Genomic DNA, 144179 nt, shown 5'->3' with positions numbered 1-144179 from the left:
TGGAGACATATAGTGGATATAAAAAGTCTACACACCCCTGTTAAAATGGCAGGTTTCTGTAATGTAAAAAAAATGAGACAAGGATAAATTATTTCAGAACATTTTTCCACCTTTAATGTGACCTATAAACTGTACGACTCAGTTGAAAAACAAACTGAAATCTTTTTGGTAGAGGGAAGATTTTTTTTTAAAATAAAATATTATGATTGCATAAGTGTGCACACCCTTAAAAAACGAATACTTTGTTGAAGCACCTTTTGATTTTATTACAGCACTCAGTCTTTTTGGGTATGAGTCTATCAGCATGGCACATTTTGACTTGGCAAGATTTGCCCACTCTTCTTTGCAAAAACACTCCAAATCTGTCAGATTGCGAGGGCATCTCCTGTGCACAGCCCTCTTGAGATCACCCCACAGATTTTCAATCGGATTCAGGTCTGGGCTCTGGCTTGGCCATTCCAAAACTTTAATCTTCTTCTGGTGAAGCCATTCCTTTGTTGATTTGGATGTATGCTTTGGTCGTTGTCATGCTGAAAGATGAAGTTCCACTTCATGTTTAGCTTTCTAGCAGAAGCCTGAAGGTTTTGTGCCAATATTTACTAGTATTTGGAACTGTTCATAATTCCCTCTAGCTTAACTAAGGCCCCAGTTCCAGCTGAAGAAAAACAGCCCCTTGGCATGATGTTGCCACCACCATGCTTCACTGTGGGTATGGTGTTCTTTTGGTGATGTGCAGTGTTGTTTTTGCGCCAAACATTTATTTTGGAATTATGGCCAAAAAGCTCAACCTTGGTTTCATCAGACCATAACACCTTTTCCCACATGCTTTTGGGAGACTTCAGATGTGTTTTTGCAAAATGTAGCCTGGTTTGGATGTTTTTCTTCGTAAGAAAAGGCTTTCGTCTTGCCACTTTACCCCATAGCCCAGACATATGAAGAATACGGGAGATTGTTGTCACATGTACCACACAACCAGTACTTGCCGATATTCCTGCAGCTCCTTTAATGTTGCTGTAGGCCTCTTGGTAGACCAGACCAGTTTTCTTCTCGTCTTTTCATCAATTTTGGAGGGACGTCCAGTTCTTGGTAATTTCACTGTTGTGCCATATTTTCTCCACTTGATGATGACTGTCTTCACTGTGTTCCATGGTATATCTAATGCCTTGGAAATTCTTTTGTACCCTTCTCCTGACTGATACCTTTTAACAATGAGATCCCTCTGATGCTTTGGAAGCTCTCTGTGGACCGTGGCTTTTGCTATGGGATGCGACTAAGAAAATTTCAGGAAAGACCAACTAGAGTAGCTGGAGTTTATTTGGGGTTAATCAGAGGCACTTTAAATGATGGCAGGTGTATGCTGACTCCTATTCTTAACATGATTTTGAATGTGATTGCTTAATTCTGAACACAGCTACATCCCCAGTTCTAAGAGGGTGTGCACACTTATGCAACCACATTATTTTAGTTTTCTTCCCTCTACCTAAAAGATTTCAGTATGTTTTTCAATTGAGTGGTACAGTTTATAGGTCACATTAAAGGTGGAAAAAGTTCTGAAATGATTTATCTTTGTCAAATTTTTTTTCACATCACAGAAACCTGACATTTTAACAGGGGTGTGTAGACTTTTTATATCCACTGTATATGATCAGGGAGTACTAATGACGTTTCAAGCACTATCTCAGAAGTATAATATTCTACGCACTCACTTCTTTTCATATTTACAACTTAGGTCAGCCATAGAGACCACATTCTCGAGCACTCACACCACGATCTCAAAGTATGCAAAAATAGGGGTTGTTAAAACCCACGGTCCCAGAGGACTAGTGTCAGCAATTTATTCCCATTTAGTACAAGCAAAGATCAAGAACAGCCTTCTCAAGGTCATGGATAAATGGAAAAGAATGATACCCACACTTACAGAAAAATCCATAACAGTTTTATTGGAATCACATTTACAGGTATCGCCAGCAGTTAATAATAAAATAATACAACTGTACATTATTCACCAAACATATTTAACGCCAACTAGGCTCTACAGAATGGGTGGAGCATCATCTACAACATACCCACGATGTGGAGAACAGACTTCTGCCACATGATATGGAGTTGCAGCCCAATTGCCACATTCTGGAGGGAGTTGACTGCCTTTCTCTCCAGTTTGTTGCCGGTTCAGATAGATTGCACTCCTGAGAATTGCCTGCTGGGACTTATGAATGAAGATAACTGGGATCACTACATGATAATATTTATGAGAGCGTCATTATTTATGTCACGTAAGTGTATTGCCTTGAGATGGTAGGACCCCAATGCACCGACCCTATCTATGTGGAAACTACAGATAAATCAAATTTTACCATATTTAGTGTTGGTATTTAAACACTCTAACAAACCTAAAAAATTTTTAGGCCTGTGGTGACACTCTCCACACTTTGTACCCAGCCTTGAGACTGCGACACACGTCTGCAGCTCAGGAACCTTTGGATCGGTTGGTTTAGTGGAGTCAGATGAATGTTTTGTACAAACTTCCAACAAAAGATGGGGAATTTTACAGTAGTGCAGTGGATGACAGAAGTACCTATACAATTTAAATGTAAAACTTGTGCCGGATAAAACGGATGAACCTCTTCTGCGGGCGCTGCCAAGGATAATATACAGATGAAGCGTGTATTTAAAATGGCTTTAATACGTCTACGCGTTTCAGGGGTGAATTACCCCCTTCATCAGGACAATAAAAAAACCTTTTTTATTGTCCTGATGAAGGGGGTAATTCACCCCTGAAACGCGTAGACGTATTAAAGCCATTTTAAATACACGCTTCATCTATATGGTATCCTTGGCAGCGCCCGCAGAAGAGGTTCATCCGTTTTTATCCGGCACAAGTTTTATTTCCACTCCTGCACCTGTACGTATTTTGGGCGCAGGCAGGAACCCAGGCTGCAGCCAAGCACCCGTTCGCTGGCCGGGATATACACCAGCAAGAGCCTATACAGCTGTTGTGACTATCTCACAACAACCTCTGGTAAGCAAATTTTATACGCATATGAATTAATATTTTCAGCAGTACCACACATGAGGCGCTGTCCTCTCTCTCTTTTTTTCTTTCCTATTTCATTATACAATTTATGGTTCAATTTGTGTTTATTGAAGTCCAAAGTATGCAGGAAATACAATGAAACATAAGAGGTTTGTGTTTCTCATATACAATATTTTCCACACCGGTAAAGATCAATAAACATCAATCTAGTAAAAGGCGATAAAATGAAAAAGGGGAGACAAGACAGAGTAATAGGGATGAAGGGAGGGGGAGGGAGGTAAAATGGAAGAAGGAGAGACTAGTAGCCCAATTAAGAATCCAGAGCAATAAGTCTAATACGAGCAGATTAAGCAAGAATACCTGAGGTTAACCAGCCTGAAAAGTTAGCCGATGCACGGAATTGATACCAAGCTTCCCATTGTTTGGAATGTGCAGGACCCTTTCCCTGGTCCTCAGCACCTAGCTCCTCCATTCGCGCCAAATGATCCAGGGCCGTTACCCATGTGATTCTATGGAGACTTTCTGTTGAGCGCCAGGCCCGAGGAATGATTTGGCGCATTGCTATAATAAAGAATCTAAGAATACATTTCTTTACCAATTTGATTCTACCTGGAAAAGCCGATAGGAGAGCTATCTGCGGAGATGGGGAGATGGAGGACTTATAGAGATGCTTGTGAAGCTTGAATATGTCCCTCCACAGAGAGGCAACCCCAGGACAGTCCCACTAGATGTGTAACATGGTGCCCCTTGAACTCAGGCAGCGCCAACAGGTGTCTGGTACGGAGGGGTAAAACTGGTGTAGCTTAACCGGGGTCCTATACCATCTAGACCAAATCTTATAGTTGAGTTCCTGTATCTTACAGGCAGGGCCGGTACAAGGCAGGGGCCGAAGGAGCGGGTGCCCTGGGCGCTACCATTTGCGGACAGGAGGGGGGCGCAGGTGAAGTGCCAGCAGCAGTGGCGTCGCCAGGGGGGGGCCAGAGGGGGCCACGGCCCCCCCTACATCATGCTGTGCCCCCCCATGTGCCCCCCCAACTAAAATGACCCCCCCCCCCAAGTGAGCAGCCGCCGCCGGGCACAGGGAGATGAGCGCTTCCATTGCGCTCATCTCCATTGTAAACTGTCTGTGCCAGCGGAGGTGCAGGGGAGGGAGAGGCGTGTCCCTTCCCTTTCCTCTGATAGGCTGCAGGCAGGCACCGAAGTGGAGGAGAGGCCCCGCCCCCTAATTACTCCTGTTTACCTTTCTAAAGCTAAAGGACCTTTGATGATGTCATCACAGGTCCTGTAAGGGAACTGCACAGTGTAAAGTGTAGTTCCCAGGTTAGAACAGTGCATCTGCCAGGACCTGTGATGACATCATCTTCAACATCACAGGTCCTGCAGAATCTAGCAAAGGAACTGCACCAAAAATGGTGTAGTTCCTAGGTTTCAAAGGTACATCTGCCAGGACCTGTGATGACATCATCACAGGTCCTTCAACCCCTAACAGCAAGTATTAAAAGTTCACAAGCAGCTCTGTATTGATCCATACAGACTGGAATGGAGAGGTAAGAGGAGGTCCTCCACTTTTCATCATTTACCCCCCCCCTCCATGCCCTGTTTTTACTCATTGCTCACTCATGTATACTACTTCAGACAGTTACCACTACCTCATGTACCTCACAGTGACTATAATGCATAACTGACCACATATTTCTATAAACACTGCATCTACAGTATTATACCTTCTATGTGTCACATCAATACACTGCTCTGTATATATATATATATATATATATATATATACACACACATACATGCGCACACACTGCATATATTACACAGTATTATACATGCAATATGTACAGATATATAGTATATACCGCAGTGCACTGATATGTGAGGTATGAGGTATAATAGATGCTGTGTGTACAGATATCAGTACACTTCTGTATATACTATATATGTGAGGTACGAGGTATAATAGATGGAGTGTGTACAGATATATAGTATATACAGCAGTGTACTGATATGTGAGGTACGAGGTGTCAATACACTGCTGTATTTACTATATACCTGTACACACTGCATCTATTATACCTCGTACCTCACATATTACACTACTGTATATACTGTATACACTGCATATATTATACCCCGTACCTCACATATCAGTACACTGCTGTATATACTATATACCTGTACACACTGCATCTATTATACCCCGTACCTCACATATCAGTACACTGCTGTATATACTATATACCTGTACACACTGCATCTATTATACCGCGTACCTCACATAACTGTGCACTGCTGTATCTATTATACCTCTTTTGTGTGCCAGGGCTGTTTTGTAATCCCATTCCGGCCCTGATGGCATAAATTATAAAACGCAGCAGCAAGAATAGTTCATGGAACAAAGGGAGGGGCTATAAAAGGGGAATGGGGGCCCAATTTAGATTCCTGCTATGGGGCCCAGTGATTTTTATGTACGCCCCTGGCTGCAGGCACTAGGCCGGCAGCCTATCAGAGGCCGGCGCAATGACGTCATCGTGCCGCCTGAGCCTTACATTACAGCGTGGGACACAGGAAGAGGCTGCATCGCATCGCTGACACTTAGGTAAGTATAAGTGTTTTTTTTTGTTTTTTTTTTACAATAGTGTTACTGGCACATTGGGGGGGCTTATTACAAAACTGGCACATGATGATGGGGGGGACTTTATACTGGCACATGATGATGGGGGGGAACTTTATAGTGTCTGTGACTTTCAAAGTCCCACAGTCCTTTGTTCTATTGCTTTAAGTATATTCTTGTTTTGAAACAACATTGATTCTTTCTTAAAAACGGGGGGGGGGGGCGCAGTTTGCCATCTTCGCCCTGGGCACCAAATGGCCTTGTCCCAGCCCTGCTTACAGGATATAGAGGACTTGTGGGCAAACAGTAAGGATCTCTTCCACTGGTCAGATGTGAGGGAACATCCCAGATCACTCTCCCAGGATTGTATGAGTTTCTTAGCCGGAGCAGGGAGCTCCTCCGAGTCGTCCCCGATCTCTCCCGAGTTCAGTATGGCGTATATGAGAGATATATGGTGTCCAGGCGCAGAGAACGCAACACAGTTTTTCAAAATCGGATATGGAGGATTGAAGTTGTGATCCAGGTGCCTAGTAAAGTTGCGCAATTGGAAATAAAAGAACCAACATCCAGGTGAATCAGGTATGAGATGCAACAAGTCTTTGAGGTCCATTAGCCCCTTAGTGGAGTGTATGTCTCTGACTCTGACCTGAGGCTTGGCTTGTAGCCCAAAAGAGGGTAGGGACATGAGGTTGGGGTGTAGTGATGGGTGACCAGATAGGCTTGTGAGAGGACCAGGGATCGTGGCCAATTTAGCCTTGGAGGCGAACCCAATCCAAGTATCCACTATGGAAGACAGAAAAGGCGAGAACTGTTGGGTGGACAATTGGTTCAAGGTGTCTTTTGGTTACCAGAAGACACCCGGAATCAAGCCTGAGCCAGAGCATGTTCTAACTCGACCCATAGTTTCGTGTTGAAGTTGTGTGTGAGGTCAATTACGCAATTGGCGACCGCCACTCTATAATATGCCAAAAAGTTGGGCAACCCCGTGCCTCCCTGGGTCTTTGATCGGATCATTAGGTTGTAGTTCAGTCTAGCCCTGGACCTACCCCAAACTAAACGAGAAGCTATTCTTCTGAGTCGGGTGAAATAAGAGAGGGGAACCCGGCAAGGGATTGTCTGAAATAAATATATGAGCCTGGGCAGGACGTCTATCTTTAAGGTGTTGATCCTGCCGAACCAGGAGACATTTAAGTTCGACCAGGATCGAAGGTTATTTTCGATGGTATGGATTAAGGGTAAATAGTTGAGCTTGAACAGGTGGGAAGGATCCAGAGATATGTGTATTCCCAGGTGTTTAAGCGTGAGTGGGGACCATTTAAACAGGAAGGAATTCTTGAGAGTGGCGACTTCTCTGGAAAGGAGAGTGATATTTAGAATTTCTGATTTTTGGATATTAACTTTGAAGTTGGATAGTGAGCCAAAAATCTCAAATTCTTTTAACACAGAGGGGCTCAGGGCTAATAGTTTAGCAAATATTTTTAAGTCTATATTGAGGAGGGAGATAGGCCGGTAGTTTGAGCAAAGGGAATGATCTTTGTCCGGCTTGGAAATGACTGTGATATGTGCCTGTAGGGACTGAGATGGAAAGGGGCATGTATCTGATATCGAGTTGGGGCCAGGTCATCACTGAGCGTTTTGTAAAAACAGGAGGTAAGGCCATCTGGACCAGGGCTCTTCCCGTTTTTAAGGTCTTTTATGATGGACAGAAGTTCTGGAGCGGAGAAGTCGTCCTCCATACCAGAAGACGCGTCACTTGGAAGACATGAGGGTCCGAATTGGCAGAGGTAATTTTGTACGTCGGGGGGCGGCGGTCTAGAGGCGTTTGCCTGAGTTTGGTAGAGATTATATAAATTGGTGTAATACAACTGGAATTCGTGCGCGATTTCGAGCGGGGCGTGGACCCGGCCTTTCGAGCCCACATTTAGCTAGGGAATATGCGTGAGAGGGATACGCGGGTGTGCGGCTTTTGCCAACCATTTGCCGCAATTATCGCCAAACTTGTAATAACCACGTTTGATTTTGTCTCTGAGACATAGGGATTTTTGGTCAAGTATTTTTAAAATCTGTTGTTGGATTGAGGAGAGCTCAGCTTTGAGGGAGTCTGAAGAAGAGGTCTTGTTTATAGCCTCTTTAGCGTCCAGTTCCGTAAGGAGTGTAGAGAGCTTATGCGCCCTTTCCTTTTTGAGCCTAGCCCCATGCAACAAAAAGATACCCCTAAGGACACATTTAACCCCTTAGGGACTTATGGCGTACCGGTACGTCCTAACTTTAAACAGACATTGCGGCGCGGCAGGGGTTAATAGGAACAGGATGCCCGCTGAAATCATTCAGCGGGCATCCTGTCACAACGCCGAGGGGGGGGGTCATGTGACCCCCCCCCCCCCCCCCGTATCGGCAATCGCCACAAACCGCAGGTCATTTCAGACCTGCGGTTTGCGGCTTTTACCTGCGGTTGCGGCGGCGGCTGTGCGGCGGTGCCATCGGGTCCCCATGCGGCTGTAGGGGGGACCCGATGGCATGGAAGGCAGCGTAATGTCTAAGGAAGGCATTGCGCTGCCTTCCGGTGAAGAGCCTGTGAGATCCAGCCTCCTGGATCTCACAGGCCGGAAGTAGTATTACTCATACAGCCAATGAGTCAAAAAAGTTGAAAAAATAAAGTTTTCCCCCCAAAAAATGTAAAGTTTCAAGTAAAAATAAACCAAAACTTCATTTTCCCCAAATAAAGTTAAAAAAATTGGTAAAAAATAGGGGGGAAAACAAAGTATACATATTAGGTATCAACGCGTCCGTATCGACCTCCTCTATAAACATATCACATGGCCTAACCCCTCAGATGAACACCGTAAAAAAAATAAAAAATAAACAGTGCTAAATAAACAATTCTTTTGTCATTTTACATCACAAAAAGTACAACAGCAAGCGATCAAAAAGGCATTTGCCCACCAAACTAGTACCAATCTAACCGTCACCTCATCACGCAAAAAATGAGCCCCTACCTGAGACAATCGCCCAAAAAGATAATAACAAACATAGGTGCACTCTGCAGTCTCACTAATTCTCAAACTGATTTTAAAATTGAGAGATTAGTCAACATGTCCTACGGTGTAGAACATGTCTAAGCCCGGACACCACGACAAGGTTTCTCAAGTAGCCCGGGACCCTACACTCTCCTACCTGAGCCATATGGGCGATACCAGGAGCCAGTGGGCAAATTACAGGAGCATAAGGCCGACTCGCAAACAACTCACCAGTTACCTCCAGCATGTGGCCATGCTTGCAATGGGAGGAGGGAGGAGTCTGTGAGTCCCACTCAAGACTTGCTGATATAGCCCAGGCTTCACAGGTGCACCTAAATGTGACCTGTAGATGGAAAACAGGCACATTTAAATAGGAGTTTATACACCTCCAGGAATCTATATATACAAACTAAGAAGACAGGTTGGCATTAGCAGGAGCTGCTCAAACCCACATGCAGTTGTGCATATATATAGGGGAGCAAATCCTGCACTTGTGGCCCGTTGCTAATGGCAATCCCCAGCAAAATGCATACAATGGAGGATGCCCGCGGCGAACCACAAGTACCACAATAGACATCCTACACAAGGTAACAAGTGTGGATGTGATAATTAATATAACAATATAACAAAACAATAACAAACATAGGTGCACTCTGCAGTCTCACTAATTCTCAAACTGATTTTAAAATTGAGAGATTAGTCAACATGTCCTACGGTGTAGAACATGTCTAAGCCCGGACACCACGACAAGGTTTCTCAAGTAGCCCGGGACCCTACACTCTCCTACCTGAGCCATATGGGCGATACCAGGAGCCAGTGGGCAAATTACAGGAGCATAAGGCCGACTCGCAAACAACTCACCAGTTACCTCCAGCATGTGGCCATGCTTGCAATGGGAGGAGGGAGGAGTCTGTGAGTCCCACTCAAGACTTGCTGATATAGCCCAGGCTTCACAGGTGCACCTAAATGTGACCTGTAGATGGAAAACAGGCACATTTAAATAGGAGTTTATACACCTCCAGGAATCTATATATACAAACTAAGAAGACAGGTTGGCATTAGCAGGAGCTGCTCAAACCCACATGCAGTTGTGCATATATATAGGGGAGCAAATCCTGCACTTGTGGCCCGTTGCTAATGGCAATCCCCAGCAAAATGCATACAATGGAGGATGCCCGCGGCGAACCACAAGTACCACAATAGACATCCTCTCAATTTTAAAATCAGTTTGAGAATTAGTGAGACTGCAGAGTGCACCTATGTTTGTTATTGTTTTGTTATATTGTTATATTAATTATCACATCCACACTTGTTACCTTGTGTAGGATGTCTATTGTGGTACTTGTGGTTCGCCGCGGGCATCCTCCATTGTATGCATTTTGCTGGGGATTGCCATTAGCAACGGGCCACAAGTGCAGGATTTGCTCCCCTATATATATGCACAACTGCATGTGGGTTTGAGCAGCTCCTGCTAATGCCAACCTGTCTTCTTAGTTTGTATATATAAATCGCCCAAAAAGAATAAAAACTATGGCTCAGAATATGGAGACACTAAAACATCATTTTTTTTGTTTTAATAAAGCTGTTATTGTGTAAAACTTACATAAATAGAAAAAATATATACATTTTTGGTATCGCTGCATTCGTATTGACCGGCTCTATAAAAATATCACATGACCTAACCCCTCAGATGAACACCGTAAAAAATTTAAAATAAAAACTGTGCTAAATAAACCATTTTTTGTCACCTCACATCACAAAAAGTGTAATAGCAAGCGATCAAAAAGTCACACGCACCCCAGAATAGTGCCAATAAAACCGTCATCTTATCCCGCAAAAATCATACCCTACCCAAGGTAATCGCCCAAAAACTGAAAAAATTATGACTCTCAGACTATGGAAACACTAAAACATGATTTTTTTTGCTTCAAAAATGAAATCATTGAGTAAAACTTACATAAATAAATAAAAAGTATACATATTAGGTATCGCCGCATTTGTGACAACCTGGTCTATAAAAATATCACATTATCTAACCTGTCAGATGAATGTTGTAAATAACAAAAAATAAAAATGGTGCCAAAACAGCTATTTCTTGTTATCTTGCCTCACAAAAAGTGTAATATAGAGCAACCAAAAATCATATGTACCCTAAACTAGTACAAACAATACTGCCACCCTATCCCTTAGTTTCTAAAATGGGGCCACTTTTTTGGAGTTTCTACACTAGGGGTGCATCAGGGGGGCTTCAAATGGGACATGGTGTAAAAAAAAACAGTCCAGCAAAATCTGTCTTCCAAAAACCGTATGGCATTCCTTTCCTTCTGCGCCCTGCCGTGTGCCCGTACAGCGGTTTACGACCACATATGGGGTGTTTCTGTAAACTACAGAATCGGGGCCATAAATATTGAGTTTGGTTTGGCTGTTTGCCTTTACTTTGTAAAAGTAAAAAAATTATTAAAATGGAAAATCTGCCAAAAAAGTGAAATTTAGAAATGGTATCTCTATTTTCCATTAATTCTTGTGAAACACCTAAAGGGTTAACAACGTTTGTAAAATCTGTTTTAAATACCTTGAGGGGTGTAGTTTCTTAGATGGGGTCGCTTTTTTTTCAGTTTCTACTCTAGGGGTGCATCAGGGGGGCTTCAATTGGGACATGGTGTCAAAAAAAACAGTCTAGCAAAATCTGCCTTCCAAAAACCGTATGGCATGCCTTTCCTTCTGCGCCCTGCCGTGTGCCCGTACAGCAGTTTACGACCACATATGGGGTGTTTATGTAAACTACAGAATCAGGGCCATAAATATTGAGTTTGGTTTGGCTGTTTGCCTTTGCTTTGTAACTGGAAAAAAATTATTAAAATGGAAAATCTGCTAAAAAAGTGAAATTTTGAAATTGTATCTCTATTTTCCATTAATTCTTGTGGAACACCTAAAGGGTTAACAAAGTTTGTAAAATCAGTTTTGAATACCTTGAGGGGTTTAGTTTATAGAATGGGGTCATTTTTGGGTGGTTTCTATTATGTAAGCCTCGCAAAGTGACTTCAGACCTGAACTGGTCCCTAAAAATTGGGTTTTTGAAAATTTCTGAAAAATTTCAAGATTTACTTCTAAACTTCTAAGCCTTGTAACATCCCCAAAAAATAAAATATCATTCCCATAACGACGTTTGTAAAAATCTGTTTTGAATACCTTGAGGGGTGTAGTTTCTTAGATGGGGTCGCTTTTTTCAGTTTCTACTCTAGGGGTGCATCAGGGGGGCTTCAATTGGGACATGGTGTCAAAAAAAACAGTCTAGCAAAATCTGCCTTCCAAAAACCGTATGGCATGCCTTTCCTTCTGCGCCCTGCCGTGTGCCCGTACAGCAGTTTACGACCACATATGGGGTGTTTATGTAAACTACAGAATCAGGGCCATAAATATTGAGTTTGGTTTGGCTGTTTGCCTTTGCTTTGTAACTGGAAAAAAATTATTAAAATGGAAAATCTGCTAAAAAAGTGAAATTTTGAAATTGTATCTCTATTTACCATTAATTCTTGTGGAACACCTAAAGGGTTAACAAAGTTTGTAAAATCAGTTTTGAATTCCTTGAGGGGTTTAGTTTATAGAATGGGGTCATTTTTGGGTGGTTTCTATTATGTAAGCCTCGCAAAGTGACTTCAGACCTGAACTGGTCCCTAAAAATTGGGTTTTTGAAAATTTCTGAAAAATTTCAAGATTTACTTCTAAACTTCTAAGCTTTGTAACATCCCCAAAAAATAAAATATCATTCCCAAAATGATGCAAACATGAAGTAGACATATGGGGAATGTAAAGTAATAACTATTTTTGGAGGTATTACTATGTATTATAGAAGTAGAGAAATTGAAACTTGAAAGTTTTTGGTAAATTTGGTATTTTTTTATAAATAAAAATAAATTTTTTTGACTTCATTTTACCAGTGTCATGAAGTACAATATGTGATGAAAAAACTGTCTCAGAATGGCCTGGATAAGTTAAAGGGTTTTAAAGTTATCACCACTTAAAGTGACACTGGTCAGATTTGCAAAGAATGGCCAAGTCCTTAAGGTGAAATACGGCTGAGTCCTTAAGGGGCTAAGGGCTTCGCATTTTAAAGGCGGAGCAGTGTAATCTGACCTATGATCAGTGATAAAGTCTTCATTATACAATTTAAATGTGTTATACCCGTATGTATTATGACATGCAACATGATTGTATGATGTTGATGTTATTTCTCTTGTGTCAATAAAAGAGTTTTTAAAAAAATTATAGTTATACCTTTTTTAACTTTCATTTTTTCATCACTGTAATCTGAACATGGCCTAGAACTATTAATCAATATGTAGCAATGGCGGTAGCAGTAATATGATTGCTTCTTATTATTTTTATAAAAAAATTATACAGGGTTCACTTGAAGAAAATTTTAGTTCTATCTCGAAGAACAAAATTTCTGCCGTAGTTATGAACCATCATTGTTCTCATCTACATCGGAGTGTACATCAGTTGTAGTCTATGACAAGCAGGTAAGAGCTGACTCTTGATGGGGGAAACACATTAAAGTCCACTGGTCTTCATGTATTTTAGGGCGTAGCTGCTAAAAGAAGAATAGTTTATAAGATTCATAAAGAACACTCCACACTGTACGCATGCTAAGTCTATAAAGAGAATCTATGTAATGTTCAGAAAGTCTCCAGTGACTTTAGATTCCTCCTTACATGACTGTTGGGGCCTCCTAGCCTAGATTCTCCCACTATTTAATAGTTTTCTGGAAGAACAGTAAAGCCCTCCCTGATGGACTATTGGAAAGTGTCCATACTGAGAAAATGATACTCATAAACATAATGGAGACCTCGAGTTACTTTTTCGGCTGTATAGCTTCTACTGCTGTCATTCATTTTATGCCTTTTTTGATATTTATGAGGAGAAATTACAGAGCGGGAAGCAACACTTGGGCCTAAAAGTGTTTGTGTGGGGGGAGTTACTCGTTAAGTACTGAATGCGTAAGGGATTACACAGTCATCATATTAAAGCTAGCATCAATCACCTTCAAGATCGAACATAATGGGGGAATGGGCAGGCAAAATATCATAACTAGAGGTAAGCAAATCAAATCTGAAATTCGACCTGACAAAAAAATAATAATCTGATTCTAATGAAAGAGAGAGAACCCAAAATGAACTGGACAAGTGATTCGGTCAAATTTTACTGGAATAGAATTTTAAAGACCAGACTTTAATTTTAAGAAATTCGTTCATCTCTAATCATAGCAATTATAACAATTATATCAACCGTTCACAGGAAAGCAATTTTTTTTGACTTTTTTCGGACTACATGTGGTAATATGCACATGTACAAAAGGTTTTTTGTAACATTGCTTTGATATGCAGCCATAGCAGAGATATGTGGAGCTCTCGAGGGTAGCTTTCAAGACGCACAATGCAGACCAACACTTAGTAGAATGAAAATAACATATTTAGAAAAGGATACTCAAATGTAATAGCGTCTCTATAAACGTCAGGACCAGAATTGTCCAGACTTTGCTACTGTATGTATGAAGACAACAGTCAAGACAAGGGTCGTTCCCCTTGTGTATCACCTCAAACATCCATGTATGCTACAGGAAACAAGATGGCCCCTTACCAGCATCAGGGTCTAAGGTGCAGATTCTTTACGCCATCTCGAATGTCTCTCTAGTACTGGTAAAGGATAGGTAAAGAAAAATGGGTTAACTGGAGCGCTGCTCTTCACCAAAAATGTATTTATTAAATAAAAGGACAAACCGCCTCACTGGCTCCATAGACCAAGATCTTCCATAGACCTCAGTGGAGAAAGGGCCACACACATGCTTGGCCACCCCTTCTATATGTTGTAGGGACTGGGTCCCACCAACCTTTAAGGGGTTGTTTATTACAAACATCTCCTATTTGTAGGTGATTGTGTGGACCCAACTGCTGGGGTCCATATTCCCTCCTTTGAATGGCAGTCCCATACAGTTGAATGCAACTTCAACTGTATGGGACTGCCAGAGGAAGATGACTGCAAATGTCCATCTATCTCTTGGCAGTCCTATAGAGTTGAATAGAGGAGCAATGCACATGCATGACCATCGCTGTACTGAAATGGGGAAACACATTACCCCCGTTCTCGTGATTGGCAAGGGCCTCCGCCCAATGTGGACAGGGTATATGTTTGTAATTGGACAACCCTTTAAATCCACCCCTGCGTATCTACTGTACTTGGAGCCGACACAAGGTATGGGCCTAGAATTTATGAAACAAGGGGTAGGGGGATAGAGAAGGATGGAATAATATTACAACATTTTTGTGCCCTGGTATATCAGCATTTACAGTGAGCCAGAAGTGATGATTTAGACCTCCTTCACATCCTTTCCTGGAATACCTGTCATTATACTTCGAAAAGTCCTTTACACGGAACCTGTGATCCTGGAAAATGTCCTCAATGTAGAGATATAATCCATAACTGCTTACAAACATCCTATTCTGCTTAGGAGTTAAGTGCATGTTGTGATCTCCACATCTGAGTTTCTCTGTTAAACATAGTCAGGAGATGTTTATGAGCATAGTAAAATTAATCCCAACTGGGACATGGTCGAGGTATCTGTTTGCAATTTAGAACAAAGAGACCTATCACTTGTACATGCCACATCAGGCTGATTTATATCTTCTACTTTCAAGTTTGTTCATTTGAGGTCTCCTCTGCCTTGATGCCAGCTATGCAATCTCTGCTCTGCAGGAGAGGGCACAAATATAATAAAAACAAATGGGTTAAGCAACTTGTGGTTTAGTTTGTTATGTGTGGCCTGATGATCGTGTATAAATCACTGCAGTCATGTCATTAAAACACACATCACATACGGCAAAGTAAAGTATAATATACACACATACATGCATTTAAAGGGAATGTGTCATCAGAAAATACATTTTAAATCAAGCCCAGGGGAGTTGCTAGGGTTTAAAAAGATCCGAGCCCAAGCCCCTAGACATATGGTCCAATTCTCTAATTTGCGTCCCCCTTCCACTCCCTAAATACTCTGGCATTACAGACATATTTTACTTGCTGCATGGACACTCCCAAAAATATAGGACTATTCAGTACTACCTATGTATTACATCCAGTGCCTCACAGGTGATATCTCCTTTGATGTTGATGTTCTCTTTCCTCATTTTCTCAATTCGGCCAATGATAACTTCTTTCAGTTGTGTCTCATCTCTGCAGAGTTTGACATACGGTATAGATATCTTAGGTTCCTCACTTTTCTATCACTATACTCCCAACACTGCTACCCCAACAATGTCATCTTGCTGCTGTCTTCAATACTGTGCCCGCTGTGCTCCTCAATGTCCCCAAATACTATACTGCAGAAATTATACTGCCATAAAGATAGTCCCCCTATAGTAATATCAATGTTCTACCAATCGCAATAAATCTCTCCTAGAGTGCCCTCATTAGTAACAGTGCCTCCAATAATGATAATACTCCTCAAGTGTAGTGCTCCTACATTGTGCCAAATAATAATGTCCACCATAGTGCACCCAGTAGTAATAAGGCATCTGTATAACACCCCTTGTAATTCATAAAGGAACCCCTATAGAGCTCCCAGTACTATTATTTCCTTGATAGTGCCCGTAGTAGTTATAATGCCCCCTATACTGCCCTAGTAATTTAAATGACCATATATTGCCCCAGTAGTTAAAATTTCCCCTATAGTGCCCCTAGTCCTTACAATGTGCTGCAGTAGCGCCGCCAGACCTTGTAGTGCCCCTAGACATCATAGTGCTCCCCTGTAGTGCCTACATTCCTTAAATTACCCCCTGTAGTGCCCCAAACCTTACAGTACCACCTAGTGGTTTCCACAGACCTTATAGTGCCCCCAGAAGTGCTCCCAATCGTTAAACTACCCCCCATAAGGCCCCAAGACCTTATAGTGTCCTCTGTGGTGCCCACAGTTGTTAACTTGCCTCCTGTAGTTCCAAAAGTCCTTATAGTGCTCCCCTGTAGTGCTTCCATTCCTTAAACTATCACACTATAGTGCCAACAGTCTTTATAATACCCACCTGTAGTGTCTACAGGCCTTATAGTGCCCCCTGTAGTGTTCCTAGTCATTAAAGTAAAAAAAATCTTTAAATCCTGCCGTTTTTCCACTGGCCACTAAGCCTCATAGTTTGTCAATAGAGATACTTTTCAGTAGTCATTTCATTATCATCATAGGCAGCATACAATGAAAGATAAAACCTCTGTGTATCTCACACCAGATCCACTTTCACAATAAGTGATGTCACTGCTTATCTGCTCCCCTTCCTGCACAATGACCTCTAAGCAGGTCAGAGAGCTCGTCTAGACAGCTCTCCAATAATCATCTCCTGTCTATTGTGCTCTGTGGTCCATGTGGCTGCGGTAAAGCGTATCTCTGTATGCTGTTAATGGTAGCTCAGAGAAGATTGCTAACCCCATAATCTTGCATTTTATATACAACACAAAAAATATACAGTTATAAAATGAAAACAGATTAGAAAAAGAATATGTTTCACTCTGTGATTTTCATTAGTAAAAAAATATGGGTCATATTTTTAAGACCCCCTCTCTAAACACCGCTCGCTTCATCCAGATCCTGCGCGTGCGAACTAGGTACTAGCTTTGAAGTGGAGGTTCGAGCGAAGTGCGCCGGCCGGCGCATGCGCACTTCGCTAAACAAGGCCTCTGCCAGTAGTCCGCACAGGCGCATCAGGTTATACCTACTGCGCACGCGCGGGATCTGGATGAAGCGAGCGGTGGTTAGAGAGGCAGTGATGACGTGAGGTAGGCGGATCGCATGAAAGGGAGGGCGGCGATTTCAGCTCAGAAGGCGGCGCTGGGCACCTAAACGAGATGGCTGCAGCCGGGCACCTTTCACCATGAGACGTCCCCTTGGACTCATTTTGAAGTGATTGACAGGTGATATAAACCGCTTTTTTATGAATATAGAGCCACAGGGGCATTCGATAAACTCACTTTAGGATTCAGTGTTTTACAAGGGACATCGCCATATGTTTAGCTTATAGGACTAATTTCTGATGACAGAATCCCTTTAATGGTCTGGATGTGCTGGGTCTCCAGAAGCAGTGACACTCTGAAGACTATACAAAAATGTATAAACCAACTGTTGCTTGCATTTTTCATTTATCCAGATTATTTGAACCAAGTGATTCTGAATTAAATTGGGATTATTTTCCTCTGATTCTATTTAGAAGATTTTCAGATCCTTTGCTATTTGGATTAATGGAATTTACTGCAATAAGACAAATCCATCTAGATCATTTCGCACAAAACTGTTGTACACTAAATATCCCTGCAGTGCCACCACAGGGGAAGTAAGGCATTGCATGAAACTCATTGAAACCAATGGGCTGGCTGTCCATGTAATGAATTCATATCCCAGGTCCCACATAGAGAAAAATGCTCTGGGTAAAACATTCTGGTGCGGAATGTGGGGACCTCCATCCGTTAATTTGGAGTCCTTAGCAGTTTACTTGAGGATAGTTTTTTTTTTTGTAAATCTATGTCCTTGGTGAGCATTGAGAAGGCCACAGTGCTCACAGGAGCGTCAGTGCCTTCTCAAACAGCTGATCAGCAGGGGTCCTGGGTGTCGGATCCCAACCGATCAGATTCTGATGACCTATGCAGAGGATAGATCATCAGAAAAAATATAATGGGAAACCCTTTTAAAGGTCTACATGGCTTACAGAGCCTTTGCTGCTGTCTCATAATTAAGAATAATAGGCTGAAAAGTTTTAAGGACATCTGGCCATAAGGGTACTTTATATGGGCTAAGTTCACCCCAGAATGAGCACTCATCCATGAGATAAAAGTGCTCATTTAAAGAACATATCACTAGTGTTAATTGAGCACCATAGTGCTCGGGTGCTTGGGTCGAAGACATCGGGATGCTCGGGTGCTCTACCGAGAACCCGAGTATAATGGAAGTTAATGGGAGAACCCGAGCATTAAACCAGGCACCCAATGCTCTGAATAGGGGAGGGTATTTGGGTTACAGGAAAAGGTCAGAAATTGATGGAAACACCACTGAAATGGTTCGGGAACAGCATGGGCAGGATGTCTGGATGCATCTTGGACTCCCAGGTCGCTGCTGGGGACAATGTTGTCCGAGTAGTACGCCACTTTTACAGACAGACAATAATATGCACCAAACTGAAGATAAAATTGATTTTAGAGGAAAAATTGTTAGGAAACATTCTTTCCTGTATATTTACTTGTATATAAAGTGCAAGTGCTGCCAAAAATGACAAGGAAGAGGCACTCCGATACAACCTGTATATCACATAAAGGAGGGACTCATTCACATTGTGGTACAATTGTTCATGTATTGGGACTCCTACACTCCTATGCCTATGCACTGAGTGAAAGGGCTAACAAAGATTACAAGGAACCGGCACTCCAATACACCCTTTGTTACACATAAAGGAGGGCATCATACACAGCCTTGAAAAATTATGATTGATGGCCTGCTGGTGACCCTCAAAAACAAGCAAGGGCCTGCTGATCTGACCATCTAAAACATTATGGGTGAGGGCCTGCTGCCGCTTTGGTGACTCTAGATAACCTGGGGCTGATCGCATGTCCCCATGACAGCGACAATCCATTCTGATGTCTGGCCTATCAACTTTCGATGTCATTGTCAGCGCAAACCATAGTGACCACGGATAACGGGGAATCAGGGTTCGATTCCAGAGTGGGAGCCAGAGAAACGGCTACCACATCCAAGCAAGGCAGCATGCGCATAAATTACCTATTAGGTATAATTAGGTGTGGGCCTGCAGGTGAGCTGACCCTGTAAAAGATTTTAGGTGAGGGCCTGCTGGTGAGCTGACCCTCTAAAAAATTACATGCGAGGGCCTACTGGTGAGCTGACCCTGTAAAAGATTGTAGGTGAAGGCCTGTTGGTGAGCTGACCCTGTAAAACATTGTAGGTGAATGCCTGCTAGTGATCTGACTCTGTAAAAAGTTATATGGGATGGCTTGCTGGTGAGCTGACCCTGTAAAACATTGTAGGTGAAGGCCTGCTTGTGAGCTGACCCTGTAAAACATTATATGCGAGGGCCTGCTGGTGAGCTGACCCTGTAAAAGATTGTAGGTGAAGGCCTGCTGGTGAGCTGACCCTGTAAAAAATTATATACGAGGGCCTGCTGGTGAGCTGACCCTCTAAAAAATTATATGCAAGGGCCTGCTGGTGAGCTGACCCTCTAAAAATTATATGCAAGGGCCTTCAGGTGAGATGACCCTGTAAAAGATTGTAAGTGAAGGCCTGCATTTGAGCTGACCCTGTAAAAAATTATATACGAGGGCCTGCTGGTGAGCTGACCCTCTAAAAAATTATATGCAAGTGCCTGCTGGTGAGCTGACCCTCTAAAAATTATATGCAAGGGCCTTCAGGTGAGATGACCCTGTAAAAGATTGTAAGTGAAGGCCTGCATTTAAGCTGACCCTGTAAAAAATTATATGCGAGGGCCTGCTAGTGAGCTGACCCTGTAATACATTATGTGCGAGGGCCTGCTGGTAAGCTGACCCTCTAAAAAATTATATGCGAGGGCCTGCAGCTGATCCGACCCTGTAAAACATTATATGCGAGGGCATTATATGCGACGAATAAGCAAGTTGATATGATGGAAGAGGAGAAGGAGGATGAGAAAATGAAGATTCAACCATATACCCTTGTTTGTGGTGGAAGGGGTGCATGGGAATACCGTGTATTGAGTACAGTATAAACAACACAATTAAAGTACCTTTATGTTCATCAGCTTTCCTTTGGTGGAGTTGAGAAGTCATGGTCAATCCAGGCCTTGTTCATTTTTATAAGTGTCAACCTGTCAGCATTTTCAGTTGACAGGCATATACGCTTATCTGTTATAATGTCACCAGCAGCACTAAATACCAGTTCAGACAAAACGCTGGCGGTAGGACAGGCCAGCACCTCCAAGACGTAGAGCGCCAGTTCGTGCCACATGTCCAGCTTGGACACCCAGTAGTTGTAAGTAGAGATGGCCTTGCGGTTCGTCCGGCGGTCGTTTTGCGGCAAACTTTGCTCGTTCGCGGTTAACTGTACGGGCAAATATATGGCGATGTCCGCCGCCGCCATATTCTCTTACATTGTGAAGAACTTTTACCCATGACACATCCATCAGGTGGTACAGGACAGCCAATTGAGATGTTTCAGCACATGGACATACCCCCTACCTTATAAATAAACCTGATCTGGCCGCCATTTTACATTCAGTCTTTTGCCAGTGTAGGGAGAGGTTGCTGTGTGGAGCAAGGACAGACTGTTAGGGACACCAAACGCTAGCTAATAGGGCCACAAAAGTCCTTTTAAGGACTGGTATAGGTGTGCTATCGATAGGTGTGACTTACTGAGGGGTGTAACATACTTATAATATACTTTCTAACATAGAAAGTATATTATCCACTTCACATCCGGGCCATTTGCCCCCTTCCTGACCAGGCCTAATTTTGCAAATCTGACATACGTATGTCACTTTATGTGGTAATAGCTTTGGAACGCTTTTACTTATCCAAGCCATTCAGAGATTGTATTCTCGTGACACTTTGTACTCATGATAATCATAAATTTGAGTCAATATATTTCACCTTTTATTTATGAAAAAATCCCAAATTTTCCCAATTTTTTTTCTCTTCTTTTAAAACAGAAAGTGATTCCTCATAAAATATTTATTACTTAACATTCCCCATATGTCTCCTTTTATGTGGGCATCATTTTGTAAATATAATTTTATTTTTTAAGGACGTTAGAAGGCTTAGAATTTTAGAAGCAATTCTTAAAATTTTTAAGAAAACTGCTAAAACCCACTTTTTAAGGATCAGTTCAGGTCTGAAGTGACTTTGTGGGGCTTACATAATGGATACCCCCCATAAATGACCCCATTGTAGAAACTACACTCCTCAAATTACTTAAAACTGATTTTACAAACGTTGTTAACCCTTTAGGTGTTCCACAAGAATCAAAGGAAAATGGAGATAAAATTTTAAAATTTAACTTTTTGGGCAGATTTTCCATTTTAATCCATTTTTTTTCTTTAACACATCGAGGGTTAACAGCCAAACAAAACTCAATATTTATTACCATGATTCTGCGATTTTCTGAGGCAAGGTAACCAAAAAATGGCTGTTTTGGGTTGGCACAGTTTTTATTTTTTTACAACATTCATCTGACAGGGTAGATCATGTGCTATTTTTATAGAGCAGGTTGTTATGGACGAAAGGATATCAAATATGTCTACTTTGTTTGTTTCAGTTTTACATAATAAAGCATTTTTGAAAAAAATAAAATGTTTTTGTGTCTCTATATTCTAAACGCCATATTTTTATATCGTCTTCTGCAGGGGCTAATTTTTTGTAGGAAGAGTTGACGTTTTTATTGGTACCATTTTTGGGTGCATATGATTTTTTTGATCATTCATTATAACACTTTATGGGGCATGGTGCCCAAAAAATTGGTTGTTTTAGCACAATTTTTATTTATTTATTTTTACAGAGTTCACCTGAGGAGTTAGGTCATGTAACATTTTTATATAGCACATAGTTACGGACGTGGCGATACCTAATATGTATACTTTTTCTTATTTATTTAAGTTTTACACAATAATAGCATTTTTGAAACCAAAAAAATGTTTTAGTGTCTCCATAGTCTGAGAGCCATATTTTTTGAATTCTTTGACCGATTGTCTTAGTTAGGGTCTCATTTTTTGCGGGATGAGGTGACAGTTTGATTGGTTTTATTTTAGGGGGCATACGCGTTTTTGATCGCTTGGTATTTGCACTTTATGTGATGTTAGGTGACAAAAAAGGGCTTGTGATATTTTTATAGAGCTGTTTGTTACAGACGCGGCGATACCTAATATGTATACTTTTTTTATTTATTTCACTTTAACACAATAATAGCATTTTTTAAACAAAAAAATTATGTTTTAATGTGTCCATGTTCTGAGAGATATAGTTTTTTTATTTTTTGAGTGATTTTCTTATGTAGGGACTCATTTTTTGCGGGATGAGGTGACGGTTTTATGGGTACAATTTTTTGGGATATACGCCTTTTTGATCACTTGGTGTTTCACTTTTTGTGATGTAAGTTGACAAAAATGACATTTTTTTACACAGTTTATAATTTTTTATGGTGTTTATCGGACTGGGTGAATCATGTGATATATTTATAGAGCCGACCGTCACGGACGCGGCAATACCAAATATGTCTATTTTATTTATTTTTTTCAATTTTTTTTTTAATTCCTTACTTGGGGATTTAAATTTTTTTTTACAAGTAAAACCTTTTTTTAATGTTTTTATTTTAACACTTTATTTTTAAATTTTTTAATTTACACTTTGCGTCCCCCATAAGGTCATACAAGACCTTTGGGGGGCATTTAACTTCAAATCTTTTTCCCACTATTGTTTTCTCCTGATAAAGGTTTTTATAAAAAAATGTTTTTACACTGTACACTATGCGGTAAAATTGACCTGTTATCTTCATTCTCCAGGTCAGTACGGTTACAACGATACCACACTTGTAAAAATTTTCTTGCGTTTATGCCTATAACTTTTATGGAATGTTGTATACAGGGCTGTGTGAGGGCTCATTTTTTGCGGGACGATCTGTTCTTTTTAGTGATACCAATTTGAAGTGTGTGCGAATTTTTGATCACCTTTTATAAAAAAATTATTGCAAAAAATGGCAAATTGGCAGTTTTTTTTTTCCATTACGCCATTTGCCGTATGCCATTAATATTGTTCTATTTTAATAGTATGGGCATTTTCGCAAGCGGCGATGCCCATGATGTTTATTTTTTTTGGGCTGATCTAGTATCCAGAGCAGCCCAAGGAGGGTGGTCCCCGCTGTTGCTGCCTTCTCCGAGATCTCTAATGTCAGTGTTGGTGAAGGTGACGATGATGACGTGTTGATGGATGTCACGTGTGTGCCCACAAGAGAGGAAGAGGAGGGGAGATCACAGGGAGAGATGGAGCAGCAGATAGGGAGGAGAAGGATGAGAAGCAGGCAGAACTCGCAGTGCACAGGAGGCAAAAAGCAGACTGCAAATGTATCTGGAGCGAGCCATCCACCATGCACGGTCACATCTGGCACTCCCAGGACTCCGACACATGGCTCCGCAGTGTGGCCTTTTTTTAACATGTCAGTTTCTGACAATAGTGTTCCCATCTGCAGCCTGTGCTGTCAACGCATAAGTCGCGGTAAGCCCAACACTCACCTAGGGACGACCACCTTAAGAAGGCACCTGGTCTCCCATCACCGGTGGGAGCAACACCGTCAGAAGCCGCAAAGCCACACTCCACGTCCTGCCTCTTCTCCTTCTTCTCTCTCCTCCCATTTGTCCTCCACTCTACGTTCCACCGTGCCGTAAAAAGTTGATGACGCCAGATAAGCCTCTTGCCCAACGGCTGACCGCCAGCTTGTCGGAACTGCTAGCCCGCCAACTACTGCCATATAAACTGGTGGACTTGGAGGCCTTAAGAAAATTTGTGGCCATTGGCACACAGCAATGGAAGGTCCCCAGAAGGAAATATTTTTTCCAGAAGGGCATCCCAGAGCTACGGTATATGGCCATGTTCAGCGGCAAGTGAATGTATCTCTGGCACAGTTTTGGTGCCAAGATACATCTGTGACGGTCACGTACACTACACACAGGGGGGAGGATAGTGACCACTGCGCTCCACCCTCACCCCTGGCCCTGCCTACTTGCCTCGCAAGTCCTAATGACAGGGGACAACTAGACGGCAGTCCCTAACTTAGAATATGTGCTGGGAAGACAGACAAGACAAATAACGGAATGTGAACGGATCAGGTCAGAACCAAGAGAGCTACGCAGTACAAAGGGTTAAGCAAAGAATGGTCAGGAGAAGCCGGGGTCAAATACCAGGAGAGTAGAGAAGTACCAGAGGAGTCCGCAAAGAGTAGTCAGGTGGGAGCCGAGGTCACAATACCAGGAGGGATGCGCAGTACAGGAGGAACAGGCAAAGGTTCGTCAGGGAACAGGATCAGGTGAGTAATCAGTAGTCCAACAAATAGCCAGGAACCTAGAATTAACAGGCAACCTGTGGCCAGCAGGCTGCCTGTATTTATAGTGGGGTCTGAGGGTCATGTGACGTGGCCAGCGTCACATGACCGACAGACAGACAAGTCAAGCACCGAATGATCAGCTCGGCGCTCAAGGCAGACCTAGGAGCAGGAAGCCTCCCAGCTAGCAAAGCCGCCCTGGGAACGAGGCCAGACACAGATCCTCGCTCCCGAAGCCAAGCAGCAGTTCTGCGGCTGATGGGAGACCGAGTGCGCCTTTGGCGCCCCGTGACAACATCTAACCACAGACACGTGGTCCGGCAAACACGGGCAGTAAACGTAGATAACTTTACTGCCCACTGGGTGAACCTTCTGACAGCTGTCAAGCATGTAACCTGTGGCACCCATGTGGATTTGGTGTTACTGCCATGGATTGCATGCAGGCCTGCCTCTTCTTCTGCTCCTCCTACTCCATTCTCCATCTCCTCCTTTTCCACTGCTACCGCCTCTTCCGCTGCACCCCCCAAGCTCCCCAGAACCTATTCGACGTGCCAGGAGAGACGTTGCCATGCTGTGCTGTGGCTGCTGTGCCTGGAAGCCAAGTGCCACACCGCTCCTTTCAGCTCTGTGGTCACAGGCCGATCAGTGGCTAACTACTGCTCAATTTGACAGTTGGTAAAGTGGTGTGCGACAATGGTGCCAATCTGCTGAGTGCGCTGAAACAGGGCAAAATGACACATGTGCCGTGCATGGCACACGTCCTGAACTTAGTAGTGCAACGATTAATTTCCATATACGCCGGGGTCCAGGATGTCTTGCGGCAGGCCAGGAAAATCTCAGGCCATTTTAGAAGATCTTACACGGCCATGGCTGGTCTTGCTGACGTTCAGCGGCGACACCACTTGCCCGTGAGACGTCTGATTTGTGACTGCCTGACATGCTGGAACTCCACCTTGTATATGCTTGATAGGCTGCTCCATCAGAAATGTGCAGTAACGACTACCTGTACGAACTCTGCGGCAGGACAGGTTCTGGGGATCTTGTTTTTTTTCTCACCGTGCCAGTGGCTGCTCATGCGCGATGCATGCAGACTTCTGCGGCCATTTGATGAGATCACCAAACTGGTCAGTCGCAGCCAAGGCGCCATCAGTGACATTGTACGTTACGCCTTCTTTCTGGAGCGTGCATTGTGTCGTGTCAATTATCAAGCTATCGAGGAGCAGGAAGATCAATCTCCTCATCCTCTTTCTTCTTTTCTGCCCACCCACGCTGAACAGATGGAATTAAACTTCCCTGGGTACGTCCCTCTTTTGCTGAGGCAACCGTCTCCTGCTCCTCCTCCCCTTCATCGTCTAATTTGCGCTGAGAAGACGAACTGAGGGTGGTCTGGCTATCACCCTGTGAAATGTCTTCCCCCATTTCCACCTCTTCCACATGCAAAGAGTAGTCCTTAATTGTGAACAGCGAGCGTTTGAGTAGACACAGAAGTGGGATGATTACGCTGCTCAACAGCTGGGAAGCTGCAAATTTCAAGCGCTGCTGCAGCGTTGACAGAACGGCTAAAGCTGTCGATGAATTGCAGAAATGTGCACACACACGGTGCACCTTCACCAGTAGCTTAGGCAAATTGGGGTAGGTTTTGAGAAACTGCTGAACCACTAAGTTTAAGACGTGGGCTAGGCATGGGATGTGTCTGAGCTTGCCAAGCTCCAAAGCCACCACCAAGTTACAGCCAATATCAGACACAATCATGCCTTGCTCTAGGTTGAGTGGCGAGAGCCACAGCTCAGTCTGGTCTCTTATACCCTGCCACAGCTCTGCGGCGGTGTTCAATTTTCCCCTAAGCATATCAGCTTCAGTACAGCCTCTTGCCGCTTCCCCTCTGCAGTGCTACACTGCTTCCAGCTACCGACTGATGACTGACTGGTGCTGCACGCGGATAATTCAGAGTTGGAAGTGGAGGAGGAGGAGGAGAAGTGGGGTTGGCGCCACTAATGTAGGTGCTGGCGGAAACCCTGATCGACGTAGGGCCCGCAATCCTTGGCGTCGGTATCACCTGTGCCATCCCAGGGTACGACACGCTCCCGGCCTCCACAACATTCACCCAGTGTGCCGTCAGGGAAATGCAGCATCCCTGACCGAATGCACTTGTCCATGTGTCTGTGCTTAAGTGTACCTTCCCAGTAACTGCGTTGGTCAGGGCACATGTAATGTCACGGGACACATGTTGGTGTAAGGTGGGGACTGCGTAATGCGGGACTGCCGCCGACATCAGGCTGCGGAAGGCCTCAGTGTCCACAAGCCTAAATGCAACATTTCCAGGGCCAGTAATTTGGAAAGCTGCGCATTTAGTGCTATGGCCTCTGGGTGGGTGGCTGGGTATTTGTTCTTGCGTTCAAATGCCTGGGGTAAGGATATTTTGATGCTGCACTGGGACATGGAAGTGGATGTGGTCGCTGATGGTGCTTGCGAAGGTCCAGATGCAGGGCGGGAGGCATCCGGGCCTGCGTCTTGGACAGGGGATTGGTCAGCACATAACACAGGGAAGAGGAGGCAGTGGTGTGACCCGCAGACACAGATTGTGGACCCAGGCCTTTGGCCCACCTATTACGGTGCTTTGATACCATGTGACGGCTCATGCTGGTGGTGGCGAGGTTGCTAGTGTTCACGCCCCTGCTCATTTTTGTATGGTATAGGTTGCAAATTACAATTCTTTTGTCGTCTGCACTTTCCTCAAAAAAGCGCCAGACTTCAGAACACCTACCCGTTGGCAATGGAGATTTCCGCAAGGGTGTGCTCCAGGGAACAGTTGCAGGCCTGTTTAGTGTGGCCCGCCTTCTCCCTTTTGCTACCCCACTACCTCTTCCAGCCTTTTGCGGTGCAGAATATCCCTCCCCATTTGTACTGCTGTCCTCGCTCGGCTTTCCACCTTCCCGGGTTGAGTCAGTGACTTCATTGACCACCACCTCCTCTTCCACTTCCTCACTCTGCTCATCCTCCTGACTTGTTGACCTAACCACTACCTCAGTGATTGACTACTGTGCCTCATCCTCTTCATCAACCTCTTGAAACAGTAATTGCCGTTGAGTTATTGGCAACTGTGTCTCATCATCATCCACCTCATTAAGCAGTAATTGCCATTCCCCACCGTCATCTTCTTGTGATTGTTGATGCTCAAGAGTTTGGGAATCAGGGCACAAGATCTGTCCCTCTTCAAGCGTGCTTGGCGAGAGCGCCAAATCAAGGAATGGCGCTGAAAAGAGCTCCTCGGAATATCCAAGTGTGGGATCACTTGTTTACCCAGACTCTCCATGGTGGGAGGAAGGAGGATCAAGGTGAGGATTGGGTTGAGCAGACTCTTGGCTACTGAGACTTGACTTGGTGGAAGACAGGGTGGTGCTTAAGCGACTGGAAGCATTATCTGCTGCAATCCAACCAAACACCTGTCGCACTAGTCTGACTTCAAGAGTGGTGTCATGCGCTGCCCTGCAAACTGGGACATGAAGTTAGGTATCGTGGATGACTGTTTTTCTTGTGCTCTGGCAGCAGGCACGGCCTCTGTGTGCGCCATCAGCATCACGGCCACTGCCCCGTCCCTTAATGCTCGTCTTCCTTATATTAAATGTTATATATGATTGAAAGTCTGTCACACGTACAGTAGCGTAGGATTTGGAAGTGTATGCACAAAAAAAATTAAAAAGGTATTTTGGATGTGGAAACATCACACAGGAGATATCCCGCAGATAATGTCAATGCTGTCACCAGCGGCTAATGAAAAATTATAGGAAATGTCACAGGTGTTTGGGATGAGGAAACGTTATACAGGAGAGGTACCACCGGTAATGTCACTGTCCGCAACGTCTAATGTCACTGTCTTATGGAGGAGATAGTCTATCACTAAAACTTCCAGCAGTTCTTTGGTCTTTAAAGCCTGTAGGGGTGCCCTCTGTTCCGTGATTTTAGTGAGTTCACACACTCGACACTGTCGGCAAACCGTGGCCTCCAGTTGCAGACAATATACATAACACTGCAGCCACTGGTAGGTCTTGACTGGCCCGAAGTGAGCCACTTGCGGTACAAAACAGCTCCGTGAACTTCCAGTCTGTCCCATTGATGTAAAATGGACTTCATCTCGGCATCAAGGTCAATCCTTTCTTCTCTGTTGTTTTTTTTTTTGCTGGGTTACCCAGCCTTTCATCTGTTGCAGTCCAACGTCTTCATCTTGTATTCGGCCCCATTCTTCATTAGTTCTCCCTAATGTCTTGGGTAGAGCACAGGCCTCCCCACTTGTCTGTGCCGCGACTGCTGGAAGTGCGAACTTGCGGAAGTCTGGAGTTTCATCCTCTTCTTTTTGTTCATCGAGATCCCCTACCGGAGTTTCAAGAGTAACCCTCGACAGACCATCGGCATTAGTGTTCTCTGTAGCGGAGCGGTAGCGAATCGAGCAATCATACTTTGCAAGGCGAGCGGCCCAACGTTGCTCCAGGGCTTCCACCTTGGCAGTGTCCAGATAGGCCAGGGGGTTGTTGTCAGTCCGTACAAAGATCTTAGACCCTGTCAGATATCCTGCAAACTTCTCTGTCATGGCCCTCACCAGGGCAAGGAGTTCCAGCCGAAAGGAACTGTAGTTGTGGGGGTTTCCCTCAGTATACCGCAGGGACCTACTGGCATTGGCAATAACGCTTTCGTGTCTATCTTGTACATGCGACAGGACTGCCCCGAGTCCGTAGAGACTTCCATCAGTAGATAAGAGGAACGGTTTGTCAAAGTCAGCATAAGCCAAGATGGGGGCCGATGTCAGGGCTTCTTTCATGGCCTGGAAGGCCTCCTCCTGCTTCTGCCCCCAAGGAACACTTTGCCCCTTTGGTCTCCCAGCCATTTCTCTCAACAACTAATTCAGAGGACCCGCTATCTTTGAGTAGTCTTTGAACAGCCGGTAGTACCCGGTCAGTCCAATGAAGGCCTTCAACTCCCATTCTGGGCACTAGCCATTCTCATATTGCAGCCACTTTGTCTTGGGACAGCAGCAGTCCGTCTTGGGACACCGTATGGCCAAGTACTCGATCTCCCTCTTGAAGAGATTACACTTTTTTGGCTTTACCTTCAGGCCATGGGATCGCAGTTGCTCGAGTACCTGCCCTAGTCGATTCAGGTGTTCTTGAAAGTAGCGGAGTACACATAGAAACATAGAAACATAGAATGTGCCGGCAGATAAGAACCATTTGGCCCATCTAGTCTGCCCAATATACTAAATACTATGGATAGCCCCTGGCCCTATCTTATATGAAGGATGGCCTTGTGCCTATCCCATGCATGCTTAAACTCCTCCACTGTATTTGCAGCTGCCACTTCTGCAGGAAGGCTATTCCATGCATCCACTACTCTCTCAGTAAAGTAATACTTCCTGATATTACTTTTAAACCTTTGCCCCTCTAATTTAAAACTATGTCCTCTTGTAGCAGTTTTTCTTCTTTTAAATATTCTTTCCTCTTTTACCTTGTTGATTCCCTTTATGTATTTAAAAGTTTCTATCATATCCCCTCTGTCTCGTCTTTCTTCCAAGCTATACATGTTAAGGTCCTTTAATCTTTCCTGGTAAGTTTTATCCTGCAATCCATGTACCAGTTTAGTAGCTCTTCTCTGAACTCTCTCCAAAGTATCAATATCCTTCTGGAGATATGGTCACTGATATGGACAATGATATCGTCCATATATATCAGAGTGGCTTCAAAATTCAGGTCTCCCAGACATCTCTCCATCAGCCGCTGGAAGGTGCCCGGGGCATTAGACAGCCCGAATGGCATCCTGTTGAATCCAAATAGTCCCATGGGGAGTATGAATGCTGTCTTCACCCTGTCCTGCTCTGCCACCGGTACCTGCCAGTACCCGCTTGATAGATCCAGGTTGGAGTAGTATTTTGCCCGTCCTAGAGCTGTCAGAGACTCCTCGATGCGAGGCTCAGGGTTTGAGTCTCGCGCGGTGCACACATTCAACCGCCGGTAATCCACACAAAATCGAATAGTGCCGTCCTTCTTCTTGACAAGCACCACTGGGGCTGCCCAAGGGCTCTGGCTACCCCGCACCACTCCGGAATCTATCATCTGTTTCAACAATGTCCTAACTTCCTGGTACAACTGGGTGGAATCTGCCAATATCTCTCCCGAATTGGAGGAGTGTCCCCCTTCGGTATCTCATGCGTGATAGTATCTGTGCAGCCAAAGTCATCGGCATGGCTGACAAACGCAGTCTGATTCTACCACAGCATGGTTTCAACTGCTCGCAAGCGGTCCGCACTGAGAGACTTCACATCCATCTCCATTTGGTCCAGAATGGTTCTCCCATTCCATTCTGGGGTCGGCGCCTCTTCTGCGCTGGCAGTAACTGCCAGGGTCAAAACAGCCTCACCTACCGGAACTAGGGTCACTTCTCTCTGACTCAGCACTTCTCCCCGATGTAGGTACACACGAGCCAGTTCCACTCCTGGTGTCAAGGAGACTTCTAGATGTCCCAGATTCACAGCTCTTATGGGTGCTCGTCCATTCTGGTGCACTGCCATTGTCCAGGCCACCATGGCATCCTGGCCTAGCTCCCCTAGGCCTACCCGTTCAATGATCACCGCCATACCTTCAAGTTTGCTGAAGGTTCCCACGGGCAGTGTCAGGACAGTCTCCCGACCAGGAGGGAGGGTGAGGGTAGCCCTTCCCAGCACTTGAATAGTTCCCACAGACTGATGTCTTGGGACACTCTTCTGTATCCCACAGAATTGGATCAACCGTTGAAATACTTTCTGAGTGGGTTTGTGCGGAGTGGCTTGCTTCCAATAACCCGGGCCCCGTTAAGTGAACATGATCTGGTCCAATTCTCGCAGAATATTCATGCCCATTATCACTGGTACATCCTCTTTGAATGTCTCTGGGACCAGCAGGATACCTTTTCTCCCCACTTCTTGTCCACATAGCCGTACATTCATCCACACGACTCCCGTGACAGGGATCTGTTGTTGATTAGCTGCTGTAACCCGGACCAATGTCTCTCGCTCTGGCTTGGCCAGCGCTTGAAAGTAACGGTTGAAGTGTGACTCAGGCATAGTTGTTACCTGTGACCCGGTATCCACTAAGGCTAGCAGTTGACAGGAATACCTTCAAATTCGGCTCGTATGATGGTATACCCTGCGACCAGGTGTTCGGAGCCATGCTGGGTACTTGGCTCTCCACCTCCCCCGTAGTACGCACCAGTACTGCGGGGGCTGGAAGTTTAACAGCGGTTCTGGGTGTCCAGACGGATCACTCCGACACCCTCTGGCGAAGTGGCCATAATTTCCACACCGCCAACACTGTGCATCTTGACGGCCTTCTCTTTGCCTGCGTACGGGAGGTGCCCTTAGAAATTGACTGGCTGGCCTCAGTGGAGGATATTGAGGAACTTGTTGGGAATGTAAATTAGAGTGAGGATGTTCTGGTGTAGGAACCCGCGGGGCCGCCTGATAGGTTTGTTGTTGGGCCGAATAGGGCTATAGCACAACCCCATCCGTTTTTCCATGTGTGTTAACTTCTTGTGCATAGCAGTCAGGGAGCTCTGAAAGTCTTGTACCACCCTGAACAGGACCTCTTCGTTCTTTGTAACCCTGAGGGGTGTGGCGATCTGGGTCAGTATCATTCCAGAGGCATAACTTTCTTCTTTGCTTCGTGTCACAGCCTCTGCCAATATTTATCAAAAGGTTAGGGTAGGGTCCACCCTAACTCGTTCCTGCAGGGCCTGTCTCAGGGGAGTGCTATAGAGCCCCATAATGAATGGTTCCCGCAGTATATGGTCTACGGGTCCCATGCCGATTACTCCGCCTGTCTCTTTTTTCTGTACTTCGGCAATAGTTCCTGTAACGCCTTCGCATATTGCGAGACCCCTTCTTCTTCCCGCTGAATCCGGTAAAAGAACTTTGCCTGGAGCTGCCCTGCACTAGCTGTTTCCCTGCACATTTCTTCCAGAAATCGTACAATCTCTTTCAACGTATTACGCGTGACTTCTGTTTGTAGGAAAACATTTCTTCGGGCCTCACACTCTAGGGCGGCCAAAGTGCTTTCCACTTGTAGTTCTGAGCGGACATTGTGAATCCTAGTTTTGAATGCGTGTGCATTTGCAGCTGAGAGGAGGATCGGGGAGAAGAGTTCCCAGTGCCGGCGCTGGAGAAAGGTAAGTGGCTGAAGGGGTTTTAACCCCTTCAGCCCAGTGGGAGGGGGACAAGAGGGTGCCCCACTCCTAACAACTATATAGTGCCAGGAAAATGAGTTTGTTTTCCTGGCACTATAGTGCTCCTTTACACCAGTACTGCACAGTGTCTTTTCTCTGCAGGAACAGGCTATAGACACCAGTACCACTACATTAAACTGTAGTGGGTCTGGGACTATAGTGTCCATTTAGGCTCCATTCACACGTCCGCAATTTCGTTCTGCATTTTGCGGAACGGAATTGCGGACCCATTCATTCCTATGGGGCAGCACGGTGTGCTGCCCGGACACTGAATTGCGGATCCGCACTTCCGGGTCCGCACTTCCATTCCGCAAAAAAATAGAACATGTCCTATTCTTGTCCGCAATGGCGGACAAGAACAGGCATATTCTATTAGTGCCGGCAATGTGCGGTCCGCAAAATGCGGACCGCACATTGCCGCTTTCCGTGTTTTGCGGATCCACGGCTCCGTGTATCCGCAAAACACATTGCGGACGTGTGAATGGAGCCTTAATGTGAGGTAAATTAGTTTCCAATGTAGTATTAATAACTAAACAATTACATAATAAACATATTGCATTGTCTACTTACCACCAGGACAATAAGATGATCTGGTCTCTGGCTGCAGTCTGGCTCTGGGGACTCCCTTGTCACTCTCTTCTCCCCCCCCCCCCTCCGTCCCTTGTCACTCTCCCCTCGTCCCTTGTCACCTCTAGTGTAGCGTGTCCGAGCTCTGTTCGGTCCGCGGTACAGGAGCATTTGTTTCCTGTACCCGGCCGGACTGAAAGGAAGTGCACACTAAGTGAGCACTTCCTGTCAGTCCGGCCGGGTACAGAAAACAAATGCTCCTATACTGCGGACCGAACAGAGCTCGGCCACGCTACATTAGAGGCGCTTCCCTCCTGTCAGTCCCTCTCTCTGGGCAGTGCGGCAGCCGCCCGGTGCGGGAGAGGGCCCGCCGCCGCCCGCCGTACTTAAAAAAAAAAAAAAAAAACTTGCGGCAACGCTTTTTTTTTAAAACCGCACGGGGCCGGCGCCCCCTGCTAAATTGCGCCCTAGGTGGCTGCCTAGGTCGCCTTACAGGTGGCGTCGACCCTGCTTGCCACCCAGTCCGACAGTGACATGTTCTGGCCATCAAATTTGGGCAGCAAGTTAAACAGTGTGCCCACAGGGAGGGCCCTTGCAGGGGTTCCACCATTGCCTGAGGTACTCACATTAGCATCATAAACATTGCCTTCAGCCGCCTCCATCTCTGTGACCGGACGCTGCTCGCAGCGCCACTTGTAGCGGTCAGGGGAGGAAGAGACTGCAGGGAAGGGTTCAAATACAGTACAGCAGACGAGGAGGCTGGAGCAGATACCGGCTTTATTAAATAACAAAATATAATAGCCGGAAAACCGGTTTAACAGTTTTGTGCCGATGCCCCAGGGGCGCAATCGACAAATGACAGGAACAATGTTAACAAGTTTACACAAATTTATAGGAAGGGTAACTGGTCCATGATATACTAAATGCGCTCCAACCAGCAAATACATAAAAATACAGGCTACTCTCCTCTGATATTTTCCTGTCTGACCCCTGCTACTCAGGGCACGTTTCTACAATGCTCTGACTAAAGATTCCTGCTCTATGCCCTATCGCAGGTTAACACCGATGTACACTCACAGTTCTGTAGGTAGCTGGGCAGAGATCAGTCATGTCACATTCTCCCAGGTGTCGTTTGGCTCCTGATGCAGTCGTTTACTTGTCCCAGCGCATTGTCTTTTCCTCTCTCTCTCTCTCTCTCTCTCTAGGTTGCAGGTACAGGAATCTACATCAGTTCAGCTCTGCCAGGAGTCCCCCCATCCACTGCCACGGTCCCGCTAACCTATAGCACGTTAGCCAGGCCCCGTGTCCTGTCACAAGTCTCTCATTCGGACGATATCACTCTTCTCAGAATCACTTTTTAGTCTCTGTGGCTCTGTCTAACTGCAGCCAGTCTGTGTAAAACATTATCACTAGCAATTCAATGTAACTTGGTCATTTTAGGGGCTGACCCTTACACTCAGCTCTCCCTGACTAAGACTGAGCCGAATACGCGTTCTGGCCAGCCATTCACTCTAATGCCAGTAACCAACATGGCTACGGCATTACAGTGAGGGCAGTACTTACCTGCACGTTTATTGGCTGCGTAGCAGGCAAGAAACATACGGGGAGTAGACTCGAGCATTGCGCTCGAGCAAATGCGGTACTCGGCCAAGTACCGCCATGTGCTGAGCATCAAGATGCTCGAGTTGAACTGGTGTTTGACCGAGCATGCTCGATCAACACTACTGAGCATAGGAAAGGACAGACAGTGTAGGGAGTGTTATTTGAAGATTTTTATTTGAAAATTTTTTCAGAGACCCAAAAGTCCTTTTAAGGACTATTGTGTGTGACAGCAGCCATATATGTTTGTAGCGCAACCTGTGCTAAATTGCTCAGTCTTAGGGAGAGCTGTGCATAGGAAGGGACAAACAGTATAGGGAGTGTTATTGGAAGATTTTTATTTGAAAAACTTTTCAGAGACCTAAACGTCCTTTTAAGGACTATTGTGTGTGACAGCAACAATATATATTTTTAGCTCATCCTGCGCTAAATAGTGTCTATTAGGCCGCTCCTGACAGTTAAATTATCCGTGCCACCTCTCCTGTGTAAAATTTGCGCATCCCAAAAATATCAGTGACATCCAGTGTACGTTTTCCGTAGATGGTGTCCGCTGCGGACAGTTAAATTATCTGCGCCACATCTGCTGTGTAAAGTGTGCGCATCACTAAAATATCAGTGACATCCAGTGTACTTTTTCCGTAGATGGTGTCGATTTCACACATTTGGATACATTGCAAACTGATGAGGAACTTTTGGAAATATATCACCTCCATAATTAATGGGATTTTTGGCACGAAAGCAGAAGTATCTCCTAAACTTCTATTCAGTATATTTGAAAATTAAACATCCATTAACCTTACACATATTAAACACGGCCAAATGATTGACCCCCAAACTGTGAAAGGATAAAACACCTCCTTCCATCTCTGACTGGCTTTAAGAAATACACACGCTTCATAACTACGAAAAATTGAGACTGGTGAGGAACAATAAAACCTCTCAATATCATAAAACCTGGGACCCCTGGATTAACTATATTAAAAATGATGCCATCATGGAGTTTCTGTAAATTACTAAGATATATAACACTAATTGCCCCGAAAACCAGCTCTTGGTTAAAGATCTGATCTTTTTCCCCTTTCCCCCTTTCCCCTGTTCTTACTTTCCCCTTCCCAGTTCATGTTAATTAGATATGTTATACATAAAACACTGTGATAATATTATTCCACTATACTTGGTCGAGGTTAACCATACAATGGTACCCACACTACATAAGTGGAATAAACATAGCTAGTATCAGCTAGCGTTCAATTCTAAAGAATTTTACTGTTAGATTTATGACATAACCTTTTTTATTTCTCAAATTGTTCATTGAACTGTTAATAAAGACTTCGGTCCTATATCATTGAACAACTTAGATAGACTACGCTCAATTATTATTTTGATAACACTATGTTCAACCATTTAGGTTATACAATGTACTGAACTTGAATTGTATTACTTAGCATGAAAATGAATCCTCCGTATACTATCCTTTTGACATTTTGTATTGTAATAAGTATTCATACTTTTCTGAATTTAAGAAATGTACCTTGCAAAAACCTTTAATAAACAAATAATTTACTCAAAAAATATCTGTGATATACAGTGTACTTTTTCAATAGACGGTGTCCGCTTTTGACAGTGACATAACCAGTGCCACATCTGCAGTGTAACGTGTGCGCTTCAAAAATTTATCTGTGACATACAGTGTACTTTTTCCGTAGACGGTGTCTGCTTCTGACAGTGACCATACCAGGGCCACATCTGCAGTGTAACGTGTGCGCTTCAAAAAACTTTCGGTGACATACAGTGTACTTTTTCCGTAGACGGTGTCCGATTCTGACAGTGACCTTACCAGGGCCACATCTGCAGTGTAACGTGTGCACTTAAAAAATGTATCTGTGACATACAAGTGTACTTTTTTGCGTAGACGCTGCGGACATTAACATTACCGGTGGTACCTCTCCTGTATAATGTTTCCTCATCCCAAACACCTGTGACATTCCCTGTAATTTTTTTTTATTAGCCGCTGGTGACAGCATTGACCGTATCTGCGGTATATCTCCTGTGTGACGTTTCCACATCCAAAATACCTTTTTAAATTTGTTTGCGCATACACTTCCAAATCCTACGCTATTGTACGTGTGACAGACTTTTTAATCATATATAACATTTAATATGAAGAAGGCGAGCATTAAGGGACGGGGCTGTGGCCGTGATGCTGATGGTGCACGCAGAGGCCGTGGCCCTGGGCGCGGTGAAACTGTGCCTGCTGCCAGAGCACAAGAAAAACAATCCTCCACGATACCTAGCTTCATGTCCCAGTTTGCAGGGAGGCGCAGGACACCACTCTTGAAGTCAGACTAGTGTGACCAGGTGGTCGGTTGGATTGCAGCAGATACTGCTTCCAGTCGCTTATGCACCACCCTGTCTTTCACCAAGTCCAGTCTCAGTAGCCAAGACAAAGAAACAAAGAATAAACCCAGGGTGTCCCAAGAAAGAGGGAGGGGAAGGGCGGAAACCCAATGTCCACCCAATATACCCCCAATGGAGACACACAAAGATAAAACTCGGCAAAAAGCTCCCGAGCTAAATGGCAGAAACAAAGGAAACGGAGCTCATAGTACCAAAAAAGTATATAATTTATTGAGACATGATAAAATAACATGAGTAAAACACATGAATAAATGATGCCATAGACATGGTTAGGAGCGGAGGACAGAAAAAGAGACGCCACCCTGGGGGCAAGAGCACACGGATCTAAGAAACATGGTACAAAAAGGGTATAGGGCACATGAACATCAATATGGAGTCAATGCTCAAAACCATGTACAAGATACAACTAAAGTAAAGTACCAGGTGAGCCACCTGTCTAACGCATGAACACCTCTGTACACTGCGTGCAGAATTATTAGGCAAATGAGTATTTTGACCACATCATCCTCTTTATGCATGTTGTCTTACTCCAAGCTGTATAGGCTCGAAAGCCTACTACCAATTAAGCATATTAGGTGATGTGCATCTCTGTAATGAGAAGGGGTGTGGTCTAATGACATCAACACCCTATATCAGGTGTGCATAATTATTAGGCAACTTCCTTTCCTTTGGCAAAATGGGTCAAAAGAAGAAAATAAGGGGTTGGGTCAGCACAACCTGCTGCAGGTGCAGATCACTATGGCGAAATACATATACAAACGGAAAATGCAAATGTGATCGCACACTACATCCAGCACTCTGCCCTCCATGCTGGATGAGACATTGGTTTATATTTTGGCCAAAGCATAGTAAGCCACTCACCGCGTCAAGGCTGTCTCATGAGTGGTCCCCAACTCCTGTTCCCACCCGTTCATGGGCCAGGACAGCCACATAAAATCCAGGGAATGCAGGTCAGCATGCAAGCCAAGTACACTTTGCTTGTAACCCCGTCCGGTGCCATTACAGCTTTCATCGGATCCAGGGATGCAAGTACCAACATGCATGCTGAACCTACCATATACTTCTCCTGGAGCCAGATGGCTAATGGTAGGTTCTATACAAGCAGACCCAGCCTTATACTGACTTTAAAACCAGCCTCAAGGACAGATTAACTGGTCAGGTGTGCAATGACTCCAAGGAGATCGCCACGCCTCCAATATATACTACAAAGAAAAAAATAAGGGGTTGGGTCAGCACAACCTGCTGCAGGTGCAGATCACTATGGCGAAATACATATACAAACGGAAAATGCAAATGTGATCGCACACTACATCCAGCACTCTGCCCTCCATGCTGGATGAGACATTGGTTTATATTTTGGCCAAAGCATAGTAAGCCACTCACCGCGTCAAGGCTGTCTCATGAGTGGTCCCCAACTCCTGTTCCCACCCGTTCATGGGCCAGGACAGCCACATAAAATCCAGGGAATGCAGGTCAGCATGCAAGCCAAGTACACTTTGCTTGTAACCCCGTCCGGTGCCATTACAGCTTTCATCGGATCCAGGGATGCAAGTACCAACATGCATGCTGAACCTACCATATACTTCTCCTGGAGCCAGATGGCTAATGGTAGGTTCTATACAAGCAGACCCAGCCTTATACTGACTTTAAAACCAGCCTCAAGGACAGATTAACTGGTCAGGTGTGCAATGACTCCAAGGAGATCGCCACGCCTCCAATATATACTACAAAGAAAAAAATAAGGGGTTGGGTCAGCACAACCTGCTGCAGGTGCAGATCACTATGGCGAAATACATATACAAACGGAAAATGCAAATGTGATCGCACACTACATCCAGCACTCTGCCCTCCATGCTGGATGAGACATTGGTTTATATTTTGGCCAAAGCATAGTAAGCCACTCACCGCGTCAAGGCTGTCTCATGAGTGGTCCCCAACTCCTGTTCCCACCCGTTCATGGGCCAGGACAGCCACATAAAATCCAGGGAATGCAGGTCAGCATGCAAGCCAAGTACACTTTGCTTGTAACCCCGTCCGGTGCCATTACAGCTTTCATCGGATCCAGGGATGCAAGTACCAACATGCATGCTGAACCTACCATATACTTCTCCTGGAGCCAGATGGCTAATGGTAGGTTCTATACAAGCAGACCCAGCCTTATACTGACTTTAAAACCAGCCTCAAGGACAGATTAACTGGTCAGGTGTGCAATGACTCCAAGGAGATCGCCACGCCTCCAATATATACTACAAAGAAAAAAATAAGGGGTTGGGTCAGCACAACCTGCTGCAGGTGCAGATCACTATGGCGAAATACATATACAAACGGAAAATGCAAATGTGATCGCACACTACATCCAGCACTCTGCCCTCCATGCTGGATGAGACATTGGTTTATATTTTGGCCAAAGCATAGTAAGCCACTCACCGCGTCAAGGCTGTCTCATGAGTGGTCCCCAACTCCTGTTCCCACCCGTTCATGGGCCAGGACAGCCACATAAAATCCAGGGAATGCAGGTCAGCATGCAAGCCAAGTACACTTTGCTTGTAACCCCGTCCGGTGCCATTACAGCTTTCATCGGATCCAGGGATGCAAGTACCAACATGCATGCTGAACCTACCATATACTTCTCCTGGAGCCAGATGGCTAATGGTAGGTTCTATACAAGCAGACCCAGCCTTATACTGACTTTAAAACCAGCCTCAAGGACAGATTAACTGGTCAGGTGTGCAATGACTCCAAGGAGATCGCCACGCCTCCAATATATACTACAAAGAAAAAAATAAGGGGTTGGGTCAGCACAACCTGCTGCAGGTGCAGATCACTATGGCGAAATACATATACAAACGGAAAATGCAAATGTGATCGCACACTACATCCAGCACTCTGCCCTCCATGCTGGATGAGACATTGGTTTATATTTTGGCCAAAGCATAGTAAGCCACTCACCGCGTCAAGGCTGTCTCATGAGTGGTCCCCAACTCCTGTTCCCACCCGTTCATGGGCCAGGACAGCCACATAAAATCCAGGGAATGCAGGTCAGCATGCAAGCCAAGTACACTTTGCTTGTAACCCCGTCCGGTGCCATTACAGCTTTCATCGGATCCAGGGATGCAAGTACCAACATGCATGCTGAACCTACCATATACTTCTCCTGGAGCCAGATGGCTAATGGTAGGTTCTATACAAGCAGACCCAGCCTTATACTGACTTTAAAACCAGCCTCAAGGACAGATTAACTGGTCAGGTGTGCAATGACTCCAAGGAGATCGCCACGCCTCCAATATATACTACAAAGAAAAAAATAAGGGGTTGGGTCAGCACAACCTGCTGCAGGTGCAGATCACTATGGCGAAATACATATACAAACGGAAAATGCAAATGTGATCGCACACTACATCCAGCACTCTGCCCTCCATGCTGGATGAGACATTGGTTTATATTTTGGCCAAAGCATAGTAAGCCACTCACCGCGTCAAGGCTGTCTCATGAGTGGTCCCCAACTCCTGTTCCCACCCGTTCATGGGCCAGGACAGCCACATAAAATCCAGGGAATGCAGGTCAGCATGCAAGCCAAGTACACTTTGCTTGTAACCCCGTCCGGTGCCATTACAGCTTTCATCGGATCCAGGGATGCAAGTACCAACATGCATGCTGAACCTACCATATACTTCTCCTGGAGCCAGGGAATGCAGGTCAGCATGCAAGCCAAGTACACTTTGCTTGTATAAGGCTGGGTCTGCTTGTATAGAACCTACCATTAGCCATCTGGCTCCAGGAGAAGTATATGGTAGGTTCAGCATGCATGTTGGTACTTGCATCCCTGGATCCGATGAAAGCTGTAATGGCACCGGACGGGGTTACAAGCAAAGTGTACTTGGCTTGCATGCTGACCTGCATTCCCTGGATTTTATGTGGCTGTCCTGGCCCATGAACGGGTGGGAACAGGAGTTGGGGACCACTCATGAGACAGCCTTGACGCGGTGAGTGGCTTACTATGCTTTGGCCAAAATATAAACCAATGTCTCATCCAGCATGGAGGGCAGAGTGCTGGATGTAGTGTGCGATCACATTTGCATTTTCCGTTTGTATATGTATTTCGCCATAGTGATCTGCACCTGCAGCAGGTTGTGCTGACCCAACCCCTTATTTTTTTCTTTGTAGTATATATTGGAGGCGTGGCGATCTCCTTGGAGTCATTGCACACCTGACCAGTTAATCTGTCCTTGAGGCTGGTTTTAAAGTCAGTATAAGGCTGGGTCTGCTTGTATAGAACCTACCATTAGCCATCTGGCTCCAGGAGAAGTATATGGTAGGTTCAGCATGCATGTTGGTACTTGCATCCCTGGATCCGATGAAAGCTGTAATGGCACCGGACGGGGTTACAAGCAAAGTGTACTTGGCTTGCATGCTGACCTGCATTCCCTGGATTTTATGTGGCTGTCCTGGCCCATGAACGGGTGGGAACAGGAGTTGGGGACCACTCATGAGACAGCCTTGACGCGGTGAGTGGCTTACTATGCTTTGGCCAAAATATAAACCAATGTCTCATCCAGCATGGAGGGCAGAGTGCTGGATGTAGTGTGCGATCACATTTGCATTTTCCGTTTGTATATGTATTTCGCCATAGTGATCTGCAGCAGGTTGTGCTGACCCAACCCCTTATTTTTTTCTTTGTAGTATATATTGGAGGCGTGGCGATCTCCTTGGAGTCATTGCACACCTGACCAGTTAATCTGTCCTTGAGGCTGGTTTTAAAGTCAGTATAAGGCTGGGTCTGCTTGTATAGAACCTACCATTAGCCATCTGGCTCCAGGAGAAGTATATGGTAGGTTCAGCATGCATGTTGGTACTTGCATCCCTGGATCCGATGAAAGCTGTAATGGCACCGGACGGGGTTACAAGCAAAGTGTACTTGGCTTGCATGCTGACCTGCATTCCCTGGATTTTATGTGGCTGTCCTGGCCCATGAACGGGTGGGAACAGGAGTTGGGGACCACTCATGAGACAGCCTTGACGCGGTGAGTGGCTTACTATGCTTTGGCCAAAATATAAACCAATGTCTCGTCCAGCATGGAGGGCAGAGTGCTGGATGTAGTGTGCGATCACATTTGCATTTTCCGTTTATATATGTATTTCGCCATAGCGATCTGCACCTACAGGCAGGTTGTGCTGACCCAACCCCTTATTTTTTTCTTTGTAGTATATATTGGAGGCGTGGCGATCTCCTTGGAGTCATTGCACACCTGACCAGTTAATCTGTCCTTGAGGCTGGTTTTAAAGTCAGTATAAGGCTGGGTCTGCTTGTATAGAACCTACCATTAGCCATCTGGCTCCAGGAGAAGTATATGGTAGGTTCAGCATGCATGTTGGTACTTGCATCCCTGGATCCGATGAAAGCTGTAATGGCACCGGACGGGGTTACAAGCAAAGTGTACTTGGCTTGCATGCTGACCTGCATTCCCTGGATTTTATGTGGCTGTCCTGGCCCATGAACGGGTGGGAACAGGAGTTGGGGACCACTCATGAGACAGCCTTGACGCGGTGAGTGGCTTACTATGCTTTGGCCAAAATATAAACCAATGTCTCATCCAGCATGGAGGGCAGAGTGCTGGATGTAGTGTGCGATCACATTTGCATTTTCCGTTTGTATATGTATTTCGCCATAGTGATCTGCACCTGCAGCAGGTTGTGCTGACCCAACCCCTTATTTTTTTCTTTGTAGTATATATTGGAGGCGTGGCGATCTCCTTGGAGTCATTGCACACCTGACCAGTTAATCTGTCCTTGAGGCTGGTTTTAAAGTCAGTATAAGGCTGGGTCTGCTTGTATAGAACCTACCATTAGCCATCTGGCTCCAGGAGAAGTATATGGTAGGTTCAGCATGCATGTTGGTACTTGCATCCCTGGATCCGATGAAAGCTGTAATGGCACCGGACGGGGTTACAAGCAAAGTGTACTTGGCTTGCATGCTGACCTGCATTCCCTGGATTTTATGTGGCTGTCCTGGCCCATGAACGGGTGGGAACAGGAGTTGGGGACCACTCATGAGACAGCCTTGACGCGGTGAGTGGCTTACTATGCTTTGGCCAAAATATAAACCAATGTCTCATCCAGCATGGAGGGCAGAGTGCTGGATGTAGTGTGCGATCACATTTGCATTTTCCGTTTGTATATGTATTTCGCCATAGTGATCTGCACCTGCAGCAGGTTGTGCTGACCCAACCCCTTATTTTTTTCTTTGTAGTATATATTGGAGGCGTGGCGATCTCCTTGGAGTCATTGCACACCTGACCAGTTAATCTGTCCTTGAGGCTGGTTTTAAAGTCAGTATAAGGCTGGGTCTGCTTGTATAGAACCTACCATTAGCCATCTGGCTCCAGGAGAAGTATATGGTAGGTTCAGCATGCATGTTGGTACTTGCATCCCTGGATCCGATGAAAGCTGTAATGGCACCGGACGGGGTTACAAGCAAAGTGTACTTGGCTTGCATGCTGACCTGCATTCCCTGGATTTTATGTGGCTGTCCTGGCCCATGAACGGGTGGGAACAGGAGTTGGGGACCACTCATGAGACAGCCTTGACGCGGTGAGTGGCTTACTATGCTTTGGCCAAAATATAAACCAATGTCTCATCCAGCATGGAGGGCAGAGTGCTGGATGTAGTGTGCGATCACATTTGCATTTTCCGTTTGGGTCAAAAGAAGGACTTGACAGGCTCAGAAAAGTCAAAAATAGTGAGATATCTTGCAGAGGGATGCAGCACTCTTAAAATTGCAAAGCTTCTGAAGCGTGATCATCGAACAATCAAGCGTTTCATTCAAAATAGTCAACAGGGTCGCAAGAAGCGTGTGGAAAAACCAAGGCGCAAAATAACTGCCCATGAACTGAGAAAAGTCAAGCGTGCAGCTGCCAAGATGCCACTTGCCACCAGTTTGGCCATATTTCAGAGCTGCAACATCACTGGAGTGCCCAAAAGCACAAGGTGTGCAATACTCAGAGACATGGCCAAGGTAAGAAAGGCTGAAAGACGACCACCACTGAACAAGACACACAAGCTGAAACGTCAAGACTGGGCCAAGAAATATCTCAAGACTGATTTTTCTAAGGTTTTATGGACTGATGAAATGAGAGTGAGTCTTTATGGGCCAGATGGATGGGCCCGTGGCTGGATTGGTAAAGGGCAGAGAGCTCCAGTCCGACTCAGACGCCAGCAAGGTGGAGGTGGAGTACTGGTTTGGGCTGGTATCATCAAAGATGAGCTTGTGGGGCCTTTTCGGGTTGAGGATGGAGTCAAGCTCAACTCCCAGTCCTACTGCCAGTTTCTGGAAAACACCTTCTTCAAGCAGTGGTACAGGAAGGAGTCTGCATCCTTCAAGAAAAACATGATTTTCATGCAGGACAATGCTCCATCACACGCGTCCAAGTACTCCACAGCGTGGCTGGCAAGAAAGGGTATAAAAGAAGAAAATCTAATGACATGGCCTCCTTGTTCACCTGATCTGAACCCCATTGAGAACCTGTGGTCCATCATCAAATGTGAGATTTACAAGGAGGGAAAACAGTACACCTCTCTGAACAGTGTCTGGGAGGCTGTGGTTGCTGCTGCACGCAATGTTGATGGTGAACAGATCAAAACACTGACAGAATCCATGGATGGCAGGCTTTTGAGTGTCCTTGCAAAGAAAGGTGGCTATATTGGTCACTGATTTGTTTTTGTTTTGTTTTTGAATGTCAGAAATGTATATTTGTGTATGTTGAGATGTTATATTGGTTTCACTGGTAAAAATAAATAATTGAAATGGGTATATATTTGTTTTTTGTTAAGTTGCCTAATAATTATGCACAGTAATAGTCACCTGCACACACAGATATCCCCCTAAAATAGCTAAAACTAAAAACAAACTAAAAACTACTTCCAAAAATATTCAGCTTTGATATTAATGAGTTTTTTGGGTTCATTGAGAACATGGTTGTTGTTCAATAATAAAATTAATCCTCAAAAATACAACTTGCCTAATAATTCTGCACTCCCTGTATACATAATCATTGGTGTGCAGACAGCCAGTGCGCTATAAAATTATGCTGCAGACCAATGAAATGTAAGGATAGGTGACAATAATGAAAGTAACCAGAGGGAAACAGCAGGAGACAGGAACTCACCAGAGGAAAGAACCGTGTGCCAGAACGACCAGGGTGGCGCTACCCCGGTCGTTCTGGCACACGGTTCTTTCCTCTAGTGAGTTCCTGTCTCCTGCTGTTTCCCTCTGGTTACTTTCATTATTGTCACCTATCCTTACATTTCATTGGTCTGCAGCATAATTTTATAGCGCACTGGCTGTCTGCACACCAATGATTATATATACAGAGGTGTTCATGCGTTAGACAGGTGGCTCACCTGGTACTTTACTTTAGTTGTATCTTGTACATGGTTTTGAGCATTGACTCCATATTGATGTTCATGTGCCCTATATCCTTTTTGTACCATGTTTCTTAGATCCGTGTGCTCTTGCCCCCAGGGTGGCGTCTCTTTTTCTGTCCTCCGCTCCTAACCATGTCTATGGCATCATTTATTCATGTGTTTTACTCATGTTATTTTATCATGTCTCAATAAATTATATACTTTTTTGGTACTATGAGCTCCGTTTCCTTTGTTTCTGTCAGTAGCCAAGAGTCTGCTCAACCCAATCCTCACCCTGATCCTCCTTTCTCCCACCATAGAGAATCTGGGCAAACAAGTGATCCCACACTTGGATATTCTGAGGAGCTCTTTTCAGCGCCATTCCTTGATTTGGCCCTCTCGCCAAGCATGCTTGAAGAGGGACAGATCTTGTGTCCTGATTCCCAGACTCTTGAGCATCCACAATCATAAGAAGATGACGGTGAGGAACGGCAATTACTGTTTAATGAGGTGGATGATGATGAGACACAGTTGTCAATAACTCAACGGCAATTGCTATCTCAAGAGGTTGATGAAGAGGATGAGACACAGTTGTCAATAACTGAGGTAGTGGTTAGGTCAACAAGTCAGGAGGATGAGCAGAGTGAGGAAGTGGAAGAGGAGGTGGTGGACGATGAAATCACTGACCCAACTTGGGAAGGTGGAAAGCCGAGCGAGGACAGCATTACAGAGGGGGAGGGATCTGCTGCACTGCAACAGGCTGGAAGAAGCAGTGGGGTGGCAAAAGGAAGAAAGCGGTCCACACCAAACAGGCCTGCAACTGTTTCCAAGAGCACACCCTTGCGGAAATCTCCCTTGCCAAGTGGTAGGTGTTCTGCAGTCTGGCGCTTTTTTGAGAAAAGTGCGATCGACAAATGAATTGTAATTTGCAACCTGTGCCATACAAAAATGAGCAGGGGCGTGAACACTAGCAACCTCACCACCACCAGCATGAGCTGCTACATGGCATAAAAGCATCGTAATAGGTGGGTCAAACGCCTGGGTCCACAATCTGTGTCTGCGGGTCACACTACTGCATCCTCTTCCCCTGTGTTTATGTGCTGGTCAATCTCCTGTCCAAGATGCAGGCCCAGATGCCTCCTGCCCTGCACTTGGACCTTCACAAGCACGATCAGCGACCACATCCACTTCCATGTCCCAGCGCGGCGTCCAAATGTCCTTACCCCAGGCATTTGAACGCAAGCACAAATACCCAGCCACCCACCCAGTGGCCATAGCACTAAATGCGCAGCTTTCCAAATTACTGGCCCTGGAAATGTTGCCATTTAGGCTTGTGGACACTGAGGCCTTTCGCAGCCTGATGTCGGCAGCCGTCCCGCTTTACGTAGTCCCCAGCGGCCACTATTTTTCAAGGTGTGCCGTGCTCGCCTTACACCAACTGGAACTCGACGCTCCACATGTTGGCCAGGCTTTGTGAGCAGCAGAGGGCAGTAGTGGAATACCAGCTGAAACATGGTCGTCGCCTTTCCAGTCAGCTTTCGCTATTCACAAGCGACGAGTGGGCATGGATTTCTGACCTCTGTGAGGTTTTAAAAAACTTTGAGTAGACACAGAAGTGGGATGGTTATGCTGGTAATAGCGTTATTGCCGCTCACCATCTGTGTTGATTCCTCAAACGCTCGCTGCCCACAATTAAGGACGACGCTTTGCATGTGGAAGAGGTGGAAATGGAGGAAGACATTACACAGGGTGATAGCCAGATCACCCTCAATTCGTCTTCTCAGCGCAAATTGGACGATGAAGGGGAGGAGGAGCAGGAGACGGTTGCCTCCGCTACAGAGGGTAGTACCCATGGAAGTTTTATTCCATCTGTTCAGCATGGGTGGGCAAAAGAGGAGGAAGCGGATGAGGAGATTGAGAGTGATCCTCCTGATGACGACAGCAAAGTCTTGCCTGTTGGTACTCTGGCACACATGGCTAACTTCATGTTAGGCTGCCTTTCCCGTGACACGCGTGTTATACGCATTTCAAACAACACAGATTTCTGGTTGTTCACCCTTCTCGACCCCCGCTACTAAGAGAACTTCTCATCTCTCATTCCTCTGGTGGAGAGGATGAGCAAAACGGTGCAATACCAGAAGATCCTTGTTGAAATATTGCTCCAAAAATTTCCTTCTGACAACTCTGGCGGCAGAGTCCGTAGTTCCTTGGCCAACGGAGGAGGGGAGACAAGCGGAACACACAGCAGTTCCAACAGAGGCAGGCCAACACTCTCCAAAGCCTGGGACAGTTTCATGACACCCCGCCAGCACCTTCACCCTGATGTGCGGCCTAGTGTCACAAGGAGGGAACAATTTTGGAAGATGGTAAAGGAGTACATAGCAGACTTTGTCAGCGTCCTCAATTATGCCTCAGTGCCTTACAACTACTGGGTGTCCAAGCTGGACACGTGGAACAAACTGGCGCTCTACGCCTTGGAGGTGCTGGCCTGCCCTGCTGCCAGGGTTTTGTCTGAGCGGGTATTTAGTGCTGCTGGTGGCATTATAACAGATAATTGTATCCGCCTGTCAACTTAAAATGCTGACAGGTTGACTCTTATAAAAATGATCAAGGCCTGGATTTACCATGACTTCTCGACTCCACCAGAGAAAAGCTAATGAACATAAAGGCACTTTTTAAATGTGATGTTTATGTTGTACTGAATACACTGTATTCCCATGCACCCCTTCCACCACAAACAAGGGTATATGGTTGAATCTTCCTTTTCTCATCCCCCCTCCCCCTTTTCCATCATATCAACTTGATTATTCGTCGCATATAAGGGTCAGCTCAGCTGCAGGCCCTCGCATATAATTTTTTAGAGGGTCAGCTCAACAGCAGGCCCTCACATATAATGTTTTACAGGGTCAGCTCACCAGCAGGCCCTCGCATAAAATGTTTTACAGGGTCAGTTAACCAGCAGGCCTTCACCTACAATCTTTTACATGGTCAGCTCACCTGAAGGCCCTCGCATATAATTTTTTAGAGGGTCAGCTCACCAGCAGGCCCTCACATATAATTTCTTAGAGGGTCAGCTCACCAGCAGGCCCTCACCTACAATTTTTTACAGGGTCAGCTCACCAGCAAGCCCTCGCATATAATTTTTTAGAGGGTCAGCTCACCAGCAGGCCCTCGCATATAATGTTTTACAGGGTCAACTCACCAGCAGGACTTCACCTACAATCTTTTTCCTAAATGTTTCCTAACAATTTTTCCTCTAAAATCAATTTTGTCTTTGGTTTTGTGCATATTATTGTCAGTCTATAAAAGTGGCTGTGGCGAAACCAACCTCGCCACTGGGTTTTGGAGGGGCCTGGCTGCTGGCCTCTTGCCCCAGGATTATGGGCCCTCTCATCAGCCAGGCCTCATTTGTTCACAAAGGACTTGAACTAACTTGAACTCCTGGTCTAATTCGTGCCATTTTGGGATGTTAAATGTCTGTGTATTGAAAAGGGTTGTGACATTGTATGTTTAAATGGTGATTTCTGTTCTGTTGTCCCCACATGTGTATTGGGGATTTCCCTTTGTCTTGAGAGATAATTGGATTACTCCTCGGGTGTCTCCAGGGCAGAGAGGAGGAAACCATGATGCATTGTGGGGATGTATTGTCTCTGTGTATCCTGCAGTGCTGCATATCTGTCCTGTGTCACAGTCTTCATTCTGGTCCCCTAGGGGCGTGTCCACCAGATGGGGACCTGCATAAATATGGGCGGGTAGCCCTCAATAAAGTGTTCCTGTTTTATCCTTCATCATGTTGAGGCTGGTGTTTGGGTAACTGATCGACGCTGGGGATTGCTATACGCTGGGAGAGTTGCTATACTCCCCTGGCTTTACTACTAGCTCTTGTAAGAGCTTGCTCCTGGTTCCTGTCTCTGGATTTAGGAGAAGTTCACCCACTGGAGCCTGGAGCCTTGTCGTAGGTCCAGGGTGGGTAGGAGACGGTGAGACCTCAACCAAGCTTCGGCGGTTCGTGGGGTCTGCAGTGCTGACGGGGTCAAGTGGAGTGCTTGGAGTCCTCGGAAAGCACTAGGAGCATCCATTCAACGGAGGTACCCGGTCGGGGTGCTAGGCGTTCCGTTACAGAGGCATACTACTCGGACAACATCGTTCCCATCAGCGACCTGGGAGTCCAAGATGCATCCAGACATCCTCCCCATGCTGTTCCCGAACCATTTTGGTGGTGTTTCCATAAATTTCTGACCTTTTTCTATGAACCAGGCACCCTCCCCTCTTCAGAGCAGGGGATACCTGGTTTAATGCTCGGGTTCTCCTATTGACTTCCAATAAACTCGGGTGCTCAATCAACACTAATGCTCAGCTCTCCCTGACTAAGACTGAGCTGAATACGCGTCATCGGGTGCTATATAGCAGCCGATGACGCGTTCCGGCCAGCCACTAACCAACATGGCTATGGCATTACAGTGAGAGCAGAACTTATCTGCACGTTTATTGTCTGCGTAGCAGTCAAGAAACGTGTGCGGGGAGGAGACTTGAGCATTGCGCCGAGTACCGCCATGTGCCGAGCATCTAGATGCTCGAGCCGAACTGGTGTTCGGCGGAGCATGCTCGATCAACCCTACCTATAACCAAACTGATGCAAATGGAAAGGGTAACAAATGATCCTAACTACGATCATTCACATCCATTCAGTTTGATATTGTTGGCAGCACATTTCCCGTTTACACATGGAGATGTGTTGCCGACCAGTGAGTGTAAAGCATCCAATCAGCTAACAAACAAGCCGATTATCTGCCCGTGTAAAATGGCCTAGAAGTTGATTTTTTACCTCTTATTTTGTTTCTAATAAACTGGGAACATCTAATAACTGGTGTCCTTACACTAGACTGCTGCACTTCTTGGCCTCCATCGTAGAGTTTTCAAAAACAAATTGCAAGATTTCCTTGTCCTGAAATGCACAATACATCTGATTTCTTTTACCATTATCCAAGAGATGTCAGACTGAAATAAATGTTACCAAAGAACTGCATTTATCCCTAATAAACTGACTGATGAAATACGTGTGTGTGTGTATGCATATCAACACTAGTGCTGCAATACAAAGGAAACCTAATATTCTCAGGAAAAGAGGAAAATGTAAAAAAAAAAAAAAAGCCTGAGACTTGATTCATAAGAGTGAAAGAATGTCACCCCACATGTTGCAACTTCCTTTGCCAATTTGAGGTATGCGCAAGGATAAAAGAGTTTGAGGCCCTATCGAAAGAAAACTTTACGGCAGATTGAAGTGTTTTGCAGCCGGCTGTCCTCTGTCTTTTAAGTAACCTTTATCAAATGCATTGCTAAATAAATCAATATGTATCATGTCATACATACTTTAGAAGAAATACATATCATATATCTACCATAAATATAAAATTTCTAATATACAAGGTTATGTCAAAATCATAGTAATAGAGAGATGAAAAATAATATAAAAACATAAAAACGTAAAAGACAAAAAATAGAAATTAGAATACACATGCAAATTATTTGTGAGATAATTAAATCTCGGCAATTGTGTCTATGTTTATTGTCTTTTAAACAGGAAGAAACTTGTAACATTCATTTAAATCTCTGCTCTTTCTCACTTTTGTCACGAACCGGCAGGACAGGTAGTGAATCCTCTGCACCAGAGAGGCGATGGCGCGGGTTGTACTAGAGGACCGGTTCTATGCAGTTACTGGTCTTCACCAGAGCCCGCCGCAAAGCGGGATGGATTTGCCGCGGCGGTAACTACCAGGTCGTGTCCCCTAATAACAACTCGACCTCTCTGGCAACTGATAAGGCGTGGTACACAGGGAGAAGGCAAGAGCGAAGTCGGACGTAGCAGCGGTCAGGCGGCAAAGGTTCAAAGGCGAGTGGACGGTAGCAACAGGTACGGCAACAGGTAAGGCAAACTAACATAGTAGGGAACGCTTTCTCTGAGGCACAAGGCACAAAGATCCGGCAGAAGGCTGTGGGAGGAGAAGGTATAGTTGGGCAGTGCACAGGTGCAGCCTAATTAAGTCAGCACTGCCTCTCACAACCTTAACCCTTAATAACCCCTTTGGACCAGGCACCAATCACTGGTGCACTGGTCCTTTGAATCTAAGAGTCCCGGCGCGCGCGCGCCCTAGAGAGCGAGGACGCACACGCCGAGACGCTGGAGTGCTGCCTGGGGACATACGTTGTGAGCGCTCCGAGGCCAGCAGGGGACCCGGAGCGCTCAGTGTAACACCTTTGCACACATGGGCTGTCTTATCAGGGATTGGCAGTGCAGTGGCCGGGTTTGGGGTGGCCCCAATTCTATGCTGGGTATCCCGGACACCGCTGAGGTGTTACCACTTGGTGCTGCTCTCTGGAAGAGATGGTAAGGCGTGGTGCACCCCAATGGGAAATAAGTCCAGAGGCGAGGCATAGGGCTGGCGTCTCCAGTCTCCTCTCTGGCAGAAGAGGGTTCTGTGTTGTGGAAAGGCCTGAGCAAGCTGTCCCTTTCTCTCTCAAAAGGCCGATACCTTGGCCAAAGGCTGGAGGCCCATGGTCTGTAATTCAGTAGTCCGTGTGGCTCCTTGGTCACAGGGCTGGTGACTTATAGTCTGTGGCTCATCGTCCCCATCTCAGCATCTTCTTCTGGTCACTCATGCAAACTGGCAGGAGTCTCCCCCTCCAAGCACTAGTCCTAACAGCAGAACACTAGGGGCTCTGACAGCTCTCCTTATATACCATTTATAGCTGAACTAGAGCCTTCTAGTGAGAGGTGTGGAGAAACTCAGCACAAACAGTTACAATGTTTAAACTCCCATCTACTTACATTAGAGCTTCAATGATCCTCAATGGCAATGACACAGCAGTTTTCCAAACACAAACAGGATTTTAGACATAACAGCTGAGCCAAACCAGACGTTCAAATATAAAATGCAGTTACACAGTATTAAACGGATAAGTCAATGCACGTTAACCCTTTAAAGTGAAATAACGTTTATAACTTTGAAGTCTGGGCATTTGTAGACATATGCAAAGTACCCCTGCTCCAGGGCACTACACTAGCATTCCCTGTGTAAAGCTCCTATTAGACAACACAATAATCGGGCAAATTGTGGGGAACAAGCATCGTAGGAATCCTCGTTCCTGATAATTGGCTCATATAATTCAGCAGTTGATCAGCAGATGAACGCGCATATTCATTAGCTGATGCCATCTTTCATCAGGATCTTTAATCAGGGATGTGCTGCGATAATGAATAGAACAGAATGGGGAGGAACTAGGTGGTAACAATCATTCCTTCCACATTCAGCTTGCATTTGCATTGGACTGTGTAATCCATCTGATGGACATTATCTATCAACACTCACACTGCCCCAACACCAGGTACTCCCACCAATCAGCTGTTTGTGAAGGCCCTGGCATTCTTGTAAGCGCCACAGCCTTCCCGTTGCTTAGCCTAGGTCACATTCATCGGTCACGTTGCCTAGCTGCAGCTCAGTCCCATTCAAGTGAATAGGTCTGAGCTGCAATACCAAGCACAGCTGCTGTACAAAGCATGGCGCTGTGTGGCACTCACAGGAGAACTGTAGCCTTCTCAAACAGCTGTTCAGCATGGTTCCCAGGTGTCAAAACCCCAATGATCAGATATTGATGATCTATCCAGAGGGAATGTTTAATCTAAAAGACGTAGGCTCACAAATGTGAGTGCACTTACAAATTGTAGTGAATTACATCAAAATGTCGATAGATTGTGGCTAGGCTTGAGCAAATCGAGCTTCGGTTCATAGATCTGAAGTTTATTCATTAAAAAACTTCATTGGTAATGCTGTTTCCATACAGCATTAAAATTTATGGGCTCCGTGTAGCCAAACTTTGTCTTGGCTGAAGTTGCACAAGACTTCGGTATTCCTATCTGCGTATTTAAAAACATTTTAAAAAAGGAATCCGAAGTTAGCTTTGGTACCGAGGTAGCAGCCAGTACCAAAGCCAACTTCGGATTCCTATTTTAAAATGTTTTTAAATACGCATATAGGAATACCGTAGTCATTTATCCAAAGTCTTGGGCAACTTCTGCCAAGACGATGTTTGGCTACACGGAGCTCATACAATTTAATGCTGTACGTAAACATTATCAGCGAAGTTTTTTAACGAATAGACTTCGGATCTATGATCCGAAGCTCAATTTGCTCAAGCCTAATTGTAGAGTATTTTGGCAAGAGGTGTGGCTAAATGGGAAAAGCACATGGATTCTTGGGAAAGGGATTTGATCTAAAATGTGATATTTTGTCACAAAATTATACCACAATTCTGGCATAACATTTTGTCAATTATGTCTGTTAACCAATCAATAGCTGGTGTAAAGTTAGACAAAAGTGTCTAGCCATGCACCAAATTTGAGATCCAACTGTGATTAATTTAGTAAATTCTAGTCAGTCTGTTTACAGGACCAGTAAATATGCTACTTAATGTACATTCTTATGTGACTATCCAAATCACACCCATTACTGGAACACTCGCAATTGGCTGACATTTCCTATTTGCAGATTTCCTTTCAGCTTTGCTGTGTAGACTGGGAGCACAGTTAGCAGAGTCATCTCGTTATCATTAGAGGGCATATTTAAAGGAAACCTGTCACACTGTACACTCAGTCCTCAGTCTGTTGTATCTGCAGGCAGCATGATATAGAGCATGAGGAACTGAGCAGGTTACTATATAGAATCCTGACAATGGATTTTGTATAACTTGCCATATTCATTTAAATCACTGCTCATTCTGACTTAGGAGTCCTATTCAGCGATTGACAACTACATCTGAGGGATACTTTGCCTGCCTCCATGCAGTAGTCAGAAGCATCAGACAGCAGTGCTGGTGCAGCCCAGCCACAGTCCTCTCATGGTCGAAGATTTTGCCTGTCTTTGTTCTGTAAAAACAGGAGCTTCATTGCAATAATTTTTTTAACCCTTCCTACTACCCCACAGAGCCTAAGCTCGCCTACTAATTCCTTTGCACTCTTACAGAGTCTCTGCCCACCTACTCTTTCTCCTCTGCCCCTCTACTGTCTCCCACTAGCCTCCAGAAAGTCACTGCCCTTCTACTGTCTCCCTTTTGACCTAGACTCTACCAGTTTGAATCTTACCCATGCCCCCTACGGTCCTCCCAGCCTATCTGCCTACCTAACCATGCCAACTAGTGTCTCTTCCTTGCCTGTACCTCCACCTAGCCAAGTTGTGTCTCCTGTCTGTTTCTGTTGCCCAGACCTAAGGTGTCTTTGTGTCCCGTTAGACTCTTTTTTATACTGCACAAAAGACTGTTCTTGTTTCTTCTCACACATAAATATATATATTTTTTCTAACCAGAGGCATCCAGTGAAAAAGATGAATACTACGTACATATATTTTTTCAATGAGAGCCTATAGGCGACGGATGCCACTGTATGGCTATCCAGACATATAGGGGGTCAATAAATAAGACCAGCATTTTAGACACTGGTCTTAATATCCCCTATATCTGGGTGGATCTGCCGAAGTTATGAAGAGGCACCGGATCCACCGCAGCTTCTAAACGTAAGACCGCTTCCTAGCTGTCTTACATTTAGACCTTTTTCTACACCAGAAACAGAAAATGGTAAATGAGAAGGGCCTACCGGTCCTGCCCCTTCCCCACGCACTTTTTTAGACCTGGTGTGAGCAGGGAAAAGTTTGCAGATTGCGGCGCAGTGGTTAGCTATCTGCGTCTGAAATTTGCCTAATATAGGCTACAAGAAGACAAATAATATTGTGTAAAGGTACATAATGTTAATGAAACTATTATATATGCAAATGATCTAAAAGCATGTGACTACAATCTGAGCTCCTTAGACACCCAAGGATTATTATATGGGCCGTACGAAGTCTAAGCCTCCACAGCAATGTGATATCACACATGTAGCCTGTTGTATCCTCTGGCTCATCTTCACGAACAAATGCTGTTTAGTAATAATGATTTATGCATGACTGACATCTCCTGCCGCTCTCTGCAGGGTCGGCATTACATGCGGACTACTTAGAGTAATTATGTAATTGGAACATTAAAACAAATGAGAGACACATGGAACAAAGAGAAAAGAAGCTGAAGTTCTGAAAATAAAGTGAGTGTATAAGGGCTCACGGTGCCGCCATACATGCAGGTTTTTGGATACAGTTTTTTTTTTTAATTAGGACTGAATTTAATAAATAAAAAAAGAAGAAAAACTGTGTCCCTAAAGGTTTTTTTTGTGTTTTGATACTGGTGACCTATCACCGGACTTTTTTTTCTAAAAACAATACCTTATAGTGTAGGCCGCCTTGAGCAGATGCCATCACGCTATTTGGATGGACATTGCATTCGGCACTACTAAACATACATATACAGCACTAGACATTTATTAAATCTAATGATGTCTCTTCAGATTATGCAATTTATCTTTCTTCATCTTCTCATTAGGCCCAGACCACCAAGACAACTTCTTTCAGCCATGTCTTGACTCTGCAGAGTTGATCACACAGACATCTTAGATTGCTCACTTTTTCATCATTCTACCCTTCCTGGTGCCCCAGATTTACCCTGCTGCTATTCTCAATACTGTTCAATACTAGACTAAAGGAATAACAGTACCATACAGATAGCCCCATCCATACCAATAGTCCCACTAATTATAATTCTCTCCCACAGTGCCCTCATTTCTAATAGTGCTTCCTACATTGATAATGCTCCCCATTAGTGCTCCATTAGTTGTAGTACCCTCCATATTGTGTCCACTATTAATAATATTGCCCCCACAGCATCCCCAGTTGTCATAATGCCTAATAGTGCTCTCAGTAGTGATAAAGTTCCCCAAAGCACCCCAAATAGTAATACGGCTAATCCATAAACTCCCCTTGTAGAGCCCCCAGTAGTACTAAGGCTGCCTAAAGTTCCCCCAGTAGTAAAAAAGGCCTTTCTATCTTTCCTTTTATATATATATATATATATATATATATATATATACACACTGATCTAAAGAATTATTAGGAACACCTGTTCTATTTCTCCTTAATGCAATTATCTAGTCAACCAATCACATGGCAGTTGCTTCAATGCATTTAGGGGGGTGGTCCTGGTCAAGACAATCTCCTGAACTCTAAACTGAATGTCAGAATGGGAAAGAAAGGTGATTTAAGCAATTTTGAGCGTGGCATGGTTGTTGGTGCCAGACGGGCCGGTCTGAGTATTTCACAATCTGCTCAGTTACTGGGATTTTCACGCACAACCATTTCTAGGGTTTACAAAGAATGGTGTGAAAAGGGAAAAAACATCCAGTTTGCGGCAGTCCTGTGGGCAAAAATGCCTTGTGGATGCTAGAGGTCAGGGGAGAATGGGCCGACTGATTCAAGCTGATAGAAGAGCAACGTTGACTAAAATGACCACTCGTTACAACCGAGGTATGCAGCAAAGCATTTCTGAAGCCACACCACGCACAACCTTGAGGCGGATGGGCTACAACAGCAGAAGACCCCACCGGGTACCACTCATCTCCACTACAAATAGGACAAAGAGGCTACAATTTGCACGAGCTCACAAAAAATTGGACTGTTGAAGACTGGAAAAATGTTGCCTGTCTGATGAGTCTCGATTTCTGTTGAGACATTCAAATGGTAGAATCCGAATTTGGCGTAAACAGAATGAGAACATGTATCCATCCTCTGATGGCTACTTCCAGAAGGATAATGCACCATGTCACAAAGCTCGAAACATTTCAAATTGGTTTCTTGAACATGACAATGAGTTCACTGTACTAAAATGGCCCCCACAGTCACCAGATCTCAACCCAATAGAGCATCTTTGGGATGTGCTGGAACTGGAGCTTCGTTCCCTGGATGTGCATCCCTCAAATCTCCATCAACTGCAAGATGCTATCCTATCAATATGGGCCAACATTTCTAAAGAATGCTATCAGCACCTTGTTGAATCAATGCCACGTAGAATTAAGGCAGTTCTGAAGGCAAAAGGGGGTCCAACACCGTATTAGTATGGTGTTCCTAATAATTCTTTAGGTGAGTGTATGTATATATACAGTATATATATATATATATAATCCAACTTTAGATTCATCGATGCTATTACTCTTTATTAGTGTTGACCGAACCCGAACTTTGCAGAAAAGGTTCAGGTTTGAGTTCAGTTCAGTGTTCGGGCATTTAATAAAGCTTGTTGAAAGACTGAAGGGCAGCCAATCAACAAGCTTTTAAGCTGTGGGCACTTAGAAGCCATCACAGCCATGCCTAGTAATGGAATAGCTGTGATTGGCCGGTGCATCATGTGACCCAGCCTCTATACAAGCTGGATCACTTGTAGCACCGCCCATCAGCTCTGAGTAGTACAGGAAGCAGGCAGCTGAAGTGAGGGAGAGTGTTAGGAATTTCATCTGGCTATTTATTCTGTGGGTGACCTACAGAGATTTTTTTGTGGGTGCAATCCAGCAGCTTTGCACCCCTGACAAAGAAATACAATAATTAATATAGCTTTTAATTCTGTGGGTGACCTATAGCGATCTTTTGTGGGTGCAATGCACCATCTTTGCACCCCTGACACAGAAATATAATAGTTAATCTTACTGTTAGTTCGGTGGTTGACATATACCCATTTTTGGTGTGAGGTACACCGGCACTGCATTTGTGACAGGGAAATTAATATAGGTAATCCGTCTGTTAGTTCAGTGGGTGACATATTCCCATTTTTGGTGTGAGGAACACCTGTACTGCATCCATAACAGGGAAATGTATATAGTTAATCCGTCTGTTAGATCGGTGGGGGACATACAGTGGATATAAAAAGTCTACACACCCCTGTTAAAATGTCAGGTTTCTGTGATGTAAAAAAATCAGACAAAGATAAATTATTTCAGAACTTTTTCCACCTTTAACGTGACCTATAAACTGTACAACTCAATTGAAAAACAAACTGAAATCTTTTAGGTAGATATAATATAAAATATGGTTGCATAAGTGTGCACACCCTTAAACTAATACTTTATTAAAGCACCTTTTGATTTTATTACAGAAATCAGTCTTTTTGGGTATGAGTCTATCAGCATGGCACATTTTGACTTGGCAAGATTTGCCAACTCTCCTGTGCACACCCCTCTTCAGATCACCCCACAGATTTTCAATCGGATTCAGGTCTGGGCTCTGGTTGGGCCATTCCAAAACGTTAATTTTCTTCTGGTGAAGCCATTCCTTTGTTGATTTGGATGTATGCTTTGGGTCGTTGTTATGCTGAAAGATGAAGTTCCTCTTCATGTTCAGCTTTCTAGCAGAAGCCTGAAGGTTTTGTGCCAATATTGCCTGGTATTTGGAACTGTTCATAATTCCCTCTAACTTAACTAAGGCCCCAGTTCCAGCTGAAGAAAAACAGCCCCAAAGCATGATGTTGCCACCACCATGCTTCACTGTGGGTATGGTGTTCTTTTGGTGATGTGCAGTGTTGTTTTTGTGCCAAACATATCTTTTGGAATTATGGCCAAAAAGTTCAACCTTGGTTTTATCAGACCAGAACACCTTTTCCCACATGCTTTTGGGAGACTTCAGATGTGTTTTTGCAAAATGTAGCCTGGCTTGGTAGAGTTTTTCTTCATAAGAAAAGGCTTTCATCTTGCCACTCTACCCCATAGCCCAGACATATGAAGAATACGGGAGATTGTTGTCACATGTACCACACAGCCAGTACTTGCCAGATATTCCTGCAGCTCCTTTAATGTTGCTGTAGGCCTCTTGGTAGCCTCCCAGACCAGTTTTCTTCTCGTCTTTTAATAAATTTTGGAGGGACGTCCAGTTCTTGGTAATGTCACTGTTGTGCCATATTTTCTCCACTTGATGATGACTGTCTTCACTGTGTTCCATGGTATATATAATGCCTTGGAAGTTCTTTTGTACCCTTCTCCTGACTGATACATTTTAACAATGAGATTCCTCTGATGCTTTGGAAGATCTCTGTGAACCATGGCTTTTGCTGTGGGATGCGACTAAGAAAATTTCAGGAAAGACCAACTAGAGCAACTGAACTTTATTTGGGGTTAATCAGAGGCACTTCCATTTCCACCTAAAAGATTTTAGTTTTTTTTTTCAATTTAGTGGTACAGTTTATAGGTCACATTAAAGGATGGAATAAGTTCTGAAATTATTTACCTTTGTCTCATTTTTTTTCATGCAGTGAGGTACACCTGCACTGCATCCGTAACAGGAAAATTAATATAGTTAATCTGTCTGTTAGTTTGGTGGGTGACATATACCCATTTTTATTGTGAGGTACACCTGCACTGCATCCGTGACAGGGAAATTAATATAGTTAATCCGTCTGTTAGATCGGTGGGTGACATATACCCATTTTTGGTGTGAGGTACACCTGCACTGCACTGCATATGTGACAGGGAAATTAATATAGTTAATCCGTCAGTTAGTTCAGTGGGAGACCTCAAAGAATGAGGAGAGCATCAAATAATGGACGTGGCCTTGGTCGTGGTGCTGCTGGTGTTGGTGGAGCTCCTGTTGCAGGGAGAGGATGTGGTCGATCTGTGCCAGCTACACGCCCAAATGAAACACCTTCCTCAGGGGCACGTAGGCGACAGAACGTCCAGTGTTATTTTGTAGCCCCGAATACTGTTGTACGAATGGTGAGGCTAGAACAAGTAGAGGCGGTAGTAGAATGGGTGGCTGAGAGTGCCTCCAGTTCCTTCACATTGTCTCCAACCCGGTCCCCTGCTGAAATCCCAGAGTTGGCGCCTGCAGCCTATGGGCATCTGTCTTTCACCTCACCCCCTTGCAAATCAGGAAAGCAATCTGAGCCCCAAGACATGCAGCAGTCTCTTATGCTTTTTGATGACTCTGCTGGCAGGGTTTCTGTGGGCCATCCACCTAGCCCCAGAAGTGGAAGAGAATGAGTACACTAATGCCCAACTACTTACAGTGGATATAAAACGTCTACACATCCCTGTTAAAAAAAAACTTCTGACTGATACCTTTTAACAATGAGATCCCTCTGATGTTTTGGAAGCTCTCTGTTGACCATGGCTTTTGCTTTAGGATGCGACTAAGGAAATTTCAGGAAAGACCAGAGGCACTTTAAATGATGGCAGGTGTATGCTGACTCCTATTTAACATGATTTTGAATGTGATTGCTTAATTCTGAACACAGCTACATCCCCAGTTATAAGAGGGTGTGCACACTTATGCAACCACATTATTATTATTTTTTTTGTGTTTTCTTCCCTCCACCTAAAAGATTTCAGTTTGTTTTTCAATTGAGTGGTACAATTTATAGGTCACATTAAAGGTGGAAAAAGTTCTGAAATAATTTATCTTTGTCTCATTTTTTTTTACATCACAGAAACCTGACATTTTAACAGGGGTGTGTAGACTTTTTATATCCACTGTATGTTTCAGGATGTGCACATGGGAGGACCACCGCAGCACGTCTCTGATGATGACGAAACACAGGTGCCAACTGCTGCGACCGGCAAGGAGGGCAGGGGTGAGAAGTGGGTGGAAGATGATGTGGAGGATGATGAGGTCCTAGACACCACATGGAATCAAGGTCATGTGAGTGACGTGTGCGGTTCGAAGGAAGAGGTGGTGGTCACACAGCGCCAGCCGCACAACAAAAGAGGGAGCAGGGTGCAAAAGCAGAGTGGCCGTTCCCTAGCCAGTACGCCTGCTACTGCCCACAGCTCCCAGGGACTGAGCACGCCAAAGCCATCTCCAAAGAGTTCCCTGGCATGGCAGTTCTTCAGACAATCTACTGACGACAAGACGCGAGTGGTTTGCATGCTCTGCAATCGGAGCCTGAAGCGAGGCATAAATGTTCTAAACCTGAGCAACACCTGCATGACCAGGCATCTAAATGCAAAGCACGAGCTGCAGTGGAGTAGACACCTCAAAGATCGCTAAATATCTCAGGCTCCTCCTGCTCACTCTTCTGCTGCAATCTTGGCCTCTTCCTCCCCCCTCTGGAGTGACAGTGGCACCTGCCACCCCGCAAACAGTGGATGTGGCAGCAACACCACCACCTCCACCACTGTCACCAAGCATCTCCACACTGTCCTATGGAAGCGTTCAGCTGTCCATCCCCCAAACACTGGAGAGAAAGAGGAAGTACCCCCCTACACACCAACGATCCGTGACCCTGAATGCCAGCATTTCAAAATACCTGGCCTTTGAAATGCTGTCATTCCATCTGGTGGAGACGGAGACTTTTAAAAACCTTATGGCGGTGGCTGTCCCACAGTACATGGTTCCCAGCCGCCACTACTTTTTCAGGCAAGCCATCCCTGTCCTGCACAACCAAATGGCAGACAAAATCAGGTGTGCACTGCGTAACGCCATCTGTGGCAAGGTCCACATAACCACCGATATGTGGATCAGTAAGAACGGGCAGGGACGTTATATCTTCCTAACTGCACACTGGGTAAATGCAGTGGCGGCTGGGCCTGAGGCGGATAGTAGTTTGGCGCATGTCCTTCCGCCACCGAGAATTGCAGGACGTTTCTTGTTGCCTCCTGTTGCCTCCTCCTACTCCGCTTCCTCCTCTACCGACTTCTCATCCGATCAGCGTAACACCTTCACCACCAACTTCAGCACAGCCAGGGGGAAATGACAGCAAGCTGTTCTGACACTCATTTGTTTGGGGGAAAAACCCCACACCGCACAGGAGCTGTGGACGGGCATGGAACAACAAACTAATGAGTGGTTCGTGTCACTGAGCCTCAAGCAGGCCTGGGGGTGTGCGATAACGGGAGAAATCTCGTAGCAGCTCTGGGCCTAGCCGGTTTGACGCACATCCCTTGCCTGGCGCATGTGGTGAATTTGGTGGTGCAGAGGTTCCTGAAAAATTACCCCGATATGTCAGAGCTGCTGCAGAAAGTGTGGGCCGTCTGTGCGTGCTTTCGGCGTTCTCATCCTGCTGCTGCTCGCCTGTCTGCACTTCAGCGTAACTTTGGCCTTCCATCTCACCGCCTCTCCACCTTGCACATGCTGGAGAGACTGTGTGAGCAGCAGCAGGCGATAGTGTAGTTTCAGCTGCAGCACACACAGGTGAGTCGCTCTGCAGAACAGCACCACTTCACCACCGAGTGGGCCTCCATGCGGGACGTGTGTGCCGTGTTGCACATGCCTACACGTACTGACTGATGGGTCTTCCCCATTCAACTTCTGGGTCTCCAAATTGGGCACATGGCCTGAGCTTTCCCTTTATGCCTTGGAGGTGCTGGCCTGTCCTGTGGCCAGTGTATTGTCCGAACATGTCTTTAGCACGGCAGGGAGTGTGATCACAGACAAGCTCAGCCACCTGTCCACAGCCAACATGAACAAGCTCACGTTCATTAAAATGAACCACGCATGGATTCCACAGGACTTGTCGTTACCTTGTGCTGAGTAGACAAGTATACTGGTCGCACCTAGCCATTGTTATACTCCAGCGCACTTTCTCTTTGCATTCTCTTTTTCATTTCCCAATGTTTTGGTGCCTTCCCAAATTTATAAAAAATAAATAAATAAAGGGAAAAAAAACAAAAAAACAAAAACAGTCTTGGCTATCTCCTCCTCCACCACCGCTTCCACCTACACCGCCACGTCTACTGCTTCCTCAACCTCCTACTCCACTTTGACCTCTGCCTCCTAGTTCAAGATTATTATTATAATATTTTTTTTATATTCTATGTTATTTTAAGTAATTTCCCTATCCACATTTGTTTTCAGGGCAATTGTCCTGCTCTTACCCCCATTTTTTTGCTTCCTTTTGCAGCCCTCTAGCCCTCACTATGACTATTTTACAGCCATTTTAGTGCACCAAAGTTTGGGTCCCCATTGACTTCAATGGGGTTCGGATTCGAGTTCGGGTCCCGAACCTGAACTTTGACCTGAAGTTCGTCTGAACCCAGCGAACCCGAACATCCATGGGTCCGCTCATCCCTACTCTTTATCCCATCTGATATCCAGCTATAGTTTGTATTTGATAACTAGCTCATCAATCTGATATCTGCTACAGTGATGGTCAGTTTTCAGTGTTCGCCAGCGAACACATGTGGGCTGCCATCTTTAGTAAGGTAGACTCACCCGTCCGGTGATGCACAGGTAAACCCTTACCTGTGCCTGTGCCGGGAGCCGTTCTGAAATAAAATGCAATCACCGGGAGCAGGCAGTTCTGAGAACATCTGCCTGGGGCCTTCATCGGGCTGTTCTCGGAACTGCCTGCTCCCGGTGACTGCATTTGATTTCAGACCGGCACAGGTAAGGGCTTACCTGTGCATCGCCGGACGGGTGAGTCTACCTTACTAAAGATGGCAGCCGGCATGTGTTCGCTGGCGAACACTGCGAACTGACCATCACTGATTTGCTATACCTCATTAATATCTATTTTGTCTATGTTTTGTCTTTTGTATCTCTATTTATTTCATCAACCTATTTGATGTCTCTTTTTCTTCCTTTCCTTTCTATCTCATATCTATATTTCATTTCCTTTTCCGGATTTTTCTACAAGCCGGATTCCAAAAAAGTTGGGACACTAAACAAATTGTGAATAAAAACTGAATGCAATGATGTGGAGATGGCAAATGTCAATATTTTATTTGTAATAGAACGTAGATGACAGATCAAACGTTTAATCCGAGTAAATGTATCATTTTAAACGAAAAATACGTTGATTCCAATTTTCACGGTGTCAACAAATCCCAAAAAAGTTGGGACAAGTAGCAATAAGAGGCTGGAAAAAGTAAATTTGAGCATAACGAAGAGCTGGAAGACCAATTAACACTAATTAGGTCAATTGGCAACATGATTGGGTATAAAAAGAGCTTCTCAGAGTGGCAGTGTCTCTCAGAAGCCAAGATGGGTAGAGGATCACCAATTCCCACAATGTTGCGCAGAAAGATAGTGGAGCAATATCAGAAAGGTGTTACCCAGCGAAAAATTGCAAAGACTTTGCATCTATCATCATCAACTGTGCATAACATCATCCGAAGATTAAGAGAATCTGGAACAATCTCTGTGCGTAAGGGTCAAGGCCGTAAAACCATACTTGATGCCCGTGATCTCTGGGCCCTTAAACGACACTGCACCACAAACAGGAATGCTACTGTAAAGGAAATCACAGAATGGGCTCAGGAATACTTCCAGAAACCATTGTCAGTGAACACAATCCACCGTGCCATCCGCCGTTGCCAGCTGAAACTCTACAGTGCAAAGAAGAAGACATTTCTAAGCAAGATCCACAAGCTCAGGCGTTTTCACTGGGCCAGGGATCATTTAAAATGGAGTGTGGCAAAATGGAAGACTGTTCTGTGGTCAGACGAGTCACGATTAGAAGTTCTTTTTGGAAATCTGGGACACCATGTCATCCGGACCAAAGAGGACAAGGACAACCCAAGTTGTTATCAACGCTCAGTTCAGAAGCCTGCATCTCTGATGGTATGGGGTTGCATGAGTGCGTGTGGCATGGGCAGCTTGCATGTCTGGAAAGGCACCATCAATGCAGAAAATATATTCAGGTTCTAGAACAACATATGCTCCCATCCAGACGTCATCTCTTTCAGGGAAGACCCTGCATTTTTCAACAAGATAATGCCAGACCACATTCTGCATCAATCACAACATCATGGCTGCGTAGGAGAAGGATCCGGGTACTGAAATGGCCAGTCTGCAGTCCAGATCTTTCACCTATAGAGAACATTTGGCGCATCATAAAGAGGAAGGTGCAACAAAGAAGGCCCAAGACGATTGAACAGTTAGAGGCCTGTATTAGACAAGAATGGGAGAGCATTCTTATTTCTAAACTTGAGAAACTGGTCTACTCGGTCCCCAGACGTCTGTTAAGTGTTGTAAGAAGAAGGGAAGATGCCACACAGTGGTGAAAATGGCCTTGTCCCAACTTTTTGGGGATTTGTTGACACCATGAAATTCTAATTCAACATATTTGTCCCTTAAAATGGTACATTTTCTCAGTTTAAACTTTTGTTCCGTGATTTATGTTCTATTCTGAATAAAATATTAGAAGTTGGCACCTCCACATCATTGCATTCAGTTTTTATTCACGATTTGTATAGTGTCCCAACTTTTTTGGAATCCGGTTTGTATTACATTTATGTTGTACTCATTTTATTAGGAATAGTGTACAATGAAATGTCAAGAAAATTAAAAACTCTGGTGCTTAAATATAGTATTTAAAAAATATATGTTCAAAATGGAAAACAAGAACAAATAAGAATATATATGTGAGATAACAGTAAGTGGTCTTACCATGCAAGAACACTTAATAATCCATTTTAGGGCAAGGAGCAATTTATTTTCCACTGTTTTCCCAGTTTGAACCTGGAAAAGAAACACGTGGCTGGTTATTCGCACATTGGTGTTGGCAATCTTGCTGTGTTCTTTAGACCAGTGTCTCCCAGAGAATAAACAGTCAAGTATCAAGGTGATAAAATCTGGAACATGATGAGATTGTGCGCACTGGAACATCGCAAGTCAAACCCAACATAAAAAGAGTCACATTCTGCATATAAATCTTTAGCCGTTGTAAAACTAAAACATCTTATTCAAGAAACTACAAGATTCAGCAATTAGATGATAAAAAAGAGAAGATTGTGATATTTGCTTCAATTATGAGCACACAAAAACAAATATGTATGTGCTGTTAAAGTGAATGCATGGCCTATAATCACTATTTTTTCAAATTGAAAGTAAAACTTTAAGCTTAAGAAAAGAGCTAATTGGCAGAGTGTTGTGGGCATGCTCTGTAACATGTGCAGAGGTCACTGTGCAGGGAGGGGGAGGAGTAGTTGACCTGCCTCCACTTATTGTTAATGGCAAGAATTTGCGAAAGAGTATTTAAACTAGGAAGGGGGGGGCAAAAGAGTGAAAATAAAAGAGTCCAATTGCCCCCCGAAACAATGCCAGAACAGGTCAGAAGCACAGAGGTTAAGAAATGATAAGCTCAGAGTCCTGTCTACAAATGCTCGCAGTTTAGGTAAAAAAATCAATGAACTTGGGTCAATAATGGCACCTGAGAATGTAGATTTAGTGGCTGCTACGGAGACATGGGTTAATGAAAGAAATGACTGGGACATAACCATACCAGGGTACTCTTTATACAGAAGAGACAGAGAAGGCAAGAAAGGAGGAGGAGTGGCCCTGTATGTGAAAGATAGCATTAAATCTAACCTAATACAAGTTGATGAGGCCAACATAGAGTCAGTTTGGGTTACGTTGCAGTTTGCTAATCATGCAGTAACTCGTGTAGGTGTGATATATAGACCACCTGGTCAAGTTAAAGAACTAGATGATCTACTAGTTGAAGAAATAGCTAAAATGACAATGAAAGGAGAAGTTATCATTATGGGAGATTTCAATCTTCCAGATATAAACTGGAAAACCAAAATAGCAAGTTCTACCAGGAGTACAGATATTCTAAATTCCCTACTGGGGTTATCTCTACAACAAGTGGTTGAGGAGCCAACCCGGAGGGAGGCCATTTTGGATTTGGTATTCACAAATGGGGATTCTGTATATGATGTCATTGTAGGCGAAACCTTGGGATCTAGTGATCACCAGTCAGTGTGGTTTAATATAAGAACTGTGAAAGAGTCCCACAACACAAAAACAAAAGTTTTAGATTTTAGAAAAACAGACTTTTCAAAAATGAAATTAGTCATAAATGAGTCCTTATCAGACTGGAACGGATTACATGGAGTCCAGGAGAAATGGGACTACTTAAAAGGTGCATTATTGAAGGCAACAGAAAATTGCATTAGACTTGTCAGTAAAAGCAAAAAAAGGAAGAGACCACTGTGGTACTCAGCAGAAGTGGCCCAAATCATTAAAAATAAAAAGCTAGCATTTTGTAATTATAAAAAAAAACAGAGCAATGAAGATAAGGAAATCTACAAGATTAGGCAGAAAGAGGCCAAGCAAGTTATAAGAACTTCTAAAGCGCAGGCAGAAGAAAAACTAGCTCAGTCTATGAAAAAAGGGGATAAGACATTCTTCAGATATATAAATGAAAAAAGGAAATTAAAACAAGGAATAACTAAATTAAAAACAAAAGATGGAAGGTATGTAGAAGAGAATACAGGGCTAGCCGACTGCCTTAATGAATACTTCTGTTGAGTTTTTACAAAAGAAAAAGAAGGAGAAGGACCTCCACTAGAAAGGATGACTAATAAATCGTTTGATGCATGTGTCTTTACAGAGGAAGATGTTCTAAGTTTGCTGTCTAAAGTGAAGACAAATAAGTCACAGGGGCCTGATGAGATACACCCAAAATTATTAAAAGAGCTTAGTGGTGAGCTGGCAAAACCGTTAACAGATTTATTTAACCAATCATTAGTAACAGGAGTCGTCCCGGAAGATTGGAAATTGGCAAATGTCGTGCCCATTCACAAGAAAGGTAGTAGGGAGGAATCGAGCAACTATAGACCAGTGAGTCTGACATCAATAGCAGGCAAATTAATGAAAACCCTATTAAAGGATAGGATTGTGGAACATCTAAAATCCCATGGATTGCAAAATGAAAAACAACATGGGTTTACTTCAGGGAGATCATGTCAAACAAATCTTATAGATTTTTTTGACTAGGTGACTAAAATAATAGACGGTGGAGGTGCAGTAGACATCGCATATCTAGATTTTAGTAAGGCTTTTGACACTGTCCCACATAGAAGACTTATCAATAAACTGCAGTCATTGAGCATGGACTCCCATATTGTTGAGTGGATTAGGCAGTGGCTGAGTGACAGACAACAGAGGGTTGTAGTCAATGGAGAACATTCAAAACAAGGTCATGTTACCAGTGGGGTTCCACAGGGATCTGTACTGGGACCAATTTTGTTTAATATCTTCTTAAGTGATATTGCAAAAGGCCTCGATGGTAAGGTTTGTCTTTTTGCTGATGACACAAAGATATGTAACAGGGTTGATGTTCCTGGAGGGAAACGCCAAATGGAAAAGGATTTAGGAAAACTAGAAGAATGGTCAGAACTCTGGCAACTGAAATTTAATGTGGATAAGTGCAAGATAATGCACCTGGGGCGTAAAAACCCAAGGGCAGAATATAGAATATTTGACACAGTCCTGACCTCAGTATCTGAGGAAAGGGATTTAGGAGTAATTATTTCAGAAGACTTAAAGGTGGGAAGACAATGTAATAGAGCAGCACGAAATGCCAGCAGAATGCTTGGATGTATAGGGAGAGGTATAAGCAGTAGAAAGAGTGAAGTGCTTATGCCGCTGTACAGAACACTGGTGAGACCTCACTTGGAGTATTGTGCGCAGTACTGGAGGCCATATCTCCAGAAGGATATAGATACTCTAGAGAGAGTTCAGAGAAGGGCTACTAAACTAGTACATGGATTGCAGGATAAAACTTACCAGGAAAGGTTAAAGGACCTTAACATGTATAGCTTGGAAGAAAGAAGAGACAGAGGGGATATGATAGAAACTTTTAAATACATAAAGGGAATCAACTCGGTAAAGGAGGAGAGCATATTTAAAAGAAGAAAAACTACCACAAGAGGACACAGTTTTAAATTAGAGGGGCAAAGGTTTAAAAGTAATATAAGGAAGTATTACTTTACTGAGAGAGTAGTGGATGCATGGAATAGCCTTCCTGCAGAAGTGGTAGCTACAAATACAGTGAAGGGGTTTAAGCATGCATGGGATAGGCATAAGGCTATCCTTCATATAAGATAGGGCCAGGGACTATTCATAGGATTCAGATATATTGGGCAGACTAGATGGGCCAAATGGTTCTTATCTGCCGACACATTCTATGTTTCTATGTTTCTGTGTTATCTACCTACAGCTTTATAATAATGAAGCCATGTTATGTACCATTTTAATGAAGTCCTAACGTCTGTTTGGATCTCAGACTTAAAATTCTTTGAATCTGAAACAAATTTTAGTAGCATTCTCTTTAGTATATTGTGAAAGAGGATAAATAGTTACATAGTATAACTACATCAGTTGTCCAAAAACTCTGATCGTGGACATTTAAACCTCTCAGATGGCATGGCCCTCAAACTACACCGCAAAGAAATTGCAAGGTTTTATGACAGTCTGGAGCCTTGTGAAGACTGTGGCAGGACTTAATAATAAGACATCGCAATCCCCATAGACTGCATTAGTAAATTATTACAGTCAGGGGCGGACTGGGAACTTAAAGTGGCCCTGGAAAAAAACAACTAAAAGTAGCCCCATTTTTTAGGCAGGGCAACACAAGTATGCAGGGTCAACAATGCCATAGTGCAAAATACCATCCCAGCAGAACCAAATAACACTGTGTAGCACAATATACTACCCCAAGAGCTGTCCCTCTGTGGTGGCCATCAATAGCTACCATTTTCTGTTCTCCTCCTCCAGTTGTCTTTGATTAAGATATGGAGCAGGGGGCTCAGGAGGTGAGGTGTGGGTCACAGCAGTCAAATTCAGGAGGGTCACTGCTGGATACATGAGTACCTGATTCTCACAGCGTTAATTACTGGGAGCTCATTATGTACCCGGTCAGTGGCAGAGAGGAGGACTTGGGTGGCCCCCTGGGCTATCGGCCCACCAGGATATTTCCCTGTAAGGTCTATAGCCAATCCACCCCTGATTACAGTCTATAGTATAAGTAATCAAACTATTGTGTGTTCAAGTCTCCTAGGGGGACAAAAAATAAAGGTTTAAAAAGTAAAAAAATGAAAAGAAATATAAAATAAACAAGTATTAAAATTGAAATCACCCATTTCACATATAAAAGGAAACAATTTAAAAAGAAATAGAAAAAAAAATGATGATGCCCAAATTCGTGATTTTTTAAAAAAAATTAAAGGTGTACAAAAGAGCTGTGTACCTTAAATAATAACAATATAATCTACAGCTACCGCTACAGAAAACAGGCAAACACGGAGCTCTGTAGAATGAAATATAAAAACATTATGGGTGTCAGAATATAGAAACACAAAGTTTTTTTTTTTTTAAGTTTTCAAATTAGTTTGAAAGCATAACACAAACTATATAAATTTGGTATGAATGTAATCGTGCTGAGTTGACCCCAAGAATAAAGGTAACATATTGGCTGTCAGTGCATGGAGTGATGATATATATCATAGCAAGGACAGAATGATTATAAAGTACAAATTACTAAGTGAAGAATGAGATAAAATATCTATCATCTCTATCTACTCATAAATCATGTATCACTTTATATTTTGATTTATATGTATCACTTTATATGTTAATTGCTTATCTGTATGTGTATCTATATTGTTAATAGATATCACAGCTCCAATGGGGGCTCTGATCCAGAATTTACCAGCCTGGGGGCAATATACCCCTACATAACTAGGCAGAGTTTCCATTATGGAGACTGGGAATGGCAGGTTAATGCCCTGTGGAAGCAGTGATGACATTTACTGGTTCTCACACAACTTTATCAGGACCATTTCAACATGGGCTAAAAGGTAATATACAACCTCTCAGAAGAGAATGATTTGGGGACATTTTAGTTTGTTATTGCATTTTCTGCTGTGCGCTGTCGGCATCTGTATAGTTAATCGGGGTAAATCTTGTGCCTCAAATTTACTAACAAAATGCAATATCAGAAACAAGAAAACACAGGAACGTTAATGATTCCAATGTGATTCACAACATGTGCCAGGCACAGCGTGGAAACCAGAAGAAAAAAACTCCTGGCTTGTGGGAAAATAGAAGTAAAGAGTTTGGCTTTGAAGGTAAAATACGGAGAGCTGTGCGCACACATCTATGCACGCCGACCATCAAAGCTACATTCCCCTAATAGGTAGAAATCATTTATTCATCATAGATACAGGTGCCCGGGCCAATGAACAATCTGCCTGAACTTGGACAAGAAAGTAGAGATAAATTATTCCATGTGTCATGTAAAATTATAACTATGTAGGAACTTAATTGGGCTGTAGAGGCATCTGCTGTAAATCTCAAGAACTTAAAGCATTGTTTTATACTACTTTGCCATTTGTAAAAAGCAGTCGGGCATACATCATGAAGGAAAAGAGGCTTTCTGAACCATTACCTGAAAAAGCACAGATTTCCAGTCTTTAAATTAGCATCACTGGAAAGACTGTGGTGATGTATAGCCCACTGTATAGATTGTGTGGTGGACATCATACATTGCTGTGGTGGTACACAGCTCATTGAGAACGTATTATGATAACTAGTCTCTCCAATGAGATACGTACTGTACCACCACACAACCTGCATAGCAGACTATGTACTGCCATGAAATCTTTACAGTGGGAGTAGTGATGGTACATAGTGTACTGCAGAGACTTTATAATAGTACAAAGTCTACTGAAGAGATTGGATAGTGGTACATGGTATACTGCAGAGACGGTGAGGTGGTACCTAGTTGACTGTAGAGAATTTAGGACAGTACATAGTATTGTAAATTGGACAGAATGTAACTATTCTGTCCAATTCAAATAAAGTAAGCAGAAAACTCCTTTAACTTTTTTGGTGTAAATGCCTTTAAATGCAGCACTGTCTACAATGAAACATTCTAAGGTGAAAAATGTCTTTGTTTTGTTCTTGGTGTCTTCCTTGTGATTGCTTAAACACTCTTTGCTGTCATTAGAATTATTTTTCCTCATCATTCTTTACTCAGTACCCCATAATGTCATAGTGAATGTTAGATATCTTTGCTAATTTATTATAAAGGAAAAACTAAAACATTGCATTGACATAAGTATTCAGACCCTTTAATCAGGACCTACTTGAAGCACCTTTTGTACTGATTACAGCCTTCAGTCTTCTTTGGTATGATTCCACAAGGTTTACTGCCATTCTTCTCTGCAGATCCTCTCAAGCTCTGTCAAGTTGGATGGGGACCGTCAGTGGATAACCATTTTCAGGTCTCTCCAGAGATGTTCAATTGGGTTCAAGTCAGGGCTTTAGTTGGGCCACTTAAGTGCATTCACACAGTTGTCCTCTATTCCACTCCTTGGTTGCCTTGGCTGTGTACCATGATGCTGTCACCACCATTCTTCACTGTAGGGATGGTATTGAACAGTAGAGATGGCCCGAATAGTTCGCCGGCGAATAGTTCCCGGCGAACATAGCTTGTTCGCGTTCGCCGCGGCGGGCAAACATATGCGATGTTTGGTCCGCCCCCTATACATCATCATTGAGTAAACTTTGACCCTGTACCTCACAGTCAGCAGACATTCCAGCCAATTAGCAGCAGACCCTCCCTCCCAGACCCTCCCACCTCCCGGACAGCATCCATTTTAGATTCATTCGGAATCTGCATTCTCAGTGAGAGGAGGGACAGTGCTGCTGCTGCTGCTGATTCAATAGGGAAAGCGTTAGCTAGGGCAGTTTTGTGTGTCCACAGACTCATCTGCTGTAAGGACAGCGTCCTGACAGCACCCCAAAAATCCCTTTTCAGGGCTGGTACATCAGTCTGCTTTTTTTAAATATAAATATATTGCAGTTGCCTGCCCGTGTGTGAGAGGCTGCAGGCTCAGTCACAGACAGTACTGTGTGCACACCATTCATACAGGGTGTGACAGAAAATACCTTGCAGATAAAAAAAAATTATATTTAATCTTTTTCTGTGATATAATCACAGTTGCAAGCCAGTGTGTGTCAGGCCCACACAGACTGTATTGTGGCCACTGGCTAGGCCTCCACTTATACCGTTACAGGGTGTCACTCACTCAAATACCTTTCAGATAAAAAAATTATATTTAATATTTTTCTGTGATATAATCACATTTGCAAGCCCGTGTGTGTCAGGCCCACACAGACTGTATTGTGGCCACTGGCTAGTGGCTAGGCCTCCACTTATACCGTTACAGGGTGTCACTCACTCACAAATACCTCGCAGATAAAAAAAAAATTCTATTTAATCTTTTTCTGTGATATAATCACAGTTGCAAGCCAGTGTGTGTCAGGCCCACACAGACTGTACTGTGCCCACTGCCCACCACTTATATAGGGTGGCACAGTACCTTGCACGCATAGTAACACTTATCTAATAAAAAATGACAGGCAGAGGCAGGCCACGCCGCAGGGGCCGTCGTGGTCGTGGTGCTGTGATTTCCACTGGCCCTGGAATAATGCCCAGTGTTCAGAGGCCACGAACCCTGAACCCAAAAAATTCGGAGAAAATAGTTGACTGGCTTACACAGGACACCCAATCTTCAACAGCTTCCGCTAAGAACCTTGCCGCACCATCCTCCTCCAGCTCAGCTTTGGTCGCCTGCTCTCAAGTACCACTCTCCCGCCCGCTGCCACCACCACCACTACCACCACAGCCGCTTCACTTGATCCCTCAGAGGAGTTATTTACACATCAGTTGGATGAAATTAGTGATGCGCAACCATTATTGCCAGAGGATGGAGATAACAGGGATATGTCTCAGGCAGCATTACACACATGGATGTACAGTGTGATGATGATGATGATGTTGTACCCGCTGCTGCTTCCTTTGCTGAGGTGTCAGATACAAGTGAAGAGGTTTATGATGACGATGTGTCTGTGGATGCCACGTGGGTGCCTGCTCGAAGAGAAGAAGAAGAGGGGGAAAGTTCATAAAGGGAGACAGAGAGAAGGAGGAGACGAGTTGGAAGCAGGGGGAGGTCGTCGCAAGGAGCTAGTGGCACAGTCAGACAGCATGTATCGGCACCCGGGGTCAGCCAGACAGCACGCCAATCAACACATGCTGTTGCCACCACCAGAATGCCGTCATTGCAAAGCTCAGCAGTGTGGCATTTTTTTTGTGTGTCTGCCTCTGACAACAGCGATGCCATTTGCAACCTGTGCGAAAAGAAACGGAGTCGTAGGAAATCCAACACCCACCTAGGTACAACTGCTTTGTGAAGGCACATGATCGCACATCACAAACGCCTATGGGATCAACACATGATGACAAGTAGAAGCAGCACACAAGCTCAAAACCACCATCCTCCTCCTGGTCCAGCATCTTCAGCCACGTCAACCATTTCTGTCCTCCTTGCCCCCTCTCAACCACCCGCCACTCCGCCTCTCACCTTCAGCAGTTCCATCTCATCTGCCCACAGTCAGGTGTCTGTAAAGGAAATGTTTGAGCATAGGAAGCCAATGTCACAGAGTCACCCCCTTGCCCGGCGTCTGACAGCTGGCTTGACGGAACTCTTAGCCCGCCAGCTTTTACCATACCAGCTGGTGGAGTCTGAGGCCTTCAAAAAATTTGTCGCTATTGGGACACCACAGTGGAAGGTACCCGGACGAATAAAAAAAAAAAAAAAAAGGCAATCCCAAACCTCTACTCAGTGATTGAAAAGGAAGTCATGGCATCTCTGGCATACAGTGTTAGGGCAAGGGTCCATCTGACCACTGATACCTGGTCTGCAAAGCACGGTCAGGGCAGGTATATCACCTACACTGCGCATTGGGTCAACCTGCTGACGGCTGCCAAGCATGGAATGCGTGGCTCTGCAGCGGAGTTGGTGACACCGCCACGACTTGCAGGCAGGCCTACTGCCACCTCCTCTACTCCTCCTACTCCATCCTCTTCCATAACCTCCTCGGCTGAGTCCTCTTCTGCTGCGGCGTCTGGCTGCACATCAACTGAATCCCCCCAGCTCCCCAGGGGCTATTCCACATCCTGGATACAACAGTGTCACGCTGTCTTGGGGTTGACTTGCCTGAAAGCAGAGAGGCACACCGGACCAGCACTCCTGTCCGCCCTGAACGCACAGGTGGATCAGTGGCTGACCCCACACCAACTGGAGATCGGCAAAGTGGTGTGTGACAATGGAAGCAATTTGTTGGCGGCATTGAATTTGGGCAAGTCATCACATGTGCCGTGCATGGCACATGTGTTGAATCTCATCGTACAACGCTTTGTGTCTAAGTACCCAGGCTTACAGGACGTCCTCAAGCAGGCCAGGAAGGTGTGTGGCCATTTCAGGCATTCCTACATGGCCATGGCGCACTTTTCAGACAGCGCCGAAACAACATGCCAGTGAGGCGCTTGATTTGCGACAGCCTGACACGTTGGAATTCAACATTCCTAATGTTCGACCTCCTGCTCCAACAAGAAAAAGCCGTCAATGAGTATTTGTATGACCGGGGTGCTAGGACAGCCTCTGCGGAGCTGGGAATTTTTTTGCCACGTTACTGGACGCTCATGCGCAATGCCTGTAGGCTCATGCGTCCTTTTGAGGAGGTGACAAACCTAGTCAGTCGCACCGAAGGCACCATCAGCGACCTCATCCCATTTGGTTTCTTCCTGGAGCGTGCCCTGCGAAGAGTGCTGGATCAGGCTGTAGATGAGCGTGAAGAGGAAGAGTTGTGGTCACCATCACCACCAGAAACAGCCTTGTCATCATCGCTTGCCGGACCTGCGGCAACGCTGCAAGAGGAGTATGAGGAAGAGGAGTCAGAGGAGGAATGTGGCTTTGAGGAGGAGGAAGACCAACCATAGCAGGCATCCCAGGGTGCTCGTTGTTGTCACCTATCTGGGACCCGTGGGGTTGTACGTGGCTGGGGTGAAGAACAGACCGTCAATGACATCAGTGAGGACGAGGAACGGGAAATGAGTAGCTCGGCATCCAACCTTGTGCAAATGGGGTCTTTCATGCTGTCATGTCTGTTGAGGGACCCTCGTATAAAAAGGATGAAGGAGAACGACCTGTACGGGGTGGCCACGCTACTAGACCCCCGGTATAAGCAGAAAGTGTCAGAAATGTTACCAAATTACCAAAAGTCAGAAAGGATGCAGCAGTTCAAAACAAAACTAAAAAATATGCTTTACACAGCTTATAAGGGGGATGTCACAGCACAACGGGAATCAGGGGAAGAGGTGAAAGTAATCCTCCTCCTACCATGACCACGGCGGCAAGGACAGGACGCTTTACAGATGTGTTGTTGATGGAGGACATGCAGAGCTTTTTCAGTCCTACACATCACCACAGCCCTTCGGGATCCAGCCTTAGAGAACGACTCGACCGACAGGTAGCAGACTACCTCGCCTTAACTGCAGATATCGACACTCTGAGGAGCGATGAACCCCTTGACTACTGGGTGTGCAGGCTTGACCTGTGGCCTGAGCTATCCCAGTTTGCGATAGAACTTCTGGCCTGCCCCGATTCAAGTGTCCTGTCAGAAAGGACCTTCAGTGCAGCAGGAGGCATTGTCACTGACAAAAGAAGTCGCCTCGGTCAAAAAAGTGTTGATTACCTCACCTTCATTAAGATAAATGAGGCATGGATCCCGAAGGGACTGACAGTGGGGGATACGTTTGACTAACAAAAGGCCTGATGACATGCCTTGGCCTCAAAATGGTCCCCACGCTGCTGTATTTAATGTCTGCATACCGGATGACTTTCGTGAATTCTCCGCCACCAACTAGGGTTCAAGCCGCAATGTTTTAGTCACCTTTCTGCCTTGAAAACATCAATTTTTCCGGCCGCTGCTACAACAGCGGCTGCAACAATAACATTATTTTTCAGGCATGTGTACATGCCTAATTTTTCTGGCCTCTAGTGCTGCACTGTGGCTGCAAAAACAAAACAAAAAAAAAGGCACATACAAGTGTCAATTCCCCTTCGTGATCGTTACCTTGTTGTGGTGAAGGGGCTTGCGTATCACAATGAAGCGATCATCACCTCTATGAGTGTGTTGGCAATGTTGCCACACCCCAGATGATAAGGCCGTTGCTTCATTATGATCAGACCAAAAGCGATCGGCTGGATAATTTTTCATAGAAAAAACTTAAATTTTTTATTTTTTTTTTAAGTTGTATGGGTGGGTTTTTAATACATAAAATAAAAAAAATCATAATAAAGTCTCTTAATAGTTTATTAGAAATAATGCAGACGATTTTAAAAATCCACATCAATTCCAATACAAAGCAAGTACAAAGCTCAGAACTAAATTATTCCAGGATGTCGTAATGGTTCGTTAATTCGACAATGGTTAATCAATTCGACACACGTCCCCAGATAGGGGACGTAACAGGGATTAAACTGATAGGAATAGTACTAGTTAAGACACCACTCATATAGAGTGTCACAGCACATTGCTCCGTGCACGCGCACTGCCCCAACTTGGGAGTAAGAGGACCGACCAAACTGCTTTTTCCATCTCCCGGTGCCTAAAATCAATTCAGTTTGGTGTATCAGAGTTTGGTCTGTCACTGTGAAGGCAGTCGAAGGTACCCGGCCTAAAATTTTTTTCACAAAAGGCAATCCCACCCTGATATGGGACGTAACAGGGATTAAACTGATGAGAAGAGAGAACTACAGAAAATACCACTCATATCGGGTGTGACAGTAAATTGCACGGTGCAGACGCAGTGACCGTGGCGTGGATTCAAACAAAGGGGAGGGAGCCAGCGTTTTTTTAACCATCTCCCCGTTCGAAAAATCAATTTAATAAATGGACCCCAGATTGGGGACCATACAGGGATTAAACTGATGAGAATAATACTACAGAAAATACCACTCACGGGTGTGACAGTAAATTGCACAGCGCAGACGCAGTGACCGTGGCCTGGATTCAAACAAAGGGGAGGGAGCCAGCGTTTTTTTAACCATCTCCCCGTTCGAAAAATCTATTTAATAAATGGACACCAGATTGGGGACGTAACAGGGATTAAACTGATGAGAAGAGAGAACTACAGAAAATACCACTCATATCGGGTGTGACAGTAAATTACACGGCGCAGACGCAGTGACCGTGGCGTAAATTCAAACAAAGGGGAGGGAGCCAGCGTTTTTTTTAACCATCTCCCCGTTCGAAAAATCTATTCAATTCACCTTTCTGGGACCCTTGGTGTTGTACGTGGCTGGGTGGAGGAAGAAACCTTCAATGACATCAACGGGACATGGCTAGCTTGGTATCCAACCTTGTATAAATGGTGAGTTTGCGGTTGGGCAAATGGACTGTTTGCGGTTGTTTGCGGTGCATTAAAAGGGGAGTTTGGTCTGTCAATGTCTGTGAAGCGGGCGTAACCCTTACACTACCTGATCGATACAACATCATACCTGATTCTATACACACACTGGATGTTTTAAACCACGTTGTTCAAAAAAAAATTGGATTGTTAGGTGATTTATGCCCTTTATGGATTAAAATCCAACTCTGCGTCAACTATGTAATTTTCCATGGGAGTTTTGCCATGGATCCCCCTCCGGCATGCCACAGTCCAGGTGTTAGTCCCCTTGAAACAACTTTTCCATCACTACTGTGGCTAGAAAGAGTCCCTGTGGGTTTTAAAATTCGCCTGCCTATTGAAGTCTATGGCGGTTCGCCCGGTTCGCGAACGTTTGCAGAAATTCGCGTTCGCCGTTCGCGAACGGAAAATTTTATGTTTGCGACATCTCTATTGAACAGTTCCTGGTTATCTCCAGAATTGATGCTTAGAGGCTTAAAAGGGCAATATTTGTTTCACAAGATCAGAGAATCTTGTTACTCACGGTCTGAGAGTCCTTTAGGTGCTTTTTTTCAAACTTTCATGTGTCTTTTAGTGAGGAGAGGCTTCTTTCTGGCCACTTTGTCATAAAGCCCAGATTGGTGGAATGCTGCAGTGATGGTTGACCTTCTGGAAGTTTCTCCCCCCTGGACAAAGGATATTTGATTCTCAGCCAGAGCGACCACTGGGTTCCTGGTCACCTCTGTTACCAAGACCCTTCTCCCAATTACCTAGTTTGGAAGGGTGGTCAGCTTTAGGAGCAATCCTGGTTGTTCCAAACTTCTTTCATTTAAGAATTACGGAGGCCATTGTGTTACTGGGGACTTTCAGCACAGCAGAATTTTATGTACTCTTCGGCAGATCTGTACCTCCACACAATTCTGTCTCTGATCTCTGTGGGCAGATATTTCCTCCTCATGGCTTGGTTTTTCTCTAAATGTATTGTAAGCTGTTTTGTTTATTTCAAAATCATGTCTAATCAACTGAATTTACTACAGGTGTAGAAACATCTGAAAGATGATCAAGAGAAATTGGAGGCACCCAGAGCTAAATTTCAAATTTGGTGTGTATTCAGTTGGTTTTACTTTTCCCCCACTATTTTTCTACGTTGAAGTTGCACATGGTTTAGTGTTGCTTTCTCTTAAGACTCCCAACTATATACTGTACGTCCTCTGTGTATCTAAAATCTTCGAAAGTCATGTTGCTTTCGCCTAAAGACCATATCATGCATCCATCTCTACCTCACCATCTTCACTATTTTACTGAAACGTTGATCTGGGAATAAATATTTTTTCTTATAACCACAAAGAACAGCACCACCAGTATCACCACCCCACAAACACCACCTCAAACCAGATCACAACATCACCTCAAGAAAAAAAGGAACAAAGAATAGCAAAAGTACATCTGCTTAAGAAAATGCCTATCTTCAGAAATTATTTGATAAAATATTCACATTTCTGTTGGTCCTTTAAAGAAACTGGATCTCCACCAGGGAGGACCATATAATAAAGAGCTGAGCAGCATTCCCTTTTCTGTATTAGGTGAGCTAATTTTTGTGGATGAAATTTGATTTCAATGCCCCAGTGTTGTAACTCTCAGTGCTGGGGTTCCCAAATTATATTATGTCTATACTTGTGTCTCTAGTATAAAATGATAATGTCCAGACATGACGGAATGCTACTTGATGCTGACTTTGCTACAATAGCATGCTGTTATGGGAACCTGGGAGTCCTCTGTAAGTCTCAGGGGTAATAGATTGGAAAAACAGTCTTCATTTAAACTTTTCAGTCGAGCCATCTATTTCTTACCCCTATCTCTCTTTTTTTTCTAATCTTCTATCTATAATATCTTCTATCCTATCTATCCATGTAATCTATCTTATCTATCTATCCTATATATTCTATCTATCCTATATATTATATCTATCTATTAGTGTTGGTCGAGCACCAAAGTGCTCGGGTGCTCAAGTAGAACACCTCGGGATGCTCGGGTGCTCTACCGATGCTGAGCTGACCATCTAAAACATTAGGGGCTAGTGCATGCTGCTGATCTGACCATCTAAAACATTATGGGCGAGGGCCTGCTGGTGACCCTCATAAAGATTAGGAGCAAGGGCCTGCTGGTGACCCTCAAAAACATTATGGGGGAGGGCCTGCTGGTGACCCTCAAAATCATTATGGGGGAGGGCCTGCTGGTGACCCTCAAAAACATTATGGGCGAGGGCCTTCTGCTGATCTGACCCTCTAAAACATTAGGAGCGAGGGCAGACTAATTAGCATGTTGATATGATGGAGAAGGAGGAGGACGAGAAAAGGGAGATTGAACCATATACCCTTTTTAGTGGTGGAAGGGGTGCATGGGAATACAGTGTATTCAATACACCATAAAAGCCATATTTAGAGTGCCTTTATGTTCAGCCACTTTCCTCTGGTGGAGTAGAGAAGTCAGGGGCAATCCAGGCCTTGTTCATTTTTATAAGAGTCAACCAGTCAGCATTTTCAGTTGACAGGTGGATGCGCTTATCAGTTATTATGCCCCCAGCAGCACTAAATACCCGCTCTGACAAAACACTGGTGGCGGGGCAGGCCAGCACCTCCAAGGCGTAGAGCGCCAGTTTGTGCCACATGTCCAGCTTGGACACCCAATATTTGTAAGGCACAGAGGGATCACTGAGGATGCTGACACGGTCTGCTACATACTCCATCACCATCTTCCAAAATGTTTCCCTCCTTGTGATACTAGGCCATGCATCAGGTTGAGGGTGCTGGCTGGGTATCATAAAACTGTCCCAGGCCTTGGAGAGTGTTGCCCTGCCTCTGTTGGAACTGCTGTGTGTTCCCCTCATCTCCCCTCCTCGGTTGGCCAAGGAACTACGTACTCTGCAGCCAGCGTTGTCAGATGGAGATTTTTGGAGCAATTTTTTCCACAAGGACCTTCTGGAATTGCACCATTTTGCTCGTCCTCTCCACTACAGAAATGAGAGATGAGAAGTTCATTTTGTAGCGGGGGTCGCCAAAATGCATACAACCCAAAGGTCACAGGAAAGGCAGCCTAATATAAAGTCAGCCATGTGTGCCAGAGTACCAACAGACAAGACTTCTCAATCTCCTCATTCTCATCTACCCATCCACGCTGAACAGATGGAATAAAACTTCCATGGATACTACCCTCTGTAGCGGAGGCAACCGTCTCCTGATCCTCCTCCTCATCATCCAATTTGCGCTGAGAAGACGAACTGAGGGTTGTCTGGCTATCACCCTGTATAATGTCTTCCCCATTTCCACCTTTTTCACATGCAAAGCGTCTGCCTTAATTGTGAGCAGCGAGTGTTTGAGTAGACACAGAAGTGGGATGGTTACGCTGATAATAGCGTTATCGCCGCTCACCATCTGTGTTGATTCCTCAAAGTTGCGTAAAACCTCCCAGAGGTCAGACATGAATGCCCACTCATCGCTTGTTAAGAGCGGAAGCTGACTGGAAAGGCGACGACCATGTTGCAGCTGGTATTCCACTACTGCCCTCTGCTGCTCACAAAGCATGGCCAACATGTGGAACGTGGAGTTCCAGCGCGTGCTCACGTCGCACAACAGTCGGTGAGCTGGCAATTGCAATCGGTGCTGCAGCGTTGCCAGACTGGCGGAAGCTGTCGATGACTTGTGGAAATGGGCACACACGCAGCGCACCTTCACCAGTAGCTCAGGCAAATTGGGGTAGGTTTTAAGAAACTGCTGAACCACTAGGTTGAACACGTGGACTAAGCATGGTATGTGTGTGAGCTTGCCGAGCTCCAAAGCCGCCACCAAGTTACGGCCATTATCAGACACAACCATGCCTTGTCGTAGGTTGAGTGGCGAGAACCACAGCTCAGTCTGGTCCCTTATTCCCTGCCACAGCTCTGCGGCAGTGCGCTGTTTGTCACCTAAGCAGATCAGTTTAAGCACGGCCTGTTGCCGCTTCCCCACCGAAGTTTTACACTGCTTCCAGCTACTGACTGATGTCTGACTGGTGCTGCAAGATGATAATTCAGAGATGGAAGTGGAGGAGGAGGCAGAGGAGGAGAAGGGGGGATTGCAGCCACTAAAGTAGGTGGTGGTGGAAACCCTGATGGAAGTAGGGCCTGCAATCCTTGGCGTCGGCAGCACCTGTGCCATCCCAGGGTACGACTCGCTCCCGGCCTCTACAACGTTCACTCAGTGTGCCGTCAGGGAAATGTAGCGTCCTTGGTCAAAAGCACTTGTCCATGTGTCAGTCTTTAAGTGACCTTCCCAATATCTGCGTTGGTCAGGGCACGGGTGATGTTACAGGACACAAGTTGGTGTAAGGCTGGGACTGCATACCATGAAAAATATTGGCGGCTGGGGACTGAGTAACGCAGTACGGCCATCGCCATCAGGCTGCGGAAAGACTCAGTGTCCACAAACCTAAATGGCAACATTTCCAGGGCCAGCAATTTGGAAAAGTGCACATTTAGTGCTATGGCCTGTGGGTGGGTGGCTCAGTATTTGCGCTTTCGTTCAAAGGCCTGGGGTATAGACATCTGTACGCTGCGCTGGGACACAGAAGTGGGCCTGTGTCTTGGACAGGTGATTGGCCAGCACATAACACAGGGGAAGGGGAGGCAGTGGTGTGACCCGCAGACACTGATTGTGGACCCAGCTGTTCGGCCCACCTATTAGGGTGCTTTGATGCCATGTGGCGGATCATGCTGGTGGTGGTGAGGTTGTTAGTGTTCATGCCCCTGCTCATTTTGGTACGGCACAGGTTGCAAATGACAATTCTTTTATCGTCCGCACTTTCCTCAAAAAAGCGCCAGACTGCAGAACACCTACCACTTGGCAAGGGAGATAGCCACAAGGGGGTGCTCCGGGGAACAGTTCCGGGCCTGTTTGGTGTGACCCGCCTTCTCCCTTTTGCCACCCCACTGCCTCTTTCAGCCTGTTGCGGTGCTGCGGATCCCTCCCCCTTTGTATTGCTGTCCTCGCTCGGCTTTCCACCTTCCCAGGTTGGGTTAGTGATTTCATCATCCACCACCTCCTCTTCCACTTCCTCACTCTGGCCATCCTCCTGACTTGTTTACCTAACAAGAAACTCACTAATTGACAACTGTGTCTCATCCTAATGATCAACCTCTTGAGACACTAATTGCCGTTGACTTATTGGCAACTGTGTCTCATCATCATCATCCACTTCGTGAAACATTAATTGTCATTCCCCACCGTCATCTTCTTCTGACTGTGGATGCTCAAGAGTTTGGGAATCAGTGCACAAGATCTCCTCATGTCCCTCTCCAAGCGGGCTTGGCAAGAGGCCCAAATCATGGAATGGCGCTGAAAAGAGCTCCTCAGAATATCCGAGTGTGGGATCACTTGTTTGTCAAGACTCTCCATGGTGGGAGGAAGAAGGATCAGGGTAAGGATTCTGTTGACCAGACTCTTGGCTACTGGAAGACAGGGTGGTGCTTAACCAACTGGAAGCATTATTTCCTGCAATCCAACCGACCACCTGGTCAAACTGGTCTGACTTCGAGAGTGGTGTCCTGCGTTCCCCCTGCAAACTGGGACATGAAGCTAGGTATCGTGGATGAGTGAGTTTCTTGTGCTCTGGCAGCAGGCACAGTTTCCCGGGCCATGGCCTCTGCGTGCACCATCAGCAGCACGGCCACTTCCCCGTCCCTTAATGCTCGCCTTGCGCAAATGAAATGGTATACAGTTGCAAGAAAAAGTATGTGAACCCTTTGGAATTATATGGATTTCTGCACAAATTGGTCATAAAATGTGATCTGATCTTCATCTAAGTCACTACAATAGACAATTACAGTCTGCTAAAACTAATAACACACAAAGAATTAAATATTATCATGTTTTTATTGAACACACCATGTAAACATTCACAGTGCAGGTGGAAAAAGTATGTGAACCCCTAGACTAATGACATCTCCAAGAGCTAATTGGAGTGAGGTGTCAGTGAACTGGAGTCCAATCAATGAGATGATTTTGGAGGTGTTGGCTACAGCTGCCTTGCCCTATAAAAAAAACACACCAGTTCTGGGTTTGCTTTTCACAAGAAGCATTGCCTGATATGAATGATGCCTCGCATAAAAGATCTCTCAGAAGACCTACGATTAAGAATTGTTGACTTGCATAAATCTGGAAAGGGTTATAAAAGTATCTCCAAAAGCCTTGCTGTTCATCTGTCCATGATAATTGTCTATAAATGGAGAAAGTTCAGCACTGCTGCTACTCTCCCTAGGAGTGGTCTTCCTGTAAAGATGACTGCAAGAGCACAGCGCAGACTGCTCAATGAGGTGAAGAAGAATCCTAGAGTGTCAGCTAAAGACTTACAAACGTCTCTGGCATATGCTAACATCCCTGTTAGCGAATCTACGATACGTAAAACACTAAACAAGAATGGATTTCATGGGAGGATACCACAGAGGAAGCCACTGCTGTCCAAAAAAAACATTGCTGCATGTTTACAGTTTGCACAAGAGCACCTGGATGTTCCACAGCAGTACTGGCAAAATATTCTGTGGACAGATGAAACCAAAGTTGAGTTGTTTGGAAGAAACACACAACACTATGTGTGGAGAAAAAGAGGCACAGCACACCAACATCAAAACATCATCCCAACTGTGAAGTATGGTGGTGGGGGCATCATGGTTTGGGGCTGCTTTTCTGCGTCAGGGCCTGGACGGATTGCTATCATCGAAGGAAAAATTAATTCCCAAGTTTATCAAGACATTTTGCAGGAGAACTTAAAGAGGACCTTTCACCAGAATAAAGTATCTAAACTAACTATACAGACGCATAGAGCGGCGCCCAGGGATCCCCCTGCACTTACTGTTATCCCCGGGCGCCGCTCCATTCGCCTGGTATAGCCTCCGGTATCTTCATAGTTAGGCTCCACCCAGGGGAACCTGCCGGCGTCTCTTTCTCCTATGCTGTAGCGCTGGCCAATCGCTGCGATTGGCCAGCGCTACAGCATAGGAGAAGGAGACCGCGGCAGGTTCCCCTGGGTGGAGCCTAACTATAAAAATACCGGAGGCTATACCGGGCGAACGGAGCGGCGCCCGGGGATAACAGTAAGTCCAGGGGGATCCCTGGGCGCCGCTCTACACATCTGTATAGTCAGTTTAGAGGTTTTATTCTGGTGAAAGGTCCTCTTTAAGGCCATCTGTCCACCAGCTGAAGCTTAACAGAAGATGGGTGTTGCAACAGGACAACGACCCAATGCATAGAAGTAAATCAACAACAGAATGGCTTAAACAGAAGAAAATACGCCTTCTGGAGTGGCCCAGTCAGAGTCCTGACCTCAACCCGATTGAGATGCTGTTGCATGACCTCAAGAAAGCGATTCACACCAGACATCCCAAGAATATTGCTGAACTGAAACAGTTCTGTAAAGAGGAATGGTCAAGAATTACTCCTGACCGCTGTGCACGTCTGATCTGCAACTACAGGAAACGTTTGGTTGAAGTTATTGCTGCCAAAGGAGGTTGAACCAGTTATTAAATCCAAGGGTTCACATACTTTTTCCACCTGCACTGTGAATGTTTACATGGTGTGTTCAATAAAAACATGGTAACATTTAATTCTTTGTGTGTTATTAGTTTAAGCAGACTGTTATTGTCTATTGTTATGACTTAGATGAAGGTCAGATCACATATTATGACCAATTTGTGCAGAAATCCATATCATTCCAAAGGGTTCACATACTTTTTATTTCAACTGTATATGCTTGCAAGTATGTCACACGTACAGTAGCGCAGGTTTTGTAAGTGTATGTGCAAATAAAGTACACAGAATGTCACAGATATTTTTAGGATGCGCACACGTTATACAGGAGGTATAGCGCAAGTAATGTCGCTGTCACCAGCGGCTAATAAAAAATTACACTGAATTAATGTCACTGATATTTAGGATGGGCAAACGTTATACAGGAGATGTAGCGCAGGTAATGTAACTGTCCGCAGCGGACACAGTCTACGGAAAAAGTACACTGGATGTCACTGATATTTTTAGGCTGCGCACACGTTACACAGGAGATGTAGCGCAGATAATGTCACTGTCTGCAGCAGCCAAACAATTGCAAGTTATTTAGCGCAGGCTACGCTAAAAATATATATTGCTGCCAGATACAACAATAGTCCTTAAAAGGACTTTTGGGTCTCTAACAAATTTTTGCAATAAAAAATTACTATTTCACTCCCTACACTATCTGTCCCTTCTTCAGCACAGTTCTCCCTGACTAAGACTGAGCCGGCCGGCCAAACACAGCGATGTGCCGAGCATAGCGATGCTCGAGCCAAACTGGTGTTCGGCCGAGCATGCTCGCCCAACACTACTATCTATCCTATCTATCCAATATCTATGTATCCAATATCTATCCAATATCTATCTATTTATCCAACATCTATCTATTCATCTATCTATCTATCTATCTATCTATCTATCTATCTATCTATCTATCTATCTATCAATCAAAAAGGCTGCACTCTCCAAGATGTAAAAACCTAGGGAGAACATACAAACTCTTTACAGATGTTGTCCTTGGTCAGATTCAAACCTAAGACCCCAGCAAGGCACGCACCAGTGCTAACTACTGAGCCACCATATCTATCTTATCTCATATGTATCTCTATCTAATTACATAACTATCTATTTAGTATTATATTAACACTCTACCTCTGTATCATTATTTAGAATAAAGTTAAAGCTCATCTCAAATTTTAGATCCTACATTAGCATCTCATCAGAATAAGTCAACTAGCTGCCTGGTGGTAAGTGTCAGCAAGTGTGGGTGGCATATGTTACCTTGACCTCGAGGTCAGCTCTCACTCTCAGGTCTTAGTTAAGTAAATCCTAATGTGTGAAGTTTGGGCCTCAGCCTTCCCTCCTAACCAAATGTTTTCTTGTAGAGCCAGTTGTCCTAAACTCTTTCTGTCTTTCACAGGTTTCCAGTCCAAAAATATAATGGTTGCTTGATTAAATGTTTGAATGCAACACTTTATAAACACTTTACCAATAATGTCTTACTAAGGATGTAAACCAAAGTCTTGTCTAAATATCTCTGGCAGTAAGAAAAGACTTTGCTGTAAATTTTAAACATGACGCAAGTTTTCTACCATAAAAAAATCTCATTAAGTTTCATTGTTCTTTTTTCTTTTCTCCGTGGATAAAGAATCAGACACACCACCCCACACAGCGCGTGTTTATAAGATGTTAATTGGATTGGGCACTGTAGATTGTAATACAGTTTACTCATTCCAGCACTTCTAACTCAGTGGATTAGCTGAGGTTTCCTTAAAAACCTGCTAAAAATTATAAAGAAAAACAATATATTCAGTCATTAAATCTAAGAAGAACCCGAAATGAAGTTAGAATTTGTTTCTTTTGTTGGATGATTTCCATTCAGTTTCTTGTCACTTGCTTCAGTCGTCTACATCATATGTTCTGCTTTATAACAATACTTAACAAAGCCTTCATAATAAAATGTATCTGCTACCATCTGTCCAGGGAGTTCCAAGAAGTAAGACTAGTACCTCCGGTGGTGGGATTCAAGCCTAAGAGATGAGCTCTTGAAAGGAAATGATTTGTACTCTTCACACATGGTTTAAAGCACTTGTGTAAAGTCTTGAGAAACTCCATCGAAGGACAGAAAGAACATGATTATACTTGACAAATCACATGTATCATCAAGTTTTAGGTATGAATGTTGTCCTATCCCCTACACCAGACATCCTCAAACTGCGGCCCTCGAGCTGTTGTAAAACTACAACTCCCACAATGCCCTGCTGTAGGCTGATACCTGTAGGCTGTTCGGGCATGCTGGGAGTTTCAGTTTTACAACAGCTGGAGGGCCGCAGTTTGAGGATGCCTGCCCTACACCATGAAGAGACAGAAAAAAGGTTGGACTAGAATAATGTACATGACAATGAAGCATATCATAGTACTAAAGGCTATAGGTATGTCTTAGGGCTCGTTCTTGCCCATAATTGGTGTTTGCGTTGATTACCTGGGGAAGAGATGACACCAGAATGCCCTATGGGAAGAAGCCAGCAGAATCAGTGTGATGCTATGGGCAATGTTCTGCTGAGAAAAATTGAGTCCTGGAATTTATGTGGATGTTACCATGACGTATACCACCTACCTAAACATTGTACAAACCAACCCCACTCTTCATGGCAGCGGTATCCCTAATGGCAGTTGTCTCTTTCAATATGATGAAGACCCCGACAAAAAACTACAAAAACTGTTCAGGAATGGCTTGAGGAATACGACAAAGGGTTCACGGTGGTGACTTTACCTCCAAGGTCTCCAGATCTCTATCAGATTAAGCATCTTTGGGATGTGCTACATAAGCAAATACAACCCATGGAAGCCCCACCTCGCAACTTACAGGACTTAGAGTATCTGCTGCTAAAATTGTGTTGCCTGATACCACAGAACAGCTTCAAAGAAACTGTGAAGTCCATACCTCGACAAGTCAGATCTGTTTGATGGCACTAGGAGGAACGACACAATATTAGGCTGGTGTTTTTAAAGTTATGGCTGATTGCTATATATTGCCTATTTCTTGACACTGTTCTTCCTTTGTAACCATGAGCAAACTTGGTTTCATATTGTTATAATGACACATCCTAGCTATCTCTGAGTTACATTATAACTTATCCCTAACGATGATAAACCCAAATATATCACCAAATAATGTCATAAAGTTGTCCTTAGCAAGAGGAACTCTAAACTAAAACAAGAGCCGACTTCTGATCGATGAAGTCTGACCTTGAGACGTACTTTCTGAGAAAATGAAGAGGAAAAAATGCACAGTCTTCGTGCCTTGACTTTAATTGTATTTTCAAATCATGTATATAGTAGAAATATACTTCCTATTGTATTTCATGGGTTAAATTAGGTAGATTACCATGAAGAAAATCATAAAAAATAAATAATTGATGAGAAGCATATTATGTGATCCTTATGCTTCATAGTTGCCTACATAAGTCCCTAGAAGTGAATGGAGCAGTTGAACAACATGCACACTATTGCTATATTTAAATGGGGGATGGGGGACTTGGGGACCCCAGAATTTAGGATTGCTGGGGGTCTCACCAAACAGACCTATGGTGATCCTACTCCAGTTTTAAAAAGTTCTAGATTTATAGATGCTTAAGGTGCTGAATCTCCTTAAAGAGATCAGTCCTGTAGGGAGACTTACCGGAAGTACTCCATGGTATGGAGACTTATTGGCAATGTTCCATGGGAAACGACTAAGCAAAGAGGTATCTCTCAAGAAAGAGAACCATCTCGCCAGCGCCACATATTGAAAGTGGCTACCTATGAGTCAAGATATTACTTTTCAACTCTGTACCGATAAGGGGCAAGCACCCCGAAACTGTCTACGGATGCATATCTGGACTGGCGATATTCCTTTGTCATATCCCAAGGCTTATTGAAAAGTCAGCTCTTGACTCATAGGAAGCCAATTCCAATAGGTGGCAATGGCAAGATGGTTCTCTTTCTTGGGAGATACCTCTTTGCATATAGATTTATTGATGAGTAGCCATTTATTGGTCTGTATGAAGTAAAGAGAAACACCCTGGTGAGTAATAGGTGCCTATCCTGACTACTTGCTATATAGAATTGTATAGAATTTCAATGCTTACAAAGACTTGCCAAGGATATCATGGCATTGAAAAACCTAGGCTTGTTCCGATTACTACAACCAAAGCCTAACCTACTGCATGACAAATAGCGTAAAAGGTACGGAAATATGGAAGAGCTGTACAAAAATAACTCATGAGGTTACTGACATTGCATCAAAGATGGATATAAATTGTCTTTTTGTTTGGACAGAACGTACATATGTGTACAAGCTGATAGATTCCACCTCCGAAGCTTCAAGGGAGGCATCTACATCCTAGCACATATTGAGTAAGTTATCTATTTGTCTAACCTCAAAAACAAGCAGTCTCAACATGGTATCATATGTATAAAATACTGCACATGGCTTCCTTTTTTCATTTAACTAAAAACTAGAGATGAAGCCGAGGATCTGAATGGGAATGGCAGTAGGTAACACTATATACGTTCAATCTTCCAGTCAGCCTGTGCCCTTCTACTTTCATCTGAATGAAATGCCAATTGATGATTACCATGTGCTGTAGTAGCAGAAGGTGAATTCCAAGAAACCAAAGACAGTGGTGGTCAGAGGTAAGTGGACTGAACATAGCAGTAATAGAAATGAGACGTTACACTCTTGTATTCGGAGGCCATGCTTGTTTGCCCTCTTACTTATTTCAGATTTGAGCATTACTTCAGACATCGATCTTTATAAGAGTTTGAATTCTGCTTTTATGTTATTGAGGTCCAAATCCTCTGCTTCTTCTCACACAGCAATAGCATTAAAAGATACGTTATTTGGCCGTCCGCCATATCCACTAGATGGAACTAACTGAAGACACATTTATAATCGAGTTCAATGAGAAAGCCAGAATTTGATCATTTAAAAGAAAACATGGGATTCTGGAAGTGAACATCTAAAAAACAGAAGGCCAGTCCTTATACAGATGTGGTGTGCAATAAATCACTACAGAATTTCTGAACGTTGGTGGTACACTATAAAAACCGTTGCTTACAAATAAAATCAGGGGTGGAAATTTCCCAGTAGGCCAATGCCCATTGGGCCACCTGAGCCTTGCTCACAACCGCCAGCTGTGTACAGAACAATTAATTAATAATTAATGCTAGGAGCACCAGGTACATATGTACCTGGTCAGTGGCCACAGGCACCCTCCAGAATTGAACTGAATCGCCGACCTCAAGAAAGTGATATAGTTGAGTACTGCAGCATTGGTATTTGGTTCTTCTGGGACAGTATTTTGTGCTGGTCTTGCTGGCCCACACCTACTTATGTGCCACATTATTATTATTTTTTTTCCAGGGCCACCTTAAATTCCCAATCCGTCCCTGGATTAAGTCTTACTTTGGATGATGCCTTTTGTGGTACCTTCTGTTGGCACCCCCCTTCCCCCTACAGTGTACATATAAACATAAATGGGGTCATTTATTAAGCTGGTGTAAAGTAGAACTGGCTTAGTTGCCCATAGCAACCAATTAGATTCCACCTTTCATATTCGAAAGGTGCTGTTGAAAATGAAAGGTGAAATCTGATTGGTTGCTATGGTTCTACTTTACACCAGTTTGATAAATAATCCCAAAAATATCTAATTGTCAACATCATGTAGATGGTGCCCAAATAACTCTTTCATGCTCCTGTCTAAACGACATACAGCGCTTCCATCACCATACATATAATATATTGTATAGTAGTAGAAGTACATACCACCATGCACTGCTAGACTAATACTATTACACAATGTCTAAATAATATTGTAATACAGTTAACATCCATAAAACAGGACAGTTAGCCCAAGAAGGTTTGACTAGAAGCAGACATCTAGTGGTGCAGAGACACAACCACAAAGTTGATGTAGAGCAGGGATCAGCAACCTTTGGCACTCCAGCTGCTGTGAAACTGCAACTTGCAGCATGCACACTTTCTTGTCTCTTCTTGTAACTACCATACAAGCGAAATAAGGATTCTGGGAGTTGTAGTTTCAGAACAGATGGAGAGCGGGAGGTTGCTGATCCCTGATGTAGAGTATTCTTTATTGGATAAGTAAAAGTTCAATTAGACAACGCATTTTGGAGCTCTGGGGCTCCTTTCTTAGAGGGAACCTGTCACCAAAAAATCGCTTATTAAGCTGTTAATAGTACCTTATAGTGCTGTATAGTAGTTTCCTAATGCACTATTTCTTCGTTTAGCCGCATTTAGCCTCCTTGAGAAATCAATGTTTTGTTGCATGCGCCCGCCAGCCTTACATACTAGCGCAGTTACAGAAGATGCCGGGCGCATGCGCAGTAGCGAAACTGAAGCCGGCTGAGTGTACGAGCCGGAGTCGGGATCGCGCTACAGCAGCCCTTTACTGCGCATGCGGGCTGGGAGCGCGGTCCGGGCACTGAGATCCGGCTTGTCAATAAAGGCGGCGGGAGGCGGGGAGAGCAGCATTGGAGACACCTAGGCCGCTGCCCCCTTGACTTCAAACCTGACTTGAAGCAGGGGGCAGCGGCTGAATAAAACATTGATTTCTCAAGGAGGCTAGATGCGGCTAAACAATGAAAAAGTGCATTAGGAAACTACTATGCAGCACTATAAGGTACTATTAACAGCTTAGTAACCGTTTTTTTGGTGACAGGTTCCCTTTAAGTCTGTACAGTGACAGCTATGGCCGGTTCACAAAGAATGCACGCCGCTGGTTAGACTGAAGACATTGGCTGCACCAACCAGTTAAACTACTCCATCTGCTTACACCAGTGTTGTGCCTGCCTGTGCCATAACACCAACAGGACAGCCACATTCCTTTTTCCATGGATCAGCATTACCGATGTATTCAGTCTATGATCCCTTTTCGTTCCTTTGCCAAACATTGCTCTTCCAGGAAATAAAAAACCTACAAGCGGCTCGCTCCTTTCGCCCTAATGAAAACAGATGCATGCTTGGCTGACAGCTTTTAAAGGTCTACGGTCAGGCACCTTGAGACTCACCTACAGTTTAAGTAGAATTAGTTGGAACAGAGAGAACAGATAGATATGAGTAAAATAATTTGCCCAATGAAATGTCACAAGGAAGGGAAAAACAACAAAGTAAAACAGGTCGTGCCTAAAAGATAAAGTACAAAATAATCTCAGGCAGAACAATGGGTTGACATTTCTTCCTACTGGGGAGACTTTTGTAAATGAAACCTTCTGGCAAAAAAACAGAATTACATTTTTTTGTATTGAATTGAAAAAAAAAATTAAAAAATACAAAACATAAGAAGAAAGAAAACTTCCTCTACAAGGTCGTAAGTGTCTGCTCTAAATGAAAACCAGCCTGTCCTTGCCGTCCATTACATCTGGATAACTTTAAAACTGTGACAAACTTGCTGCCAAGAGTAATTTGACTTTTGCCAACCCTGCCAGCCATAACTTGTCAGCACTGATCTGCTAACGATTAATAGGCTTGGGCAAAACAATCAGACTGTTTGGTCTGTTATTTCAGCCTCTTGGACTTTGCCTCCCAGCATCAAGTCAACTCAAAGAGAACTGGACACCTGAATTCATCCATAACATCTCCTCGTTCTGTGCCCTGGTAGGGATTAGAGATAGCAAATCAAGGGGATGAGATTTCAGTAATTAACAGCTAAGAGAGGCGGGGGAAGAAATAAAGGGAAGAAAGACAAGAAATGCTTTGGATGTTTACTTTGTACGTTTCGATCTTTCCAAAAACAATCTTTATTCAAAAGGACAGTGATATGTTTTTAATTTAGATTTAATATGATTTTATTTTTGCCTTAACAATTGAATAAGCATGACCAAAGATGTAGGAAATTGGAAACTCTTCAATGTGTTATTCCGGTAATCATATTTGACATCAGCGTTATGGATGAATAAGCACTGCCGCCTTATTGATATCTTAGTTTTTTTAATATATATATTTTTTTTAATAATTAGCAGGTTCTTCAATCTTTTCTGTTGTGCGTATTTCTGGACAGGATTGGACTGGTCACCAAGGAATCCTCCAGTGGGCTCAGGCTCTAATGCAATAATGGTGCAGTAGAAGACAACCACATGTAAAGGAGACTTCAGAGCAAATTACTTGCCATTAAAGTCTATTACTTATTAGATGAGTCACAAATAACCTACTGTATTAGCTCATACTGATGCTATGCAATGACAGCAAGGATCACAATTTTAAGTAAACCTACACATGTGCATGGATGGAGGTTGGGTCCAATGACAACATGGAAAGCTTTCAGGTATGTAGGATTGATATGGCTGATCACATGCATCACACACAGGAGATCATAAAATAGGATAACATACAAAGTCCAAAAACTCCTTTATATGGCTAACAAAATGAAAAAAAATTATTGACATTATAATTGATAGGAGTCTATGAGGTTTCACTTACACAGTATATGACATGTTTTACTTAATACATGATACTATTGGTCAAGGTACCATGGTTTAAAAAATGAAAAGAAGTCATACTCATCTCACTGGTCCCTTTTCGCTCCCATGTCACCTACTGGTCTCTACTAATCTTGCTGGACACAGGAAATGTGACTGCTAAGCCAATTATTGACTGCAGTGGCCCGACTAGGAAGTAGAGACTGGCGGGGGATCCAGGAAGCAATGGAACAGAAGCGGAGGAGGTGTGGCCAAGTAAGTATGAGTTCTTTTAACTTTTTAAGCCTTTTACAAATACTAACAGCCTGACAACCTAATTTAAATCTTTGCCCTGGTTAACTAAAGGAAAAAAGAACAAGTGAGAGAGAGAGAGAGGAAGGAAGGAAGGAAGCAAGGGAACGAAAGGTAAGAAAGAAAGAAAAAAAGAAAGCAAGAAAAACAAAGATAGAAAGAAAGCAACAGTTCCACTTATACTGTGTCTATAAACAACCCCAGGATAAAACCAAAATGTTTAAGTAGACATTTCCTTCAGCAGGAGTCTTGTCTTTCAAGTCTGGGTCAGGGTGACGATGATTTGTTTTCTGGTTTTGTTTTCAAGAAGGGATCAAAACATAACACTGATTCAAGATCTGTGAATTGGCCAAATTTTGGAAGGGTATCTTGTGGTATCAAGGGAGGGAGAATTAAGAACAAACGGAAGAAAGGTCAGAGGTCGGGTCATACAGCAAGACAAGAAAACAGTAGAGTAAGGAGTGACTATATTTATCTGGAGGGAGAAGACAGATACATTACCTCCTTGTCATCCTTGGTGGGCACTGCAGGAAAATAATGAGGCTGCTCATCTAATGAGAATATCTAAATAAGCTCCAAAACCAGCTTAAAATGTTCGTTATAAAGTCTATAGTCATTACATAAAGTGCAGAAGAAAACATCACTGTAGACACTAAGTCCAGATGATGATACAGTAATGTTCATTGAGTTGTATTGTACCAGGTAGCCCTCTGTACCATGGAATATTCTTGTAATGTATTGGCATCATATACAGTCATGAAGCCAACAACACTAGAATTTATAACCAGTTAAGAGGGATTAGCTGCAATACCAGACAAAGCCTATGTGCAAGAGAAGTGATTTTTCAAGAAAATAACCTGACCCTTCATTTTATTTTCATGCAACCCCTTTAAAGGAGTTTTCTGCTTACCCCCTTACACCCCGCGATTTTCCGCCTTGGCGTTTTTTATTTTTTACTCCCTGCCTTCCTGGAGCCATAACTTTTTTATTTTTCTGTTCACATAGCCGTATGAGGGCTTGTTATTTGTGGGACAAGTTGTGCTTTCTAATGGCACCATGTAATATTGTATATGATGTAGTGGGAAGCTGGAAAAAATTCCAAATGGGGAGGAACTGGGGGGAAAAAAACACAATTCCAGAGTTTTGTTTTGTTTTTACAGCATTCCCTATGCGGTAAAACGAATGCAGTGCCTTCATTCTCTGGGCCAGTATGATCACAAAGATACCCCATTTATATAGTTTTACTTGTGTTTTAAAACTGGAAAAAATAAATAAATAAAAAACTTTGAATTTTTTTTCTTTTCATCCCCATATTCTGACCCCCAACTGTTTTATAGTTATGTCTACAGAGCAATCTTTAGTGTATGACTTTTGGATTACTTTTTATTAGATTTTTGGGGGGAGATGAAACAATCTTTGTTTTTTTATTTTTTCTATAAATACATTTATATTTTAACAGTTTTAGGGCATGGCGATGACTATGACTTTTTATTGTTTATTTTAATTATGGGGAAAGAGAGGGTGGTTTAAAAAAAAAATTTAAACTTTTTTTTAAAGTCATTCTAGGTGGCTTTAACAAGCAATCATTATTTGCAATGCACTGTAGATTCACTATGTTCCTATGGAGACCTGCCACCTGCAGGTCCATAGGAATTACAGCTATAAAACCCTTGGTTTCTTCAGAGAGACCAGAGCTTTTACACAGAAGCAACAGCTTCCCCGATCTCCACACGGGGAAGCTGTTAAAGCCCTGGGAGGAAAGCGTTCATGGGGAAAGCTGCTTCAGATGCTGTGGTCACAATTGACCACAGCATCTGAGGAGTTAAATGTCTATAATCAGTGTTACCTCATTTCACCGCCTCTCCGGTCCTGTATCAATCTTCCGAGCCCCACACTCTTTACATCTGGTGGTGTATGGGTATGGTCACATGCATTGCTCCAGTGGTGATGTGCTGCTTGTGGCCACATCACTACTGAAGTCAGTCACTGGCTGGAGTCGTGAATGTGACATGTACTGCCAGAAGAAAGAATTGCGGGGGCCAATAGATGGAAACCGAAGGGGAGAGGAGCAGTATGGAACAGGTAAGTATGAAACTTTTATTTAAAGTGGCATGTTGCGGGCACTTACTTTAAAATCTTAATTACTGTAAACCCCTTTAAGACCCGGTTGCATCTCTAACAGCTAAATTCCTGCAATTTCTGTGATTGAGGAATTGTTCTCTACACTTCTTCGCAGAACTGCTTCTATTGCACACTACAGGAAAAAGCACTAGTCTACAGTATGTGCGCTCCCATGGTCCCGGGCCACCAAATATGGCAATGCTTTTTCTTATAGTGTGCAAAGATGACCACCACTGATGGGGTTGCACGGTGGACATAACTTAACGACCTAATTGGACATATTCACTATATGCTCATTATTTTGTTATTTTATAGGACCCTGTTTGGTTAATTTTTCATTTGTGATTTTTTTGAATAAAAACTATATATTTTTAATCTATTGGACGTGAATCTACTCTTTTTTGTGTGGTATATATACACGGAAACAAGCAGTGTATAATGTGATGGAAAAGTGAATGCAGCCAGCAAAGGAGGCAATATGGGCAATCACAATACATTAGTAAGTGGCTTGTATTAGGTTTCTCTACATGATAAATGCTATTTGATGAAGTTAGACAACCCCTTTAAGCAAGTTTAAATAATCTCTAAAAGGCATAAAGTTAAAGATAAAGCACAATTTTCAACATTTTAAGCAATATCTTATATATTATATATTTTGGTTTTGTACAATTTTAGAGTGAAAAAAGGGAAGGACTGCCTTGCAAAAGTATGGGAATCCAAGAAGATTTGAGCGGTAAGACAACTTTGACTGAGTTCTCAAACCTTAAATAGTCTGTTAGGTTTAAGACTTGTTCAGAAGAATACCTCCCCTGTGTCCTCACCATAAAATTCAGTATTAGAAGTTTGAAAAAAAACATCTAAACAAGCCTGATGAATTTTGGAAACAAGTCCTGTGGACCGATGAGGTTAAAATAAAACTCTTTGGCCACAATGAGCAAAAGTATGTTTTGAGCAAATAGGAGACAGAATTTCATGAAAAGACTACCTCTCCAATCATTAAGATTGGGGTGGATCAATCATGCTTTGGGGTTGTATTGCAGCCAGTGGCACGGGGAACATTTCATGGGTAGAGGGGAGAATGGATTCAATGATATTCCAGCAAATTCTGGAAGAAAACATACCAACTGTAAAAATTCTGAAGTTGAATTGGGGGTGGCTTCTACAAATGAATAACGATCCTAAACACACCTCAAAATCCACAATAAACTGCCTCAAAAGGCGCAAGCTGAAGGTTTTATTATGACCCTCACAGTCCCCTGATCTGGAAGACCTTTGCAAGGTAGAATTGATGAAAATCTCTCAAACAAAAATTGAAAGACTCTTGGCTGGCTACAAAAAGTGTTTACAAGCTGTGATACTTACCAAAGGTGGTAGTACTAGGCACTTACCATGCCGGTGTTTTGCTTCAGGCCCCTTTCCTTTTTGGTTATTTTGATCATGTAAAAGATAAAAAATAAAAATTGTTTTTGTTTAAAACACAAAAGGAATGTGTCATCTTTAACTTTATGCCTCTTGGTCATCATTTCATGTTTAACTTGCTTAATTGTTCACAGTAGCAGTAATTTTTGCCAGGGAATATATGAGGGCAGCGCAGTGAGTGAGGAACGTCTTCAGTACTGCGCTGAACAGTGAAGAGGGGCAGCTCACTGCCAAAAGTAAACATCAGGGTCAGTTTTTTCATCAACAAAGTATATTGAAAACATGTTTATTATCAATTGCCCCACATATTTAACAAAAAAGGCACTTACATTTTAAATAGCTCATTCCATGTTTTGCAGTTCTATCAGTTCTAAGACAAGCTTTTGACTAAGACAATCCAAAAGTTATATTCTGTCTTTCTACAGCTTTAGAATTTATAAGTTTTAGATGATTGTGGTATTTCATACCCCATGAGCCTCCAGTTTCTGGTTTCAGAAGACTGGATATTATCTTAAGAACACAGTACATGTAGAATAAAAGGGGTTTTCTAAGACCCATCAAAATAACAGAGTGTTTGGACAGGTTTTAAAACAAAAACATAAGACCACCACTCACCACAGTCCCACCACTCCTGTTTCTGCTGAAATGGAATTGATGACAGTCCCTTTGCACTCCTGTGACCAAAGCCGACTAATCAATGACTTCAGCTACTGCCCTGCAGCCAGGGCCGGCATTAGGGGGGACAAACTGGGCAATTGCCTCGGGCCCCTATCGTCTAAGGGGCTCCCTGCTTCAGTGCTGCTGTTCAGCTGAACGTTCGTGGAAGCAAACGGGCGGCCAGCTGAAAAGCTACACTTTACTATACAGTGTAAGGTCCCCTCCCTGTACACATAACACAAATCATTACCACAGTGCTGTAAACTGACAACTCCGGACACCAGCAACACTCTTCTGCTGGAGCTGTAGGACCTGCGATGATGTCACGTGCAGGAGCCGGAGCTCAGCAGAGAAGAGGGGGGTGAAGGACCTCTGATGAACCCACCGTCATGTGATCAGAACAGGAGGAGGAGCTAAGCAGTCCAGTAAAGTAATGAAGAAGACGACCAGTGAATCATGGGAAGAAGTGAAGGATTCAATGTAAGTGCCAGGGAAGTGCTGGGAGTTGTAGTCCTCTCCTCTTATACCTCCTGTTATATAATATCAGAGTATATTACAAGATGAGGTATGAGGAGAGGACCCCAACTCCCGGCATGTCCAGCTTGTTATGTAATATCAGAGTACATTACAAGAGGAGGTATAACAGGAAAGGACTACAACTCTGAGCATGTCCAGGCAATTATTATGTAATATCAGGGTACATTACAACACCTTGGATATCCTGGGAGTTGTAGTCCTCTCCTCTTATACCTCCTCTTATAATGTACTCTGATATTACATAATAATGGCTTGGACATGCTGTGAGTTGTAATTCCATCCTCTTATACATCCCCCTGTAATGTGCTCTGATTTTAAATAATAGTGGCTTAGACATGCTGGGAGTTATAGTCCTCTCCTGTTATACCTCCTGCGGTAATGTGCTCTTCATTAAGGCCGGGACAATGGATAGGCGAGGGTAGTCATCTGCCTAGGGCACCACTTCGCTACCCATAAAGGGAGGTGCAGATAACACTGTGGTCTGCATCGCAGACAGCGGCGGGGAAAACGGGAGTGAGGTGAGTTTTTTATTTTATACTAAATATCCGCACTACTGGGGGCACCAGGAAAGGGGGGAAGGAGATCATTATATATACCTGGCACTACTGGGGAGGAATGGAGGAGCATTATATACTGACACTACGGGGGAACATTATATATATACTGGCTCTATGGGGGGGAGCATTATATGGAACTAGTGGTAGGTACTACAGGGGGACATTAGAGCTACTGGGAACAATAAGCCCCTTTCACATGAGCGTGGCGGATTAGGTCCGGATGCGTTCAGTGAAACTCGCCCCATTTTGCAAGCAAGTTCAGTCAGTTTTGTCTGCAATTGCGTTCAGTTGTTCAGTTTATTCCGCGCGAGTGCAATGCGTTTTGATGCGTTTTTCACGTGCGTGATAAAAAACTGAAGGTTTACAAACAACATCTCTTAGCAACCATCAGTGAAAAACACATCGCACCCGCACTTGCTTCCAGATGCAATGCGTTTCTCACTGAAGCCCCATTCACTTCTATGGGGCCAGGGCTGCATGAAAAATGCAGAATATAGAACATGCTGCGATTTTCACACAACACAGAACTGATGCGTGAAAAAAATGCTCATATACACAGACCCATTGAAATTAATGGCTCATGATTCAGTGCGGGTGCTATGCGTTCACGTCACGCATTGCACCCGAGCGGAAAACTCGCTCGTGTGAAAGGGGCCTTATGGTTATATTATTACTACTAGGGTACTGTAGGGACACCCGGCACCCCTGCCGATCAGCTGTTTGAGGAGACGGAGTGCACTGTGCGCACGTGTCGTCTCCCTTCTCTCTTCCTGCTCACTGCTCTATGTCTATGGGACAGCAGAAGTAAACAGCACGCGCCATCTGCTTAAACAGCTGATCGGCGGGGTGTCAGGTGTCGGACTGTGTTTTTAGCACATTATTACAAGATTTGGGGCCCCACTTTTGATTTTGCCCAGGACCACATTTTGTCTAAAACCGGCCGTGCCTGCAGCACTTGGGGCGTGGGTTTGAATCTGACCAATGACAACAGCTGCATGGAGTTTACTTGTATTTGAGTGGGATTCCCCAGTTTCCAATCTTGCTCCAAAAGCATACTGAAATTAGCCCTAGTGTGTGTGCAGTTTGTGATTAGTGGCATACGGTAGGTACGATGGAGGTAGACAATGCAACTTCTATGGGGCCCTGGGAGGGAAGGGGGAGGCAACTGAACTGCCTCTCCTGTTCCAGATTCATAGTATTTTCTGGCAGTTACCACTAGGAGGAGCTCAGGGAAATAAAATTATTTACAGATTCCCTTGATAGCAATGGTAACTGTATACATTCTTTGTACTGACCTCCTCATAGTTTTATAATATACTGTGTGAATGGGAGCAGGAGATTTAAAGGGATTGGCCTCCATCCATTCACTTCTATGGGAGTGTTAAAAATAGCCGAGCACCGTCTTGGCTATTTCCAGAACTCCCATTGAGATAAATGGAGAAGTGACTGCACTTGCATGGTATCACGGAAAAGCGGATGTGAACCAGAGGGGCATGATTAAGCAACTACACAGATTTCACTAGAGCCTCAGATGGTGAGGATAAGCTTGACCATCGTTAGTTGCCAGGGGCTACTCTGTAGCGTAAACCAGTCAGTGACAGCTGATCCAGGCAGACCAGGAGGTACCTGCGAAGGTACCGACAGTACAGACGTAGTAAATCAGGCAGGGTCATGACCAGGAGCAACAAGACAGGAACCGGAGGATGATGTAGAGACGTAGTCAGGAGGAGCAAAGGGTCAAGGCAGGCGGCACAGGAGCAAGGTCAGACAATCTGGGTCGGCAACTCGGCAACAGGAGAGGGATAGGAGATAAACGAAGTCCAGGAACGAAGTACGAAGTTGGGAACAGGAGTGGTAAGCAAGCTCTTTAGCACAAGATTAGGACCTAGACACTGAGGCGTCTGGCTAGAGGGCTGAGCTACTAAAGTACCTGCAGGAGAGCCAGGATAGGTTAACGAGATCACCTGACACAACTCAGCCCCGCCCAGGGAGTGATGCGTACTGCCACAACTGAAGCAGAGTTCAAGCAGTGTTCAGGTTGAATGTAAGTTGTGGAGCGGAATCTTCAAAGGTAATACTAACCACACAGGCAGAACCCAAAGCTGCAGAAGAGACAGGGAAGCACAGACCATGATCACAGATGAGCACGGTGCCCGGAACCGCGGCGGTAAGCAGATGGACAGCATCGCACAGAGTACGCTGTTACAGAACCCCCCCTTACGCCCCCTCTTCTTGAGTCCATGGCGAGACAGAAAGCGCTTGATAAGATCCGGAGCATGAATGGTCTCCTGCAGCACCCAGTACCTCTCTTCTGGACTAAATCCTTTCCAGCCCACAAGATAATAGGTCTTCCTGCCCCGCTTCTTGACATCCAGGATGTCCTTGACTTGAAAGACCTTGTCAGTATTTTTAGACACTGGAGTATGGAGTAGGAGTAGAAGGAGCCTTTGAGAAACAGTTAAGGACCACTGGTTGAAGTAAAGATATGTGGAAGGCATTGGGAATGCGCAGAGAGGGAGGCAGACGTAACTTGTACATCACCTCGTTGATCCTCTTCAACACTTCAATGGGTCCAAGGAATCTAGGAGCAAACTTAAAACTGGGAACTCTTAAGTGGACGTTTTTGGAGGAAAGCCATACCTTCTCCCCAGACAAGAAATGGGGTGGTCTCCTTCTTCTCTTGTCCGCTTTGGTCTTCATGCGGATCACCGTTTTGTCAATACAGACCTTGGTCTCACTCCAAATCTTCAAAAAATCTCTAAAGGAAGAGTCTGCAGCTGGTACCCCGAAAGATGCTGGAGCAGGAAGAGGAGTACGAGGGTGTTGACCATAGACGAAAAATAATGGTGAGGATCCAGTAGACTCACTAGTGTGGTTGTTGTAGGAGAATTCTGCCCAAGGTAGCAGTGATACCCAGTTGTCATGTTGCGTAGAAACAAAATGGCAAAGATAGTTCTCCAAAATCTGATTGAACCGCTCTACTTGCCCGTTGGTTTGGGGGTGATAACCGGAAGAGAAGTCCAGGCCTATTTCTAGCAGACGACAGAGAACTCTCCAGAGCTTGGATGTAAACTGGACTCCTCGATCGGAAACAATATGCCCAGGCAAACCATGTTACCATATATGAATATGTTTTATGAACAGCTTGGCAAGTTCTGCAGCCAAGGGCAATCCATGCAATGGAACGAAGTGCGCCATCTTGGAGAAGTGGTTCACCACTAGCCAAATCACGGTACATTCAGCTGAAGAAGGCAGATCTGTAATGAAGTCCATGGCAATGTGTTGCCATGGAACATCAGGAACAGGTAGGGGTAGCAACAGGCCTGGTGGTTTGCTCTTGAAAATTTTATTTTGAGCACAGACGGTGCAAGCAGAAACATAGTCACGTATGTATTTGGACAATGTGGGCTACCAGTAGTGGTGAGACACTAGTTCTGTGGTCTTGCGGATCCCAGGATCACTGGCCAGCTTGGAGTTGTGCCCCCACGACAGGATACGTTTCCTTTTGGCAGCGGGTACGAATGTTCTCCCAGAAGGAATGTCTCTTACCAGGACAGGAGCCACCGTGATGAAGCGAGCAGGATCTATCATGTGAGGCTCCTCCTGTTGGTCGGGACAGAGCATCTGCCTTGATATTTTTAGGGTACATTCACACGACCGTGTGTAATCCTTTCCGTTTATGTTCCGCACGTCTTTCGTTTTTTACGGTCGGCAAAAAATGGAAGGAAAATAAAGATAGAGAGAATTTTTTTTTATTATGGCCTTCAAAAATACGGAAACGGATCCGCAAAAAACGGATGACATACGGAAACCATTCCGTGTGTCATCTGCATTTTGCGGATCCATTGACTTGAATGGGGCTGCGGACCGATCTGTGCGGACAATAGTAGGACAAGCTTCATATTTTTGCGGAAACACGGATGCGGACAACATACTGAACGTTGTCCGCACATTTTATTCACCCATAGAAATGAATGGATCCGAATCTATTCCGCAAAATACGGAATAGATGCGGATCGGATGCAGATAAAATTATACGGTCGTGTGAATGTACCCTAACTCAAAGTCAAAATGGGAGAAGAAAAGTGCCCACGTGGCTTGGCGGGGGTTCAGACGCTGAGCTGTCTGCAGGTACGTGAGATTCTTGTGGTTGGTAAATTTTTTTACCAGATGCTGGGCTCCCTCCAATAGATAACCCCACTCCCCCAAGGCGAGTTTTATGGCCATGAGCTCACTGTCCCCTATACAGTAATTCCTCTTAGTGGGAGAGAACAGCTTGGAGGAGAATCCACAGGTGAACATCTTGCCCTTGGAATTTTTTTGTCGCAGGACAGGTGCAGATGCAAAGGATCTTTTTAATTGGACGAAAGCTGCCTCTGCCTCAGGAGGCCAGTCTTTGGCATTCGCCCCTTTTTTACTAGGAGCAGATATCGGAGACGTTAAGGAGGAGTTCGTAATAAACTGCTGATAGAAATTGGCGAATCCCAGGAAGTGCTGTATAGCACGCAGACCCTGTGGGCGAGGCCAGTTCTTTACTGCATTCAGTTTTTCAGGATCCATCTGTAATCCAGCAGAGATGATGTATCCGAGAAATGGTATTGTCTTTCTTTCAAAGGTGCATTTCTCGAGTTTGTCATAGAGTCTATTTTCCCTCAAGCGCTGTAAGACTAGTCGTACATGCCTTCGGTGAGTGGTCAAGTCTGGTCAAGTCTGGCGAGAAGACTAGTATATCATCCAGATACACAATCACGCAGGTATAGAGCAGGTCCCGGAAGACATCATTAACTAGCTCTTGGAATACTGCAGGAGCATTGCATAGACCGAAGGGCATAACGAGATACTCGTAGTGTCCATCACGAGTGTTGAAAGCGGTCTTCCACTCATTACCTTTTCGAATGCGGACAAGATTATATGCACCGTGCAGGTAGAGTTTGGTGAAGACTTTAGCCCCCTGGATTCTGTCAAAGAGTTCAGAGATCAGCGGAAGAGGGTATAGGTTTTTAAGCGTGATCGTATTCAGACCTCGATAATCGATACAGGGCTGCAAGGATCCATCTTTCTTCTGCTCGAAGAAGAAACCGGCCCCGGCTGGTGAAGTGGATTTCCGAATAAACCCCCTCTCAAGATTCTCTTTGATGTAGTCAGTCATCGCCTAAGTCTCTGGAAGTGAGAGTGGGTAGACTCAACCATGAGGAGGAGTGGCACCAGGCAGAAGGTCGATCGGAAAGTCATAAGGACGATGAGGAGGCAGAGTCTCTGCATCTTTTTTACTAAAGACGTCCGCATAATTGGCATATTGCTGCGGAAGTCCAGGCAGGTCTACAGGTACCATAGGCGAGGAAGCCAGTCGGACCTCCGCTAGGCAGGTGGAGCGACAAGATGATCCTCATCGCAGGATCTGACCGGAGTGCCAGTCCACAATTGGCGAATCAAGACGTAGCCAGGGTAGCCCATGAATAATCGGATTCACAGAGACTGGCAGCACATAGAAAGAGATCAGCTCCGAGTGCAGAACCCCAATTTGCAACTTAAGGGGCACAGTAACCGTGAGTACTGGTTCAGGAACCGGTAGTCCATTTACGGAGGCCACAGACAAAGGCCTCTCCAGTCGGGTGGTGGGAAGCCAATACTGATGGACCAGTGCTTGTTGAATGAAGTTACTGGTTGACCCAGAGTCCATGAATGCTTTAACTCCTTTGTGAAAGAGAGTCACCGGAAGAGTTCAAGCAGTATTCAGGTTGAATGGAAGTTGTGGAGTGGAATTTTCAAAGGTAATACTAACCACACAGGCAGAACCCAATGCTGCAGCAGAAACAGGGAAGCACAGACCACAATCACAGAAGAGCACGGTGCACGGAACGGCGGCGGTAAGCAGGGGGACAGCGTCGCACAGAGGACAATGTTACACATGTTGCGCTCTCCATCCATTTCTATTGGAGTTCTGGAAATCAAGTGCACTTGCTCGGCCTTTATTTCCCAGAACTCCCATAACAGTGAATGGAGAACAAGTTATTTATGTGAGGTGTGAGGTGCATTTTAATTTGCTTTGGGGGCCTGTCCTAGCGATAGATGCGGGTCCCAGAGGTGACTATATGCCACCAAAGTGCGAGATGGGCTATCCCCTTTAATCAGTATATTTCTACTAGCCGTCTGGTATAAATACATTAAGAAACATGCTGGACAGAATAAGCACCATATGTATGAAGAGCCTGTTCTACTTCTTTCAACAGTCGGATAAAGTGGGTGAGGCCGGTGGTGACTTTTTTTTTTTAAATACAATTTTGTTTGATTAAAAATGTCTTCTATTAAACAAAAAAACTATTACATTTGTCAGAAATCTAAGAAGCCATGTTTTGCAATCGATGCTGCCTGTGATGGTTTGACACGTGTACTGGAAGACTGGGTGGGGTACATGCAGTGTGCCATTTCTTACTGCAGTGTGGACAGATGATCCATGTCAATTCTTATGATCTCCTAGACTAAGCATTTCGTATCGGGCGGATGGACCGTTATCCTGCAGACTGCACTATTGAAAGGTGTCTCTGTGAGGCACTGCATTCTCCCTGACACTACATGCAATGGAAAATGCCCCTATTTTTTTCCTCATGTATTCCATGCGTGTGAGAAAAAAACCTCAAGGTACCACCATAAAAAATCATACGAGCACACAAGCACAACATGGGCCCACAGTTACACCAGTCAAAAATACGAGGCATAATATTGTCCATCTCTGGCAAAAGCTAGAGCACCAGCAGCCATCCTTACTGCAGGCTAATCATAGCCTAAAACTATCCATAGATGTAGAATTAATAATTATTATCTTTTTTACCAACGAAATTATCTGGACCTTGGGAGATTCGAGGTGTAAATTTACCATAAAACTATGAATAAGTCTCATGCACACTGGTGTATCACAGCTCATAGTATGACACGCATAGAAGTCTATAGGACCCTGCTGTAGCTACATATGCCTTGAATTTCATATGGATGTTGGCCCCATCGGAATTTGCCACATTACAAAAGTATTATCTCCCAGAAGCAATGCAATTTCCAAATTTAAACATGTATTTAGTATAGTATGGTATAGAGGCTTCATATGGCAGGAAACATGATGATTACAGCTCTGGAGCATGGACTTCACGTGCCTCTGTACATGCAATGTCTTACATGGATCTGCGTGATCTTTCATTAATGTAAAACAGCCAGTAACATATGTTTCCTAATATAAAATTATGCGCTTGGGAGAAGGAATCCTCTGTCTGAATATCGTATTGACTGATCTGTGTCAGCCAGGACTTCAGAAGAGAAGGATTTAGGGGTTCTCATTTCTGACTGCTTCAAAATGAGTCATCCAGGAGACTCCAGATGCCATTTTGCATGGTGTAGCCTGACAAAGGACATCTCGTACGAAGCATTGCTACAGAGCTACAAATAAAAAATTTAAAAACTTAATTGCATTGTCTGTAGTTCTGTTCTACTTTATACACTTTGATGTTTCTGCATCCCCTGGCTGTGGGGTCTGGAATGTGCAAACAGCAAGCTGTGGTTGAACTTACAGAGGAGTGCTTTACCATGTTCACAGTTTCAAAATAAGTAACACAGGTGACCAGGGAGTAGGCAAAGCGAGTAGGATGCTCGGCTGCATAGCTAGAAGTATAACCAGTGGAAAGAGGGAGATGACGATCCCACTGCACTAGTGTATCTGGAGTACGGTGTCTAGTTCTGGAAACCTCAGAAGAAGAAGAATGGTTGGCACTCCACGTGGGTGGTTAGTTCCCGGTGTTCAATAATAGGGTAGTTCCCCAAATAATCTTCTAAAATATCACGGCACTCAGAGAGAGAGGTTGAATTGCTTTTAGGTTTTTATTCCATCCAACATCGTAATAATGACAAGGCCAACGTTTAGATCTTGCCGGTACCTTGTTCACGGCCAGTCAGTCTAGTTGCAGTCCAGTTCAGTTCTGGAGACCTCACCTATTAAAAGACATTGATAAAAAAGAATGGGTTCAAAGATTGGCTACAAAAACGGTGGAGGGTCTTAAGCATAAAACCTATTAAATACTTAAAGGGGTTGTCCGGGTTCAGCTCTGAACCCGGACATACCTCCATTTTCACCCAGGCAGCCTCCCTGACTTGAGCATCGGAGCAGTTCATGCTCCGATGCTCTCCTTTGCCCTGCGCTAAATCGCGCAGGGCAAAGGCATTTTTTGGAGATCCGGTGACGTACCGGGGCTCTCCAATGACGTCACCGGCACTGATGGGCGGAATTTAGCGCTGTCCTAGCCAGTAAAACAGCTAGGGCAGCGCTAAAGCCCAACCATTTGAGCCGGTGATGTCACCGAACACGCTGCCGGGCGGAAGTTTCCGCCTGGCAGTGTGCTATTGAAAACAAAAGAGCGATTTAGCGCAGGGCAAGGGATGCTCCGATGCTAGCCTCAGGGGGGCTGCCTGGGTGAAAATAAGGGTATGTCCAGGTTGAGCTCTGAACCCGGACAACCCCTTTAAAGGGGTTGTCCCACAAAAAATAATCTGCAGTTTTCAAACCACCACCTGTATCAGAATACTTTTGTATTTGCATATAATTAAAAATGTAGTATAGTCACTCAGTTATTCAACAAAATGTACCTGTATAAGCACCACCTGCTGTTTTTTTTCTTTTTTCTCTGTCCACGTTGGTGAGGTGGACGCACATGCTAGCTTCCATCCTACAACTCCCTCTTAAGCTGTGAAAGGGAGAGTGTTGCAGTATAGCAGCCTGACCCGCCAGCTTAATATAATTCTAGTAGAGCAATTGGAGATTTTAGGCAAGTGATTGCTTCACAGACTTGATATGGGTGACAGGTGACAGGTGACAAAGCTAGAACCAGCCCTGTACCTCATATGGATCCAAAGATAATGGGGATCTTTGGATCCATGTGAGGTACAGGGCTGCTTCTAGCTTTGTTAGATAGAGATTGTAATGTACTAATGATGTCTTGAAATAGGACCTGTCACCCATATCAAGTCTGTGAAGAAATCACTTGCCTAAAATCTCTTTGCTCTCCTAAATGTCTGGAAAGTTTTTAAAAAAAATTCAGGTCTCCACCTAGCTTCTCGGTTTCTGCCTCCCATCCTTTTCAGACCCTATTTGTCCATAGGGCTCCTAAGCTCTAACAGGCCGGTTATAAAGCCTCCACTCCAAAGGCATAGTCTATTTCTCTGTTCTGATCCTTTCCGTGGTCCGTAAAAAAAATATAACATGTCCTATTCTTGTCCGCGCTTTGCGGATAAGAATAGGCAGTTATTTTAAAGGCTGTCTGCGCATATCGCAAATTTGCGGAACGCACACGGACGCCATCCGCATTTTGCGGATCCGCGGTTTGCGGACCTCAAAACACACAACGGTCATGGGCATGAGGCCTTACATGAGACGAAAAGCTTATAATTCCTAAACATTGTTCCGGATTCTGCTCACTCTTTGATCCTAGAGGCTTCGGTCTGTATGAGGCTATATGAAAAGCCCCGACAATTAATTACTATAGTACAATTTTCTTTTTGTTCCCGACTGAAAAACATTTCATTCCTACCGGCGAACAATAAGCGTCTATTGTGTTCTCTCTTAACCCCGCTGGCTTTATCATAAGGCAGCATGAGACGCGTGTCTTTATTGTATGATAATATGAAGGCTTGACGTTAGCTTTAAAAACAGACGGAGTCAGCCAGATCGGAACAGCTGTCCCTTTTTAAAATAGTAATATGTCTGGGAATCCCTCTATTTGAAGAAAAAAGAAAACAGTAATGCAGAAGTCGGACTGTGACACAACACCCCGCAGTGATTCATCATTCAGGTCCTATCTTCTGGGCAGTGCAGACTGACACAAGCATTAAACTTTTGAAGTCTGAACACTGATGTAAGTGGCAGGTGTCTCCGTGACACACTATGGGCTATAACTGGTTCACATGGACGCATTAATTTATTTTTTTTGCTTCTTGAAAATGTCTGTCATGGGATGACGGGGGGAAAACAAATAACTTTGATATAAAAAAAAGTAAAAAAGCAGCATAAAAGTAAAAAACGGCATCTACAGTTAGGACAGTGTAATAAATAACAGTTGGTTAAAGGCTACAACAATGTTTACTTGGTTGGAAGCCCGAATGTCAATTAGTTTAGGAGCGATCAGGTTTCCTCGGCCTATATCCCACCAGCTTGTTGTTGAGGACACAATGGAGGAAAACACAATTGTCGAAAAGTTCTAAAGGATGCAAAAATATGGTCAGAGGCTTCTCAACAATGGGCAGACTTGTGCGGATTAGAAGTGCCTCCACTTGTGTTCTGAGAAAGAGACGCTTGGGACATGCATGCAATACTCATCACTGCTGCCTCTTGAAAACCATCAAAACGGTGATGCTTCTATTTGATGGGGGCCACTAATTATTTTGTAGTTTAAAAGTGCTCGGTAAAAGGCGTAAAGGGGCAATTCAGTCCAGTCCCCTTTTATGTCTCCTTCCATTTGATGTCTATACAGAGAATGGGGGGCACCCCAAACACATCAGTCTGTTTCAGATACACAAGATTAAGTAGCAAGTGACATTCAAGACCACTGCGCCCACCCAGGAGCTCTGGAGCCCGGGAGAGGTTGTCACATACTGCCTTTTCACCATTAATCTGCATGCATTTCACTCCTGCCAGGCTGCATCTCCTTCAAGCGTCTTGTATAGAGACAGTCAGGCCACTTTTGCCTTTCCAGCTGAAACCTGTTCATTAACCCTTTCTCTGCTGCACAGTTTTACAAATGTATTTATTTATTTTTGTTTTACTAAATTACCTTTAATGTATATGATTTTACGATACACATATTATTCGTAAATAAAACTCTATTAGGCTACCTGCACACAATGCGGATTACGTGCGTATTTTACTGCTTGGATTTTTGGGAGTGTATTACAGTACCAGCAAAGTGAATGAGAGTTGCTAAATCTTCTGTACATTTTGCAAATTTTTTCCTTGTGGAAATTGACCTGCTGTGCAGATTTTGAAATGTCAATTGTTATGTATAGAGGTTTTCTCAAGAGTTCAGTTGAGTTGTTAACATAAACGGAAAAGCTGCAACAGAAACGGCACAAAAAATGCAATAAATATTGGGGATTATGCCGTTTTGGTCTGGATTTCATGCAGTTTTTCTGCATACAGATATGCAATGTGTGCAGGTAGCCTTAGGGTGCCTTCACATTTACCATCATTTTCTGCTATCGAAAAATCCACCACAAAATCTGCATTTCTAATATGAGTATTTTGATGTGGATCTGAATCAAAATCCACATCAAAATCACATTTAAAACATGCAGATTTTGCAGCAAATTTGTTTGTAGCAGCAAATAATGCACCTTTGCAATATAGTCACACAGGCCTTAAAGGGTCAGTGAGTTTTCAGAAAACTTTTAATATGTCAGAGACATACAGTTGAAACCAGAAGTTTACATAGACTATATAAAAAGACACATATATGCATGTTTTTCTCAATATTTGATATGAAATCAGAATAAACCTTTTCAGTTTTGGTCAATTAGGATTACCATAATTATTATTATTTGCCAAATGCCAGAATAATGAGAGAGAATGTTTTAAGGCATTTTCATTACTTTCTGCAATGTCAAAAGTTTACAGACACTAAGATTACTATGCCTCTAAACAATTCTGGACTGCCCATATGATGATGTCATGTGTTTGGAAGCTTCTGTTAGGTTTGTTGGCAACATCTGAGTTAATTTGAGGAACATCAGCGGATATATTTAAATGCACACCTGAAACGCACTGCTTCTTTGTGTAGCATCATGGGAAAGTCTAAAGAAATCAGCCAAGATATCAGGAAGAGAATTATGGACTTGCACAAGTCTGGCTCAACCTTGGGTGCAATTTCAAGATACCTGAAGGTGCCTTGTTTATCTGTACAAACAATTATACGCAAGTACAAACAAGATGGGAATGTCCAGCCATCATACCGCTCAGGAAGGAGACGGGTTCTGTGTCCGAGAGATGAACGTGCTTTGGTCCGACATGTGCATATCAACCCAAGAACAAAAGTAAAAGACCATGTGAAGATGATGGCGGAAGCAGGTAAGATTGTGTCAATATCCACAGTGAAACGAGTACTGTATCAACATGGGCTGAAAGGCCACTCTGCCAGGAAGTAGCCATTACTCCAAAAGAAACATAAAAAAGCCAAATTAACGTTTGCAAATGCACACAGGAACAAAGACCTACATTTTTGGAGACATGTCCTCTGGTCTGGTGAAACTAAAATTGAACTTTTTGGCCATAATGACCATTGTTACGTTTGGAGGAAAAAGGGGCACTTCACAAAATAGATGGCATCATGAGGAAGGAAGATTATGTGGAAATACAGAAGCAATATCTTAAGACATCAGCCAGGAAGTTAAAGCTTGGGCGGAAATGGACAATGACCTGAAGCATACTGACAAACTGGTTACAAAGTGGCTTAAGGATAACAAAGTCAATGTTTTGGAGCGGCCATCACAAAGCCCTGATCTCAATTCTATTGAAAATTTATGGACAAAGCTGAAAAGGCAGGTGCGAGCAAGGAGACCAACAAACATGGCTCAGTTACCCCAGTTTTGTCATGAGGAATGGGCCCAAATTCCGACCAACTATTGTGAGAAACTTGTGGAAGGATATCCGAAATGTTTGACCCAAGTCATACAGTTTAAGGGTACCAAATATTAATGAAATGTATGTAAACTTTTGACTTTGCAGAAAGTACTAAAATGCCTTAAAACATTCTCTCTCTCTCTCATTATTCTGGCATTTGGCAAATAATAATAATTATGGTAATCCTAATTGACGACAAAACAGTAAAGGTTTATTCAGATTTTATGTCCGGTATTGAGAAAAACATGCATATATGTCTTTTTATATAGTGTATATAAACTTCTGGTTTCAACTGTATAAAAAGTTTTGATTAGTGAAGGTGTGAGTGCTGAGACCCGAATGATTACTAGAAGGAGGACAGAGAAGCCCTCACAAATTGCACTTTCTCTTTCTCCAGAAGTGGAAGCAAGACAAACTTGATACAAAGTCGATGGGCCAGTTATGAATCTGTCGCCTGCAATCAGGAGAGAAATCATGTTATGTTAGCACTTCTCTATCCTCGCTCTAGTGATCTTAACACTCAGACCCCACCGATCAAAATTTTTGACATGTCTCTATGACATATCAAAAGTTTTCAGAAAACTCAGTTAGCCTTTAAATGTAGCTGCAAAATCTCCATGAGCTATGTTTTGTCACAGTTTTTACGTGGGTCTGACCCTGTGCGTATATTGGAATGCTGCCAATTTTCTGTGCCGTAAATTAGTATTTGATGCCTTAGCAATCCCTTTTTACTTTGCATTTGTCACACTTTAATGTTTAAGATAATCGAACTAACTTTAATAAGAAGCACAGATAAACACAAAGAGGGACATTTATAAAATTTGCTTTGCCAGTTTTGTGGTGTAAAGTTGCTGTAAACTATGTCACGTGTGACATTTTGTGTCAAAATGCACACATTTTGTAACCTGCAACTTCCTGCGCCACTTTCAAAAGTGAAGTGAGAAGTTGGTTAGGTTTTGCCAGTAGATCACTTTTAAGTGACATTTATAAAGTGCAAATTTTTTAGAATGTCGTAAAAAGTTGCAGCTAGTCACAACTTCATACCAGGTAACTCCCAGGTGTACTTTCACTGAATTATGCCCAACAACATTACACTTGCACCAAATTTATAAAACCCATGTGCCGCATTCATAAATTTGGTGTCAGATAGCTTAGCAACTACAGTCTTAAAACTAACTTCAAATATGGTACACCTATAAAGATAAATTACCTCCAAAATTAGGAAAATGCTCTTCAGCCCTACCTGGCCCTAGGTGAAAAATAGCCACCCTAGCTAGTAAATAAAACAAGTTAATCAATAATCAGTTGGGTTCAATTCCACCATCCACACCAAGGCATGATTTCTGCCAGACCTGTTCACCCTAAACTTTACTAAAATAGAACCACTCTGGCAATATAAAGCAGCTAGAAGGTCTCAAAAAGCAGCATACGATGTCACGATCTAAAAAAAATTCAAATATAGATATGAAATAAAGTCACTTAAATCTACCATTCTGGAAAGGGATACAAAGTCACTGGTAAGGCTCTGACACTTGAATGACTCACAGTGAGCGCCATTATCCACAATTGCAGAAAACGTAGAGCAGTGGTGAAGGAGTGGCAAGTAGTGTTGATCGAGCACCAAAGTGCTTGTGTGCTCCAGTAGAACACCTCACGATGTTCGGCTTAGGAGTCCCTGCTCTGACTCCATAAATAGCTATGTCCATATATGGAGTCAGTGCTTGGGGACACCCCAGTATATTTAAAATTAATTTAGCCTGTATTTCAGAAAAGTTTCTGCCAGGATTCGAACTCACAACCTTCTGTTATAGAGGCAAGCCACTTAACCACTCAGCTATAATAGCTGCATAGTGCAAAAAATATATATATATGAGACTTCTATTGTACTGTACTTCTACTGAGACCTATACAGTAGAAGTCTCTTTTTTTTTTAAGTGACTGGCTATGCAGCTTTATAGTGTACTGGTCAAAGTTCTGGGCTGTGATGCAAGGAGCTGTGAGTTCAAATCCTCTCACAAACCTTTTCAGAAATAAAGGCTAAACTTAATTTAAACATATATATATATATATATATATATATATATATATATATTGTATATGTTTTTAGCCATAATATATTTACACATATTATTATATATTCAGAATATATAATATATTATAATATATGTAAATATATTATTGCTCAAACATCAGTAGTAGTTTCCCACTTATTATGCATTCATATATATCAGAAGTATGATTATATATATATATATACATATATATATACAGTGCTGCCCATAATTATTCATACCCCTGGCAAATTTTGACTTAAAGTTACTTTTATTCAACCAGCAAGTAATTTTTTGACGGGAAATGACATAGGTGTCTCCCAAAAGATAATAAGACGATGTACAAGAGGCATTATTGTGGGAAAAAAAACATTTCTCAGCTTTTATTTACATTTGAGCAAAAAGTGTCCAGTCCAAAATTATTCATACCCTTCTCAATAATCAATAGAAAAGCCTTTATTGGCTATTACAGCAATCAAACGCTTCCTATAATTACAGACCAGCTTTTTGCATGTCTCCACAGGTACTTTTGCCCATTCATCTTTAGCAATGAACTCCAAATCTTTCAGGTTGGAGGGTCTTCTTGTCATCACCCCAATCTTTAGCTCCCTCCACAGATTCTCAATTGGATTCAAGTCTGGACTCTGGCTGGGTCACTCCAAAACGTTAATGTTGTTGTCTGCTAACCATTTCTTCACCACTTTTGCTTGTGTGTTTTGGGTCATTGTTATGCTGAAATGTCCACTGGTGCCCAAGGCCAAGTTTCTCTGCAGACTGCCTGAAGTTGTCGTTGAGAATCCTCATGTATTTCTCTTTTTTAATGGTGCCGTTTACTGTGATTAGGTTCCCTGGTCCATTGGGTGGAAAACACCCCCAAAGCATTAGGTTCCCACCACCATGTTTGACAGTGGGGATGGTGTTCTTTGGGTTGAAGGCTTCTCCTTTTTTACGCCAAATGAAGGAAACATCATTGTGATCAAACAATTCAATTTTTGTTTCATCTGACCATAACACAGAAGATCAGAAGTCTTCTTCTTTGTCCAGGTGAGCTTTTGTGTGCCTTATCTGGAGAAGTGGCGTCCTCCTTGGTCTGCATCCGTGGAACCCAGCAGTGCGCAGTGTCCGTTGGATTGTCTGGCTTGAGACATTGAAAGATTATCTGCTCATTAGCGATCTGACAGCCTCTTTTGGTTTCACTTTGTCTGTGTTGCTTATATGTCCACACCTCCTGTTCAGGTGTGGATCATGTGACCTTTACCTCCTCCTATTTAGTTTGACATCACCCATCACTCCTTGCTCTGGATAGCTTCATTTGGTGTTGAAAGAGCTGGAGTGTGGTTCTAGTTGAAGTCCTGATCATCCATCATCCCTTAGAAGTTAAGTGTTCCGCTTGTTGTGTTTTGTATTCCTCCCCCCCCCCCTCTGTTGTTTACTAGGCCTCAGTGAGACGCTGGTTCCTTCACCAGGGAAGGAGCGGGTTGTCTCTGCCCTGTCATTAAGTCTAGGGCATCCGAGGGCCACCAGGGTTTTCTAGGTTCCTGTGTATGGGCATCTCTACCATCGAGAGGTGCCCATACGGATAGGAGTTAGGGCCAGGAGCAGGGTTTTATAGGTGGTGACCCTTTTCCTTCCCTAGCGGTGAGGCCTAGTGTCTTTTCCCTTCCGTCTTGTTGTCTTTTGGTGTTCTCCCCTACTACATCCGTGACAGGAACATCTTGTATTTTTTGCTCAAATGTAAATAAAAGCTGAGAAATGTTCTTTTTTTCCCACAATAATGCCTCTTGTACATCGTCTTATTATCTTTTGGGAGACACCTATGTCATTTCCCGTCAAAAAATTACTTGCTGGTTGAATAAATTACTTGCTGGTTGCTGGTTGAATAAAAGTAACTTTAAGTCAAAACTTGCCAGGGGTATGAATAATTATGGGCAGCACTGTATATATAAGCACTGTATATATATATATATATATATATATATATATATATTATTTTTTTATTTTTTTTCTTTGCAATTACACATTTGTACATTTATTTTGTGCCATACAATTACTAAAAAAATATTAAATATATAAATCTAATATAACCTCTATTTCTGAAAAAGTTTGTGACGGGATTTGAACTCACAGGTTCTGCATCCTATCCCAGAACTTTAACCACTACACCATATAGCTGAATAGCCAGTCACCAAAAAATAAATAAAGCACAGCTCTCCCTGACTAAGACTGAGCTGACCGGCCGAACACCGCGATGTGCCGAGCATAGCGATTCTCGAGCTGAACATGCTCGCTCAACACTAGTGGTCAGCCTACCACAATTTTACCAAAAGCACATCAATGACTTATCCAGGAGGTCACAAAAGAACTTAGGTAAACATCTAAAGAAATGAAGGCTTCATTTGCCTCAACTAAGTTCAATGTGCACAATTCCACACTAAGAAAAAAACAGAGCAAGAATGCCATCCATGGGAGAATTGTAAGGCACAAACCACTACTGGCTAAAAATACAAAGGCTCGTTTGACATCTGCCAAGAATCAATCAGACTTTTGAGATAATATTCTGTGGACTCATGATGAGTTAAAGATGGAACTTTTTTTTTGAAGAGACATGGGTCCCTTTGATATATGACGCACTCCACCATAAGAACATCATACCAACAAGTCAAACATGGTGGTGGCACCTTGGTGTTCTAGGGCTGGTTTACTTCTGCAGGACCTGGTGGACTTTCCATGATTGATGGAACTATAAATTCTGCTATCTGTCAGAAAATCCTGTTTGAGAATGTACACCCATTATTTTGTGACCTAAAGTTGGGTTATGCAGCAGGACAATAATCTGAAGAAAACAAGCCCACCTCTGAATGGTTAAAAAGAAACAAAATTAAGGTTTTGGAGCTGCCGTCAAAGGTCTGAATTAAATCCCACTGAGATGCTGTAGTAAGACCTTAACCCCTTAAGGACACGGCCATATTTCACCTTAAGGACCATGCCATTTTTTGCAAATCTGACCAGTATCACTTTATGTGTGAATCACTTTAAAACGCTTTTACTTATCCAGGCCATTCTGAGATTGTTTTTTCGTCACATATTGTACTTCATGATACTGGTAAAATAGAGTCAAAAAAATTCATTTTTATTTAGAAAAAATACCAAATTTACAAAAAAATTGAAAAATTAGCAAATTTCCAAGTTTCAATTTCTCTACTTATAATACATAGTAATACCTCCAAAAATTGTTATTAATTTACATTCCCTATATGTCTACTTTATGTTTGGATCATTTTGGGAATGCCATTTTATTTTTTGGGGACGTTACAAGGCTTAGAAGTTTAGAAGCAAATCTTGAAATTTTTCTGAAAATTTCCAAAACCCACTTTTTCAGGACAAGTTTAGGTCTGAAGTCACTTTGTGAGGCTTACATAATAGAAACCACCTAAAAATGACCCCATTTTACAAACTACACCCCTCAAGGTATTCAAAACTGATTTTACAAACTTTGTTAACCCTTTAGGTTTTCCACAAGAATTAATGGAAAATAGAGATGAAATTTTCTTGATGAGATGAGATTTTTCATTTGAATCAATTTTTTCCAGTTACAAAGCAAGGGTTACTAGCCAAACAAAACTCAATATTTATGGCCCCGATTCTGTAGTTTACAGAAACACCCCATATGTGGTCATAAACCGCTGTACGGGCACATGGCAGGGCGCAGAAGGAAAGGAATGCCATACGGTTTTTGGAAGGCAGATTTTGCTGGACTGGTTTTTTGACACCATGTCCCATTTGAAGCCCCCCTGATGCACCCCTAGAGTAGAAACTTCAAAAAAGTGACCCCATTTTGGAAACTACGGGATAGGGTGGCAGGTTTGTTGGTACTATTTTAGGGTACATATGATTTTTGGTTGATCTATATTACACTTTTTGTGAGGCAAGATAACAAGAAATAGCTGTTTTGGCACCATTTTTATTTTTTGTTATTTACAACATTCATCTGACAGGTTAGATCATGTGATATTTTTATAGAGCAGGTTATTATGGATGCGGCGATACCTATTATGTAAACTTTTTTTATTTATGTAAGTTTTACACAATTATTTCATTTTTGAAACCAAAAAAATCATGTTTTAGTGTCTCCATAGTCCGAGAGCCATAGTTTTTTCAGTTTTTGGGTGATTATCTTGGGTAGAGTATGATTTTTGCGGGATGAGATGACGGTTTGATTGGCACTATTTTGGGGTGCGTATGACTTTTTGATCGCTTGCTATTACACTTTTTGTGATGTAAGGTGACAAAAAATGGCTTTTTTACACCGTTTTTATTTTTATTTTTTTACGGTATTCACCTGAGGGGTTAGGTCATGTGATATTTTTATAGAGCAGGTTATTATGGACGCGGCGATACCTAATATGTCAACATTTTATATTTATGTAAGTTTTACACAATTATTTCATTTTTGAAACAAAAAAATCATGTTTTAGTGTCTCCATAGTCCGAGAGCCATAGTTTTTTCAGTTTTTGGGTGATTATCTTGGGTAGGGTATGATTTTTTTGGGATGAGATGACGGTTTGATTGGCACTATTTTGGGGTGCGTATGACTTTTTGATCGCTTGCTATTACACTTTTTGTGATGTAAGGTGACAAAAAATAGCTTTTTCTATAGCGTTTTTTAATTTTTTTTACGGTATTCAGCTAAGGGGTTAGGTCATGTGATATTTTTATAGAGCAGGTTATTACGGACGCGGTGATACCTAATATGTGTAGTGCATTTTATTTTTATTTTTTTTAATCCATGATAAATGTGTTTTTTTATTTTTACTTTTTTTCACTTTTTATTTACATTTTTTTGACCCAGACCCACTTGGTTCTTGAAGATCCAGTGGGTCTGATGTCTGTATAATACAGTACAGTACACTATATAGTGTTCTGTACTGTATTTTCACTTTTCCCTTAGACTGATCAGACTTCTGCCTTTAGCACCATGGAAAGCCGGAAGCCTGTGAAGGCGTCCGGTTGCCATGTTAACCATCACCCGCTGCCACAACAGCGATCACTAATACGGGGGGGGGTCACAGGACCCCTCTCGGCTTTGTCCCAGGGTGTCTGCTGATTGATTTCAGCAGGCACCCAGTTCCGATCACCGCCTGCCGCACGGCGGTGATTGGAAATACACATAACGTACCGGTACGTCATGTGTCCTTAAGTAGCGGGACATCATGACGTACCGGTACGTCATATGTCCCTAAGAGGTTAAAGGGGTTGTCTCACTTCAGCAAATAGCATTTATTATGGAGAGGAAGTTACTACAAGCCACTTACTAGTGTATTGTTATTATCCATATTGCCTCATTTGCTGGCTGAATTCGTTTTTCCATTACAGTATACACTGCTTGTTTCCATGGTTACAACCATCCTGCAATCCAGCACTGTTGGTCGTGCTTGCACACTATAGGAAAAAGCACTAGTCTTTGTGTGGTCCCACGGTCTTGGCCACCAGAGAGGCCAGTGCTTATTCCTATAGTTTGCAAGCACGACCACCACTTATGGATTGCAGGGTGGTCGTAACCATGGAAACAACCAGTGTATAATGTGATGCAAAAATTAATCCAGCCAGCAAACAAACCAATATGGAAAATAACAATACATTAGTAAGTGGCTTGTATTAACTTCTTCTACATAATAAATGCTATTGGCTGAAGCGAGACAACCCCTTTAAGTGGGCAGGTCATGCTTGAAAACTCCCAATGTAGCCAATTTTAAACAGTTCTGTAAAAGAGCAGTGGACCAAAATAGCTCCACGGCTATGTAAAAGACTTATCAAAAGTTACCACAAAAGCTTGATCACAGTTGTTACTGCCTAGGTTGGCTTAACCATTTAGTAGGCTTATGGGGCAATTTGTTTTTGACATGGTTGATATAGGCTTTGAATAAATCTTTATCTTCAATATATGGATGGATCAGTTAAAGGCTGATTTTGTGTTTACTCATGTTATCATTAGTGAAGCTTGGAAAAATTTGATTGGGACAATTAGCCGAAGTTCTTCACAAAATTCGATTAGTTCAGAATTAATTCTTCATGAATCGCAATAAATATAGTATACCCAGGCCACTCTGCCAAATCATATTCATCCCACTTGGTGGCCCAATCTTAGTGTAAAGTCTTGGAACTTAAAATGCAGGGAGAGTGCAGGGAGAGTGTATCACCGTGTGCATTATGTTCTAGTGCACCCACATTCATAGTTAAGCCATTCTGTAGGTACTGTGCCATCAGTATTAAAGGCAGTTGTAATTTATCGCCGTTTACTATCACTAGCACTGTGCAGGGCACCAAGATTCATAGCTAATCCCTTCTGTTAGCTGTCGAATTACTGTGTGTCAGTATTACAGGTCAATAAAAGCATCAGGTCTAACTTATCGCATGGACTTAACTGTGCAGTGCACCAAGATTTAGAACGTCAGTAGCAGTGGCAGTAAGAGTGTGCACCAAGATTCATAGCTAATCCCTTCTGTTAGCTGTGAAATTACTGTGCTTCAGTATTACAGGTCTAATTTATTGCCATGGACTGAACCATGCAGTGCCCCAAGATTCAAGTGGCCCACGACAGAGTGGGGACAGTGGCAGCAGCAGCAGCAGTACTGGCCCCATGACAGAGTGGAGACTGTGGCGGCAGCAGCAGTAGTAACCGTGAAAATAGGGGCCCATGACAGAGTGGGGATGGTGGCAACAGCAGCAGTAACAGTGACAAAAGTGGCCCCATGACAGAGTGGGGAGAGGGGGCAGCATCAGTGAGGCTGTGCTAATATCACTGTTTGTTTCCGTTCTTCTGATCCGTCAGAAGAACATAAAAAAAAAATCCTGTATTTTGAGCATCCATAAAGCTTCTTCCAGACGGTCAATATTTTGACAATGTTTTGCATCAGTATTTGATCAGTAATTGTAAACCAAAAAGGGGAGTGGGTCCAAAACAGAGATAAAATGTAATGGAATTATTTGCATCTCATCTGTGTTTTGGACCCACTCCTGCTTTTGGCTTAAAAATTCTGATCAAATACTAATGTAAAACACTGACCAAACACTGACTAAAAGAACGTATTAGCTACGATGAATTTCGGTTGAGTTGGTGGAGCTATTTGTGTGGTTCATTCCAATAACCAACACTCCTCCCATATGACAATAATCCAGCTACCATGTTTGATTTATCCAGCAAGTTGGGCCCATCTGGTTTTAACCCAAACACATGTTGAAAGCAAAATACCATTAAGTTCATAGTATGGAGGGATCCCGAACCTTATGGAGTGATCCACATGGGCTAAAATTCCGTTGCACTGCACAGTGGTGTATAATTAGTTTAAAATTTGTCGTGGCTGTCAGTGATGCCGAAAAAAAAAATTTCACATCAGAATGTGGTAGCAAGGAAAGATGAATTTGGGTTCTGTTGGTGGAGCGATTTGTCTGGTAATACTCTTGTAGTTCTGACCATAAATGATTGCAGTAACAATGCAGAATAATTTTTTCGCTTAAAGAACATATTAGCTACGATGAATTTGGGTCGAGTTGTTGGAGTGATTTGTGTGGTTCATTCTGATAACCAACAAATTGTATGGCAATAATCCAGCTGCCATGTTTGATCCTACCAGCAAGTTCGGCTCATCTGGTTTAACCCTCATACAAGGAGTTATTTGACCCCAGGCGTTCTGTGTCCAACTTCCTGGAGGGCCAAGTGGTGTTGAGCACTAACGGTTCTGTGATGCCTGTAAGCCTTACATGTGCTGGGCTGCACATGTGCTGCATTTAAGGGATTGCCGTGTGTCTATCCTTTTGCCGACAGGTGACATCGCTCAATGTCGTTCGTCATAGGGATTGCAATACTGGAGCAGACTAATTTATTTTGTAAAAGACTAATTTACTCGCTAAAAGACTAATTTATTCCCTAAAAGGCAATTTTTTTTGCTACAAGACTAATGTTTACGCTAAAAGAATAACTTTTCAAATAAAAGAATAATTTTTCAGACAAAAATCAACAGCTCCGCGAAGAATCAATTTATTTGCACTGCTCACAGGGTGTTAAATAAGGCCACTCTGTAACACTAAATCACAGTAACTGTTTGGTTAACAGAAGTGGTTAAAGATTAATGTGGACACGCCACAAATAGTAGAATGAGACAGGCGTATCACCCTAATTTGTGAATCACAGATTAATAGAATTGCTTATCAGCAAGTGAACAAGATAAATATTCCTATATACAGTATTAGACCGCCTGATGACAATGAATCTGATGTACAGTAAGTCTATGTATAACAGAACAGATTAAGTATAAATGGCACAGCAGGTGAACTAGATAAACATGCCTATATATTAGACCGCCTGTAGACAATAAGTCTGATGCAGTGTAAGTCTACGCATAACAGAACAGATTAAGTATACAGTGCTGTCCATAAAAATTCATACCCCTGGCAAATTTTGACTTAAAGTTACTTTTATTCAACCAGCAAGTCATTTTTTGAAGGGAAATGACATAGGTGTCTCCCAAAAGATAATAAGACGATGTACAAGAGGCATTATTGTGGGAAAAAAATACTTTTTTCAGCTTTTATTTACATTTGAGCAAAAAGTGTCCAGTCCAAATTTATTCATACCCTTCTCAATAATCAATAGAAAGCCTTTATTGGCTACTACAGCAATCAAATGCTTCCTATAATTGCAGACCAGCTTTTTGCATGTCTCCACAGGTATTTTTGCCCATTCATCTTTAGCAATGAGCTCCAAATCTTTCAGGTTGGATGGTCTTCTTACCATCACCCTGATCTTTAGCTCCCCCCACAGATTCTCAATTTGATTCAAGTCTGGGCTCTGGCTGGGCCACTCCAAAACGTTAATGTTGTTGTCTGCTAACCATTTCTTCACCACTTTTGCTGTGTGTTTTGGGTCATTGTCATGCTGAAATGTCCACTGGTGCCCAAGGCTAAGTTTCTCTGCGGACTGCCTGATGTTGTCGTTGAGAATCCTCATGTATTGCTCTTTTTTCATGGTGCCGTTTACTGTGATTAGGTTCCCTGGTCCATTGGCTGAAAAACACCCCCAAAGCATTAGGTTCCCACCACCATGTTTGACAGTGGGGATGGTGTTCTTTGGGTTCAAGGCTTCTAATTTTTTACGCCAAAGGAAGGAAACATCATTGTGACCAAACAATTACATTTTTGTTTCATCTGATCATAACACAGAAGACCAGAAGTCTTCTTCTTTGTCCAGATGAGCTTTTGCAAAGGCCAAGCAAGCTTTTTTGTGCCTTATCTGGAGAAGTGGCGTCCTCCTTGGTCTGCATCCGTGGAACCCAGCAGTGTGCAGTGTCCGTTGGATTGTCTGCTTTGAGACATTGCCACCAGCAGAGCCCAGATTCACCAGGATGGCCTTGGTGGTGATCCTTGGATTCTTTTTCACCTCTCTAACTATCCTCCTGGCCAGCACAGGTGTCACTTTTGGCTTCCGACCACGTCCTCTGAGATTTTCCACAGTGCGGAACATCTTGTATTTTTTAATAATACTTTGCACTGTAGCCACTGGAACTTGAAAACATTTAGAAATGGCCTTGTAGCCCTTTCCTGACTTGTGACAATGTGCAGCCGCAGGTCCTCACTGAGCTCCTTTGTCTTAGCCATGACTGTCCACAAACCAACTGCAGAGAGCTGCTGTTTTTCACCTGTTGAGTTGATTAAAACAGCTGTTCCCAATTAATCAGGGTAATTAGGATGCTTTAGAACAGCTTGGACTATTTGGAATGGTATAGAACTTTTGATTTTCCCACAGACTGTGACAGTTTGTGAAGGGTATGAATAATTTTGGACTGGACAGTTTTTTTTCCCACAATAATGCCTCTTGTACATAGTCTTATTATCTTTTGGGAGACACCTACAGTACAGACCAAAAGTTTGGACACACCTTCTCATTCAAAGAGTTTTCTTTTTTTTCATGACAATGAAAATTGTAGATTCACACTGAAGGCATCAAAACTATGAATTAACACATGTGGAATTATATACATAACAAACAAGTGTGAAACAACTGAAAATATGTCATATTCTAGGTTTTTCAAAGTAGCCATCTTTTGCTTTGATTACTGCTTTGCACACTCTTGGCATTCTCTTGATGAGCTTCAAGAGGCAGTTCCCTGAAATGGTTTTCACTTCACAGGTGTGCCCTGTCAGGTTTAATAAGTGGGATTTCTTGCCTTATAAATGGGGTTGGGACCATCAGTTGCGTTGAGGAGAAGTCAGGTGGATACACAGCTTGTAGTCCTACTGAATAGACTGTTAGAATTTGTATTATGGCAAGAAAAAAGCAGCTAAGTAAAGAAAAATGAGTGGCCATTATTACTTTAAGAAATGAAGGTCAGTCAGTCAGCCGAAAAATTAGGAAAACTTTGAAAGTAAGGGCTATTTGACCATGATGGAGAGTGATGGGGTGCTGCACCAGGTGACCTGGCCTCCACAGTCACCGGACCTGAACCCAATCGAGATGGTTTGGGGTGAGCTGGACCGCAGAGTGAAGGCAAAAGGGCCAACAAGTGCTAAGCATCTCTGGGAACTCCTTCAAGACTGTTGGAAGACCATTTCAGGTGACTACCTCTTAAAGGTCATCAAGAGAATGCCAAGAGTGTGCAAAGCAGTAATCAAAGCAAAAGGTGGCTACTTTGAAGAACCTAGAATATGACATATTTTCAGTTGTTTCACACTTGTTTGTTATGTATATAATTCCACGTGTTAATTCATAGTTTTGATGCCTTCATAGTCATGAAAATAAAGAAAACTCTTTGAATGAGAAGGTGTGTCCAAACTTTTGGTCTGTACTGTATGTCATTTCCCGTCAAAAAATTACTTGCTGGTTGAATAAAAGTAACTTTAAGTCAAAATTTGCCAGGGGTATGAATAATTATGGACAGCACTGTAAATGCAGCACATGAACTAGATAAACACGCCTATATCTTAGACCGCCTGTTGACAATGAGTCTGATGCACAGTATGTCTATGCCAACAGAACATATTAAGAATGAATGGCGCAGCAGGTGAACAAAATGAACATGGTGATTACACTGAGCCTGCACTGTCCCTGCAGCTTCCCTATGCTTTCCCTTCAGTGCCTAAAAACTCTCTCTACACTGTCCCTATCCAATATTCTACAATTAAAAGCTTAAACTGTCTCTAGCTCTTGCCACGTCTCTTCCTACGCTCAATTCACAGTTAAATGGGGGCGATCACGCTGGCTGGCTGCACGGCATTATTGGTCATATCACGTCCCCCGGCTTCCTACTTTCACTTTGTAACATGTGTAGCTGCCATTTTAGGAAAAAAACTAAAATCAATTTTTCCTGAGATTCGCTCAACACTAGTCTTCATCCTAAATAATACTAAATAATTTGAGGGGTTAATTATGAAACAGAAATACACTTAAATTAGATGTATTTCTGGCGCAGTGTCACGACTGTGACTGATCCAGACAGGTCTGGGAGGAGAAGGTTGCAGCGACTTGCTACTCGGGATAGCTTGTGAGTTTGCTCCGTGGTTCAGGGTATGTCATCTGGGTTTTGCCTTGTGAACCTTTTTGCCCTGACTGGGAGTTTGTTGGCATCCTCCTCAGGTGAGTCCTGTCTGCCACTCCCAGCTACTATATTAGTTTCACTTTCACTTGCAGTCATTGCCAGATATAGTCCTTACTTCCAGTGCTACTCTGACCTTGGAAGGAGATCGTTTGATGGTGTTGCTGTGGAGCTCTTGTCCGGCGTGGACTGTCGTGTTTGGGATCGCCTTCTCTGCTCGTGACTGGATAAGTCTATCTCTGCTGTTGTTTGTTTGTTGCTGTCTTCCCCTGTTGTTTTCCTAGACGTGAGTGATGGTGACTAGCGCTCCCATCGGCCTTTCCCCAGTCCAGTCTTGTTAGGGCGACTGAGGGTTTAGGCATCCTGCTCGCCGCACGGGTTCACACCCCGTCTAGGGTATCAGGGCAGACAGGTGCCAGCTTAGGGTTAGTCAGGGGTGGCCATTCTATTTCCCATCCGTAGATAAGGGTCCCCCTTCCCCTCCATCTGGCGCGACACGACTGCTGCTGGGATAGCGGTCGTGACAGTATATCTGGCCTTTTAAAAAAAAAAAAAAAAAGTGACATTTCTTTTTTTTTCTTTTTTCTGCTTGCTGTTTTGCTTTGTATTTTGTCTGTTCCACTATGGATCCGGTTTCGGTTTTGGTGAAACAATTACAGGGGTTATCCCTTGAAGTGGCAGGATTAAAAGCAACAGTGCTGCAGCAGCAATCCTTGGGTTCCACCTTTGCTACGGGAAACCAAGGTACTCCTGAGCCAAAAGTGGCTTTACCTGAAAGGTTCTCTGGAGGGAGAGACCAATTTGTAACCTTCAGAGAAGCTTGCAAATTGTTCTTCAGGTTACGCCCTAGATCCTCCGGCGGTGAGGAACAACGGGTGGGCATTGTAATTTCTCTCCTGTAAGGAGATCCGCAGGCTTGGGCTTTCTCCCTACCATCAGACTCTCCGGCCTTACGATCAGTGGAGGAGTTTTTTGAAGCCCTGGGTCTCGTATATGATGACCCGGACAGGGTCTCACTGGCTGAGTCTAAGCTACGTAGACTTCGGCAAGAGAACCGGTCTGCTGAACTATATTGTTCCGAATTCTGTAGGTGGGCTACTGATACGTTATGGAACGACTCGGCCCTTAGGAGTCAGTTCTGCCAGGGGTTGTCTGAAAAATTAAAAGACGCGCTGGCGGTATACGAGGTCCCTGGGTCTCTTGAGGCTGCTATGTCTCTGTCCATAAGAATCGACAGACGACTCAGGGAGAGACTATTAAATTTTACGGAGGCCTCTATAGGGCAGGGATCGGTCTGTTATGGTCCAGTCGAACCAATGCAAATAGGGGGCGCCACTAGACGGGTGAATCCTCCTAAGTTCCGCCGTAGGTCAGAGGTTTGTTTTCGTTGTGGGGGGAGGGGTCATTTTGTAAAGGTTTGTCCCTCAGAACCCAAGAGACCACAAACTAAGGAGCCGCCGGAAAACTAGAGTCCCCAGATTGTGCGGAGGAGAACAGTCTGGGCGTATTTGTTTCCTCCATACGCATGTCTCAGTTTTTGTTGTCCGCTACCGTTGAGGCGGGCAATAAGACTGAGATCTGTTCCGTCTTTTTGGACAGTGGGGCGGGGGTCAACTTGGTGGATTCACGGTTTGCTCAGGCTCTGGGTTTAACTCCGGAACCGGTATGTAGAACTATTCCTGTGTTTGCCATCGACTCCTCCCCTCTTACTCAGAGAGAGTTAACTCAGATCATCCATAATATCCATCTGCAGGTAGGGGACCTCCATAAAGAGCATATCTCTTGTTATGTCCTGGACGGTCTTCCGGCTCCTATAGTATTGGGGCTTCCCTGGCTGGTGACTCACAATCCAGTTGTGGATTGGCAGGCCGGGGAGATTGTGGAGTGGAGTGAACATTGTAAGGACAACTGCTTGAGTAGTAGGTGCTCTACACTCTCTGTAACATCTTTACCTGCCTTTCTGTCAGATTTTATGGATGTGTTCTCTGAGAAGGGTTGTCAGGGGTTACCACCTCATCGTCCATATGATTGCCCGATTAATCTATTACCTGGGGCAAAACTACAATCTTTCCGGCCCAGAGAGGAAGGCTATGAAAGATTATATTTCGGAGAGTTTGGCTAAGGGACACATCAGACCCTCTTCTTCACCTGTGGCTGCAGGGTTCTTTTTCGTTAAAAAGAAAGATAGGGGGCCTACGTCCTTGCCTGGATTTCCGGGAATTAAACCGGATAACTATCCGAGATCCCTATCCTCTTCCTCTCATTCCCGACCTCTTTAATCAGGTTGCTGGTGCTAAATGGTTCTCCAAAATGGATCTCAGAGGAGCCTATAACCTGGTTCGCATCAAGAGGGGGATGAGTGGAAGACGGCTTTTAATACTCCGGAAGGGCATTATGAAAATCTGGTCATGCCATTTGGTCTTACTAATGCGCCTGCGGTATTCCAACATTTTGTCAACGATATTTTTAGTCACCTTATCAGGAGATTTGTTGTGATATATCTTGATGACATCCTGGTCTATTCCCTGGATCTGGATACACATAAGATCCATGTGAGACAAGTGCTGCAGATATTAAGGGCCAACAAATTGTTTGCTAAGTTAGAAAAATGTGTGTTCGCCGTAAAAGAACTGCCATTTCTGGGGTATGTGTTGTCAGATTCAGGTTTCCGCATGGATCCAGAGACAGTCCGGGCGATTATAGACTGGGATCTGCCTGAGAACCTGAAGGCATTGCAACGCTTCCTGGGGTTTGCCAATTTTGAAGAAATTACCTTGTTTACGGATGAGCTAGTTAACTATTGGACCTGAATGGTGAGGGGAGGAGCTAGTGAATTCCCCGGGTCTGAGAAAGCCATAAAAACTTAGGTAAAGAGCGGCCTTGAGAATGGTGCTTTTGAATGGCCCGAAAGGGTTGCTATCTAGGGAGGAGGATATTTTCCTAAATAGATCCCCGGAAATAGGCTGCCTGATGGGTTCTGATTTTGTGGAATTTTTCTGAATGCCGCGTAGCGTGGCTTTTATGGCTTGTGAGGGAAAAATGGAGCCGCTACCGGGATGATTTATCATAAGATGGTGTTGCACCCCTGCCAAATACAACCTGATGGTGTTGTAGGAAAGGTGGCGGACTTTGTGGCAGTAAGCCAGAAAAGCCATGATGAAGGTGACTTGGTCTGTGTTGCCCCTGGGATGGAGATGAGAGAATACTTTGAATATTTTCCAACCTGCTTGATAATTCCTAGTTGAGTTAATGGAAAGGGACTTGCGGATGAGTGCCCAGGCCACTGATATGTGCCTGTCTAATCCAAAATCAGAGACTCGAACTTCGGGGGGGGGGGGGGGGGGGTGATTCCGATCTTTGCGGCTTGCGGCATGACCTGAAAGAAAACGGTGAAGTTTAAGCGGGACAATGCATCTGCTGCTACATTCTTGATGCCCTGAATGTGGCTGCATGAGATGCGGAAGTTGTGTTTTAAGGCCAGCCACGTCAGCTTGCGCACAAAGCGCATGACCTTGGGCGAACTGGACCTGCCTTTGATGAGGATGTCAACTACTGTAAGGCTGTCAGTAATGAACGAGCAGAAGTAGAGAAAAAAAGAAAGAGGGTTATCCAAAAGCTGCCAGGGACTGTGCTTTGTCCCTGAAGAAAAGGATAAAGAAGGGGCGCCACAAGGATAGTACGAAAAAGGGATTGAACAAGGAAAAAAAGGAAAAAAAAAAAAAAAGGTTTGCTGGAGAGGCAGCTCTGGTGTGGGATGAAACCAACCATCACAGAGAAATCGAGATAATTGGTGAAGGGTAGGGAACAGGGGGTAGTCACCCACCCCGAGTTTTAACCGGTCACGGTAAAAGAACAGTTGAGCGCCAAACTCCCAAGAGACAGAGTAGAGGTGTTGGAAAATCGTTGACAATAGCAAAGAACACCAAACTCAAGTGCTATAGGCTGGTATGTAGAGCACAGTTGAGAATAGGTGCTAAAAAATATAGGATGATGCTTGTGTATTATTAGGTCAAGTCATGTAGCAATAAAACTGAATAGATGCATAAATAAAATAATAAATATTTCAAGAAAGTTAAAAATATTAGAACTATGGAGACAATAATAATAAAGATAAAATCATTGGTAAAAATCCACTCACTTCACAGGGGGGGCGCCACCAGGATAAACTTAAAACACCTGTGGCAAGTCACCCCCCTAAGCCGGGATCGCGTGTAAGTTGTTAGAGGTAGACGTCTACGTCCTGGGTGTACAGCCTGGTTGGTAAAGCAGCAGACAAATCCAAAGGTACGTATTCGATCCTCTTTAATAATAAAACGTAAAGCTCAACGCGTTTCAGGGGTCACAATACCCCCTTCATCAGGAGCAGGATATACAATAGACATAATGTATGGGCTTTAAATACATGTGGATGTGCCGTTTTGGCGCCAAAAAACAGTGGGTGGAGTTACAAGTGATGACATCATCGTTATGGGAATAAGAATATTTTTGTTATAAAATACAGGTACATTGGTGGTGCTTGTAGTAGGTGAAAGGCTGGACACCTATATGCACAAAAACTATATGAAACTATATAAAAAAAAAAAAAAACTACCCTCAGATCGTTGATATTTTTATATTAGAATCGCATAACCGTAAATCAGGTGGGTGGAACGCAGCGTGCGTTCCACCAGACCATATCCGGGATAGAGTAAGCCGCAACCGGAAGTGAGCCGCCACCGGAAGTTGCTATATTAGAAGTGGGTGGAACGCACAATGCGTTCCACCTGGTACATATCCGGAATAGAGAGACCGGAAGTTGGCCTGTGGAACACACAGGTGCACAAGCAGCTATAGTAAAAGCGAGTGGAACGCAGTATGCGTTCCACCGGGCGCATATCCGGATCGAGGAAACCGGAAGTGCGCCTGTGGGACGCACAGGGATCCACCCATGCTGCAAATGTCTACTAGACATATGAGAAATAAGTACATAAATATGGAAATATATCTGGCCAATCAGTGAATGGCCTTAAAAATAAGTAATATAACAATAAAAGGATCAATAAAATAAGGAAATCTGCGTACCTTGATTCACCCTATATAAAGCTACAGGGATAATGTCACTCATAGTAATAATATTTGTAATCATATAAAAAAATAAATGGGTATCGACGTTAAAATCGGGTCGCATAAAAGATATACATAAAAACTAGTTAATATTGATATCTGTGGGGAATAAATACGCTTCTGTTAGACAGTACGGGTATAATGTCTCCAGAAATGCCCATTTTGCCCCAACTGGAATATAATGATGGGTGGTGTACAAATACTAATAGTAAAAGTGTAAATAACGTAGTGATCATACTGCAATAATGTAAGGAAAAAATGGTATATCGATGTATAGATGAATGGATCTGTATATTTATTTATTTGAGTAGTTACCATTGAAAGATTAGGTATATGGTGGTATATGGTATATGGTGATATCGTATCTGTAAATGAATCAAGATCTTATATAGGGAGCTAGTAATTTTAGTAGTTGGTATATTCAAGAGATTCATTGAGACCGAAGGGTATGAGGGTGTTTAGCTTGAAGATCCAGAACATTTCTTTTCTGCACAATGTTTGGAATGATCGGGGAACCCATTCGAGTGGCGTAACTGACAGAGATGCGGGGTCGCCTTCATGATGAGAAGCGTAGTGTCGGGATACACTGTGTGTGCAAATTTTGCGTCTTATGTTAGAACGATGCTCATTCATACGTTCCTTCAGAGATTGAGTTGTGCGCCCAACATACAGAAGGTTACACGGACATTGCAGTAGGTAAACCACATTTGTAGTGCTGCAATTCATAGGATGGTGTATGGAAATTGGTTTCATAGGGTGAGGTAAGATCACCCGTTCGCCGCAACAGTTTATGATGTCACAGCACATACATCTTTTCATTCCGCATTTGTGTGAGCCTATTTTCTGTAGGCTCTTGTTGGGACCCGATTTGGGACATCGTGGGTTAATCTCAAGTTTGGGACACGAGGGGGCTAAAATGTTTTTCAAGGTCTGGGCACGTTTAAAAATTAAATTAGAAGTTTTTGGAATAGTCTTGCCTATAATGGGATCCTTTAATAAAATATTCCAGTGTTTATTTATTAGTTTCCTGATATCCATGTGTCTCGAGTTGTAACGTGTGACAAAATGAAAATTAGATTGAATATTATCTGTAACTGAAGTTTTATTTTTCTTTTGGCCACTGAGACTATCTTTTTGGGATATTCCTAAGGCTCTCTTTTCTGAATCTTTTACGAGTTTGCTCGGGTAACCTTTATCGTGGAAGCGTTTTTTCAAAATGGAAAGTTGTTCTCTACAGACCATGTCATTTGAGCAGTTCCTGCAAATTCTGCCCATCTGACTGTATGGTATATTATTTAACCATTTCTTGTGATGGCAACACTTAAAGTCTAAATAACTGTTTGTGTCCACTTTCTTAAAGTGTGTTCTTGTGGTTATTTTGTTATTGGAGATTGAAAGATCTAAGTCTAAGAAAGTTTCTTCTGTAGGGTGTGTCTCGAGTGTGAAGTTGATGTTCCCACCGTTGGTATTGATGTGGTTGATAAGACCCGTTAGGACCTCGGGGTTCCCTTCCCAGATTAAGATGATGTCGTCAATGTACCTCTTATAAAATTTTATGTTGGGATGGGTGATAAAGCCGTGTAGTTCCTCGAATGCCCCCATGAACAGATTGGCGTAGGCTGGGGCGAACTTAGTCCCCCATGGCTGTTCCTTTGCATTGCTGATATATTGTGTCCTGAAACATAAAATAATTGTGATGGAGGATGAAGTTAATGGAGTCTATAATAAAGGTTCGTTGTGTATCAGGTAATTGAGGGTCTTGACAAAGAGTTTTGTCTACAGCAAGGATGCCGAGAGAATGAATGATATTACTATAGAGGGAGGTGACATCTAGTGTCACCCAATGGTAGGTTTCTCTCCATTCAAAAGTTTCCAAGGCATTAATAAGATGGGAAGTATCACGTAGATACGAGGGTAATTGCAGGACGTATTTCTGTAAAATACTGTCCACATAGTCGGACAGGTTGGAGGTTAGTGATCCAATACCAGAAATAATGGGTCTTCCAGGGGGGTTCGTTAGTGACTTATGTATTTTAGGTAGAAAGTAAAAACGTGCTAGGGACGGATGTGGTGTTTTGAGGAAAGTTCTTTCTTTTTTACTAATGATACCTGACTTAAAACCATCGTCAACTAAGGATATCAGTTTTTTCTTATAGTTATTCGTAGGGTCGGATGGTAAGATTTGATAGTATTCTTTGTCAGAGAGAATTCGTAATGATTCGGCTAGATAGTAGGATGAGTCCATGACAACGATTCCCCCTCCTTTATCCGCACTTTTAATGACCATATCTCTATTATTAGTGAGGGTTTTTAGAGCTCTAGAGTGGTCTAGGTTCAGATTATTTTTCCCAGGTAGGCTGGGTGGGGTTGAGAAGAAGTCTTTAAAATCTGATAGTACTATATTAAAAAAGCTCTCTATGTGGGGGCCTGGGAAAGGAAAAAACCACCTACCCACTACCCTCCCCCTACCCACCGTAACAAAGTCAATGAAGATTTTAATAAGCATAAAAACATGTCCACCCACTACCAGACATCATGTTTTTCCAGTAGCCCTTTAGGTCCCATTACCTCCAGGACCATATACAATAGTAAGATTAATTCTCGCCCAAAAGCCCATTCCAACGTTAGCACTATCAAACCAATAATGACAGATAGCCGCTCTAAGTTTAACCAACACAGAACCATCAATGATCATCCTGAAACACAAAATCTAAATAATATGACTAACAGCTCTAGAAATGGAAAACATGAGGGATCTAAACACACCTTACCCTTAACCACTAGTAAACCCTTGTCCCCCAAGTCGTCTTGCGAGATTGCCCCCGAACTAGACCCAGTTGCTCATGATCAGCCGGCTAATAATACTACATCACCATTACTAATGGAAGTTCCAAATACTAGTTCTACTAACCCATTTTTTCGGAAAGAATGTGATGTACTTCCGAATATCTCCACGCCACCATCGACCTCTCAATCCGACCCCACTCCAATCAACCTCTCCAATATCTCTACATACCCAGTTTCCCCACCCAGTCCGGATGATTTCCTTGCTCTACCCACCAACTTGGCAGAGAACTCTTTTTTAGAGCAGGTTTCCCCTACCCCGCACAGAGGACCACCGGCCCCTCCATCAAGACAAGTAGTCACCAGTTTCCTAGCACTAAGTCCCCTCCTACGTCCAGCCGATTCCCCTCATCTAAGAACACCAACCACATCGCAGTCCCTAAAAATAACCCACTTCTACACCCCATTGTCCAGTATGAAAAAGAAAAGACCAAATATAGATTCAGAGGATGTAGGGGAAGTGGAAAACAACGCTCCACTAAACAAAAAATACAAAAAACTAAAACAGCAAAAACCAACCTAACTAATACATCATCTGCAGAAACCATTCAAAATACCATTGAACTAGAAAGAAAAATGGGAATTTTCAATCTTTCCAAATATACATTAGAGAAAAAAGAAATCGAACTGCTCAGTAAAGGTCTCTCTTTTTGCCCCACAAACCAACCAGATATATTCAAACTGTTTGTAGACCTAAACCAGTTTGCTAGAAAACTCACCCTCCACCGACATTTCACCATAAAAAATCTAACTCAGGGACCAAGCAACAGTGTCTCGTCTGTCTCCCTACCTGTCCCTTTACCCACCCTCCAACCAGAGAACACTAGCACAGACACCAACATGTTAGAAGATTGCTCCACCCACCTACCTGATTTGGGTGAAAAAGAGCGAAATATGTTAGATATGTACCTATCATACGACCACTTAAAGGATACGATCGCTCCCCTACAACCAACACCGATCCTGTCAAATGTCAGAATCAAATCAGGCTTTTACCCCCTCCAAAGCAAAGGCCCCCACATAGAGAGCTTTTTTAATATAGTACTATCAGATTTTAAAGACCACTTCTCAACCCCACCCAGCCTACCTGGGAAAAATAATCTGAAACTAGACCACTCTAGAGCTCTAAAAACCCTCACTAATAATAGAGATATGGTCATTAAAAGTGCGGATAAAGGAGGGGGAATCGTTGTCATGGACTCGTCCTACTATCTAGCCGAATCATTACGAATTCTCTCTGACAAAGAATACTATCAAATCTTACCATCCGACCCTACGAATAACTATAAGAAAAAACTGATATCCTTAGTCGACGATGGTTTTAAGTCAGGTATCATTAGTAAAAAAGAAAGAACTTTCCTCAAAACACCACATCCGTCCCTAGCACGTTTTTACTTTCTACCTAAAATACATAAGTCACTAACGAACCCCCCTGGAAGACCCATTATTTCTGGTATTGGATCACTAACTTCCAACCTGTCCGACTATGTGGACAGTATTTTACAGAAATACGTCCTGCAATTACCCTCGTATCTACGTGATACTTCCCATCTTATTAATGCCTTGGAGACTTTTGAATGGAGAGAAACCTACCATTGGGTGACACTAGATGTCCCCTCCCTCTATAGTAATATCATTCATTCTCTCGGCATCCTTGCTGTAGACAAAACTCTTTGTCAAGACCCTCAATTACCTGATACACAACGAACCTTCATTATAGACTCCATTAACTTCATCCTCCATCACAATTATTTTATGTTTCAGGACACAATATATCAGCAATGCAAAGGAACAGCCATGGGGACTAACTTCGCCCCAGCCTTCGCCCCAGCCTCTTAATCTGGGAAGGGAACCCCGAGGTCCTAACGGGTCTTATCAACCACATCAATACCAACGGTGGGAACATCAACTTCACACTCGAGACACACCCTACAGAAGCAACTTTCTTAGACTTAGATCTTTCAATCTCCAATAACAAAATAACCACAAGAACACACTTTAAGAAAGTGGACACAAACAGTTATTTAGACTTTAAGAGTTGCCATCACAAGAAATGGTTAAATAATATACCATACAGTCAGATGCGCAGAATTCGCAGGAACTGCTCAAATGACATGGTCTGTAGAGAACAACTTTCCATTTTGAAAAAACGCTTCCACGATAAAGGTTACCCAAGCAAACTCGTAAAAGATTCAGAAAAGAGAGCCTTAGGAATATCCCAAAAAGATAGTCTCAGTGGCCAAAAGAAAAATAAAACTTCAGTTACAGATAATATTCAATCTAATTTTCATTTTGTCACACGTTACAACTCCAGACACATGGATATCAGGAAACTAATAAATAAACACTGGAATATTTTATTAAAGGATCCCATTATAGGCAAGACTATTCCAAAAACTTCTAATTTAATTTTTAAACGTGCCCAGACCTTGAAAAACATTTTAGCCCCCTCGTGTCCCAAACTTGAGATTAACCCACGATGTCCCAAATCGGGTCCCAACAAGAGCCTACAGAAAATAGGCTCACACAAATGCGGAATAAAAAGATGTATGTGCTGTGACATCATAAACTGTTGCGGCGAACGGGTGATCTTACCTCACCCTATGAAACCAATTTCCATACACCATCCTATGAATTGCAGCACTACAAATGTGGCTTACCTACTGCAATGTCCGTGTAACCTTCTGTATGTTGGGCGCACAACTCAATCTCTGAAGGAACGTATGAATGAGCATCGTTCTAACATAAGACGCAAAATTTGCACACACAGTGTATCCCGACACTACGCTTCTCATCATGAAGGCGACCCCGCATCTCTGTCAGTTACGCCACTCATTGTGCGTTCCACCCACTTCTAATATAGCAACTTCCGGTGGCGGCTCACTTCCGGTTGCGGCTTACTCTATCCCGGATATGGTCTGGTGGAACGCACGCTGCGTTCCACCAACCTGATTTCCGGTTATACGATTCTAATATAGAAATATCAACGATCTGAGGGTAGTTTTTTTTATTTTTTATATAGTTTCCTATAGTTTTTGTGTATATAGGTGTCTAGCCTTTCACCTACTACAAGCACCACCAATGTACCTGTATTTTATAACAAAAATATTCTTATTCCCATAACGATGATGTCATCACTTGTAACTCCACCCACTGTTTTTTGGCGCCAAAACGGCACATCCACATGTATTTAAAGCCCATACATTATGTCTATTGTATATCCTGCTCCTGATGAAGGGGGTATTGTGACCCCTGAAACGCGTTGAGCCTTATGTTTTATTATTAAAGAGGATCGAATACGTACCTTTGGATTTGTCTGCTGCTTTACCAACCAGGCTGTACACCCAGGACGTAGACGTCTACCTCTAACAACTTACACGCGATCCCGGCTTAGGGGGGTGACTTGCCACAGGTGTTTTAAGTTTATCCTGGTGGCGCCCCCCCTGTGAAGTGAGTGGATTTTTACCAATGATTTTATCTTTATTATTATTGTCTCCATAGTTCTAATATTTTTAACTTTCTTGAAATATTTATTTTATGCATCTATTCAGTTTTATTGCTACATGACTTGACCTAATAATACACAAGCATCATCCTATATATTTTAGCACCTATTCTCAACTGTGCTCTACATACCAGCCTATAGCACTTGAGTTTGGTGATCTTTGCTATTGTCAACGATTTTCCAACACCTCTACTCTGTCTCTTGGGAGTTTGGCGCTCAACTGTTCTTTTACAGTGACCGGTTAAAATTCGGGGTGGGTGACTACCCCCTGTTCCCTACCCTTCACCAATTATCTCAAGTAATGAACGAGACTGGCATGTTACTCCAATCTCTGTCCCAGACTTGGGCGGCAGCAACGATGGGATAGATCTCCAGTAGGGGTGAAGATTTGATGGCCTGGGGGTCCGAATATATTTGAGGCGGCCAAGAATCCGCGAACCATTGCCTGCCACATATGGCACAGAATCCAAATGATGCAGCCGCATCAGAGTATACGGTTAGGAAGGTCCATTGCGGAACGAAAAGGGAAATGCCGTTCCACTCGGATAAAAAGACATTCCACATGGCTAAGTCAGCCAGGGCTTCTCGATCCAGATGGATAAGAGAATCCTGGTCTGTAGCTGCGGGCAACAATTGGAGGAGTCTTGACGTGAAGGCCCGACCTTGTGGCATGATTTTGGTAGCGAAGTTGAGTGAGCCTAGTAAAGACTGTAAATTGACTTTTGTCATGGTCCTAGAACCTACATGGCTGGCAATAGATGTTTTAAGCCTGGCTAATTTATCTTCCGGGAGCCTGGCCTCCATCTTAATTGTATCTAAGGAGATACCCAAGAAGGTAATGACCGTGGAGGGGCCCTCCACTTTTGATGGGGCCACTGGAACGCGAAATTCTGAAAAAATGCTGAGCAAGTTTTCCAACCTGTCAGGCACGTGGTTGGGGCTCTCGACCAACAGGAAGTTGTCTAAGTAATGAATTATCCTGGGACAATTGCCGTGATTTACCAGAATCCAATGGAGGGCCTGGGCAAACTGGTCGAAGAGCCAGGGACTGCTCTTAGACCCAAACGTCAGACGAGTAGCAAAATAGTACTGGTCCCTCCATTTGATTCCGTAAAATTTCCATAAATGTGGCTGGATCAGCAGCAATTTGAAAGCGTCAGAAATATCGGCTTTTGACAACAACGCACCTACCCCTACTTGCAAAATCAATTGGATGGCTTCGTCCAGCTAAGAGTATTGCATTGACTACTCTTCTGAGGGTATCAAAGAATTGAGGCTTGGTATACTGGAAGCATGAGGAGCTGACAAGTGGTAGATCAACCTCTTTTTATTTGAAAATTTCTTGGTGACCAGACCAATAGGACTTACTCTGTAAGTATTGAAGGGAGGAGCTGAAAAGGGGCCGATGATGAACCCTTTTTGCAGTTCGGCCTGCAGTAGAAGGTCTATCGAGCCTGGGTCTTCCATGGCTGACAACAGGTTGGGTGCTTCCCATGAAACTAGAGGCAATGTGACAAGGCCAGTATGAAAGCCTTCTTTGAAACCTGATTCTAGGAATTTTACAAATGCGGGGTCGTAGTGATTTTTAAGAAGAGAGACTAGGGCGGGAAGATTAATGTCGGCTATTCAGCTTTTCGCTGAACGTTGGGAACAGGAAGATTGTGGATGGGCCCAGAAGCAAACAGAGCAGATATGGAGCGCCTTGTATTTATTGTAGCTGCAGAAGGTGAGGTTGTAATTGTTGCAGATTAGATTTTTCCCGAGGAACACTATGGGTCGGCCTAATTTGTCCAGGAGCGGAACTGACTTCTGGGGACCTGACGTGCTGGGCTGTTGCTTTGCCTGGGAGGTGAGAATTAAGCTGGGGCACCAGTCGGAAGCATGCAGTACCGACTGGCAATTGGTGCAAGTGGGGGCTTTGAATCCTGCAAAGTGCCTGCAGAAGAGCTCCATATCTAGGGGAGCCCAGTTTGTGATGTACTGAAACCTGGCGAGTGTGGCCGCCGCCTTTGCAGAGAATGATCTATGATAATCATAGAAAGCAAATCCTCCGTACTTGTACTCCAACTCCGTGACCCCTATATAAATCAGCATCAATCTCCTCCCTCCTGGCAGGCTGTGCAGAACAGACTATGTCCCGATACAAACTAAATGCCAACACAAATTCAGGAATAGTACGTTTTTTGTTGAGCCGCGCATCCTTTGATTTCAGGACCACTGACACGTCGCCACAAGCGATGGTCCTACTTTCGATGGAGTCATGGGTTGAGATCAGGATAGCTGCTAAATTGACATCCTTGCCCGCCAGGATGTCTCGGCGTATGTTCTCCGGGACAAAAAAAGATGGTGCGATCTCGGGAGCACCGGAAAACATACCTGGGGGCGAAGGCCGAAAAGTGGAAGGGCCTGGGCCGGAGGCGATGGGTGTAGAAGGCGCCTCGCCCCTGTTTTCAACTGCCTGCAATCTGGCACTGACGTCGGACAGGGAGCTGGACAAGCTGTTAATGGTGGCATGCAGCTGAGTCAGAGATAACTGAATAGTGGACATTGAGACCTGTTCTACAGATGCACTAGAAGGCTCGGGGAACAACAGGCAATATAACTCAGCCTTGCGAGCAGAAGAAGACTGTCTATCCCTCTTTTGTTCAACTCTGAAAGCAGTTTTGGAATCGTCCACCTCCTGTAGGATGAGTGGCTGCCTTGTTCGGACACCGCGAATTCTACGGTACACAGCGCATCCTCGACATCAGAACCGTGAGACATGATGTGCTGGGAACACGGTATAGCCTGCCAGTAATACAAGTGGGAACTATGCAAGGGGCGAACTATCGGAATGTGAAGAGCATGAGCCGTGAGATGGGGAGGCGGATAGGTTAGTGATGACATTGTAGCAAAGTGAGTGCCCTTGACCGACCCGAGGTAACGGTGATGATAAAAAGTGGAAGCGTGACTCAATGGCCGGGCTTGGTGACCTCTAACAAGATGCGTGAGAGTGGTAAACCTACCTGGAGGTATCTTAGATGTTCGACAAGTCTAATGGAGTATCACCTGAAAGGAATTTGCCGCAATTAGCTAAGCGAGGGGCCCGAAAGCCAAAAACACACCTTTTTCACTTACCTGGATATCAGTGACTGAGTCTTTAAGGGTACCCGCGGGGTATCTTAGTACCTAAAAGAATGAGACCGTAGACTCTAACTGCCCGAACAACGGAAGGGCGACATCGAGACCGAATCATGCCTGAGTATACCGTATGAGGCGGCATGGGCTGTGTGAGCCCAGAAGGAGACAGACGTGAAAACATTGAACCGTGGAGATGAAGACAGAGGAACTAAATGACAGGGAAAAGCTGGAACCTGAGTTTCAAGCCAGCCCAAGCAAACATGATAGAACAGAAAAAGAGACAGAAAGAAGCCATGAGCACCAAAAACCAGGGCGCACCTGGTGAGGACAAGATCGAGGAGGAAAAAAGATGATGCCTGGCTGTACCAAGCAATGAGAGACGGGTTGCGTGACCCGAACGGAGACAACGAGAAAGACACATGGAACGTGCGGTTAGGGTACCGAAAGAAATACCAGAAAACCAAACTCATGACAGAGAAGAAGCCAGGGCGCACCTGGCGAACACACGAATTGTGGGAACATGGTGCCTGGGCGTGCCAGGCAAGGAGACATGGGTTGCGTGACCCGGGACGAGACGAACTTAGGAGAGACATGAATATGCGGTTTTGGAATACATTTTTTTTTTTTTACGAAGGACAAGAGACTTACGACAGACAAAACCAGGGCGCACCTGGTGAAGACCAAAAAGGGGTTGGAAACATGGTGCCTGGGTGTACCAAGCAAGGAAAGAAGGGTTGCGTGACCCGGAAGGAGACAAACAAGAGAGAGACATTAAAACGTGCTGCTAGGATACCGGAAAAAATACGAAGAAAACCAAGGCTGAGAGACACGAAGCCAGAGCGCACCTGGCGTGGACAAAGGTGTTGACCACATGGTGCTTGGGCGTGCCAAGCAGAGAGACGCGAGTTGCGTGACCCGGGAGAAACAAAAATGTGGGTAAACATGAGCCAACCTCCGACTGGCGGGGCCCCCACGAGGGCCACCGGAGGAAACTGGCCCATAACATGCGGCTGTGTCTTCGCAGACAGTCGCCCCCACGGCCGCGGGCAGATAGCCGTGCGAACAGCTGGCGAAGGCACAGGGTGCGCGCCCACCCCCCTCAAGCAAAGAGGAGAATTTCGAATGCGCCTGACCGTCTGGTGGAACACGACCTCCCGCTCCGGCCAGAGCAGGACGCAATGACTGACACCCTGATAAGTATCGGCTGCCAGTTTGCGCACTGCTCAGCCCTTGAGCGGGTGGACGCTGGATGGTGCTTCCAGCCAGTAGACCCTGAAGCTGAGCGCCTTCAGTGGGGGGCAACATGGCGAAACAACAGCAGTGGGGCTGGGAAGGCCGCCCCAGAACCCGTCCAGCGCCTGATGGGGCACGCGGCAGGACCTACGGGCCCGGGGCGGACCGGGCCCGTAGGACCAGACATTTGCTTATGTACTGTTTACATTTGCTTATTTTTATAAACGCTCCTTATTTTGTACAAAAAGCCAGTAAACAATGTAGGGGCGGATTCTGGCACGGGGGAAGGGGCAGCCCGCTGAACGGCCTGGATGTGAGGGGAAGCCGACCAACCTACCCTCGTGCATGCGTGCGAGCCTGCCCCGCCCCCTGGTGAGACCGCGAGCGCCAGGTTGCTGACTGCTGCGGTCGGAAGACGCCGGAGGGAGACGGGTAGCCGAGAGCAGGACCCCGGTCGCTTGTGTACTTACCGGAGGCGCGCAGGAGGAAGGTGAGGGGAAGCCGTCACAATGCCCTAATTCTGAAGTGCCGCTGACCCGGAACCGGCCGACATCAAAAGAAACGCGCTCCCTGATGACGGAGAGGCGGCGTTTTTGAAGCCCCTTTGCCCCTCCCACAACTGCTGAACTTTTCAGCCTGCTGAAATATCCTAAATAATACAAAATAATTTGGGGGGTTAATTATGAAACAGAAATACACTTAAATTAGATGTATTTCTGGCACCGATTGCGGTGTAAAGATCCTTTTGCGACACAATCTGTGGCTTTTCCCCACTCACGCCAAGTCTAAAAAAGTGGGCGTGGTGCAAGCGAGGAAGGGGATGGGCCAGGAGGCCCGTCTCATTTACCACTTTCTACTGTTTTAGGCGTAGATAATGGCCTAAATGTAAGACAGCTAGGAAGTTGTCTTACATTTGGAAGTATACACTGCGTGCAGAATTATTAGGCAAATGAGTATTTTGACCTCATCATCCTCTTTATGCATGTTGTCCTACTCCAAGCTGTATAGGTTCGAAAGCCTACTACCAATTAAGCATATTAGGTGATGTGCATCTCTGTAATGAGAAGGGGTGTGGTCTAATGACATCAACACCCTATATTAGGTGTACATAATTATTAGGCAACTTCCTTTCCTTTGGCAAAATGGGTCAAAAGAAGGACTTGACAGGCTCAGAAAAGTCAAAAATAGTGAGATATCTTGCAGAGGGATGCAGCACTCTTAAAATTGCAAAGCTTCTGAAGCGTGATCATCGAACAAGCAAGCGTTTCATTCAAAATAGTCAACAGGGTCGCAAGAAGCGTGTGGAAAAACGAAGGCGCAAAATAACTGCCCATGAACTGAGAAAAGTCAAGCGTGCAGCTGCCAAGATGCCACTTGCCACCAGTTTGGCCATATTTCAGAGCTGCAACATCACTGGAGTGCCCAAAAGCACAAGGTGTGCAATACTCAGAGACATGGCCAAGGTAAGAAAGGCTGAAAGACGACCACCACTGAACAAGACACACAAGCTGAAACGTCAAGACTGGGCCAAGAAATATCTCAAGACTGATTT

The sequence above is a fragment of the Bufo bufo genome, chromosome 2, assembly GCF_905171765.1.
Source record: "Bufo bufo chromosome 2, aBufBuf1.1, whole genome shotgun sequence".
NCBI classification, from domain to species: domain Eukaryota; kingdom Metazoa; phylum Chordata; class Amphibia; order Anura; family Bufonidae; genus Bufo; species Bufo bufo.
Note: the sequence above shows the minus strand (reverse complement) of the source record.